We start from the raw sequence: 144,179 nt of genomic DNA on the forward strand, positions 1-144,179 counted from the left end.
TCATACTTCAAGATTGAGGAGAATTTGGATGACTCATCAAACTTTGTTGTTTGGATAGCTAGCGTGGAATTGCCTTTGGAAGAGAATGATGTCATGGAATATGTTCAAGGAAAGGTACCTAAGCCTATGGATAATTCTTCTACTGTTGTCAAGTCCGAGTAGAAGAAAGGTGGGGTCAAAGCTAAGAAAATCATTATTGATTCTTTAAGAGACCATTTGATCACTTATGTTTCGAAGTTGAAGAATTCTAAGGAAATGTATGATAAGTTGGTTTGGATGTATGAAGTCAACAACTTGAGTCTAACTCTTACTTTGAAGAATCAACTCAAGGACATCAAGATGAACAAGGGTGAGACCATTCAAGCATACTTCACGAGGATATCTCAACTCAAGGATCAACTCTTGACTATTGGAAAAATTGTATCTGATAGAGAGATGGTGTTGATCTCTCTTGGAGGCCTTCCTCCAATATGGAAGACATTCATTACAACTATTAGCAACAATGGCAGGTTTCCTTCATTTGATGAGCTATTGGGAAAGTGCACTCAAGTGAAGTCCATGATGATCTCTAGAGGAAGAATTCAAAAGCATGAAGAAGGAGAACCCACTGCATTTGCTACTCAAGCCAGGAAGAGGAAAGAGAGAGGAGGTCCATTTAACTCAATAAATCTTGCTCCAACATCCAAGGACTCCAATAGAATATTTAAAATGGATATGACAAAAGTTCAATGCTATAATTTCCACAAGCATGGTCATTATGCTCAAGACTATCCAAAGAATGGGAATGGTCTAAGGTCCAACGACAACAATCGTGGCTACAAAAACAAGTTTAACAATAGAAGAAGAAGAGAAGCTCCTGCTACTCGTGAAGGTGGTCATTTTCCTCCCAAGAGATCAAGGAACTCAAGGTATGATAATAATGCAGCTAAAACTCAATCTGGATATTTTATTATTTCTACTCTATATAGTTCCTCTCCTCTAGATTCTTTTGATCATTGGTTGGTAGATATTGGGGCTTCTAAACACTTCACGGGCTATCGTGAAGTCCTCTTAAACCTGGTTGAGAGGGAGACCAATTTGAAGATCATTCTTGGGGACAATTCTACTTATCCTGTGAAGGGGTTTTTTTTTGTTTCATTTCATTTGGATTATGGTCAAACTATACATCTACAAGATGTTTTGTATGTGTCGGGATTAAAAAAGAATCTTGTATCTATATCTTCCTTGGAGGACAAAGGAATGAAATTTGCCTTCATAAATGGAAAGGTCCTCACTTGGCCAATGAAATCTAGCTTGAGGGATGGATTCACTTTGGGATCAATAATTGAAGGACTTTATAAAGTCAATGGAAGACCAATTTGAGCATTGGTCCATGATAGTAATCATCAATGTGAGTTGTGGCACCGAAGCTTTTCACACCTACACTATAAATCCTTGCCTCATGTGAGAAAAATGGTTTCTAGGATGCCTGATATTCGTGTGGATCATGAAGGAGTTTGTCAAGGATGTGCAAGTGGAAAACATGTCAACAGACCATTCCCTTCTAGCAAAAGCAAGACCAATGAAATACTTCAACTAATACATTTGATCTGTGTGGACCCATTTCAGTGACTTCTCTTGGTGGCTACTTGTACTACATAATATTTTTTGGGTTACTTCTCTCATAATACACGTATTTTATTCTTGAAGAACAACGACCAAGCATTTGATATGATCAAGGACTTCAAGGCCCTGGTGGAAAATCAAACAGGGAAGAAGATCAAAGTTTTCAGGCTTGACCATGGAGGAGAATTCATTTCGAATGAGTTCATTGAATTTTGTAAGAAAGTGGGAATCAAGAAGGAGACCATTATACCTTATAAACTCGAGCATAATGGTGCAACTCAAAGGAAAGACATGACTATTATGGAAGCAACCAGAGTTATGTTGCATGATCAAAATATGCCAAAGTTTCTATGGGGAGAAGTTGCTAACACTATTGTTTATGTTCAAAATAGGACTCCTCTTCAACCCTTGGGTGACAAGACACTTGAAGAAGTTTTCACAGGTGTAAAGCTCGAAGTTTCATATTTGAGAATATTTTGTTGCCCCATCTACTTGCATATGCTAAAGGACAAAAGGGACAAGTTGGAAGCTTCAGGAAAGAAAGGTACTTTTCTTGGTTATTGTGAAAATTCTAAATCTTATAGAATATATGTACCTGGTCAAAGGAATATAGATTTTAGCAGGGATGTGACATTTGATGAAGATGTTTCCCTTGGGAAAGAAAGGGACACTCCTCCCCCTACTAATGTTGAGAGAAAGGATGATTCCATGGATATACAAGAAGGCCCTCCTATGACAGAGCTAGAGCGTGATCTTGTTGATGATCCCATGGAATCCATGGACCCTTTGGATCCCCTCTGTGTGATCCTCCCACCAGGAAGAGACCATTATGGCTTCATGACACCTTACATGATGCTGAGAGACATGTTGCTACAAGTGGAACTTTTAGGGAAAGCAAGAAGCCATGTCAATATTAGGGATATGTTGTAGCAATGAACAATATTATACAAAGTTGAACCACACACTTTTGAAGTAGTGAAAGAACAAGTATGGAAGGATGTTATGGCCGATGAATATGAATCTATCATGAAGAACGATGTGTGGGAAGTGGTTATGAGACCCAAAGTGAAGTCTATTGTGACTTCTAAATGGATTTACAAAATCAAACATGGTGTTGATGGTAGCGTTGAGAAGTACAAGGCGAGGTTTGTGGCTAGAGGATTCTCCCAAAAAGAGGGAGAGGACTATGATGAGATATTTACATTGGTTTCCTGATATACTACCATTTGATTGATCATTTGTTCTTTCTTCTAGACATGGATGGACACTACACTAGATGGATGTGAAGATCTTATTTCTACATGCCATACTCAAGGAAGAAGTATACTTGGAGCTACCACATAGCTTTGAGGAGCATGACAAGAAGACATGTATGTAGGCTGAAGAAAGCGCTCTATGGATTGAAGCAATCCACCATGCTTGGTATGCTTGCGTTGATATCTATCTGATGAAACTTGAATTTACGAGAAGAAATGTTGATCCAAATATCTACTTCAAGGTCTTCCAAGGTATGCCCTTAAATTTGGTATTATATGTTGATGATTTATTCTTGATAGGTGGAAAGCCTCTTGTTCTCCAGTGTAAGAGGGAGTTGGCCTCTGAATTTGAGATGAAAGACCTTGATTTGATGCACTATGTAACCACCCCTCCCACATTTACCCACTTTTACAAGCTTTCCAGGGTAAACATGATTTGAGTGTCACTAAGATATGATCTTAACTACAAATTCTAGCTATGGAAGTGTGGTCAACAAACCAACAACAAACTGACATCCCTCAAGAACTATAGACCATTCAAGAGCTTACAAACCACAGCAGTTGTTCAATCCCTGAGTTGGAACTCTTTTTCATATAGTTTACCCTCCAACCGCACCCACAAGACTACATGCATGTGGTTGGGAGGCTATAACCACACTCACAAGCTTTCCTACATGTGGATATGACCCAATTTCCTAAGTTTAGTGAATGCAGTCCCAAGATATATGCCACTTTTTCAGGCAAGCCTCCAAACCATTGCCCATAATTTCTTGTAACTTTCCAAACACATATCAATAATGATGATGATGCTAAACAATCAAAACGTAAGCAAGATCTTGACGTAGACCTACCTAATGTAGGATAGGCATTTCATCAACATATGACAAACATATAAGCTACAGGTCATGAATGCTTATCTAATCATGAAATTTTGAACTTCCCTTGAAAATCACCAAGAAGGCTCAATGCCCTCTCTAGCTAGCTGCAACAATAATTGTTATCCCATGCATTCATCAACCATTCAATAACTTAACAAATCATGAAAGAGATCCATATCTAGAGCACATCTTATAACCAGGTATATAACTAGCATATAACCAGAATAGAAACTATGACAAATCAGTCATAAGATCACCATAATAACTATTACAAGTACTCATAAATAACAATAGGAAAATAGCTCATATTAACATATGCAAAATCCAACCAAGTCAGGTACTTCCACGTACCACCCAACCATAGATTAAGCTTAACCAAATCTCTCTTTCAGCGAACCACCCCCACACCATATCCCAAGCCTGAATGTGGGATCATAAGGGTTAAACCAAAACGAAACCAACCAGGGCTTCTAGAAGCTAAACCACCTCAACCCTCAACCACAATGATCTCACCTATATGGTCCAAAAATCACTAACATCAACTAGATTGGTCTCTACCCAAGTTGTTCAGGGCTCCAAGAACTAGTAACCCAACCCACAGTTAATTCAGGGCTCAAGAGAATTTGTCCCACCCCACAACTCCAAGGACTATCAACTCAACCCACAAGGCTCTAGATCATTTGTCCCAACCTACAGGCTCCAGGAACTAGTAACTCAACCCAAGTTGTTTTAGGGCTCCATAGCTTTTGTTCCAACCCACAACCATAAGGAACCTAAGAACCAATCAGGAAAAAAATAAGTAAGTGGGAAGCCCACAACACCATGGCTATCTAGGAAATTACAAGGCAAGGCTGAAACCACTATCAATCCAAACAAATCTTCATGCCAATGAAAACACAACCAATAACTGCATGCATATACCATGCATCCAAAAATCAACAAAGAAATCACACATGCAACCTGTTACCTGAAAAGAAATCTTGTTGTAATTGTTGATCCAATTATCTCTTTGTGCTCCCTTGCTTTCCTTTGCTTTCTTTCTCTAATTCAAGTGAATGCTAGAATGCTCTAAGAATACTCTAAGTGTGCAAGTGTGTGAGAGAATGAGAGTGTGCTCAACTAAAAACTGTCAGAAAGCTAGCAATTGATTCTTTGATGTCTTCTATTAATTGATCTCATGTTTTTCTTCATTTTCCTTTGTTTTTCCTCTAATTTCCCTCACATGCAGATTTGTCTCTTCACCTTCCTTTTCTCCTATTTTCCTTTATTTTCATAATTAAATGTCATTTATTGTCTTTTTTCATTTTCCAATGTCTTTGCTAATTTCCATAGCCATTATTAATCCACAAGTGATGCCTACTATAATGTTTTTTCCACCATTTTGCTTGGAATACATGTCCCATGACCTTGGTCTTATTTTATTTACATGGAACATCAAATAGGGGTTATTACACACTACTTCATGGTCTTAGAGGTGTGGCAGAGACCTGGTGAGATTTTCCTTTCTCAAAGGAAATATGTTGTCAAGCTACTAGAAATATTCGAGGTGGTAGAATGCAAGTCCATGGCCACACCGATGGAGATGAATTTCAAAAAGTTATGTGGTGAAGTTGCAGGAACCGACTTAGAAAATTCCTCTAGAGTACCGATAGTTGATTGGGGCACTGATGTTCTTGGTGAACACTAGACCGGACATAGGTTTTGTTGTTAACAATCTGAGTCAATTTATGACAGATCCTCTACATGCACACTAGGTTGTTGTTATGCATGTGTTGAGATTCCTACATGGTACTATTAATCTTGGACTGAGATATATTGTCGGAGATGTGAGACTACATGGATACATTGATGTTGATTAAGCCGGAAATGGTGTTGGCAGGAAGAGCACATCAAGGTGTTGTTTTAGTTTGGGGCATGCCATGATATCTTGGATAAGAAGGAAGAAAAAATTTATTGCCCTTAGTACGGCTGAGGCTGAATACATTTCTGCTAACATGGCTATTTATGAGGTAGTATAGTTGAGGAAGCTCTTTGAAGATTTGTTTGAGAAGGTATTGGATACAACAGTTGTGATATACTACGACAATAGGAGTGGGATCCAACTTTCAGATAATCTCATGTTCCATGACAGGGCCAAGCATATTGAAATCAAATATCATTATATTTGATATATGGTGCAGAAAGGAGTTGTGATGCTCCATCACATTTCGACTAACGAATAGATAGTTGAAATTATTAGCAAGCCTATGTTGAAAGGGAAGTTCTTGGTCTTCAGAGAGCAGCTTGGACTGGTGGACGTGACCCTTCTGGGAAGTGGTCACGATTGATTGAGGAAACTGAGCTATGCACTTCCCCCCTTGTTGAGCTTCAAGGGTAGGAATGGAACTAAGGAGCTCCTGGGGTTGAGGGAACTCATGGAAAATAGGATAGTTGTGATCCTTACCTGTCATGGTAAGTGGTATCCTGCTATCGTCACTGTAAGGTGTGTGTGATCCTTATCACTTATGACAAGTTGGGTATCTGCCCCTACCATCAAGTATGGGACTTGACAGACTATACCCTAGTATGCGTCCTACCCACAAGTTGGGCATGTAGGGATTGCCACCCATCTGGCCAATCAGTGAGGAGACTTGGGCGTGTGTGATCCTTACCACTAGTAAGTTACGTATCTCCCCCAACTGATGGGATGCAGGTGTTTTACCACTTGACTCTTGAGGATCAAGGTGGGAAGATCAGTGGACAATAATATAGTTTTGATGCTTACCTCTCATGGGAAGTAATATCATGTCTATTGTCATTGGATATAGGGTGGCAGATGAATCTCCCCTATGATGATTCTTCTTCTTTAGATTGAGATTGTTCAGCAAATAAGCAAAGATGAGATATGATATGATACAGTGATGATGATGACGAGACATATGATGCAGTTGGAAATTCCTCCCTAGGTGAGAGGGAGTGTTGAAAATTGGCAGGTGAGGGAGAAATTCACTCCTTGGAGAAGCCCAACAACCCCTAAGGAGACCCCACTTACCATCGGAAAAAATAAATTTGCACATGGGAAAATATTATTTTTAATGTGGAACCAAGTCACCTCAAAAAGTACAAGTTAGCCTAAAGGAAAAATTCGTCCACCTAGACCCCATATAAATACACCTCACTTGGCATCACTTGGAGGCATCACATTACACATTCATTTATTCTTCATTGGTTCAATCTGGTTTGAAATTATAGGGTCCAAGCTCACACGTGTGAAGAGGAGAGAGAGAAATTTGTTGGTCGAGTTTGAATTTTTTTTTTCACACCTTTGACCAACGTTGACTTTGGGAATTTTTGTCTTGGTTTGACTTGGTTTTGGATTTGATCTATTGGAATTTCTAAGTTTAACTCGTTAGAAATTCTTCCTGTACTATCTGGTTTATTTCTTCCTACTTGTTTAATTACCTAACAAGTTATTTACCATGTAAATATTGAAAATAAACACAAGTACAATATCAACATCTACAAATCATCAACTGAAAGAAAACAAGCACACAAGTAACACCATTATTTTTGGACCAATGTCGCCGGAAAAACCCAATGCGGGAAAACCGGTGCAACTATTCAGAGGTTTTATTACTATGCAGTTTTCATAATACAACCACAGTGCCAGAAATGGCTCACCCAACAGAGAATGCCCTCGTAAATAGTACCTCTCCTCAGATACAGATATTTCGGCTGAATAATCACTAGATGAACTATCCCACAGCAACAATTGTAGCTCCCACTTCTCTGCATCACTCTGATAGGGACTGTGTCACCCTATCCGGCTCACCAGCACCCAATCTATCCCACGAAAGCCTTCCAGTGCTTCCTCTTGGCCCTGCATCAGCTCTGCTAGCCTCTGCGTCATCTTCTAGAGCCTCTACGTCAGCCCCTAGACCCTCTGTGTCTCACACGCTAGCCTCTCCTAGCTCTGCGCAGCTCCTGGCTACCTCTACTTAGCACCCAGCTGCCTCTGCGTCAACCTCCCCGGGCTCTACGTTGTCTCTTTGGTACCAACTCTGGCTCTCTGTTATGTATTCACTGCCCCTCGTTGTTGATCACTGATTCTATCTCTCTTAGCGAACCCCACTCTAGAGAATGACTGATCACTCTGGTGCGTTCTCCAACTAACCCTCAAGCATCTTCTTATACTTTTCTCATTGGTCCTTCAACGGCTAAGATTAAATCTCTAATCAATGGCTAAGATTAGATTTGGCTTGATCCATGACTTTTGGAACCTTCTAAGCCAGTTTTATATTAATACCCATTAATATTTTATTTTTCCAAAGTGTAGACTTACGAACTCCATTAAAAATATTAATTATTTTAAGATCTCCCAAACCGGGTACAATCTGTCCAAACCATTTCTGGGTCTTGGATATCTCATGTGCTTTAACCTATCCACCAATTTTCATGGCTAGAGCACATCCGATGCTACCCCAAATCAACACTCCCTCTTAGCGAGGACTGTGCTCTAGTAATATTCCTCACTGAGCATCACTCTGATTATCTGGCACCGGTACCTGCGTTGATACTAGGCCTCCCGCCCAACATCCTCTGCATTGTTGCATCCTGTACTGCTGCTCATGACCCTGCCACTACCACTGTTGCATCTGTACAACATCTCCCTCTGCATCCGTGTTGCCGCTGGTCCATCCTCCCAACACTGCATCACCTTCTCATCATGCTGCATCGTGCTACTGCATACTACTACTACACTGCAACTCAGTTACTGAGAAGTAAGAAACTGATCCACCCAACTTCTGACATCCCTATCAAGCTAGAAACACTCCAAATGTTGAAGCCCTCTCTGTCGCTAACAAGTGCTCCCTCCACTGACCTCTGCACTGCTGCAACAACTCCCTGCATCTCGCACCGTTGCACACCTCTTTGTGCCATCCTACATCATTGCAACACTCTCATGCCTCTCTCACTGTTGCAGCCTGCTAGCCTCGTGCTGCCCAGGGACTCCTGCACTGTAGCACTCTCCATCGCTTCATCCGCATCCGTCTCTACTGCATCCGCTAGTCCTGCTACTCCTCTTCAGGGCTCTCGTAGCAAGGTATAATCCGAGAGGTTGCGTACCTCAAGGATCTTGCCCCTCATCGCCTGTGGTCCGTCTGACTACGGCTCGATGTCTCCCCTTTTCTTCTCAAGTGGCACATGAGCACTCATGGCACAATCGTCCTCCTCCTCAACTTCTTTCTCCGCCCTCACTGGCGTTTCCTTAGTCTCAGAAGCCTCTCCCTTACTCTTCTTCCTAGGACACTGGTTAGTAAAATGACCCAATTCCCCACAATGGAAGCATTTGACAGAGAATGCCCTCGGCAGTAGTACCTCTCCTCGGAGACAGATATTCTAGTTGAATAATCATCGGATAACGATCCCACAGCAACAATTGCAGCTCCCACTGCTTTGCGTCACTCTGATAGGGACTGCGTCACCCTATCCGGCTCACCAGGACCCAGTCTGTCCCACGAAATACTTCCAGTGCTGCCTCTTGGCCCTGCGTCAGCTCTGCTAGCCTCTGTGTCAGCTTCTGAAGCCTCTGCGTTAGCCCCTAAACCCTTTGCATCTCACACGCTGGCCTCTCTTGGCTCTGCGCAGCTCCTGGCTGCGTCTGCGTAGCACCCAACTACCTCTGTGTCAACCTCTCTGGACTCTGCATTGTCTCTCTGGTACCAACTCTGCCTCTCTGTTATGTATTCACTGCCCCTCGCTGCTGATCATTGATTCTATCTCTCTTAGCAAACCCTGCTCTAGATAATAGAATCAATGATCACTCTTGTGTGTTCTCCAACTGACCCTCAAGCCTCTTCTTATACTTTTCTAGTTGGTCCTTCAACAACCGAGATTAAATCTCTAATCAACAGCTAAGATTAGATTTGGCTTGATCCATGACTTTTGGAACCTTCTAATCCAGTTTAATATTAATACCCATTAATATTTTATTTTTCCTAAGTTTAGACTGGGGAACTCCATTAAAAATATTAATTATTTTAATATCTCCCAAACCGGGTACAATCTGTGCAAACCATTTCTGGGTCTTGGAGATCTCATGTGCTTTGGCCTCTACACCTATTTTCATGGCTGGAGCACATCTAATGCTACCCCAAATCAACATGATCTTGGAGATCAAATTCGGGGGAGAGAAAACCAAACTTTTCTAGACACTTTGACCAGCATTGACCACAAAAGTATGAAAAGGGTTTCTGCAGGGTTGACTTTGACTTTGACTGGTTTGTGAGGCAAATTTGTGCATTATTTTTATTGGGTTTGACCAAGTAAAGAAGGTTGCGTTTGTTGCTACTTTGATCAAACTATTTGGATTTGTAGTTTCATGATCCAGATTATCCACAGTTTCTAGTTCATTCTGCCAACGTTTCAAACCCCAAAGGGGGTCCATCATCAGGACAAATCAGAAAGAATATGAATGAAAAATTATTGAGAGAAGAGAGCCTTGCGACCTGGATATAAATAAACCAAGAACCCTATTTGGATTTGATTTGACCATTGATTTTGCACTGGTTAGGGTTGCATTAATTGTTGTTGACTTTCAATGAAAATTGCAGAATTAGTATTTAACCAAATTTGACTTTTATGCTCATATTAGATTGATATATTGTTTGGTTGACTTGGTTGCTCAAGGCTTTGAACTTTGACTAGTTGTTGATGTACTTGGACTATCTATCTTTTTGTTGAACATTTGATGAACATCTAATAGAAGAAAAAATTGGTTAGGGTTTCCCCCTTTTGGGGTTTTTCCTTGGTCTTTGACCAAAAAACTGTGTGCCTCTATTGATCTTGGTTTTCTCCTATTGTGCATATGATTTATTGTTCTATCTAAAATTGCTTATTGTTATTGAGTGATTGAAAGTAATTGTATAAAGTGATTATTATTGAAAGAAAATTTTGTCTAAGTGATTGTTACAACATAGAATATTGAAAATTTAACATATTCCCTTTTGCATTAATGTCATGAGCCACCCCATGTCCTCAACATTGTTGGGTGTGTTTGAAGAATAAGTGGGTTCATCGACTACATAGTGAGTGGTTTGTTCCTTTATCGTACAAGCTATGGGTTTTTGCATCGTTGGATATTTATAAAGGGCTCCCTTATTCATTATCATGTTTTCCAATGTCCTAAAACTGTGCGCCTCTATTGATCTTGGTTTTCTCCTATTGTGCATATGGTTTATTGTTCTATATAAAATTGCTTATTGTTAATGAGTGATTGAAAGTAATTGTATAAAGTGATTATTATTGAAAGAAAAATTGTCTAAGTGATTGTTACAACATAGAATATTGAAAAATTAACATATTCCCTTTTGCATTAGTGTCATGAGCCACCCCATGTCCTCAACATTGTTGGGTGTGTTTGAAGAATAAGTGGGTTCATTGACTACATAGTGAGTGGTTGGTTCCTTTGTCGTACAAGCTATGGGTTTTTGCATCGCTGGATATTTATAAGGGGCTCCCATATTCGTTGGCATGTTTTCCAATGTCCTAAAACAATGAAGCACATGGTTTAGGATTGTTAATTTGTGAAGAGTGGTTAGAAGTATGTTCAAGATTAATGCTCAATTCTTCTTAGGAAAGGGTATTGGTAGGCAACCCGACTTGGTGATCACAATGATTTGGTTCATTTCTATTTCAACGCATTTGGTACTGTTTGAGCATCTTTGCTCCATTTAACCTCTAAAATATTTGTCATAGGTTTGTTTTTTATAACGAGGTTTTCTCTATTTATTTCTTATACCATGTTGAGAGATAAGCTATGCATGCAATGCTTCACCAAAGTTTTTTTTTTTTGCTTATTAACGATGCCAAGCCCTTAGATGCACGTGCACCTTTGGTTTTATTTACACTTCAATAACATTAAACAAAAACACACAAATTCCATTATATATCGCTTTCCACTTTTTTATTCCGTTATATGTAGCTTTCCACTTTTTATTTACTAATTTATATATATAAAGTGCAGAAAATCCCACACACAAATAATATATACATACGAAAAAGAAAATGTATAACAATTAAAATTATATTTATATATATATGAAAAAGAAAAAGTATAACCATTAAAATGCTTTGCATGTGGATTTGAGCGTTTCTTAAAGACAATTATCCATATCCAAAATCAAGCACACACTAAAAGAAGAAGAAAGAAGAAAGAAATTGTTTTAACGTCCACGAGGCTAAAGATAGCATATGGGACAGATTGCTTTTTCCTATGCTTGATATATTCAACCATTTTTCTTTGAAGCTTCAAAATAAATGCTCTCAGCTTCTCGACAAACCCCTCGCTAAATAGATTATCCCAAGAGCTAGCTACCAGCATATCTGCATAAATTTCCATGTTGTATTTGAAGGCCTCACATTCTAAAATGAAATGTTTTTTTGTTTCCACTTTTCGAGAAGAACAAAAAATGCATACTATTTCCTCCCACACTTCCTTTGGCATTTTCCAACGCCCTATTTCACCACGGAGTTGATGAGAATTAGTCATTAACTTAGCAATAAGAATTTTGGCTCTCAAAGAGATATTGGCCTCTATGTATGCTTTTGGTTGATGACTATGAGTGGGATTAAACACTTCAATATAGTACCATTTCTTTCTTCTTAGCTCCTTATCCCAATTACACTTGTGGAACTTTTCCATAACAAAAGTTTTTATCTCTTTGTTGTTTATGGGACACGCGTTCAAGCAAATACCTCATTTATTAAACCATTTGTTATTTTGTCGCATCCAAGTTTTTTTGTTCTTGCACAATATATCATTAAAGACAACTTTAGGCCATCTACCCTCTTCCATTTGCTCATTTTTTTAAATACCTTATGACTCGCACCATAGCAATTGCTTCAATAGGAGTAGTCCATGTTTCACTTAACAAGATAGCATAAGGAACTGCACTTTCAATCTTAAATTTGTTTGTAATCAAACGCTTCTGAATTTTCTCAATTTGTCTCCACTGCATGTTGAATGTACTGCTGTCCCATAGTTCACAACCATAGAGAATCACTGGAATCACCAGAAGCCCAAAAAGAGTTTGAGTGGTTTTCCAGTCCCATAACTCTGCCTCTCTACATCTATTTTGAAAAGCATAAAATGCTTTCCAACCCTCCAAAGTTCTTTTCTTTCTACAACCATTCTAGCTTAGGTTTTTGTTGAATTCAATTCTGAGGTATTTGTAATCCGCAACTTTTTTCAGAATGTTACCTTCAAAGTAGAACTTACATTGGTTATGTTTTCTTTTCTTAGAGAAAACCACTACTTTCGTTTTGCTGATATTGACTTGCATCCCCACACTTCTACAAAAATGCTCAAGGGATAGTAAGTGTTCTTGCAAACCAAGAGCTGATTTAGCAATTAGAATAAAGTCATCTACATACAAAATAAGCCTTATAACAAACTTGCCCAAATAGATACCATCACCCCCTTGCGAATTTAACCACTCCTCAAGCTTGTCGATATATAAACCAAAAAGGGTAGGAAACAGTGGGCAACCTTGCTTGACCCCGATATCGCTTCTAAAGCTTTTAGAAATGTCTGCTAAAGTTCTAATTTTGACTTTCACCTCTTCATATAGCCTATGCACAACTGCTCTCAAATGTTTAGGAACCCTAAGTTCCTCCATTCTGTGCCAAAGCTTATCCCTAGGAACCGAGTCAAACGTTTTTATGAAATCAACAAAGCAACAAAAGACTTCTCCCTTTTTCTCCCAAACTTTTTCAATGATGTGCCTTAAAGTTATACAATAATCAACTGTGGAATGTTTAAGTCTAAAACTTGCTTGCCCTTTAGCATGCTTATATCTTTCTCTTGCCCACTTGCTAATTTTGTTTTCTAGCATGCTTCCAAATAGCTTTGCAAACAAAAGGTTTATCATGATAGTCCTATAATTGGAGGGATTATTGATGTGACCGCTCTTGAAAAAAGGTATTTCCAGACTAGTTGTCCAATCTGTGGGGAGCCCTTGGTGTATGATGTTGTTGAAGATTTTTGTAATGTGAAGTGCAAAAATCTTTGAGCCCCACTTTAGATATTTTGCTTGGAGTTCAGCTAAGTCTTTTGCTTTTCCAACACCCAACTTCTTGATATCCATCTCTACCTCTTGTACCATGAAGAGTTCAGTATCAATGTTGACCAAGGGGGGAGGGTCAACCTTGGGAACTTGCGCATAAAGTTGTCTTGCATAGTCAAACCATTTAGACGATGTAATATTATTTCCAAATTGTATCTTTTTCGGTTGGAGCTCCATTATTTTCCCAAGGAAGATTAGTTCTTCCCTTCTTGAAACCATGAAATTGGCATTTTTCTTGCTTAATAACTGCTTGTAAGCTTTGAGCTTTATGATATCCTTGTTTGACTCTTTCCAAATTCTCCTTGCCTTTCTCCTTGCCTTTTTCATTCCTCGTCAAACCAAATGTTTCAGAGTTCTTAATTTTTGCTCTTATACACTTTGCAAGTGTGCATTGAATTAAATGTGTTAATTCATGACCATAAAGGTTGTGAATTGTAATTTTCTCCTCCTCGAAAACCCTAGCGTCATTTTGAAGGTATTACAATTTTCTGGGGTCAAAAGAATTCTTCCCTGTGGGAGATTTTGTTGGACATGCCGAATTTTTTTGACTCTAATTGTTTATTTCCAATCCAAGAGAAACATAAAAAAATTGGCTTGTGATGTGATTTCAAGTCCCATAGTTGATCTCCAATCAAAACTTCCTCCATTTTCTCACACAAACCATGCAAGCAAATTACATAATCTACCACACTTGCTCCATTGATTCCTCCATTTTTTCACACAAACCATGCGAGCAAATTACTTAATCTACCACACTTGCTCCATCGTAAGTATTGCAAGTGAAATTACCGGACTTTAGTCAAGCCATTACAAATGATTAAATCAAATGCCCCAAATAGAGTAAGCAATTGTTCACCGAAGAAATTGCAGCACTTGTCCTCTGAAATTATTTCTCCTGGTGATTACTTTCTTCTGTAAGCCAAATAGGGTCACAATCATCTTTACACCAAAGAATACTAGCTTGCTCACTTGCAATCCTAGCATTGAAATCACCCACTATAAGAACTTCACCTACCTGCGAATATGTTGCAATATATGAGTCACCATTGACTAGAAATATAGTTGGAGAAACAATTGTTTCTATATTGAAGAAAAAGGAAACAGTGTGTTATTATTAACTTGCGCAGTATTAAATTTTCATTATTGACTTTGAAGAAATGTTGGCCAGCAATATTATTCTATTTGGTATAGGGCTACCTGCTACAAGTTTATAAATGATGGCACTTTCAAATGCCTTTGACTGATTATTGTCAACTTTATACTGGAATTGGTCTAAATGATTCCGATAATGATACAGCTCAATTCTTTGGTTTTATTTCCCTGAAATAGCAGAAAAGGATTTCAAACTTTCGAATGAAAATTATTTCCCCATTCCTCAATGGTACTGATAAGTTCAAAAATTCAGATTTCCGGTTCCCATTAAGTGGAAAATATTTAAATTGTGATTGAAACAGCTTTCTTGGACTTTGAGAATCGAAGAAGCACTGCATCAAACACATTCTTTACTGAAGAACACATATCTTCCCTTAAATAGCTACAGAATATAACACAAAAAACTCATGGTGACCGATACTAATAAGTATCTGGCATAATTTCACCATTTCAAATGCTAACGACATATCATTTGGAACTCATCAGGGTCGATTTCAGTTTTCCGTCATTTGAAGAATAACGAATTGGATTACAAGACTAGTCTTTCATGACCGATCCGTCGAAGCATATTAAGAACTAAAATTCAAAACCCCATTTTTTTAACAGGAAGAAAATACAGCTTTAGGATTGAGAGTGGAAATGGAAAATATTTACAGCTATAGAATTGAATGCATAAATAGAAAGCATAAAAATCTCTGGTTAAAACATACACTAAATTACACTGGTTCCACATGGAATAACTTACAACAAGCTCAAACCCTGTACCCATCTAAGCGTTGTAGCTCAGATAAAGCAAACTTTTGTTTTCTTCTTTCCAGTCTAATTAGATTTGCATGACAGGAAAGCAATGCCTACAGTAATTCCAGTGAGGAAAATCACATTGAACTCGCTTTCTATTTCAGGGCATGGCAAGAATAGAGGTATCATTTCGTGAAACTGGAAGCCTGACATACACATCATGAACCTCTGATCTGGACACATCCCCGGTGTCTTTATCCATTGCATAGCAGATATAGATTGTGTCGATAACATTATCCAGAACATGGACAAAGTAATACAGTATCAAAAAGAGCAGTGCCCATGCAACAACTGCTACAAAATAAGCATCCCCTCCAAGTGATGTTGCCGCCTTCAGTATGGCACATACCTGTATCGAAAAATAGCCACCATAACTTTTGTATTAAAATAGAAGATGACTAGTTATTATTGATAAAAAATTAAACAATTGTTTAAACTTTAAACAGGAATGACTGAAGCTACATACCACTATGGCATAAATAACTGTTACAACAAACATTACTCCAAATAGTAGGCGAGAGGATATCGTCTCAACCACAACAGCTGAAAGGAGATTCCTCTTCAGAAGCTCATAAGACATTTTAGCAGACGAACAATAACTCTCGCCAGTGATTGCCGCAAAGTTGATGGTGAACTGGTTTAGAAAGTCAATGGTTGATAATGCACAATCGACACAGCAGCGAAGAATAACATATACAATGCCTTCATGTCCTTCTCTTCTTGCATTATCAACAGCGCTTCGAACAAATCTTACGACTCCAAATACCAGGCCAGAAAAGCTAATTGTTCCAAACGAAGGACCAAATGCATTCCTGCCCAATGCATATAGAGAAATTTATCATCGAAAATTATGTGATTTCTCTATTTGTATTTTACATGCGAAGTGATGAATTTTAATAAATTTTAAGAAAAGGTAGACATCAATCAAAATTTGAAAGAACAATACAACTATATCATATATGTAATGGACCTAAATTTGTTGTGATGGCAGTCCTAATTATGTTACTTTGACAGTGATCAAGTTTGTGAGGTCTTTATAGAGTTGGTTAACCCTGGTTTATGCCAACCCTGATTTGAAAGAGCACCCATTATCAATCATGTTGACCCTATAAGAGACTGCATGTATAGCTACGTTTGCTTATACTAACATTCATTAATTATATGTGTTTTTTGGTCATTTGTCCTATGTTGAATTTCATCTCATATTTGAAAATGAATTATGTTAGTTTTTATCAACCTTCCATATTTTCATATATGAATCAATAATCCCTGAGCTCATATGCGACTAAAGACGCATCAGAAAAAGGGACCTAAAACCTGATCAAATTCCAGAGATCATCAAAAGAACACTCATCAATCTATTAATTTAACGACTGAACCGCAGCCCAGACAACATAAACAATGTTCAAACAATAAATTGAATTTGGGGAAATAACCATGACAGAAAAAGGTTGCTTGTTTTCAAATATGTTGAGAGATGAAATGAAACTGTTGTGTACCTAACGCCAACCTCTTTGCTATGCATTAGATTCTGTGTACATGAGATATTTTGTATTTAAGTTCATACCTTTTAATAATGCTCTAGCCTTTACGTATTCCATATCAAGTTTCAACGACTGGAAAAAGCCACTGTCATGTAAAAGGGCCTCAGTCCTCTTATTATTAACTTGTATTTTATGTTAAGGTTTTCTCGCTTTGTATAAAAAGGAGTTTCCCAGTTTCTTTATTTTATAATATCCTTTTGACCATCAATACAACAAAGCTACTTTTGGAGAGTTCTTCCTCCACAACATCGATTTGCAGGTGCAATCCACGTAGGAGTGCAAGTGCCTCCATTACTCGTGCTTTGGCTCACCCTTGTTATTTTCGGAGCTTTCAGCTCAAACCCGTATAAGCAGTATCGTGTGCCAGTTTGTATACAGGTTCACTCCAGATATTACATTGATGTCCAATCATGCCTAGGATAGGTCAATGGCGATGAAAATACAGAAAATAATAATAGCAAAATAAAGAGTGCCTATGGGATCTCCTCCCTAAAATAAAACTTAAAAGAAAACAAAGGACATGGGCTAAGTCACCTGGTCGACAGTTCATCTTCAGCCACAATGAATTTTAGAAAGAAGCAATACAATAAGAATGATAAAATTCGGCATTATGTCTGAAAATTATTTAAATAAAAAATATTCAAATTTCAAAAAATATATAATAAAATTCCATATGCTCATTAAACATATTTGATAAAAATAAAAATCACATGCCCTCATTAAACATATATTCCAAAAAGAGTCAACAATCGATATCTGTTTCCATTTCACTAACAACCCTTCCATGACAAAAATCTCACCATTGAATTGAAAACCCTAGAGCACTATGACTAAAACCCTAGGCTCTCTCAGCCCTCGTGACCAGATACAGGCAAGGGAGGAAGCTCCTTTAGCCCCCACAACCTCATCACAAAAGCCCCCACATTCATGAATCTGGTAATAACAAGTTGCAAGCATTCTCTGCAAAGAAAATCTGCCCTTTCATGAGTCGTTAAAAAATGGAATCCACCCCAAAAGTGAAACTACTGCTGATGACTCCGCAGCTCAAAGGTTTGCATTGGAAAAACAATCTCTTATAGGCAAATTCACCAGGTTGTGGCCCTTAGCCAAAGCAATTGAACAATGGCTACAAAAGCAATGGACAGCTCTCATCAAGTATAAGCTGTCGTTGATGATTGTCGTAGCAGACCAGTACTTTTGCATGGTCCAAGTCTCAAGCGTGTAAGAGTGGTCCAAGACCTTCCTAGGAGCTTGCTCATGTTGAGTAAGTGTCTATTATGATCCTTTTCCTAAGTCCAACTTAGGAAAAACACATTGATTAATTAATTGATTAATGTTTGCTATTGAGCTAAGGTTTTCTAATGAAAAGTGAATTATTCATCTTAGTATTCTAGATCTAATCTCAACCGTTGATCTCAAGTGGGTTAGGATTTAATCCAAGCCATCTATCACTTTGGAGATTAGGGTTTGAGATCTAGCTCAATAAATAATTATAGACACAGTCAAAGGGAACAAGGAAGACACAATACAATTGCAAGTGATTTGGAGTTTCAAGAAAGAGATGAGATTTTAAGTGAAGAGTGAGACACAAGGCTGAAGAGAAGGAAAAGTTTGCAGCTGAAAATTTCTAGAGAAGGAAACTCAGTGGAGGCCGAGGTCACAAGTTGCTGAGCACCATATTTCCAAAGGGTTGCACACGAGAGCAAGATCTAGCTCCAAGAGAGTCACACGAGTAGAGGGAAGGCTGCATGTGCGACAACAAGGTTGAGCTCGGGTTGCATGTGTGGATAGTACAGCGCACATATGGCGGCTAGGAGAGAGGAGAGCTGTGTGTGGGTGCAGTTCGGGATTTTTCAGGAAGTCGAGTTTTCCGAGTTCAATTGCTATAAAGATTATATATTTCTCTGTGAGGCATTTTCCCTGTAAGGGAGCCCTTATTTATTCGAAGAAATAAAAAGTGAAGGATAAATTAGAGGGTTTATGTTTTTACTATGTGATTGATTTCCATTTGTGCTTCTGCTGTCAAATTTTATTGTTAAAATACCAATTTATTTTTATTTAGCAATTTCAAAAAATAATTTTCTGGGTTAAATAAATTTCTGGGTCATAAAGAAACTGCTTGGAAAATAAATCAGATTTGGTATTCAGGAATTAACATGGTATCAAATCTTCAACTTTGAGAAGTGGGAAATCATATTTTCACATAGGTTCACAACATATCAATTTCTAGCAGTAAAGTTTTCTTTGGTCAAGTATTTGATTTGGGATGATGGTTGTAACTAGGTTGAGATTTGAAGATCAATTGGAGGGTGCATCAACTACAATCCTTAGGAAGAGAGGATAGCATTAATACTAATGGAGAACGACATTTGGGAGTTTTCTGAACAGACACTTGTCCCTCCTATCGATGTTGCACAACTGGCCATCCATAATCAAAAGGTTGTGAAAGCCAGAAGGACTATTCTGAATGTGGTGAAGAATAATGTGGTCCCCTATTTATTCGAAAAGAAGATTGTCAGGGATATGTGGGAGGCTCTGACAAAACTATACCGAAGTGATAACTAAAACAGGAAGATGGTGTTGATGGAGAAACTTAGGGACACCAAGATGACCAGATTAAATATAGTAGCTTCTTATCTCACTAGAATCACACTGGTTTGTGATGAGTTGGCTGCAGTTAAGGAGGCCATGACAGCACAAAAGTTGGTGAGGACAGTACTAAATGGCTTCATAAAATCATGAGCTCCATTTTTCAAAGGCATTGTGGCATGAGAAAACTTTCCAAACTGGGAGAGATTGTGGGATGATTTCAATCCAAGAGGAGATTCGAGAGGAATCTGTGTATGAAGGCCAACACAAGGGTGATGATGACCGGCAAGGGGAAGGCCAAGGGGAAGGCCAAGAAGAATTCAGGATGGCAGACCACCTTGCAAACTAGGAAGAAGAAAGACATGAGGAAGGTAAAATGCTTTGATTGTCACAAGACTGACAATTATGCATGTTAGTGTTCGAACAAGAAGCAGGGCAAAGGAAAGTCACAAGAAGTCGCAGCATCAAGAGACACACAAGTTAGTGGGTTTGCCACCAAATTTGAGAAGGATTTTTCATTGGTGTCATGTTTTTCTAGCACTGTAGACAAGGGTGCGAGGTTTGTGGACAGTGGTGTTTCTCATCTTATGACGGGATCACTAGATCTATGCACCAGTATTTCAAAGGATGACTCAGATCTATATGTGGAGCTTGGCAACAATGCCAAGTGTGCTATAAAGGGGGTTGGTGTTGGAAATAGCAGCAACTCAGAGAGGGGAGGGGGTGAATCAGTACTGAGCACCTCTAGAACTTTTTACTTCATTAGCAGTCAATAAACTAGTATGCAAGAGATCATCAACAAGAGTACATCAAATATACATGGAAACTCAATAATGAGAATATATTGATAAAACCATAATTAATTACATATACATGAGGAGATAACAATCTCAAAGATTTATGAGCACCAACTCAAAGGAGGCTACAACCCCCTGGGATTTTGTTATTTGCAACTAACAGGGAGCACCAACTTCTTTGGGTTTTTCTGCACCAACAGGGAGGACGCTACAACCCCCTAAGGCTCAAGCTCCAACTTGTGTATGGTTTGCTTCAAACAAGTTATCTCCAGATCTGCCTTTTCCCAACTGACTTCACTTGTAGCCCTTATGTCCTCTGTTGTAGGCTTGGCCTACCTCAACCAAACCAAACAGTTGCTCCTCTATACCTCGGCCTGTTATCCTCTTCTACTACTAGACTGCCCTTGTTTTGCACAAATTCAGCCTGTCACACAAGCCTGTGATCTGTGGCCTCCCTCCTCAGGCTCTGCGACCTGATTACTTGTGGTCTTGAGCCTCAGATAAATCTCCTTTTTGCGGTCCTAATGCAGCCTAATCTTCTGGCAGTCTCACCCTGTAACAGACCTATTCGGTCCCCCTTAACCTACCGCAGATGGCCTAACCAAGCCCAACCACCCCCCCCCCCCCGCTTTCCTTGTGAATGACCACTCAACAGAGAAACCAAAATCTCAGCCTTCTCTTGGACAGATTCTCCTAGCTCGTTGAGTTACTAAAGTTCAGAAGACAAACTTGCCCTCTTCAACCTTGGTCTCAACTCTTTGCTCTTCATACCACCAAATTCACCTTCTCTTAGTATCGGTCTGCTCCAGCGAGTTCTAATTTGATTACTTTCTTGAATAGATGCTATAAAATTATGCTTTTGAATTCCCATGGCTAGGGTATATATACACTCTGGAGTGAGGCCAATTTTAGGGCCGACCTGAACATAGAAACATAAAAAATTGCCCTTTAAAAGACAAATCTATTGCTGGAGATGACTTGAAGGTTTTGATATTAATTAATAATTTTGATTTTAAATATGAAGACTGTCTTGTGTGCAATAGAAATCGACTTCTCAATTATTTAATAGACCACCTATTTCTGTCATGCATTTTACATGGGGTCAAACCCATTTTATTTGGGGCAGATTATGAACAAATTTCAAACTTGAATATCTCTCCAACCAAGAGGACCCATGAGGCATAGCACCTATCAATGGCCCATTCACCCTTTCACATCAATGACAACTTTCTTCCGATAGTTGGGACCACTCAATTTCAGCTAGACTTAGGAGGTCCTTTGGAGGTGACAAATGTGTTATATGTTCCAGGGCTAAACAAGAACTTACTCTTAATCTCAGTCATGGAGGACAAAGAGTATGAGGTCCATTTCAAGGATGAACACATTGAAAGAGCCTAGTCTCGACTCAGGACCAGTGATTAGAGGCAGGGAGGCTAACTTGTACATGTTGAAGGCTCACAGCTTGTACGATCTCTAATGCATGACAACGCCAACTTGTGCAAGTTATGGCACAGGAGGATGGGTCACTTGCATCACATAGCTTTACCAATACTAAAGGAGATTGTCACTGGTCTTTCAAAGTTCAATATAGAGCAACAGGGTGTGTGCAAGGGATGTGCACCTGGCAAGTATGCCAAGACTGCTTTTTCTAGAAATGATAGCAGTGTTGGTTCTCAACATTGACATCTCTAGCTACACTCTTTCTGTACTATTCCCTTACCTATTATATCTCTTTTGTCCTAAAAATCCTTATTACTAGCCTTAAATACCTATAATTAGTATGATGAGGTACACCTTGCTTAACTTATTAAAATCCTATGTTTTTAACTAGATTTAAGTGTATTTTGACGTTATGTTGCTAACAATGGAAATGTAGTGCACTTCCAATACTAGCACAAGGATTCTAGTACCCAAAGGAACCATGATGTCATTGTACATTGTATTCATGGCCATCCACAAAGGAGTCCGACTTGTAAGCTTGGACAAGTACATAACAGCATAGCACCTTTCTTCTCGATGCACATTCGAGTCCCTTCAAGCAGCCCTAAAGTCAATTCAAAGCGCCAAGGGTTCCATAGTGTGCCTCCCAGTAACATAACAAAATCCTATTTTGATATCGACCAAGCGCACACTCAGGATCTGGTCTTTCTCACCACACTAGCAATGGACTTGGTGAAGGTTACAGAGGCGAAAGGAGATATTATGTTCGGTATCTTGTCTATTACGAGGAGCTTTGTTCCTAGAACAGAGGATTGGATCTTATCTTTGTATCATGGCCTCTTGTAAGCAAGATTTGGATGTAATATTTGATGTAACACTTATAATTAGAACCAGGCACTGTGATGCCAAGTTAGCTAGTCGATATTGTGATTTTGATCTTATTTCTCACACTGTATAAGCCATGCATTAGCAGACCTATTGTAATCTGGTTGTGATTAATAGAAGACTGGTTCAATCCATAATTGCCTTGTGATTTCTCGCCTTTCTTGATAGTAATCTACCCAAGCACTACCCCTGGGAGGGCCCTTCACAGCTACATTCCTGATTTGTAATGTATTGTTTCCCTTTATGCGCATATGTTCTATATTCTTTTTCTGCACATACATTGTGTCTTTATAGTGCTTTGATGACAAATGCTCTGATAATTATTGTGAATATCGTTGTGCGGATTGTATACAGAGCAACGTTGTGTAGATAGAGATTATTACTTCAGTTTAGATTTGACCCTATTTGCTTCATGTTAATGATTTCAAGATTGTATCGTAACCACTCTATATTTGCTTCAAGATTTCGTTTATACTCTGGACCTAGGGTAAGTTATATACTTTGGAAATCATTGAGAATCGCTTTGAGATATCGAGATTGATGCTCTCTTACTTTCCCATCGTAGTCTAACCCCCTTTCTCCCTGATTCAACATCAATACAATATCGATATCTAAGAGAGCACACTCTGTGACAAGTGACCTCGGTCTGATATGATTTTTATTGAGCTTATAAATGATATTTGTCCTCTATACTTAGTCTGTCATAAGGCGACCTATGTTCTATGGACAAGTTTGATAGGCGATCTATGTTCTAAGGACAAGTTTGATACCCTTACCTTACAATTCCGAACTCTAACCAATCAACATACAAGTTTAGTTTTGATTCCCATAAAATACATTTTTTGTGTTTGCATATACAAATTTAGACCCTGCTTATGGTTACATTCGAGATTGATTAATGATCTACCCAGATATTGTAACTCTCATTGTGATAGTCAGCATTTAAATCATTTTTACAAAGTTTTCCTGTAATACATGTCGACTCTAGTTTAGTACATAACCAGAGATTAGTATATTTGTTGATTGCAAATTATATTTTGTTTATGTTCTTTACTTTGAAATTGATCTAGAAGGTTTGCATTAGGACCACTACTCGAGCAAAACTAGTAGATATTCTTAATCTAAATTTCATTCCAGCATCTAAACTCTTGATTTGATGCTCACCTTTTGATTTCAGTATCGAGTTTCAGGAAGTTAAGAACCAAATCAAGAATCTCTTATTTTTCAAATCCAACCTACAAATGAGTACATGAACATTGCCCCAAAGCAACGAAAGATTGTATTCTGAAACCAAGCCAGGGGATCCAAGATAAACAACTAACTAGAAGGATCTTAGATACGTGCACATTTTGTTTCAATTTTCACAGTTTACTTTATATCTTTAGCATTAGATATGAGTTTGAGTTATTCTTTCGAATCAGATTAGAAGATAATTATTTAAGTTGTTTTAAGAAGTAGATAGTTTTTACTTTGCCTGCAAATATGGTGTTTACAACTCATTAGTTTACATCTCGAATTGACTTGTGAAGGGTTTTTATTGTGACATTAAAATAGCCCAATATTTTTGGTGTCATTGTCAGGGAGCTGTAAAAAGGGTAACAGTAGATACGTAGTTTCCTTTTTCAATTTGTTTCATTTAACTTTGATCACGTTTCAAATTGGTAGAGGAGAGACAGTAAGATGCAAAGACACCTCTTTTCATAAATATGAAAGGAAGGTTATACGATGTTGCATTCACTTTAGTGAGTCTTCCCAAACCCTTTCTGATATGTGGTTAAATGGTTAAGCCAAGAGATAGTAAAGGTAGGTTTCTCAAATCAACTTCTAAAATTCCAGTTGATTTATTTGGTGGTCAAAGAACCCCTCCTACTAATTCTGCTGAAAGATACGCAGGTAAAACTTAAAAGGGTGAATCTTCCACACATCAATCGACTCTTGTTCCTATTCCACCATGGTCTGAATTTATAGTAGAAAAGGGGCAAAAAGAACAAAAGAGTTGGGAAGCTAAAGATCAGCAGGTTGAAGAAATGATTCATGTGACCAATTTTGTACGATATCAAGAGGTATCTCCAAAACACATCACTAGATTTCTTGAGACTCCACGAGTTGTTGTTGTATTATAAATAGAGGTTGTTCTTGCAGTAGGAAGACCAGAGACACGAGCTGAAGACAACTTCCTCATCCATCAAAATCCAATTATTGAACCACTTGCATCACCAAGCCACCTTGAGTATAGTTTATTTGGCAATATGGCAGAAGAACACAAAAATGAAAAAGCTGGGAGTAAAACCACTTTTGGATTTCCTATCCTTGACGAGGCACTAGATGTCAATATGAAGAACATTTGTTCGTTTATGGAAGCAGCAAACAGGTGTTCTCGTCTCTATGGTGTCTAAGAGACTAAGGAACACGAGATCTCCCAAACCCAAAAAAGGTTTCGGGAGAAAAGCCGTAGAAACACCTCAATTAGATTAATCGACCAATAATTAATATTTCTTAAGTCTAACTTAGGAAAGCTAGTTAATTAAATCAGATTCATTGAGGGAGGTCGATTTTGCTCTAGAGACTTCCGAAAAAGTTAATTGACAGAGTCAAGATGATCTTAGCCATCAGTTGAGATGTGATCGTGGTCGTTGAGAGTCCAATGAGAAATTATAAGAACAAATCAATGGGGTTTGGAGAAGGACACGAGATTTGAGCAATTCAACTACCTAATTGCAGTGATTCAGCAAGGGCGCAGTTGAAGCTAGGGAACACCGAGCAGCGAGGTTTTAGCAGAGATTTGGGAGCAGGATTCTGAAGGAGATTTCCTCAGGTTTTCTAGTGTCTCCATGACAGGAAGAGGAGGGCGAAATTATTTGCAGAGGAGGCCAATTTAGTAGTGTGAGTTAGCCAATTTATTTAGTACGAGTTGCAAGAGAGACCATGTTTAAGTTGCCAGTTGTCGGAACTATTTATCAGAGGCAGAGCATAGAATGACTTGTAGGGAAGGGTTCCCAGTGGTTGTACGAATTTTCCAAAGCTAGCAGTGCGCATTCCAGCCAGGCAGTGGGAATAGCCAGAGGAGTGCAAGTTGGCTAGGAGAGGCCAGATCTAGTTTCAAAGGGAGACAATGAGTCTCCATATTATTTTGACAGTGGAGATCTATATTTGCCAAAGGTTCTCCATTCTGCAGCAACCTGTTGTAATTTCTCAAATTGCTTAATAATAATAAAACCCTCATTTGCTGCACTGATTTTCCCTTTGGGGTTTCTCTAGGGACTGTTGTCCAAAAATAACGGTGTCAAAATGATTCTGTGTGTGCATTATTTTCTTAGTTCCGGTATTTTATTTTCTACAACGTATTTTTATTTGTGAAGAATTGCAGTGTGAGTTATTCAAAATTCGTCATTAATAGTTAACAGAATACAAATAAATTGCATAAACTAGGAGAATAATTTCTAGTTGCTGCAGTTCGTAGAAATTTCACACATCCCTCCTATCCTACCCAATTTTCGAGGTATGGCTACAGAGGATCCTAATGCATTTTTATTTGAATTTGACATTTTGTGTCGTAGTTATAACTATGTGGATTATGCTCATAAACTAAAGTCATTTCCTGCAATTTTGAAAGACTGCATTGAGATGGTTCATGGGACTGAGAAAGTATAGCATTAGATCTTGGGATGATATGAAAGCTACTTTTTTTAAAAAAATACCAAGATTATTGTAGATTCAAGGACTGACAGAATGATATTTTTTAGATGCAGCAACAAGAAGAACAGAGCCTTGAGGACTGTATTGAAAGATTTTTGTATAACCTTCAGAAGACTAAACCTAGTGCCCTTAGTGATGATACAATTAAGACTGTTTTTCTGAGAGGGATGCAGCATGAATATATAAATATGTTAAATTTAATGGGTTCTAGTGACATTTCTTGCATAACATTTAATGACATTTCTAATTTATGCAGGAGGCATTCGCGAAGTAGAGCTAAGACTGGTAAAGGAATAAGGGACCCTTTCTCTAGGATAACTAAATCTGCTACAGGAGGAGTAACAAGGGATGAATTAGGAAATTTGTTAGAAAATTTTAAGACTGGAATCCTTGGTACTCTTAGCTCGTAGTTTAATACATTGAAACTTAAAAAAAATAGGTAGAAGAAAATATAACTTTAGCTATTTTTTGTTCTCAATATAGAAAAAAACTTCCTTTGAAAGAGTGTCCATTGAATAACGTTCAGGTTTGTGTTATTTGTGCAAAGACCCACTGTACAAAGAGTTGCCCCTCACTTTCAGGACTGAAAGTTGTTTATAGAGGAAGCGATGAGGCAGTTGAACCGTCTTTTTCAGCTGCCTATGCTTAAATTACTTTCAAAAGATGTTGATTTTTCTTGGGACTCATGTTCCAAAGCTGCTTTTGAAGCCCTCAAGGAGTTGTCTATGGCACCAGTACTTAGAGGGCCAAATTGGTCCATCCCTCCCATTCCACATTTTTACAGATGCTTCAAACAAACCCCTTGGAGCTATTTTGGGCCAAAAGAAAAACAATCATCTTATGCTATCTATTTTATAAGTGAAAACTTAGCACCAGCAGTACTCAATTTATAGTCACTGAAAAATAGTTTGTAGTTGTTGTACATGTTATTAATAAGCTTATACTATATAGCTAGTTATGAAGTTTTCATACATATTTTTCATTCTGCCGTCAAATATTTGATGAACAAACCTATCACTAATGGCAGAATCACTAGATGGTTGCTATTGCTACAAGAATTTAATGTTACTATTATAGATAGACCTGGAATAGAAAATTTGGTAGCAAATTTCCTTTCCCAAATTCACATTAATGATGAAGTTAGTCTTGTGGATTATAGTTTTCCTGATGAACATTTATTTGTTGTTGCTACTAACGTACCATGGTTCACAGATATCGTTAATTATTTGGCCACAGGTAAGTTGTTGCAACACTTCTCCCCACAAGAAAGACAATAGATTGTTAAACTCAATGCCACTTACTCAAGGGTAGGGGGAGATCAGTACCAAACAATACTATCTAATTATTCGAAGATGTGTCTGAGAAGGCTAGATGTTCGATATTTTCCGAGCTTGCCATGATGTACCTTGTGGAGGTCACTTTGTCAACAAAAGAATTGCTTATAGAGTGCTCCAACAAGGATATTATTGGCCAATGCTTCTTAAAGATGTAAGGGACTACGTTCATAGTTGCAACAGTTGCCAAAGAATGGGAAGACTAGTACAAGCTGGTGAAATGCCTATACAACCCAAGTGCTTGTTGAACCATTTGAAAGATGGGCCTTGTTACCCACCATTTTGTGGGTGGTATCCCTAGGAAAAAAAAAATTCCAAGATGGTCCTCAGCCGGCAACCAGCAGCCACCAACTAGCTCGTTGTGCCATTTCTCCGCCACCTAAGCCAGCCATGTGGTCCCTCACCCATCTGTCATGATTGTATGTTTGAAGGTGGGCCTCCCGAACCTAAAGGTATGCCTTGTCATTTGGTAATTGAGTGTTGTAGTTTGCTTATCATGGATACTTTTGGGCATGGATTAATGGGGGGATTCGGCGAAAAGAATGGGCTAGGTTTGTGCTCTTGTCCCCTAGACCTCTTTTCGATGTTAACCTTGGACCCTAGTCCCGTGGGATCTCTTTTACTAACCTTTGGGCTTTAGGGATGGTACTACATGGGAAACCCTAATTTTGGTTGCATGGTATCGCTCCCTCATCCACATATATCACTCCCATTCCACTCATTATGACCCCATTCATCATTTATCCCACCTAGGTCCACATAGGTTTCGCCTTCCCCCGCCCATTACCCACACCTTGGGTCAGGCCTTGAATGATGCCCCAGAGGTTGATGTAGCTGAAAAGAAAAGTAAAGGCATAGTTGGCCACATTCAACAAGAAGATGTACCACAAAATGCAAAAGATGGTCGGGACAAACACATTTAACATGTGGGCAAAAGCCAATACATGAGCTCTACCCCATCATCATGGCCTTCACCCTGGTTCCTGCAGGCCCTAGATGAGCCTCCTTTATCATTTAAGAACCAATGATTGTCCCAACCCCTAGTGGGAAATGAACCACCCTACCTTAAAGGGGGTATCCACTGCTATATGATATATCTCACACATCATACTCTTATCCCTTGAACCCTGAGCAGTCAATTAAAGAAAATCATAAAGGCAAAAGACATGTAAAAGAAGGGTGGAAAAATCAAGGTCGACGCACCTCATGTACCACGATTTCTCCCTCCTATACATTATATACCCAATTGTGGGCTTCCCTTGTATTAGCTACCCTTGTATCCCAGCATGTGACCTAACGTTGCCCCTTTCATTCCCTACTCCATTCATCTCTTTATCACATGCCACCACCCTTTAAAGGATGTACCTTGGACATACTATCCCCTTTAGAAGTAGAAACCACCTAATAGGATACTTGGTTAACTCCATTTGGAGCTTGGAGACATTAGCACACGCCAAAGCCCACTATGGAAGGGCATGCCATTATGAAGTCCCCACCTGTTGTCCATGGTTTGTAAGCTCTTTTACTCGATTTCCTTGATGACTTATTGTACTGGAAGGCTAGGGAACGCATTGGATCTTGTGCAGGATTGCAGGTGGTCTCCACTTTTCGTTTTGTCTCCCTATACAGGGTCCGAACCCTCCAGAGGGATGCATTGGCACATGTAGGGTGTGTGTTGAGAATAATGGGCCTCCACAAAAGTAGGCAGCACTCCATGGATCCCCAGCGATGTTCAGAGATTGCTCAAGATTCACCTATTGGACAAAGAAGATGCACCTGGTTCACCCTTGCCCAGTCGGCCCCACAGTTGTACCATGCACTTGGCAAATGACCCAGGACTTGTATGTTGATGTTGCATCACTTACACCATCATCTAAGCCCTTACAGATGGTCTACAAGCATCTTCGAGTTACTTGGAGACCCATGAGGTCACTTGTGTGCCCTCACACCCATCAGGAGCACCACATGTTTATTATGAGGAGAATAAGGGGCCAACCCCTTGTCCATTACTTTTAGGAGTCTTATTCATCATTATGGCACTTATGGACTTCATCAGGCTTCCTAGAGAGCCCAACAACAGTATTATTGATCATTCAACCTCTTGAGAGGCTTGTTATTTTGTTTATGAGCTAGTTTGGTGGGTTTGTTACCAAAAGTTAGTTATTTGCGCATTATTTTTATTTTAGGGGCTAATGTAAGCTCAAGTAACTAAATCGAACTGCTTAGAGGTGTATAAATACAAATGATGAGAGTTCATTTCTCATCATCACTTGGTTTGGACTTGTATCTCTCTTGAGATTTTCTCTATTCCATCTTGGTGGACGAAATTTTAGAGCATGGATGAATTTTGATGTATAGAGTGTCTTTCCTTATCTTGGAGCTTCTTGAGTGGCAAGTTTATTGGTGGTTGGATATATTCTCTTATATCTAAATACAAATTTAATGTTATTTATTCTTTTACTTTGTCACATACATTGATGATGAGATTTTCGCTATACTAGGGCTAGTTGATGCATGCATTTACTGCGAAATTGTGGAATTATGTTTCTATATAGCATATCTCTAAGTATGGGCCATGTATGTTGAATGGATTCTCCTATGGATAATTCTATGGTTGAATTTATCTTGGTTGCAAAACGAAGTGTAAAAGCTTTAAGGTCACTCTCCTCTGCCCTAATGACAAGCGGAGTTGTCCCTGAAGCCTCCTTGACCTAGAAACGAAGTCCATCTTCATATTCTTCTTGACTCCAATCTCCCAAGGGTTAGGCATTGGCCTACCATAAGATGATCACTTAAAGAATCATTTTTCTTCACCTCTCCTTCTTCATTCTAGGTTTAGCCACATTAGGGCTCCTAGGGCATCATTTTCCTGACAAACCACCCATAGAAAAACTTCGATCTCTTGGCCTCTACTACTTTGGTGTCCCTCCTAGGCCTTCACCAAATTTCGACAATTGGGTTGTGAGATATGCCAAGCCCTAGCCTCGAGATTGGTTTTTGCCCTAAGTTTCCCTAGGCTAGTTCCTCATATGGATCATTTTGCACCTTCGAGTGAAAATCACTTCTTTGATCCCCTTCTCCTATTTGTTTAGGTCAAATCTATCAATGGTTGCTAAATTATTTCCTCTTGACCTACCTGAGTCCACTTGGTCCCATGTGGTCCCATACTTTGTCAAAGTCAACTCTTCAAAAACCACTTGGGAAACCAAGTTCAACAAGGATTTTAGGGTTTTGGAAGCTCCTTTACAAATCACACTCCGTAAACATAGCCCTTAAATCATCATCCCCTTCTTCTAGAAAGCCTTGTACCTTGCTTAAGAAGCAAGCAAGTCCCATTCTTGCGCCTCCCTTAGGAAAGGGTACCCGAGATCACTTCACATCCATCTTAGTTGATTTGTCCTTCATAAGTGATTCTGCATATATCGGGTCTCCTTCCATTGGTGAAAGTCCGTAAAGAGTAGGAAGCTTTAGCTGTGGTGACAGTGAGTGTAATATACCTAAGGGGGATATTATGGGGTACAGAGGGAGGTACCCAAGGGAATAATGTAATAATGGAATGGGCCATAGTTAATAAATAAAGTGGTTAACCCGCATCATGTAAGGGACCACAAGTAGTTAGCAACAATGTGATAAACCCATTGTATTAGATATATATGGTATTGAGAGACCCATGGTAATGACCCATGGTAATGTATGTATGAAGCCTATATAAAGGCTAGAGACTCTATGGCTTGTGCAGTGTTCTCCTTCCCTAAGGAGTAAGTGTATGGTGTTACCGTACCTCAAGGGTTTTGATATTAATAAAGAGAAGTTTATCTATTTCTATCTGGTTATTTCTGGGTATATTTGTATTCTCATATATTTGCAAGTCAAATCTAGTACGTGCAAATAGATCTGCCTGCAAATATATGAGAATACAAATATACCCAGAAATAACCAGATAGAAATAGATAAACTTCTCTTTATTAATATCAAAACCCTTGAGGTAGGGTAACACCATACAATCACTGCTTAAGGAAAGAGAACACTCCACAAGCCATATGCTTTCCAATACAATAATCCTTGACCTCTCTCAATGGGGAGTCTCTAGCCTCTATACAGGCTTCATACATACAATACCATGGGTCTCTCAATACCATATCTCTAATACAATGGGCTTATCACATTATTGCTAACTACTTGTGGTCCCTTACATGATGTGGGTTAACCACTTTATTTATTAACTATGGCCCATTCCATTATTACATTATTCCCTTGGGTACCTCCCTCTGTACCCCATAATATCCCCCCCTAAGTATACTACAGTGAGCTTTAACTTCATTGTTGCTCTTGACCTAGCAAGTGTCCCTCTTTGGACAATTGAGCATCTTTTCACATGACGAGATCGCGGGGCTTCTTCACCAGCATGACCAGTGGGCCCAAAGATGTTAATGTGGAGCTTGGTGAGAAGGCCATGTATGCAGTCGAGGGCACTACGAGTATTGTTTCAGATGGACTCAAGTGGTATCATGGAAGTGAACGAAGTGCCATATGTATCAGGTTTGGAGAAGAATCTTCTTTCAGTTTTGGCCATGGAAGACAGAGGACTGGAGGTCAGCTTTACAAGAGGTGAAGTGGTTGTTGGGTCGAAGGGGACCGATTTCAGCAAGAAGCAGGTGATCGATAGGAGGGAGAGAGATCTCTATCTGTTGCGAGGATAGCTAGTGAAGGCTCTCATCCATGAGAGTGACAGCTAGAGCGATATTTGGCATAGGAGGATGGGGCACCTACACTACAGAGCTCTTTCGATGGTGCAGAGGATGGTTACTGGTTTTCCAGAGATCCAGGTGGAGTGGGATGGAGTGTGTAAAGGGTGTGCACTTGGCAAGCAGGCCAAGAATGTGTATCCTCATAGTGAGACCAAGTCTAAGGGTGTGCTAGACTTGGTGCATTCTAATATTTGTGGTCCTATGTTTGTGACGTCGATCACAGGATCTTTATATTTTGCGACGTTCATAGATGATTATTCCAGGAAGACTTGGATCTACTTCCTGAACACCAAGGATGAGGTCTTCAATCGGTTTTAGGAGTTTAAGGCTCTTGTGGAGAAGTAGACAAGGAGGAAGATTAAGGTGCAAAGGTCAGATAATGGAAGCGAGTGTACCTCCCACAAATTCCTGGACTTTTGTAGGCGGGTAGGAATTAAGAAGGAACTCACAGCACCTTACAACCCTCAACAGAATGGGGTTGCTGAGAGGAAAAATATGACCATCATGGAGGTAGCGAGGGCAATGATCTATGATCAGGGGTTGCTTATGTTTTTGGGGGCGAAAGCCTACAATACAATTGTGTATGTGCAGAATAGGAGTCCTCACAGGGTGTTGGAGGACATGACTCCAGAGGAGCTTTTTACACGAGTGAAACCGGATGTGAGTCATTTCCACATATTCGGTAGTCAATTTTATGTCCATGTGCCTATAGAGAAGAGTCCTAAGTTGAAGCCCTTATCTAAGAGGGGCATGTTTGTTGGCTACAGTGAGGTCTCAAAGGCCTGCCAAGTCTACATTCCGGGACAAAGAAAGGTGATCTTGAGTTGGGATGTCGAATTTGATGAGCACAACACCCTCGAGAGATCTCATGAGCGAGAGCCAACAGTCGTAGAGGAGTAGCAAGAGGATCCTAAGGTTGAGCAAGCACCAGCACAGACACAACCAGCAGATTCAGAGGATGACCTAGATATTCCTTTGAGTTCTACCAAGAGGAGGCCTAGATGGGTCGAACAAACATTGAGGGATGCTGAGGAGCATGTGCAAGCTCCTAGCAACACTTTCAGGCAGAGCAGACCACTAACCAGATATTCTAGTTATTTGGCACTATCGAGCAGTGTCTGCAAGTTTGAATCATCCACTTTTTAGGACGCTATAGACGTGCAGATATGGAGAGATGCCATGATAGAGGAGTATAGCTCCATCATGAGCAATGATGTTCGGAATATAATGTCGAGACCAGAGGGGAAGTCTATGGTCACTTCTCGATGTATCCACAAGATCAAACATGCAGTTGATGGTAGTATCGAGAAGTATAAAGTGAGGTTCGTGGCGAGATGGTTCTCCTAGGAGGAGGGAGTGGATTACGAGGAGACATATGCACCCGTCGCCATATATTCATCTATTCGAGCAGTTATGTCCATTGCTTCAAAGATAGTGTGGAGGACACATCAGATGGATGTGAAGATTGCTTTCCTCAACGAAGTAATTGACAAGGAGGTGTATATTGAGTAGCCTTAGGGTTTTTAAGTGCATGGGAGAGACTCCCATGTATGCACTTTGACGAAGGACCTTTACGAGTTGAACCAGGCTTCACACGCATGGTATGCCAAGATTAATGGATACCTTCTTGGTTTGGGCTTCACCAACAGTAAGGCAGATCCGAACTTGTAGTTTGTACTCATTGACAATGAACCACTCATCTTGGTATTATATGTGGATCATATGTTCTTGACAGGATTAGAGAAGCTCATAGGGATGTGCAAGGACGATCTTGCTTCGGAATTCGACATGAAGGACATCAGCTTGATTCATTACTTTTTGGGATTGGAGGTGTGGTAGCAACCAGGAGAGATTTTCCTTAGGGAGGGAAAGTATGCAATGGAGATCTTGAGGAGATTTAGGAAGGGGGATTGCAGTTATATGTCTAAACCTATGATCACTAACCTGAAGAAGTTGAGCGCTTCTAAAGGTGAACTAGTGGATCCCAAATTGTATAGGCCGTTGATAGGTTCCTTAGGGTATTTGGTCAATACCAGGCTGGATTTATGTTTTGCTGTGAATACACTCAGCCAGTTCATGGTGGAGCAGAGACAGGTTCATTGGGTGGCAGCAAAGCGTGTGTTGAGATACCCGCGCGAGGGATAGTATACTTTGAACTGAGGTATGTCAGAGTTGGAGGAGCGGAGCTCCAGGGGTACACATATTTTGATTAGGCAGGGAGTGTGGTGGACAGAAAGTCCACATCTGGATGTGTTGTTTTAGCTTGGGATTAGCCATGATATCATGGTTCAACGGGAAGCAGCAGTCAATAGCACTCAGTTCAACAGAGGCAAAGTACATGGCAACGAGTATGGCAAGTTGTGAGGCAGTGGGGCTTCTCAAGATGCTTGTGGGATTATTTGATCTGCAAAAGGGGCCAACAGTGATACACTATGATAATCAAAGTTGCATTAATCTCTCTAAGAATCTTGTGTTTCATGATCAGTCTAAGCACATCGAGATCAGATATCACTTCGTCAAAGACAGGGTCTAGAGGAGTGTTGTGAGATTGCATACATATCTACAGAGGAGCAGGTGTCAGATGTTCTCACGAAGCGTCTAGTGAAGGGAATGTTTGTGAAGTACCGGGATAAGCTAGGGGTGGCGGAGAATCCCTTCCTTGCTAGGAGGTAGTGTTGATGTCAATAGCATTGAAAGGTCTTCTACAATTTTTTGGTGTCTTAGCATGTGGAAGACATTATTTCCCTCTTCTAGTGATTTATCTCTTCTTTCCTAAGTTTAACTTAAGAAAAGTACAATAATTAAAGTCAATTAATTATTGTGGATTATTGGGTTATTTTCTAAGGATAAATAATTTAACTATTTAAGGGACTTAGAAATAATCTCAATCGTCGATCTTCAAGATATTTCTAGAAGGAAGATTCAAGATGTTTCTAGAGGGGATATTGGGGCTAGAGATTTGGTCTCAATGAAGATTATAAATGGAGGCTCGCGAAGGAGGTGAATACACAACAAAGAGCACAAGTGTGTGAGCGAGTTATCACGAGAGAGATATTTTCTCTACAATGCGTGTGGTTCAGTGACCAGTGCACAGAGAATCAAGAGGTGTGATTGGGTTTGAGTGAATCCAAGAGGGCCGAGTTGCCAAAAGGAGATCGAGTTTGTCTAGAGGAGGCTGAGTTTCTAGAGTCCTGGCATTTTTCTAGTGTGCATTAGTCGCATGGTCACAGATTGAGTTGCTTGAGGGCGCAGATCTGATTATTGGAGACCTATTTCTTCAAAGTGATTTCATCTTGTTAATTTTAGGTATGTTCTATGCTTAGAGCAATTTACTTCAATTTTTCATATTAGCCCAATGACAATATTCAAATTAGCAATCACATCAACATGATTGTTAAGTGTAGATAGCACATATACATAAACAATAGAAGACAAGCCAAGACAAGAGGACACAAGATGTGGCACCAGCCAGGGACAAACCCCAATGTGGGGAAACCCTTGATCAATTCTTCTTATATTCTTCAATAGTTCAGCAGAGAGAAAGAGATAGAGTACAATGATTTGAAGTCAATACTTGACTTGCCAAATAGGAGATCAAAGATCTTCTCCGTGACGATGACACAATGAGGTTGCAATTCTGATACCAAGGACTGAAGATATGCAACAGATGATAGGCCTAGAACAGCTCAACCAATTACCCAGAATACTGAGGCTTTCCTTCAATAAGACTCTCCTTCCTTCGTTGCTTCACTGATCATGACAAGGCTGCTAATCTGGCACCTTTCATATGCTGCAAGGACTGGTGCATTTCATGGCAGACCTGGTCACTGGTTAGGGCACAAGCTCTGAGTGCCACAGCACCCTAAACACATCCAACAGTCCACCTATTGACTGCGGCTAGCCTTCATACAGTCCCTCCAACTACACGCTGCCTTATAGGGTTGCTATCCTTCTGAACGCAACACTTAAAGGCCTCCAACTGCTGGCTATGGCCTGTGGCCTAGCCCAACAGTGGACTGTAACTTTGGTCCCTTCAAACAATGACCCAATCAGCCCTTAAACAACAGGAATTAGCACGCTATCACAGTGATTCCTTCACGTTGATATATGGCTCCTTTATGTTGCGGCTAGGGCTCTTTAGGGCTTCCTTTGCAGCGTATTGAACTCCCTTAGACAATTGATCAAACTGCGGCTAGATACCTCCTTTCTCTGCGGCTAGGTATCTTTATTGACAGCATATTAGGTGACTCCTCTAGATAGCGGATTAAGGCTCTTGAGGCTGAGGATAGGAGCCTCTCAAGGCAGCGGATCAAGGTCTCCTTTAGCTGCGCTTGAAGGTCTCTTATGACAACGGATTAAGGTCCCTTCTTGACCTGTGGCTCGAGCACTTAAGACTGCATATGAGGGCTTCTCCTACAGTTGTGTATAGGCCTCCTTTACTGTGGCTAGATCTCCCTCTTTGGACAGCGGCTAGGCTTCCTCCTTGTTACATAGTATTTTGTCACCGACCCCGCATTCCCTAATCCCAGACACTGTCGGTCCGTGTTATTGACATCTGCTTTGTGTCATGTTGCAAAATATGTGTCGGTGTCTTCCTTGTCAGATCAGGAAGAATACCTCAGTTCATTACTCCTGGAGCAGACCCTTTTTAACCTATGTTTTTGGGTCGTCGCGAGTCATCAGTTATTCCACTCGCGAAGATGGCCAAGATTGAACTAAGCCTAGCAACGTCGTCACTCTGTCCTTGTGTTTCACTCGCGACAAGCTACTTTTGGCGAGTTTGTTTTAACAAATTGTCAATGGGCGGTCCTAGGGTTGGTTGTTGGATCAGATGAGCTCGGCTCTCTCCTTTGGGATGGTTGTTCCACCTTTTGTGCAACCTCCCAAAGGGATAAGCTCTTTCTCCCATCTTTTATGGAAGCTCCTCCTCCTATAAATATCTCCTTCATGGTTGAGATCAGCTAGTTCAAGTTAAGTGGCAAGTAGTTCAGTTGGTTTGGAGAGAGTTTGAGTGGAGTTTGGAAGTAGCTTCTAATGTAACTTAGCCTGGGATAGTTTTGTGTGGATTTGGCTTGATTGTATGAGTGTTCTAGCATCATAATTTTGCATTTTGGGTAGGAGAGAGAGTTATTCATCCTCTTGGGAGACACTTCATGAGTGAATGCTTGCGGAGACATGCTGACAAGACCCTTTAAGGAGACCTACAACGTCAAGGCATGGTTGTAAGTTTTACTTCAGTTCATATTAATACAAATCAATGGTTTATTTCCTATATCTTATGTAAAATTGCATATTGACAGCTTGAAGTTCCTTGACCCTTTAAGTAGATCGTTTTTGTCGTATTCTATTATGTTTGTCGTTGTTCTCTGTATGTTGTTTCAGGTACAAAAGTGATTAGAATGAGAGTTGGAGCAACACAACAAGCACTTCATCAAACGAGGATTTGAAGGTAGGCCTTCATGACATTAACTATCTAAAGGAATTTTCTTTGATATTGTCTTTGCTATGACTAGAAACACTCTAGGGCTAGAGGGGTTGCCTCTGTCCGCAGAGGGAACTTGCCTGCATCACAAGTTGGCGACCATACTGGGGACCCTTTGTCTTTTGTCTCTTGATTTGATTTTGCTTTGCTTGTTTATTGTCTCCTTTACTTTCTGGGTAGAACTCTCCATATTGTGGGTTGTTTGACTACTCCTAGTAGTCTTCCCTCTATCATAAGTGATAGGTTTGGCCTTTTCTCAGCTGAATTTTTAAATTTTTCCTTTGATTTGGGGTCGTCGCCTTTTATTTTATGACAGTCGCGAAGATAGTCGCATCTGCACTATCTAATTAGTTGCACCTTCTACTGTTTGGTGCAATTAAATCACCTCACAATCGCAAAGGACTCTGAAATAGGCTCGGCCTTGTTCTTTGGTGTACTCTTGCAACGATGTCGCAAAGTAGCTAGTTAGGGGAGTGCGACTTTTCATTGTCGGTGCATGTTGTCAGTTTGACGCTCGCAAAAATTCCTGTAGGTTTTAATTTTGAAGTTCTATTTGCTAATTGGCCAGTGTGTCCTATCCTTCTGAGCTTGTCTTCTGCCTATTTGTTGTGTGTCAAATTGTTGTTTGCTAGAATACTTGACTCTTGGTTTCATTCCCTTGAGACTTATCCTTTTGAACTGTGTGACCTATTCACCTTAGGGTTTCTTGAAGCATTAGCTTTTTCTTGGGTTACTTGTTCATTTGGACCTTTGAGCTGTGTTTGAAACGATCCCTTGCTTTGTTTGAGGCTTTTCCTTATTGATTGTTCTTTCATCTTCCTGATTGGTATGTGACGTTTGGTTACCAAAACTTTCAAGTCTTGTTTGTTTGGTTTCCTTCCATCACTTTGGCATAGATCACATTGCTTCCCGATCAGTTAGAAAGCTTTCAAGTTTTTGCAAAAAGAAACATATTCTTTGTTTTAAGTCTTTGATTAGTTTTTGAGTGGAATGTTTCTCTTTACTTATTGAATAATTTCATTTGGAAAGGACTTAAAACTATCATTGTTTTGAGTTTTGCGTTTGGTTGCCTGTCATCTATTCGAAAAAACAAAATATCGTCTTCATTTTGCATTAGGAAATGAGAATAATCTTTTGCATTAGTAAATTCTTGACATTTAGAAGTTGAAAAGCAAAGGATGTATTTTTCATTTTCTTAATTAGATTGCTTGCAAGTTAGTGAAAGATAGAAGCATTTCTCTTTCCTCTTGATTGGTTTGCTTGTGAAATAATGAAAAGTACCATTCTTGCATTTGCTTGCTTGTTGCTTTGATTGCTTTGAAATGAACCTCTCACTTTTCTTTAGTTAGTTGTTCATTGAAAAGAAATGGTTTCTTTACTCATTTAGTTGCATTCTAGGAGCTTTTGAAGATACATTCGGTAGGGCCTTGAAACTGAGATTTAATTCAAGATTAACTGCTAAAATTTATTGAATTAATCTAAAAACACATTGGAACTTAACGCTCATATATCTAGAGGTCTAGGCTAGAGACGTGTTCCGGCATCTTTAAACCTAGTGGTTGTTGTTTTCACTAAGGTTGGGTGATTCCTCCTTTTGTGATTCAATAAGTACTAGTACGGACTTGTGCTCCCTGTATCGTCGCGTATATGATGGGAGACCCCACTAGGTTGCAATCCTATTATCCATAGGAAGCCGAGTTTGCCGCCTTACGAATCATAACGCATCGAAAACAGCATTCGGGAAGATTAGTCGCCGTACGGGAAGTCCTTGGTCATTTCTCTTTCATTTTACTACCAACGTGTATATGCAGTTTTACGATTTGTCTGGTAAACCTTTTGCCTAGAGTTCCAGAGCAGTCATTTGATCTTTTTGACTCTTTAAACTATTGAAATTTGGTACCAGAGGACAGGTGGTTCCCTTAGGCTTTGATCTTTGGCCTAGGGAAAAGTGTCCAAAAGAATTTAATTTTTCTCCTAAAGTGACTTTATAATTTTATAAAGTTAAATCTAATTTAAAAGTGACTTTAAGTGATAAAGTTACTAAGTCTAATTTTAAAGTGACTTTTAATCGAGCTAAGCCAGATTGGTTCGTCAACTTGTCCTGACGATGAACCACACTGGTTGGTTCGAAACGCGTCGACAAAAGATTGGTTATGTGATTTTGCCGAAGACTATCTTAACGACTTTTATAAAGTCAATGAAAAATTAGAAAGGAAAAGTGACTTTGGAAATAAATGACTAAGTGGGTCTTTATTTAAGTGGAGTGAATTAAAAAATAAAAAGTGAGATTTAAATGAGCATTTAATCTCAGCCTTAGATCTCAATCTATTTCAGCTATTGGATTTAGGGATCACCCAAAAGTCACTTGGGGTTAGATTAAAGGAGGAAAATGAGGAAAAGGTCATTCATTCTTTCATGAGCAGATTGGGAGAAGGAGAGCAAGAGAGATTTCTGAGCAGGGAGGAGAAGGAGACAGCAGCTTGGCACAAATTCCAAGGCAGCAGTTAAGCAGATTTGTACAGCTGGTTCAGCACACAGTGAAAGGCAGATTTTGGCACGATTTTCGAGGAGTGGTTTGCACAAAAATCGAAGAGCAGTTTGCTGATTTTTCTGCACGCAAAACGAGGGCCGTACAGCACATTTATTGTAGTCCGTACAGCGCATTTAATGTTGGCCGTACAGCAGCATTTAATGCTGAAAGTGGGCACGAAAATCGAGGAGGCCGTACAGCGTTTATTGTTGTCCTGTTTGCTGTAATTTCCAGTTTGTTGTGAGGCATGGAAAAAGAGATAAGTTGTAAATTTGTTTGCTGATTTTTTTGCTGAATATTTCTCACTGTGAAAAAGGCAATTTTCAGAAATAAAGAAGAACTCTCAAATTGGTTTTCCCCAAGAGTTGTAGGGGGTTTTTCCAAGGTCACATTGACCAAAAATCTCAGTGTGTAAATGTGTTTTAATGGCTGTTTATTACTGCTGATTTTTATTTCTGCAATTTCCAACATTCTGTAAAATTTCCAGAATTTGTGTTTTCAGCAAATTTATTTTTTCTAGCTTGTTAAATGTATGGTTATGGGAGAGGGCATTTAACTATATGGGAGAAATAAGGAGAAACTGAAAACCGGGGTGGGAAAACAGAAATTTCTACATGGTATCAGAGCTTGAGTGCTGAAGGACAGTTTGGGACAGCAAAAGGAAAAATTACAGCCGCTGATTTTTCACTCAGAAAATTCCAGCAAGCTGATTTTTTCACAAACAGCAGTTTTATCTTTACTACAGCAGTGCTATTTTTCAGTTTTAGGACAGCAGGATGTCATTGGGATTGAGGGTGGAGGATAGGCTGGATGGGCATACAAATTACAGCGTTTGGAAGGAGAGAATGCAGAGTATCTTTGAGGAGGCAGAAGTCTGGGATATCATGGTGCATACCACACAGAGCCCTGTTGTTGTGCCTACTAATGCTACTCAGTTGACAGCTTATAATAAAAAGAACAACAAGGGTAAAAGGCTGATTCTAGACGGAATCAAAGACCATTGCATTCCTCATGTGAGAGGAAAGAGCAATGCCCATGAGATGTGGACAGCATTGTCCAATCTCTACCAGAGTACCAATGAGAACTGGAAGATGGTCCTGAAGAAGAAGCTGAAGAACATTAAGATGGGTAATGATAGTGCAGCTGGATATCTCACAAAGATTACTAATGTGAGAGATGAGTTGGCAGCGATTGGAGAGGCCATTCCACCCACTGAGTTGGTGCGGATTGCAGTGAATGGCCTCCCCCATTCATAGTTGAACTTTGCTGATGGGGTTTGTGCACGTGAGACCCTTCCCACATGGGAGAGGTTTTGGGATGATTGCATTCAGACAGAGATCAGGAAAGGTCAGCTTGGGGCAGCCAAGCCAATTGAGCAGGATGAGGATGTAGCACTGGTGGCAGGAGGCAAGAAAGGCAAAGGGAAGAAGCAGGCTTCCACAAGCAGTGGTGGGGGCAAAGGCAAAGGTAAAGGTAAACAGGGGAACACACAAAAGGACTATTCCAAGGTGAAGTGTTGGAATTGTCAAAAGATGGGACACTATGCAGTTGTGTGTCCGGAGAAGAAGAAGAAGAAGGGGAAGAACCAGGACGTGGCAGCTTCAGCAAAGATTGAGGACTTTGCAGGTCGTTTTGACCGGGAGTTTGCGTTCACTACGTGTGAGTCCTCTAGTGCAGGATCACCTGCCACACAGGTTCAAAGGGAGCATGCTTTTCCCTCGATTAGCGGAGCATCTTCAGGTATCTAGTATGTGGACAGTGGGGCTTCACGTCACATGACAGGAGTCCGTGAGTACTTCTCAGAGCTTTCAGAGAGTGGCACTGATATAGAGGTAGTACTCGGTGATGACAGAGTTGTTAGAGCAGTCGGGGTGGGGACACTGACATTTCAGAGGGAGTCCAAACCTCCCTTGAAAGTGTCAGATGTTCTTTATGTGCCAGGGATGAGGAAGAACCTCATATCCGTCTCAGCTTTGGAGGACAGAGGATATGAGGTACTGTTCAGGGGAGGACAGGTGTTGATGTATCCCAGGGGCACTCCAGCTGATTCAGCTAGAGTGATAGGTGTACGCCATGCAAAGGTGTACAAGTTTGCATTCCAGCCCCTTTTGGCATTGAGCAGTAGTACCGACAGCAGAGCTAGCAGTTCTGAGCTGTGTGAGATTTGGCACCGCAGGATGGGACATATGTATCATGGAGCCTTGAGGACATTGCGGGAGATCACTACAGGTGTGCCAGATTTCAGTACTGATCACTTTGATACTTGCAGAGGTTGTGCGATGGGCAAGTTTTCCAAATCCCCTTTTCCCAGCAGTGACAGCAGAGCGACTGGGATACTTGATTTGATTCATTCTGATGTGAGCGGTTGGATGTCTCATGTTTCCTTGAGTGGATATGAGTATTATGTTTTATTCATTGATGATCACTCCAAGAGGACCTGGATTTATTTCTTGAAGACCAAGAGTGAGGTCTTCAAGCAGTTTCAGGAGTTCAGAGCTCTTGTGGAGACACAGACAGGTCAGAAGATCAAGTCCCTGAGGTCGGACAATGGAGGAGAGTACACCCTTGGAGAGTTTGTTGACTATTGTGCGGAGGCAGGCATTAGGAGGGAGTTCACTGTTCCTTACAACCCCCAGCAGAACGGGGTTGCGGAGAGGAAGAACAGATCCATCATAGGGGCTGCCAAAGCCATGTTACATGATCAGGGGTTGCCATTGTTCTTGTGGGCAGAGGCCTGCAACACAGCTGTTTACTTGCAGAACAGGAGTCCGCATCGTGCCTTGGGGCACATGACTCCGGAGGAGGCTTTCTCTGGGAAGAAGCCTGATATTGGTCATCTTCATATCTTTGGATGCATTACATACTCCTATATACCCAAGGAGAAGAGGACCAAACTAGAGCCCACCGCAGAGAAGGGTATCTTTGTGGGCTATAGTGAGACCTCAAAGGCCTTTCGGATTTACATTCCTGCACAGAGGAGAGTTGTTGTCAGACGGGATGTGAAGTTCGAGGAGGACAGGGCCTTTAGGAGGTCACGGGAGTTAAAGTATCTGGATCATCCAGACCCTCAGCAGCAGTTGAGTCAGTCGCAGGGATCCAGTGGGCAAGGATCAGGAGGATCAGGAGGTACATCTATGAGGATGTCAGGTCCGTCAGTGAGCAGTGGCTCACCGAGCCAGAGGGGTGGTGCTTCAGGCAGCATGCAAAGCAGTTCACAGAGCAGTTCACTAGGGAGTCCACTGATGGACAGTTCACACGGTACCTCAGCTTCTACAAGTTCAGGTGCAGGCAGGAGGACAGCAGACAGACAGTCAGGAGTTCAGGCTACTGATGGTGATGAGGAGGAGGAGTTTCATTCTCCTATGGGAGAAGCATGCTCAGGGAAGAGAAAGCCCAAGTGGCTTCAGGACACCTTGAGAGATGCCACATCTGTTGCTGAGCCGAAGAGGCCGGTCAGAGAGAGTAGACCACCTGAGAGGTTTTGTAGCTATATGGCGATGGTTACCAGCATCCTTGACTCTGACCCTTCTAGCTATGAGGAGGCAGCTAGCCAGCAGGTCTGGAGAGAGGCCATGCAGGAGGAGTATTCTTCTATCATGAAGAATGATGTTTGGGAGGTGGTGTCGAGGCCTGAGGGCAAATCTGTGGTAACTTCCAGATGGCTTTACAAGCTAAAGCACGCTGCAGATGGTAGCATTGAAAAATTCAAAGCGAGGTTTGTGGCTAGAGGGTTCTCCCAAGTAGAGGAAGTTGATTATGAGGAGACCTTCGCTCCCGTGGCTCGATATACTTCGATCAGCTCCATTATATCGATAGCAGCAGAGATGGGTTGGAAGATCCACCAGATGGATGTGAAGACCGCATTTCCCAATGGCTTCATACAGGAGGAGGTGTACATTGAGCAGCCACAGGGCTTTGAGGTGCATGGGAAGGAGTCCCATGTGTGCAGACTGAAGAAGGCCCTTTATGGCCTGAAGCAAGCTCCCAGAGCTTGGTACTCCAGGATAGATACATATTTGCAGGGGATGGGTTTCACAAAGAGTGAGGCAGATCCGAACCTTTACTTTATTGTGATTGGTGAGGAGCCTCTCATTCTGGTGTTGTATGTGGATGACTTGGTCATTACAGGTGCAGAGAGACTCATAGAGCACTGCAAGAGAGATCTTGCGACGGAGTTTGAGATGAAGGACATCGGCTTGATGCATTACTTTTTGGGTTTGGAGGTGTGGCAGGAGGAGGGGCATTTCTTCCTGGGGCAGGGGAAGTATATTGTGGACATCCTTAGTAGATTCCACATGGAGGATTGTAGACCCATGTCGACACCGATGATCACCAACTGGAAGAAGCTTCATGCTTCGGATTCCGAGTTGGTGGATCCCACATTGTACAGGCAGCTGATTGGTTCCTTGATGTATTTGGTCAACACTAGACTAGATATCTGTTTTGCAGTCAACACGATGAGTCAGTTTATGTGTGAGCCTAGGAAGGTTCACTAGGTGGCTGCAAAACACATTTTGCGGTACTTGCAGGGGACAGTGGATTATGGTCTGGACTACAGGGAGGGAGATGGAGTGAGATTGGCAGGATACACTGATTCTGATTGGACAGGTTGTGCTTCTGATAGGAAGAGCACTTCAAGGTGTTGTTTTGGGTTGGGTTCAGCAGTAGTGTCATGGTTCAGCCGGAAGCAGCAGTCAATAGCACTGAGTTCAGCGGAAGCAGAGTATATGGCAGCCAGTCTAGCTAGTTGTGAGGATATCTGGCTTCGCAAGATGTTGTTTGGCATATTTGGTCAGCCGTTGAGACCTTCAGTGATTTACTGTGATAATCAGAGTTGCATTAAACTCACGGAGAATCCAGTATTTCGTGACAGGTCAAAGCATATCGGGATCAGATATCATTTCATCAGAGACTATGTTCAGAAGGGAGTTGTGAAGCTTGAGTATATTTCCACTTATGAGCAGGTTGCAGATATTCTTACCAAAGCCTTACCACAGGGCAAGCATGTCTACTTCAGAGACAAGATGGGTGTGGTGAGGAACACCTTCCTCGGTAAGAGGGAGTGTTGAAATTTGGTACCAGAGGACAGGTGGTTCCCTTAGGCTTTGATCTTTGGCCTAGGGAAAAGTGTCAAAAAGAATTTAATTTTTCTCCTAAAGTGACTTTATAATTTTATAAAGTTAAATCTAATTTAAAAGTGACTTTAAGTGATAAAGTTACTAAGTCTAATTTTAAAGTGACTTTTATAAAGTCAATAAAAAATTAGAAAGGAAAAGTGACTTTGGAAATAAATGACTAAGTGGGTCTTTATTAAAGTGGGGTGAATTAAAAAATAAAAAGTGAGATTTAAATGAGCATTTAATCTCAGCCTTAGATCTCAATCTATTTCAACCATTGGATTTAGGGATCACCCAAAAGTCACTTGGGGTTAGATTAAAGGAGGAAAAGGAGGAAAAGGTCATTCATTCTTTCATGAGCAGATTGGGAGAAGGAGAGCAAGAGAGATTTCTGAGCAGGGAGGAGAAGGAGACAGCAGCTTGGCACACATTCCAAGGCAGCAGTTGAGCAGATTTGTACAGCTGGTTCAGCACACAGTGAAAGGCAGATTTTGGCACGATTTTCGAGGAGTGGTTTGCACAAAAATCGAGCAGTTTGCTGATTTTTTTGCACGCAAAACGAGGGTCGTACAGCACATTTATTGCAGTCCATACAGCGCATTCAATGTTGGTCATATAATAGCATTTAATGCTAAAAGTGGGCACGAAAATCGAGGAGACCGTACAGCGTTTATTGCTGTCATGTTTGCTGTAATTTCCAGTTTGCTGTGGGGCATGGGAAAAGAGATAAGTTGTAAATTTGCTTGCTGATTTTTTTGCTAAATATTTCTCACTGTGAAAAAGGCAATTTTCAGAAATAAAGAAGAGCTCTCAAACTGGTTTTCCCCAAGAGTTGTAGGGGGTTTTTCCAGGGTCACATTGACCAAAAATCTGTGTTTAAATGTGTTTTAATGGCTGTTTATTACTGTTGATTTTTATTTCTGCAATTTCCAGCATTCTGTAAAATTTCCAGAATTTGTGTTTTCAGAAAATTTATTTTTTCCAGCTTGTTAAATGTATGGTTATGGGAAAGGGCATTTAACTATATGGGAGAAATAAAGAGAAACTGAAAACCGGGGTGGGAAAACAGAAATTTCTACATAAACTTAAAAGATCGTCCAAGCACTTGTCCTTTCGAGCTCGTTTCCAATCAAAAGTGATAGATTCACCTTTCATCCTTTTCTCAACTCTTAAAATATGAAAAGGCAAAGTTTTGTTTCAGTGTTCTAAAATTAACTTCCCATGAAATATTCCTGGTTAAAGTTAACTTCTTTAGTAATTCTTTAGAGTCGATTCCCATGGCAACATTTCCGGAGTCCGCCAGTCAAGGATTCCCTTCGGATGGGAATCCTGGTCCTTTTCCTTCTTTTGGAAACACTGGTGCTCCTTATATGGCAACGTTGTCCCTCCCTGGGTTAACCATTGGTTTATCTGTCTGGTTAGTTTCGACCTCAGTAATCCCGAGTGTCCCAACTCCTGCCCCGTTGTCTCCTGAATCACGTCACGATGATTCTAAGGTTGACCCCTCGCCTTCTTCACCTATTTCTTCACCTTCCTCTTCTACTTCTCCTAGTGAAAGTTTCAAATCTAGTAACCAGGAGGCTAGGAAGAAGAAGAAGAAGACGAAGAAGAAAAAGTCAGCTAAGCAAGAGGCCGACCGTGCAGCTGTTACTCCAAATGCACCTCCTATGGGCAAACCTTCTGATCCTCCACGGAAGGTCAGATTCCCTTGCAAGCTATGTAAGGGAGACCATCTCCTTCGAGTCTGTCCTGGCATTCCCAGAGTCTTAGAGGTATGGTCTCAAAATCTGGATCAACCATCCCCATCGAACTTTGGAGATCATGTCGAAGCTACACTCTTGGCTAGCGATGATAAGAAGAAAGGGAAGATTAGATTCCCCTATAGGCTATGTGAAGGAGAGCATCTTCTTCACCTTTATCCTCTTATGGATAAAGCTTCCAAAGTTTTGGAAAACCATGCAGCGCCTCAATGCCAACTCCCTGTTGGTTATCAGAAGCTTTCTTCTGACCCTCTCCCAGTTGGTAAAGAGATTGACTTGGATTCATCTCTTGCCCGTCCTGCTCTTCCTAAGCGAAACCCTCTTGTGCCTATTCTCGACCAACCATTGGTCGAAATGAGTGTCAACTTGGTTTCGCCACCAGTTGCTCACTCAGTTCTGGAAGAGAGTGGTGATCATACTGCTCATGTTCTTCTCGTCTCCTCAGATTCTCATGAATCGAAGAGTGACCCCCCCGTCCCAGTTGTTCAGGAGAGTCCTTCTCCTATTCATGTACAGCATGGGAGCAATCATATGATACCCCCACCAAGCAGTTTTATCATTTCTTTTGACTTGAGTCACTTGACTGCTTTCCGCCTCCCATCTTACGTGCCTTTCCATATCATAGTACAAGCCTATAATATGGTAGTACCTGGCACTATATTAGATGAAGATGCGTCTGTTAGCATCATGTCTTCTACTACTTGACAAGCTTTGGGCTCCCCACAGCTTGTGCTTGTCACCCAGAATTTATTGGCTTTCAACAGAGGAACCAATCAACCCTTAGGGATCCTTCCGCAGTTCCCTATTACTTTGGGAGGAAAGACCGTCTATATAGACGTGATGGTAGTCCAAGGTCTGTTAGATTTCAATCTCCTCCTTGGACGCGACTGTGTATGCCATGGGAGCCCTTGTTTCTTCACTTTTCCGTGTGGTTTGTTTTCTGCATGACAGAAGAATCATGACTATTGATCAACTGTCGTTCATTGGTCACCAGGCGTCTCATTTGCCACCATTGTCCCCTATCGGCTCTTGTTTGCAAGCTGTACCTTCCCCGCCACAGGTCAATTATGTGGCTACCCGTTTTGTCTCTGCATCTGCTGATGATCACACAAATGGTATAGTACATTATGTACTGGGAGAATTGGAACCTGATCTGTCTATGGTACGAAATGACATGTATTCCTCCCAGAGCGTGGTTCTTCAATCTAGTGAGGATCTCTTGGGAGCCATGTTCTCATATGATCCATGAACAGATGTATGAGGACAGTGCTTTTCTTGTGTCAACCTCGTTAAAAATGAAACAAGAGGTGAGGATAGTTTTTGGTCTTGTGTCAACCTCATTAAAAAATGAAACAAGGAGTTATGAGGAGAGTTCTTTGTCTTGTGTCAACCTCGTTAAAAAATGAAACAAGGAGTCATGAGGATAGCTCATGGTCTTGTGTCAACCTCATTTAAAAATGAAACAAGAGATGAGAATAGTTCCTGGTCTTGTGTCAACCTTGTTAAAAACCGAACCAAAGAGTATGAGGATAGTTCTTCGTCTTGTGTCAACCTCATTAAAAAATGAAACAAGAGATGAGGATAGTTCCTGGTCTTGTGTCAACCTCGTTAAAAAATGAAACAAAGATTCTGAGCATAGTTCTTTGTCTTGTGTCAAGCTCGTTAAAAAATGAACCAAGGGTCCCGAGGACAGTTTCTTCCTGTATTAACCTCGTTAAAAAATGAAACAAGAGATGAGGATAATTCCTGGTCTTGTGTCAACCTCAATAAAAATGAAACAAGGATTCAGAGCATAGTTCTTTGTCTTGTGTCAAGCTCGTTAAAAAATGAATCAAGGAGTCTGAGGATGGTTTCTTCCTGTCTCTACCTCGTTAAAAAATGAAACAGATGTTTGAGGATAGTTCTTTTACTATGTCAACCTTGTTAAAAAATGAAACAACTCTCTTTTCCAAATCGAGTCTTTGTTATAGATCTCGTAAAATCCCAGTCAAGTCTTTCGAAGGTCTCAAAAGTGAACCTTCATTCCATCCACCTAATCAAATGAAATGAAGCTTGGGGGGGCATGTACCTCGTTTTGAGTCATTATGCTGGGGGCATGTGAACTTATAGCAAGCATAGTTTTTTGTTTCAAGCTTGTGTAAACATGAAACCGAATCCAAGCAGAGTTCTCCATGGTTCAAGCTTGTGTAAAAATGAACCCATGCCTAATTTACATCTCATGATCGACATTTTTATCAGCTTATTTCTACTAGATGAGTTGGTTGAGTATGAAGGCAATTCTTTAGATAAGCCCTAAAACAGACTTTATCTCAAGAAGTATTATGCATGAGTCTTTCGTGCATTTCTGTGTACATAAGTGTGTTTTCATTTTTGTACATGTTTGGCTTGGTGTGTAAGCATTTTTCGCTTATTGTGTCCTTTTGCTTCTTATCCAGATGTTTGTCGCACCTTATGTCGGTTTGGTTGATAGTGCCTGTCGCGGTACTCGGAATCTTTCCTCCGCGGCATGGGTTATCTATGATCCTCACGGTGAGTTGGTAGATCTTCAAGGTGTTTGTCTAGGATGTACTACGAACAATGTCGTTGAATATAGTGCAGTTATTGAGCTATTGACTGAGGCTATTGCCCTCAATATTCGCGCCTTGATTGTAAATCTAGATTCACAGCTTGTTGTTCTTCAGCTCAACGGGCGTTATTCCATCAGAAACCCTCAGATTTTAAGGTTGTATTTATGTGTTCGTTTACTGGAAAGGAATTTTGATTACATTACATATCAACATATTCCTAGAAGACTAAATACATTAACAGATGCATTGGAAAATCATGTGTTAGATCGACATTTGCGAAATTTGTAAAAGTAAACATTGAGACATAATAAGTTGATAAAGCAAAACATAGGTATGTATATATATCATGTGTTGCACGTCATAGTGCCATAAAAATGTGTTCAGATTACATCATGAGACCACATGTCTCTCAATATTGCAGAAAATAAACCTAGGAGTCTAATTTGTGTGATGCTCTCTATAGCACACCACTGCTCGAACAACACGTCTCAGCAATCGGTGAATCCTGTTTGACACCCTTGTGGTGTGTCGCTGGTATTGCCGAGGGACATCCTCGAATCCCGCATAATCTGGAATCCCCTTTATCAAGCCCTCCAGGTCACGGGCAATTTCATCCTCCACGTCTCCGCCAGGAGGGGGCATCTCGAACTCCCTCTCGACTCTCTGAGCAATGGGAGCCAGGGCTACAAGTCTTTCAGGTCCAACATCTGCAAGATTGAAAAGTAATGATCGGGATATATATATAAAAAACAAAAAATTTACAAAACTCTTTAAAAATCAAAAAATGAGTTTGTTACCTCTCTCATCCCAGCATTTCCCAAGAGGGACTAATAGGTCTCAATCACCTCTGAAGTTAGTCCCGGCATATGGCCAGTCCTCTACTACAAGGAGTTGGCTATCTAACCACTCAAAGAACTCCGGTATGCACGACATATGTTGACCACCGCCTCCTCGGGGCATCAGCATAGCCCAGTGGGTAATCCATGGCTCCCGTGGTGGTGGCTTAGCCATGACCACTTCCTGTCTCTGAAAGATGGGAAGTCGTTCTAGGATGAACGGTATGAGGATCGAACCATACCCGAACTGTTTGGTATAACCTCGCCGGCATTTTGTTAGTTGCCTTTTGAGGTTATCTGATACTGCCTCTGCCTAGTTGAATATGTTGGGGTTTAAGCAATCTACTGCCAGCCGAAGTTGGGTCTTGGTAGCCTCATACGAGGCTTGCGATCTAGCTGCCCTGGTGATGGTGGATAGGAGGACTCGTAGTGACAGGTTAGCTACTGTTGCGATCTTTAGCTTGCCTCCTTTGTCTGATTTCTGAGCCTCAAGACACATTCTTCCAATGAGCATGTCCATGGTCTCTCCTATGATGCGAGTCCCTATCATTCGAGGTCTTTCCCCTCTCTGTGATAGTCCTATCAGGAAGTAGATATCGGTGGCATCAATCTCTAGTTCCTATCCTTGGATGTTGAATCTCCCTTCATTTGGATCCCACGCTCTAACAAGGTATCGGAGTAGATCAGGCTATGCTCTTAAGACGGCACCATGAAGAACTTTAGGAGCCCGCAATTCCTTAGCACATCTAAGCAATTTCGGTCTTCCAGGGCTAACTCATCATCGTTGCTATGTTCTTGCTCTTTCCATTCGATTACCATGATTTCTCCTTGCAAAAACACAAACATTTAATTGTAAATGCCATGATTGTGTTTAAAACCCCTTGAATTTGCATAAACTATGAAGAATTTTTGTTCTTGGCACTCGTCGCGCCTGTTTCTAAAACAGGTGCAACGAGCCAGAATCCGCAGTTCGAAAAATTTGGGCTTTTCACGGCCGTTCGGTGTATAGTCGCGACGAGCCAGAATCCGCGGTTCGAAAAATTTGGGCTTTTCGCCACTGTTTGGTGTACAGTAGCGACGAGCTTATTTTCCCACCGTTGGAAATTTCGGCTCTTCGCGGTCCCGAGCTGGGAACCCGCGACGACCGCCGCAGACATTTCCATCCAAAAAATTCCTCTAAATCACGGCTAAAATCATAAAAAACAAGATATATTGTATCTAAAATGCAGGACAAAGGATGTGGTGCCTACCTAGAACAGACAGATTTGCAAATGAGCTCCTGAATCTCCTCCAATCGCTCTCCAAAAATCGCAAGTGCACAAGGGTGAAATTTCTTCACTCCAAGGTAAAAGTGAAAAGTAAATTGTTTTTACCAATTGGCCCTTTTATAAACTCTTTTTGGAAAATTAGGGTTTTAGGTTTTGCGAAAATTAGGGTTTTAGTTCCATTTTTTAATATTTTATGCATATTTATGTTAAAAATAGATCTTACGCTTGCATTTTGTGCAGCGACAGGTTCCAAATACTCTGGTGATGATGATTTACGAGTTGTATTTTATACTTTTTCGGACTCGATAAAAACACAATAAAGTCACTGTTGGAGTCATCTTTAAGCTTCTTTTTGACTCTCGAAACATGAAAAGATTGTCGAGCTTTTGTCGCTTTGAATTCATTAAAGGCTGCGAAGCATCATCTACCCAGTATGAGTTTACCCCTTTTACGGACTAGGATAAACTACTTACAAAAAAGGTATATGTTGATCTATCATGGTCAATAGGTTCCCTTGGGTATTGTTTTCTACCTTTTCGGATTCGAGGGACAAATTTACAAAAAGGGACCTTTGGAGTTTTCTTTTCTGTGTCTTTTCAAACTCTCTGAATATGAAACAACTCCGAGTTTTACCTATGTCGAACTCGTTAAACCTAGCACTTCTCCTTCCTAGGGGTCATTAAAATTTAATTGGTCGGATTTGTCCGAAGGACACACTTATATTACAAGCATATGCTATCCCCTTCAAGCTTTTGTTTCAAAAATAATTGGGGTACTCGCCAGAAATGGTGGGGGAAAAGTTGGAAGTATTCCGTTGGTTGTATTAATTATTACGGCAGCTTGTCGCTCTTGAACATCAACACTCTTTTTGCTTCGTGTCGGGTTGGGATATCCTCACTCTATCGTTGGCCTTCAGGGTTTTGGGTTATCCATTTTGCCTCATTCCATCTGATCCTTGCTGCATCATCATGACCTTTGATCCCTTGGTACCAAAATGTTGCCAAACTCCGGAGTCATGTCACTGATATGTTCAAGAGCTTAATCCTTCTGCAATTTGTATCCTTACATACCTTCCTCAGATTCTTTGTCTCATCCACATTCATTTTGTTCCTTTGTCTCGCGTCGATGATGTGGGAAACATTATGGCCCTCCTTCGACTGATCGCTTCCTGTCGACTTCAGCTCATTATCTAGGAAGTTGATTTAGAGACTCCTTTGTACCTTGGAGCTTGCATGCCTTAATGGCAAGTTCTTCGCATTCAACAACAGGCTTTCGTTATTGGCCTTCAATCGGGTGATTTCACGGGTGTTCGACTTCAGATCATTCTTCACACTTCGTGGATTGTACTAACAGTACCTTGAGAACCATTGACATTACCGGTGGTCTCTCTCGCGCTTGTTAACAATTTACATCATTGACCGATAATCAAGCGATTTTCTAATATGCTCAACTTCAGCACATCTATTCGCATATTAGAATTTGTACCTTGATCGAGTTGGGATTCAAGACCCTGGGCTCAGATTACACAAGTCCAGGTTGTGTGGGTTGGTTCATGATTGTATACATGACTCTTTTGATTGGATGGCTGCGACCATACCTGAGTCTTTTATATGGTCCTTCTGATTGGATGGTTGTGTCCATACCACAGATTGTTTATGTTTATCTTCTAGACAGTTGCGCCCATGCCTTATGCACATGTATTTCCTTTCACTATGTACTTATGTATCAGAGATATCAGTTGTACTTGCGTTTGCAGGTTGTCTGCGATAATGGTTGGTGAGTTATGGATTCGTAAAGCATTTCACCCCTCCTACTCTCTCAGCCTTCATGCTTTAGGGGGCATCTGTTACACAGTATTTTGTCACCGACCCCGCATTCCCTGATCCTGAACACTGTCGGTCCGTGTTATTGACATCTGCTTTGTGTCATGTTGCAAAATATGTGTCAGTGTCTTCCTTGTCAGATCAGGAAGAATACCTCAGTTCATTACTCCTGGAGCAGACCCTTTTTAACCTATGTTTTTGGGTCGTCGCGGGTCATCAATTATTCCACCCGCGAAGATGGCCAAGATTGAACTAAGCCTAGCGACGTCGTCGCTCTGTCCCTATGTTTCACTCGCGACGAGCTACTTTTGGCAAGTTTGTTTTAACAAATTGTCAATGGGTGGTCCTAGGGTTGATTGTTGGATCAGATGAACTCGGCTCTCTCCTTTGGGATGCTTATTCCACCTTTTGTGCAACCTCCCAAAGGGATAAACTCTTTCTCCCATCTTTTATGGAAGCTCCTCCTCCTATAAATATCTCGTTCATGGCTGAGATCAGCTAGTTCAAGTTAAGTGGCAAGTAGTTCAGTTGGTTTGGAGAGAGTTTGAGTGGAGTTTGGAAGTAGCTTCTAAAGTAACTTAGCCTAGGATAGTTTTGTGTGGATTTGGCTTGATTGTATGAGTGTTCTAGCATCATAATTTTGCCTTTTGGGTAGGAGAGAGAGTTATTCATCCTCTTGGGGGGCATTCATGAGTGAATGCTTGCGGAGACATGCCGACAGGACCCTTTAAGGAAACCTACAACGTCAAGGCATGGTTGTAAGTTTTACTTCAGTTCATATTAATACAAATCAACGGTTTATTTCCTATATCTTATGTCAAATCGCAGATTGATAGCTTGAAGTTCCTTGACCCTTTAAGTAGATCGTTTTTGTCGTATTCTATTATGTTTGTTGTTGTTCTCTGTATATTGTTTCAGGTACAAAAGTGATTAGAAGGAGAGCTGGAGCGACACAACGAGCACTTCATCAAACAAGGATTTGAAGGTAGGCCTTCATGACATTAACTATTTAAGGGAATTTGCTTTGATATTGTCTTTGCTGTGACTAGACCCACTCTAGGGCTAGAGGGGTTGCCTCTATCCGCGGAGGGAACTTGCTTGCATCACACTCCTTGAGTTGTGAATATGACTCCCTCTTGACAGTGTATAGAGGCTTCTTTGAGCTGCATATAGGTCTCCTCTTACCTGCAAAAAGATCTCCTCATAAGACTGCGGCTAGGGCTCTTTAGTTCTGCGTCTAGGGCTCTCTTAGAAGACCCCTTCCACTATGTCCTCCTTGAGAGAGGACAACCCAAACGAGTGGAGAAGAGATCTCAAGAGAGATGAGTATGTCAAATGACTTGAAGACCTCTCCTATTTATAATGCAACGTTGAGGATAAGTTGGGGTAATTTGGTTGTTGGTCAACCTTGACAAATTATCAAATAACATAAATAAATTCATATCTCCATGAATACATGTTGGAATCGAATGATCTTTAGATCAATCCTACACCTCTCGGAGAGAGGAACCCTAGTTGCCAATTTTAACACTCCCTCTCAACTAGGGAGAACTCCATCTACTAATCCATCTGCCAGTCTGTATTATCTCTCCATCAATGTAATTCCCTGCACTGCTCTGCTAAACTATGAAGAAGCAGAAGTGATCAAGAATGTATCATACCATTCTCTACTAACCCAAAGTCAGTCCCATATAAAGAGAGTGTCTTAGACCACTCTTACTGATCCGAAATCAGTTCCAAATAAAGAGAGTGTCTCATACCACTCTTACTAATCCGAAATCAGTTCCAAAAAGAGAGCGTCTCATACCACTCTTATTGACCCGAAGTCAGTTCCAATTGATCCCAGATCAATATCATCCTAGCATAGGGAGTACGGTAGTACACGATGCATCCATCGGTAGTACTATGGTCCCTATCCTCATTTCCCTACTCATTGGCCAGATGAGAAGTATTTCCCATGAGTCCCAAACTGCATGGGTAGGATGTCTTAGCAGGAGAAGGATGAACCACTCATCCTGCCTACATGTCGCCATGGGGTATCCCAGGGGAAGGTTGAACCACTCACCCTGTACACAAGAAATCACTAGGGGAAGGCTGAACCACTCACCCTATGACAATGTCTCAGCAGGAGAAGGATGAACCACTCATCCTGCCTACATAGCAAGCCACTAGGGGAAGGCTGAACCACTCACCCTATGGTTGCCCATCACTCCAAGAAGTACCCCATGCCCCCTGGAGCTCCTAGAGCTCAATGTCCATATCATACAAGACCTGCAAGAGAGGGTCTCTCCACGACTCCTAATCGTTCTCAGAAAGTCAAGATTCTGCCCTTTCCCAAGGGCTTCATCTGAATATCGGTGACCTGAACATCAGTCCCAATGTGATGGCGCCTTATTGCTCCTCGATGTACCATATCCCAAATAAAGTGGAACCTAATGTCTTTGTGTTGGATAGGATTCTCTAATAATCGGATCCCACTCTGGTTGTCACAGAGGATCACGGTGGTATCCAGCACGTGTCCAAACAGCTCACTGAAGAGCTTCCCCAACCAGACAGCTTCATACGAGACCATACTTGCAGCTATGAATCCGGCCTCAGCGGTGCTCAAAGCAACCGACTTCTGTTTCCTGCTCATCTAGGATATCGAAGCAGAACCCAAAGAGAACCAACACTCAGAAGTGCTTTTGCGTTCTACCATATTACCTGCCCAATCAGTATCAAAATAACCATGCAGCTTCACAGCTCCAGCGGTGTATCTCATTCCATGAGTGATTGTGTCCCGAAGATATCTCAGAAGATTCTTGGCACCAATACAATGTGAGTGATGAGGCTCAGCCATATGTTGGCTCAACATGCTAACTGCAAAACATATAAGGACAGGAGTTCACCAAGAACATCAATGCTACTATGAGTTGACGAAACTCACAGGCATTTCCCAAATCAGGTCCGGCAGCACTACCGCATAACTTCTAAAAGTTAAGCTCCATTGGGATAGTCACAGGCTTGCAGTCCACCATTTCAAATTTGAAATCCAACTCCCTCTTACGTTTGTAAATAAGAGGGTCTGGACTCTGTACCTGTCAGAAAGAGGTCGTCCTCATAAGGTACCAGTATGAGAGGTCTATCATCCACAACCTTAAAGCAATGGTTTGGATTGGCTTCACTCCTAGTGAATCTCAGCTTCATCAGATAGCTATCAATCCTCTCATACCAAGCCCGGGGTGCTTGCTTCAAACTAGAGAGAGCTTTCTTCAACCTGCATACATGAGATTCCCGATCATGAATCTCAAACCCCTCAGGTTGTTCCACATCTGTGGTCTTGCTATTACATGAGGGGAATGGTTCCCTTGTAAGTTTTCCTTCGGTACATCTCAAACATGTACCTCCATGCTCTTCTTTACAGTCAGGCATCCCTATCACCATCTGTCTCACATTGGGAAGGGCCTTATAATGAAGATGGGCAGACCTTCGATGCCATTGAAGAGATGTGTCACACTACATGAACCCCAATGGACTTCCTGCAACTTTAGTGGCATAACTTTTGCATACAGACTCTGATTGAAGAGGCGTCTTGCGGCATTGGAAAGGTCTATGTCTACAGAATAGCATGAAAAGGTGGTGCGCTAAAGTGGCAAAGTTTTACCCCCAAAAAACGTCGTTTGATGCCTCAAAACACTCCTAGAAGGTTTCAGACCCCATTTTGCCAAACTGGGTCCTACCGGTAAAAACGGTCCGGTGAGTTGATTCCTCCACTTTTTCCACTCCAAATGCATCGAGATGGATGACAAACAATATAATGATCCAATTCGAATCAACATCACATCAAAGGAACACAAGATCTACATAAATAATTTATTTATATTTCAAGGGAAGCTACAACGTCCAAATTTACTACCTACAACTAGAAGGGCTATAACCTCAATTTACCAACTCCTATTGGAAGGAGGTGACAACCTCCTAAAGGAAGCTACAAGTTCTTTGCCTAGCACCATCCTACCACCCTTTATAATAAAACATAAAACAAAATTATTGGGCTCCCATACCAAGGACAGTGAACCAATTACAATGATAACAACAATATCAAATTTTGTCAATACATGCTTAGATTATGGTCAACAACACTATCAACTTATCCAAGAATCATTGTCTTGCCACTGCAAAAGTCATACATCAAGATTGTTGCTTAACAACACTAGTACTAAAATGTGTCAAGAAACTCATACCTTCATATAGCCATTGTTTCTCCTTTTGATCAAATCAGCGAAATCATACCTTCTAATGCATTGACAATCAACCCTAACTTCAACACAACTCCTAAACTAGTTGCCTCAAGATAAGCCTTAGAACAGGCCTGAGTGTTCCTCAGAAGAACCTCAAATTCTGCCTCAGATCTCCTTCATAGAAACTCAAATGAGTCTAGCGAGCCTCAGATTTGGATGTCCCATAGACTCCCTCAAATTTAGATTGTTTTAGACTTCAGATTTGCCTCAAACGACATCAAGTACAGTGGGACTCGTCCTATTTTTTTTAAGCACAAGTCATCAACAGAAAGGGCTCGGCCTACACATCAGTTAGCAATAGTAGGGCTCAGCCTACTTCACCAGTCAATAATTCTTTATAGTAAATGCCCTAATTTGGCATTGGACAAACTTCAAAACAGAACTCGGTGTGAAATTTCCTTAAATTGCAACGATTGGAAATTTATTCTTCTAACTGATTATGCAGTTTATTTGTTATACCGCAAATAAAGAATAAATCACACTGCAATTCTTCACAATAAAATTACGTTGCGGAAAAATAAATTGAAACTAGGAAAATAAATGCACACGCACACAATAAAAAAGACACCGTTATTTTGGACTAATAGTCCCCAGAAAAAAAACCCTGAAGGTAAAACCTGTGCGGCAGATGAGGGTTTATTTTATTATTCAGCAACAAAAATTCTGAGTAGAATATTTGGATGCCCAAGTGGTAATCCTCCAGCAAATAATCTAGCCAGAAATATTTAGGAGAAAATTTCTCCCTTTGAAAAATCATTGAGCCTCCCTTTGGCCTGCTGGCGCTGCCTCCTGGCCTACGCAGTTCGTACGACTTCTAGAACTACTCCAAAACTGGTCATCTAACCTTCTCTTGTCACTGGAAAATTCGCTCTCCGGCAACTGATCCAAACCCTTCTTGGCTATTCACTCTGTTGAACTTGCTAACTCACACCACTTGGACGGCTTTCTCTGCAGAATATTTCGGCCTCCCTTCTGTTGGCTCTCTGGCACTAGGAAAATCCTTCTGCCTCTTTGTTGTTGCTCCCTCAATCATTAATGCTCTCCTTCTCTAGCTCGAACTCTTCTTCCCTGTTGAATCACTACACTGGATAGCTAGATCTGGATACTCACTCTCCCTCTTGCTCGATGTGTTTCTCCTCATCCCATCGATATGATCTTATAATCTCTCGCTGGATCACCAACGACCATGATTAAATCATTATCAAAGGCTAAGATCATCTCAAGACTCAATCTGTGTGAGTCTCTAGAGCTTTCTCGATCTTTCTCAATTAATTATTGTTAATTGATCAATTTTCCTAAGTTAGGCATAGGAAATATTTTATTATTGATCAATTAACTTAATTGAGTGGTCTCTAGGTGTTTTCTCCCGAAACATTTTCTAGGTTTTTGAGATCCCCTGTTCTTTAGCCTCCTCAACACAAATCGAGACTAGAACACATGTCCAATGCTACCAAAAACTAACACTAGATCTCAGGAATGCCTCAAACAAGGGCCAAATACTATCCCAAAAAGGAGCTCGGATCAGACTTGGGAAAGGCTCCATAGATAGCCTGCAATGTACCTTAGAGATCTATCTCAAAGGTGTCCCAAATTAGTCCTCAAGACATGACCAAAACAGGTCTCTGAAATGACCTTTAAACCTGCCTTCACATACAGGGGCAAAACAGCCTTGTCTAGAACATTAAACAGAGAAACCCTTCTTTAGATTCTCAACTTCCTTTAGATTGATCTTCAATCTAGCTCCAGCCTCAAACAAACTCCATCGAATTGCTTGATCAGAAGATGCCATGAATTGCTTGCCAATGTTGCCATTTGATTGCCACAACTAGGGTATATATATATATGTTTGGAGGGCACCTAGTTTGGGGCCAACTTGCCCATAAAATATTTGATATTTGCCAATGAAAAAGTGTGACATTTTGTTGGAGCTAACTTGAGAAATTGCTATTAGAACGACCTGTAAGAGGAGACTTGAAACACTTTAAAAAATCATTTTTTTGTCTTTCAAAGACTCTCCTTTCAAGGTTGATTAAGACGCATGATTTTAGGCTAATTTGAATTATGATTTTGACCTCCTTTAAGGGGTAGCAATAAATATTAGGGTCATAACATTTGGGGCAAAACCCATTCATTTGGGGCATCAAACTTCAAACATCAATATCTCTCCAACCAAGAGGACTCACAAAGCATGCCACCTACCAAACGAAATGGCGTGACAAGAGCTACCAATCTAGAGGGTCCTTGTATCCAAATTCACTAATTTGTGTACGCAAATCACCAAACAAATGCTATCCCATTCACCCTTTGACATCAATGACATTCTTCTAACACCAGATGAGGGTGTCATCTCATATCAATCATCATCATCCTGGACAAGGGCATCCTTCAATTTCTCTAAGTGCAACACTCCATCCTCCAAATTAGCCTCCTCTAGATTTTTGTGCAAAAGCTTAAGGTCTTTATTCTTTGCCTCTTTACAATAATGGGACAACAATTGCAAGTTGTAAAGAACATAAACCAAGCTCTTTGCCCGATTTACATTTAAATGGTTTCTTTTAACACTATGGATGAAACTATAGGTGCTCCAACACCTCTCTGCAAAATATGTGTCTACCACCTATGATATCACTCGTATTGCCAAAGATTGTAGAAGTGGAGTAGCACATCCATGCATGTTCCACCACTCAAGAGAAGACAAATTCCCTCGAGCTTTAATTGCATGACTGGTCCCAAATGCACTAGTGCAAAGGATATAGTTGCTCAATTGTTTTTGTATCATGTCACACTCCTCATCAGGGACTAATTTATCTAATGCTTCCATATAACTAGCTAGAACCTATGGATCTTGGCATGGTTTTCTCTTGGTCCCCCCGCCAGGTGTTGGTGTTGAAAGCCATGATGGATGATAGTGTTTAGGTGTAAGAATATATGTTAAGTCATGCAATGGAATGTTTAGCATTTCCCATTGTTTTTCCACCTCTGTAGTGTGAAAATTCGTTGAAATGCAGCAACTGGAAATAATTCTTCTAACTGATAAATTAATTATGTAGTTTATTTGGTTTATGGCAAAGTAGCGAATTATTCACACTGCAAATTCTTCACCATAAAAAATAATGTGGAAGCAAAAATAGGAACTGCAAAATGCTAGCACACACCTAAAAATGACAGTTATTTTTGGACAATTGTCCTCGAAAAAACCCAATGTGGGAAAATCGGTGCAGCAGTGAGGTTTTATTATTATGCAATAGCAAAAATTCTAAGTACAATAAAATGACGCCAAACTAGTGTTTCTATCTGAGAGAAATACTGGCAAAAATATCCGAGGGAATTTACCCTCCTCTCCAAGCAATCTCGGCTCAGTCTAGGCTCAAAAGCTGAGCCCCGGAATGATTTGTGTCCACCTCTACACAGTCCCTTGTACGCTCAGCCCGGAACTCCCTCTGAATCAAACGTCCTACCTGAATCTGCTGCTGGAAGTCTCTGTATAGGCCCTCTGGAAATTTTCCCTACCTCCAACACCTGAAACAACTTGCTCCATAGCCAAATCGAACTACCCCTCTTGAGGCTCTGCGCAGCCTCCTGAAGAATAATTTCGGCCTCCTCTTTTGACTCTTCCGGAACTAACATATACAAATATAATTGTACAAGGTGATATCTCCAGGCTCAACAATGCCTTTAATCTGTCCCAACATGTTATCCATCTGCTCATGCACTTCCTCAATTATTAACCGATCTGAATCTGAATAAATTGGTTTTGTGAATAACAAAACTTATTTAACCTATGACCAAAAGTAACTGTCAAGAACGGTGTCCTTGACTATATTAGCACCATCTCTATGAGTGCTCATCTCATCCCATGAATCACACGTCACCATAGGAATTAAAGATTGCAAAGGTGAGGTAATAGCTTGCAAATCTAGTTTTTGAAAGCTTAGGTAGCTGCAACTTGGAGAAAGTGCCATAAAAGTAGTTTACCCTTGTATGACCTGTGCCATATTTAATGAGTTGCTTCCCTCTATTGTATAGCTAATTTATCCATCCACATTCTTTATGCTTCACAATATCATGCACCAAAAGGATCAATGTGTGCACCAAGCACCCGAACAAAAGGATCTGTGGATGAATATGCTCAATGATTTTTCCTGCTCCCTTGCAATTTGTTGCATTATCAGTGATCAATTGAACCACATTATTAGGAGCTACATCATTAATTGTTTTCAATAGGAGATCTGCAATGTTTTGAGAAGATGCAATGATGGAAGAGTCATGATTTGCAATAATGTTGGGTCCCTATAATACTAGTGATCACCCCATTACTATTGTAGTTATACCCCTTATTAATATTGTTGTGCCCCTATTGCCCCCATATTGTTATTACTGTGCCCCATATTTTTGTGGCTTTATATTATTATTGTTAGGTCCGCTGGATTATATTGTGACTCCTTAGACTCCTATATATAGAAAGGAGGTTTTGTCATTTGAATCATCCAAGAATTGTTCATTTATGTAATGTAAAGGAGGTTGCCCCCTCGAAGAGGCTGAATTCTAAGGCGTTGATCTATCTTTTCTATCTTTTCTTGAGCTGGTTTCATAACATTTGGTATCAGAGCTTTGGATTCTAGGGTTTCGTTGCTCCAAACAGGTCATTGTGGCATTTTCGCTATAACTTTTTTTTCTGTGACGTTTCAGAAGTCGCAAAAAAACCCATTTGAGAAGAAATCGCGTTGAACCTTGGGTCCGAATTTCAGAGCTTTTCGTGCGATATTTGCGGAGATATGATCTGAGGAAGTCAGTCTTTTTGCAGACTCCTGAATTACATTCAAAATAGGTGACCTGGGGAAAATCGTCATAACTTTCTCTCTAGGGATCGGATTGAAATTTCGTAAGAAGGTACAGAAAGAGGACGGACTGTAGTTTCTTGTATGCATGTTTCAGATCCAAAGGTCGAAACAGTGACTCGTGGCACGTCGTACAAGTTCGCTCTACTGAACTAGTCTATAAGCAAGTCACTGTGGGAGATTTCACATAACTCTTCCTTGGAGAATCCAATTTGGGTCAGACTTGTGGCATTGGAAAGAGGACACAGAGAGCTACTACAACTCACAAATTCAGAACTAGATGATTGGAAAGTACAGAGATACATCAGAGGCAATATTGAGTTCCTACAAAGTGAAAAAAGGTGTGTAGATTTTCTTAAATTTTTGCTTAAGCTTGGTTTGAAAATTTATTTTGAAGGAATTCAAAGGGCATAGTAGAGCATTATTATCGGTAACTGATACCCCGAGGAAAGAAAATGCAAACACCTAGTAAGGAACCTGAAAGCTCTAGCATGACTCATGAAGAAGAGGAAGAAATGCAACATGATATATCAAAATTACAAGACCAAGTGCAACAACTGTCCCTTGCACAAAAAGGAACAGAATCTAAGATGGATGGTTTAAAGTAAGGTGTAGAAGCTAAGATGGACTGTTTAAAGAAAGGCGTAGAAGCTAAGATGATTGACGAGGAAGCTAAGATGGATGATTTGAAGATAGATTTGAAGACAGACATGGACGAATTGAAGATAAATATGAATAAGTTGCTACAAGAAATGGTCCCTAAGGGTGAAAGGGTACTAAAGGAAACTCATGATGAGAACAAAAGAAATGTTAATCATGATTCATAGACGCTAATGTTGGATCGAAGACTCACCATATTCCAAAAATCGATATGAGGAAGTTTGATGGCAAGGATCCTGCCACATGGATATTACAGATGGAGCAATTCTTCGATCTCAATAATGTGCAAAACACACAAAAGGTACGTATGGCAACTTTATATTTGAAATAAAATCAGTTTGTATGGTATCAATGGCTTTGCTCTCGTAAACCATTTATCACTTGGGCAATTTTTACGGAAGAATTGATAGCACATTATGAGGATACAAAAAGCAACACTTTTTTTAGCCAATTGATAAGTCTCAAACAAAAGGGTTCAATAATGGAGCACATTGAGGAGTTCCAAAAATTGAACATAAGGGTAAAAGATATTCCAGAGGAGCATAGGATTGATGTGTTCATAGGGTCTTTAAAGGATAATATCCAACATGATGTTCGCCTTTGGGAACCTGATTCATTAGAGAAGGCATTCAGGTTAGCAAGAAAAATGGAAAGCAAAATTATGGCAACCAGAAAACATACCATTCACAACTATAAAGACGGAAGTGTTGTTGCCCCTAGTCTTCCACAACCTATAAGGTTGACACCACAACAATTGGAAGAAAAAAGAGCAAAAGGGCTTTGTTACAGTTGTGATAGCAAATACACTAAAGGTCATAAGTGTGCTGAGAAGAAATTATTCTACATAGATTGTGAAGAAGAAGAAGAAAAGGAGCAAGAAAGGTCAAAAGAAGAGGATATACTCCAGGAACAAAGCCTAGATGAAGAACAAATAAATCCGACCATATCTTGTAATGCATTGGCAGGAATTACCACTCCTCAAACCATCAAGATAGAAGGACAAATCAAGAAGAAAAAGGTAATAGTGTTGATTGATTCAGGAAGCACCCACAATTTTATTCATTGTAAGGTAGCAAAAGAATTGAATTGCTTCCTATATCCAGCACCAGAGTGTCAAGTGATGATTGCAAATGGAGGAACAATAAATTGCTATGGAAAGTGCCATAATATCAAGCTATCCATGGGAGAATATGTATTGACTAGCCCAATGCTTTCCATTCCAATGGGGGGTGCTGATGTTGTACTAGGAGTCCAATGGCTACAATCCCTGGGTACAATAGCTTTTAATTTTCAAGAACTTTTCATCAAATTTTCTACGGAAGGAAAGGAAGTTGAATTAAGGGGTATTGCAGGGAAACCAGGAAAGATAATCAGCTCTAATAGTATGACAAAGCTTCTAAAAAATGAGCAAAGAGGTGTAATTGCACAATTATGCTCGCTAGATGTTTCCACATCGGAATCATCTATTTCTCCAGATCTCCAAAAAGTCCTGGACAATCATTCCAAGGTATTTGAGACTCCCAAAGGTCTTCCACCTATGCGTGATCATGATCATGCTATTCATCTGATTCCAGGAAGTGTTCCTCCAAACATCAGGCCGTACAGATATCCCTATGTCCAAAAGAGTGAAATTGAACGTATGGTTGCAGAAATGCTAGAGGCTGGTATAATTCAACCGAGTCAAAGTTCTTTTTCTGCTCCAGTAGTATTGGTGCACAAGAAGGATGGATCATGGCGCATGTTTTCGGATTATAGGGAGCTCAACAAGCTCACTATTAAAGATAAGTTCCCCATTCCTGTCATTGATGAATTACTGGATGAATTGCATGGATCAATTTACTTCACCAAGTTGGATCTTCGTTCAGGATATCATCAAATCAGAATGAAGACTGGTCACTGAAGACATTCTGAAAACAGCATTTAGAACTCATGAGGGTCATTATGAATTTTTGGTCATGCCTTTTGGCCTTACCAATGCACCTTCAACATTTCAAGGTTTGATGAATTCAATTTTCAAACCATTCCTTAGAAAATTTGTGTTAGTATTTTTTGATGATATACTAATCTACAGCAAGTCTTGGAAGGATCATGTTGAACATGTTGACAAGGTGCTACAACTATTGAAGGAGAAACAATTATATGCAAAAAGATCCAAATGTTTCTTTGGAGTCCAGGAGGTGGAATATTTGGGTCATATTGTATCTCATGAAGGAGTTAAGGTAGACCCTAGCAAAATTAAAGCCATTAAGGAATGGAAAATCCCCACATCCATAAAGCATCTGCGAGGATTTCTCGGGTTGACAGGGTATTATCGCAAGTTTGTTAAGAATTATGGGAGAATAGCAGCACCTCTAACAACATTATTGAAGAAAGATGCATTTTCATGGACTCTGAAAGCAACAAAGGCCTTTGAACATCTTAAAGAGGCAATGTGCCAAGCACCGGTCTTAGCTACACCGGACTTCACAAAAACCTTTATTGTGGAATGTGATGCTTCAGGAAATGGAATTGGTGTTGTTCTAATGCAAGATGAAAGACCCATTGCTTTTGAAAGTCGTCCAATCAAGGGAAAGTTTTTAAGCAAAGCTATTTATGAGAAGGAAATGTTGGCAATACTCCATGCACTTAAGAAATGGCGACCCTACCTAATGGGAAGACACTTCAAGGTAAAAACGGATCATGATAGCCTTAAATACTTTTTAGAACAAAGATTATCCTCTGAAGAGCAACAAAAGTGGGTCACAAAGATGTTGGGTTATGACTTTGAAATCATCTACAAAAAAGGGAAGCAAAATGTGGTGGCAGATGCACTCTCAAGAAAGGATGAGGATGTGGAAGCATTGTTGTGCGCCATTTCTATTATCCAACCAGATTGGATAAACGAAGCAAGGGAGGAATGGAAGAATGACGAAGAAGTGTGGGCACTTATTCGAAAGTTACAACAAGATTCCAGTACGTCTATACATTTAGCTGGCAAAATGATTCGTTATGGTACAAAGATCGCTTATACCTCTGTAAGAATTCCCAGCTAAAACAAAAGATTCTTATGGAATTGCACACTTCTCCCTTAGGAGGGCACTCAGGATTTTTAAAAACTTACCACAGGGTTAAGAAGGAATTTTTTTGGGATGGCCTTAAATCAGATATTCAAAAGTTTGTGGCTGAATGTTTGGTTTGCCAACAAAATAAAGTTGAAACAATTAAGACACCGGGTCTATTACAACCTTTATCCATTCCAAGCCAACGTTGGGAGGAGGTTTCAATGGATTTTATCACAGGTTTACCCAAGTCTGAGGGAAAGAGTGTCATCATGGTGGTAGTTGACAGACTTACCAAGTATGCACACTTTTGTGCATTATCACATCCATTTAAAGCCAGTACAGTTTCTACTGCATTTATGGAAACAATTCAAAAGCTACATGGAAACCCAAAGATTATTGTAAGTGACAGAGATCCCATTTTCACTGGAAATTTTTGGACAGAATTATTTTCTTGTCTTGGTACTCAGTTAGCTCATAGCTCATCTTATCATCCTCAATCTGATGGGCAAACTGAGATAGTAAACAAATGTTTGGAAGGATATCTTCATTGCTTTGTATCTGATAAACAAACACAATGGGTCAAATGGTTGCCTCTGGCTGAATGGTGGTATAACACTTCCTTCCATACAGCAACAAAAATGACCCCATTTATGGCACTTTATGGGTATCAACCACCATCCATCACATCATATTTAAGAGAAAATTCTAAGGTTCAGGCAGTGGAACATCACATCGAACATCAACAACAAGTCCTCCAACTCTTAAAGGATAACCTCGTGTTGGCACAGAATAGAATGAAACAACAGGCAGATCAACATCGCAGTGAAAGAAGTTTTGATGTAGGTGATTGGGTATTCCTACAGCTACAACCATATAAGCAAATGTCCCTCAAGCAAGCTAAGAAGGATAATAAATTATCACCAAAGTATTATGGTCCGTACAAGGTGTTGCAAAAGATTGGTACTATGGCATACAAATTGGCACTTCCTACAGCTTCTCGAATGCACCCAGTTTTCCATGTTTCATGTTTAAAGAAGGTTATAGGCGACAAGCTCCCAGTTCAAACAATATTGCCAGAACTTGACGAGGAAGGAAAAATTATATTGGAACCGGAAGCAGTCACAGAAACAAGAACTCGACAGCTACGAAATCGTTCAATTTCAGAGTATCTTATCAAGTGGAAGAACTTATCCGCTGAAGATTCCACATGGGAGGATGAGAATTTTATGCAGAAGTATCCAGAACTACTCAATCGTTGAGGACAACACTTTTTTGAAGGATAGGGACATGTTGGGTCCCTATAATACTAGTGATCACCCCATTACTATTGTAGTTATACCCCTTATTAATATTGTTGTGCCCCTATTGCCCCCATATTGTTATTACTGTACCCCATAGAATCCCTCTATTGTTATTTTTGTGGCTTTATATTATTATTGTTAGGTCGGCTGGATTATATTGTGACTCCTTAGACTCCTATATATAGAAAGGAGGTTTTGTCATTTGAATCATCCAAGAATTGTTCATTTATGTAATGTAAAGGAGGTTGCCCCCTCGAAGAGGCTGAATTCTAAGGCGTTGATCTATCTTTTCTATCTTTTCTTGAGCTGGTTTCATAACAAATAAACATTGCACCGCTAGCAGGAACACCAAGAACATTTATCAAATGTTGGTTTCTAACATTTGTCCAACCATTTAATATAATGGATACCCCACAATCCACCCACTCATTTGTAAACCGTGTCAAATGAGTGAACCTTTGTTTTTTCTCTGTCTAATAACAAAGTTCTAGCTTTCTCATAGTTGGGTCTCTTGTATCCTTTTGGGGCTTCATTGATGGCCTTAACCAAATCATGCCAGTAGGGAGAGAAAAGCACATTGAATGGTATACCACAAGCACAAAGAAATCAGACCACTTTTGCATCCACATCATCCCTCCCACCAATATTCAGGAAATTTGCTATTGTTCTTCTAGATTCAGAGGTTCCAGAAGTACCATGAGGAGATGGGCCACCAAATCTAGAGGTTGCACTTGATTTAGATTGAATTTTTTGTTTCTTGCTTTTCTTTTGTGCAACCTCCTCTATTTGGATGTATTTTCTCCTTTGTTCCATTGAAACATTAGGGAAAATTGAGATCCCTATGGGACCCTTTTTGTCATCACTATCCATTACCCCACAAAGATGCCTCCTCACACAGGTATATGAACCACTATAAGGTTTTCCTCCATGACAATCATGAGGGCATAAAAACTTAGGTTCCATCACCCTCCCCCCCCCCCCCCCCCCCGGCTCAAGTTTTGTCACATAATTCCACAAGGGTGTCAATCCAGCTTTTCCCCCTTGCATTCCAATGCCCTCTTCATCCCCTTCCTCGTCAAACCCTTCCTCCTCATCATAAATTGGGTCACTATGAGTGTGACGATTATCCTCTTCTTCCATTTCTTCCCTCTTATGCCTACCCCCCACCAACACCATGAAACCAAAAGTGGAATGATAATCCAAAAAAACACCATTTTAGAATCTAGATGGACAACCTGCAATAAAATGAGTAAGAAGAAAGAATAGGAAAGAGTAGGAGAGGAGAAAAATTACAAACAAGAATCACAAGAAAATGAGGGAGTTAACTAGGGTTTGCACTTATGTCTCTAGCTCTCGAGAAGTTGAGAACTTGAGGTAGGATGGAGGCCCTTCTTCACTCCTCCAAGCTCTCATCAAACCTCTCACAAATTTGAGCTCAAAAGTTGGTTGTATCTTCTCTTCTCCAAGCTCTCTTCTCCTCTCTTCTCCATTCTCTCCAAAGATGCAAGAATGAGGAAAGGAGAGGGGGAAGAGGCTTTTTAACCTCATCCTCTTTTTTCCCTAACTCACCCTTAACTCATCTTAGCCCTACTTTATCCACAGTTAATAAAAAAATTGTTGGCTCGCAGAGCCGTCCGGCCTGGTCTCAGAACTGCTCACGAACCACAGTGGAACCCTGCCAGAACCATGGTTCGAGCCTGCGAAACCATCGCAGTTTTGCTTTTCCAGGAAGCGTGAAAAATGGACGGAACCACAGTTCCAATTTTCGAAACGTGGTTCCGCACAGGACATGAATCTGCCTTCTAAATCGAGGGGGACGGTTCCTGTAATTAAATCATTTTTACACATTTGCCTTGTAATACATGTCGATTCTAGTTTACTATAGATCCAAAGATTGGTATATTTGTGGATTGTGAGTTATATTTTGTTTATGTTTTTTACTTTGAAATTGTTAATTATGACAGCTGATATTTTTCTTGGATTCCTTTCTTCGAGAGGTGTAGGATTGATCTAAAGATCATCCAATTTCAACATGTATTTATGGAGATATGAAATTATTTATATTATTTGACAATTTGTCAAGGCCGGCCAGCAAGCAAATTACCCCCAGCGCAACCCCAACGTTGCATTTAAATAGAAGAGACCTCAAGTCATTTGAGACACACAACTCTTATGATCTCCCTCTCTCCACTCGTTTGGGTTTGTCTTCTCTCAAAGAAGACGTAGTGGAAAGAGTCATTTAAGAGAGCCCTAGATGCAGTCATCAAAGGTGCCCTAGCCGCAGTTGAAGGGAGAAGCCCTGGCCGCAGTCTTGAAGGAGATCTGGCCGCAAATCTAAGAAGCCCTAGCCATAGTCTTGAAGCAGATCTGGCCGCAGATCTAAGAAGCGATATCCGCAGTCTTGAAGGAGATCTGGCCACAGATCTAAGGAGCTCTTATACGCAGCAAGAGGAGGCCCTAATCCGCAACAAGAGGGAGGCCCTAAGCCGCAGCAAGAGAAGCCTTATCCACAGCAAAAGATAAGCCCTATCCGCAGCAAGATGAGCCCTAGCCGCAGTCAAGAGGGAGCCTTAACATAAGTGTGAAGCCTAAATGGACAGCGTGAAAATCCTTGTGTGCTGTAGGTGACAGCGTGGCAAATGAGGCTGTTCTAAAGCATGTGTCAAGGACTGTTAGCAAGGCTCTGAATCTGCTGTCATAAGCAGAAGCTGTACACCCTCAAGACTTAGATCAGATCTATGTAGGGCTAGTTACATATGCGGATTGGGTGCTAACATTAAGCCGAGTTCTTGTAGTCTAATATTGCTGCGTTGATGATGTTTGTATAACTGTTTTGAGGACATTTGCTACAGGAGTTGCTATGTGCTAGGTCGCAGGCCATAGCACCATAGCAAGGGCTGCATAGGGTAGTCTAGAATGTGCCACAGTTTCACAGTAAAGGGAGGACTTACTCAAGCATATGCCACAGCTCTCTTAGGACTGTTTGGAGATTGTGAAAGAAGTTTAGGACTACTTCAAGTGCCCCTATCAGATCAGCCATTCATCACTAACAGCAATCTACTGCAGAATGAAATCAGAATTATGAGCAGTGTTTGGGCTGATTGTGTTTACCGTTGAAGGCCAAAGTTCATTGGACTTGACCAAACCACTTAGAGAAAGACTTCCATCCAGTTTGACCAGCATTGTCTTCTCTGGTCAAGGCTTTTCTTCTGCTGTCATAAATATCAGTTTTGTATATTTGTACTATCTCTCTCTCTGCTGAACTATTGAAGAATATAAGAAGAATTGATCAAGGGTTTCCCCACATTGGGGTTTGTCCCCGGCTAGTGCCACATCTTGTGTCCTCTCGTCTTGGCTTGTCTTCTACTGTTTATGTTTATGTTCTATCTGCATTTTACTATCATGCTAATGTGATTGCTCATCTGAACATTGATATTGGGCTAACAAGAAAATTGAAGTAAATTGCTCTTAAGCATAGAACATACCAAAATTAACAGAAATTGTTCCAGAAGGTTTGCATTAGGACCACTACTCGAGCAAAACTAGTAGATAGTCTTAATCTAAATTTCATTCCAGCATCTAGACTCTTCATTTGATGCTCAGCTTTTGATTTCAGTGTTTAGTTTCAGGAAGCTAATAACGAGAACTAGCCACATCTTGTGTCCTCTTGTCTTGGCTTGTCTTCTACTGTTTATGTTTATGTTCTATCTGCATTTTACTATCATGCTAATGTGATTGCTAATCTGGACACTGATATTGGGCTAACAAGAAAATTGAATTAAATTGCTCTTAAGCATAGCATAGAACATACCAAAATTAACAGAAATTGATCTAGAAGGTTTGCATTAGGACCATTACTCGAGCAAAACTAGTAGATAGTCTTAATCTAAATTTCATTCCAGCGTCTAGACTCTTAATTTGATGCTCAGCTTTTGATTTCAGTGTTTGGTTTCAGGAAGCTAATAACGAGAACTTGAATCTTTTATTTTCCAAATCCAACCTACAAATGAGTACATGAACATTGCCCTGAAGCAATGAAAAATTGTATTCCAGAACCAAGCCAAGGGATCTAAGATAAAAGAATAGCTAGAAGGATCTTAGATCCATGCACATTTTGTTTTAGTTTTCACAGTTTGTTTTATATCTTTAGAATTAGCTATGAGTTTGAGTTATTCTTTTGGATCAGAATAGAAGATATTTATCTTAGTTGTTTTAAGACGTAGATAGCTTTTACATTGATATGGTGTTCACTACTCATAAATTTACGTCCCAGATTGACTGGTGAAGGGATTTTATTGTGACATTAAAATAGCCATCACGCAGATCCAAAGGAGAGTTGAATCTGGTACATCCAAACATGTGTGATCCTATGTCAAGGGCACCCTTGAGTGGTTCCTGTTACTATGTGGCTTTCATTAATAATTTCTTGAGGAGGACATGGATCTACTTCATGAAGACCAAGGATGAGGTCTTAGGTCAGTTTCTAGAGTTTAAGGCTCTCATGACAACCAAACTGGGAGGAAGATCAAAATTTTGAGATCAAGTAATGGGGGTGAGTATACATCTAACAACTTGAAGATTTTCTGCAAGGAGGTTAGGATTAAGGAGTTGACAGTACCTTACAACCCTCAACAAAATGGCGTTGTGGAGAGGAAGAACAAGGCCATCATTGGAGTTGCTAAGGCAATGATACATAATTTGGATTTACCCATCTTTCTTTGCGAAGGGGCATGCAATACAATAGTGTATGTACAAAATAAGTCCTCACAAGGTCTTTGAGGACAAGACACAAGATTCCTAGGGAGACATTCAAAGGAGTGAAATTGGAGTTTACCCATTTCTACATCTTCGGTTGTCCAATTTAAGTCCATGTATCTTCGGAGAAAAGGACAAAGTTGGAGCGCTCTGCATAGAAGAGAATCTTTGTAGGGTATAGCGAGACTTCAAAGGCATATAGAATATACATTCCAACACTACGGAAGACTATGGTAATGTTATGATCCTTGCGCCTTAAAAATGATAAGATATCAATAATTATAGTCCTCTTTGAGGGAGAAACCTCCTTTAAGAATAAAAACAATGAACAAGACAATATTTTATGAACCTAAGACAAGGTCTCCTTAGTATATATATAGGAGACAAAGGGTACAATTACAATAAAATGGGACCATGATGGGTTCTAGCCTACATAACAATATAACAATAGAAATGTAATTGCTCAATATCTAGGGCTTAATAAGGGGTTTTTGGGTTAAAATGGAGGTTATATAGGGGTTAACATGCCCCTCCCCTTCAAAGAAGTGTTGTCCACAACACTTGACTATCTATGGGTGTTTTTACATGAACATCTCATCTTCCCATGTCGCTTCTTCCATTGGTAGGTTCTTCCACTTGATGAGCTACTCATTAATTGCTCAATTTCTCAACTGCTTAGCCCTTGTTTCCAAAATTGTTTCTAGTTCTAGTATTATTTTCCCTTCATTAATCTCTGGTAGAATAGTTAGGATTCCAATTACCTTCTTTACGCAAGAAACACGAAAGACTGGATGTACACGTGAAGATGGAAGCATCTCCAATTTATAAGCCATACTTCCAATCCTTTGCAACACCTTATAGGGGCCATAATACTTCGAAGCTAATTTATTGTCCTTCTTTTGTTGCTTGAGGGACATCTATTTATATGGTTGTAGTCTCACAAATACCCAATCCCCCACTTCAAATTCCCTTTCATTATGATGTTGATATGCTTGTTATTTCATCCTATTTTGTGCCATAACCAAGTTGTCCTTTAATAGTTTCAGAATCTCTTGTTGGTGTTGGATGTGGTCCTCTACTGTTGGAACCTTTATAGTCCCTTTCAAGGGCGATGTGATGGATGGAGGATGATATCCATAAAGTGTCATAAATTATGATATTTTTTATAAAGTATGGAAGGATGTGGTGTTCCACCATTCTGCCAAGGGAAACGATTTGACCCATTGTGTTTGTTTAATCAGATGCAAAGCAACGTAGATATTCTTCTAAACATTTATTCACAATCTCAATTTGCCCATCAGATTGAGGATGGTAAGATGAGCGATGAGCCAATTGAGTACTCAAACAAGAAAATAATTCAGTCCAAAAATTCGTAGTGAAAATTAGATCTCTGTCACTTACAATAATCTTTGGTATTCCATTGTAGCTTTTGGAATGTTTCTTCCATAGTACTTGCTTTAGAAGGATGAGAAAGAGAACAAAAGTGGGCATACTTTGTCATTCGATCTACCAATACCATAATGACACTCTTTCCTTTAGATTTGGGTAAACATGTAATAAAATCAATTGAAACTTCTTCCCAATGTTGGCTTGGTATGGCTAATGGTTGAAGAAGCCTTGGGGTCTTGATAGTCTCTCCTTTATTTTGCTAGCATACCATGCATTCAACAACAAATTTTTACACATTTACTTTAAGACCTTCCCCAAAAAAATATTTCTTGATCATATGGTATGTCTCCAAGAACCTTAAATGTCGTCCTACAGGAGAAGTGTGTAATTCCAATAGGACCTTCTGTTTGAGTTGAGAATTCTTACATAAGTATAACCAATCTTGATACCATAACAAATCATTTTCCATGTAAATGTTTTCATGTGTTCATTGGGAGTGTTGAACCCAATGTCCAACAATCTCCCCCCCAACGCAATTCAGGTGAGTTTCGAACTTGAGACTTGTCACTCTAATACACTTGTTGGAATTACAATTGCGTTAAACCAAAACCCACAGGCCTTAGTCTCCACTACAATCGCCAGAGTTAGGACCCACGAGAGGTGGTTATCCATGTCACAAAACATATGGGGAGCGTTGAACTAATGTCCAACAACAATACCAAAGGATAAGGTTCAAGATGTGAAATCATCTTCAATCCTAACTACTTGACCAACATTTTGAAAATTTAATTCCTTTGATCACCAAATTCAAAGATGTTTGTTATCGCTATCTTCTTGACATGAACCTTTAGATGGTACAACTTCCCCCTCGCCATGTTTATATACCTATGCTCAAAAACAAAAATTGACTTTCTCACTCCAAGCAAGTCTCCCTTCTCAATGATCTCACCCTTTCCAAGTGAGCAAATAGTTGAATAGTCCATCAATGAAACTTTGCAATCAGCATTTGATGCTCCTCTATCTCTTCACCTTTCTAAACTTTTAAGAATTTCTTTCCAATCTAGTTTTTAGGAATAAGCTCGAGATGTAATGCCCAGCAATGTTCATTTTGTGACCATCTTTCTCCAAATATTCACAAAGAAATTTCTTCTTTTGTGAACCATAAAAGAAGAAAATTCCTCGTATGTTTCCCTTTTCCATCTAGAGTCTTTCTCATTTCTACTCTAGAATGGTTGGTTCCATCAATTCATTTTGCACTGTGTTTTCCTTCTTGCATGCCTCGACAAGGATCTTAAATTCGAAAAGAACCATCTCCAAATCTAAAGTGGCTAAAAGGCAAGCTTACGACCTATGTTGATTAGGCAAAGTTATTCTTGATAAATTTTCCCCTTGATGTGAAAGGTTATCCCTTTTTGTATTTTGATTAGCTAGATGTCTCTAAACAACCTACTGATATACTTTGTCATCACCTTCCTATCAAATTAGTCAATAGCCAATTGGATGCAATTCCTCTTGAACTCCTCGTCCTTGTCGTTGTCTAAGATGAGGCCATTTGAACACTTGTTCTTCTTCATGTCCCATAAGATTGAATTGGTTCTTGACAAGTGTCCTAAAGTCTTCTCGACCTGCAAATTGCTTCTTCTTAGTGAGAAATATTTCTAGACATACACTCTCCCACCATAGCAATGAATATCCCTCCATTTTTAGTCAAGAGAAGCATGTCTTTTCCATGTTGGTAAACGCGTGTTACCTTTCACGGTAACTCCAAAAGTGTTTACACCATGTTTGGGGTGCTTGCACAATGAAGCTGGCTTACTTAATAGTAGTTTGACCTCATTTGGCAGTTTGCATAACATTATTCCTTGGAGTGTTGAGATCTTCAAACAACTTGGGTACATTCTTCATGATTGCCAAGTGGAGATAAGTTGCTTGCTTGAAAGGATTCCTTGCATTGGAAGAGGAGCATCTAGTTTTATAGAGGAGGGTATTGAACCCTATTACCCACCACCTGTGGGTAGTGTATATAGGAGAAAATTTGTTCCTAGATGGTCCTCAGCCGGCAACTAGCAACCCCTTGCAACCACCAGATAGCTCAATGTGTCATTATCTCTGCCACCTCAGCCAGCCATGTGGTTCCTTGCCCACTTGTTATGAATGTATGTTTGAAGGTGGGCCTCCCAACCCCCGGCTTTTCATTGGTATAGTTGAGTAATTTTCCTTACTCGTCAGGGGCAATTTTGGGCATGGATTGGTGGGGGGATTCAGGGGAAAGAGTGGCCTAGGTTTCTACTCTTGTCTCCACTGCCTGATTTCGTGGTTAGCCTTGTATCCTAGTCCTGTGGGATCTCCTTTACTGACCATTAGCTTTAGGGTTGGCACTACATGGGAAATCCCAATTTTGGTTGTGTGGTCTCGCTTACCGACACTATATACATCACTCCCTTCCACTCATTTTAGCCCCATTCATCTCTTTTCCCATCCAGGTCCACATGTGTCCACTACGTCCACATAGAGTTAGCCTCCCCCCTCCCTTCGTCCAGACCTTGGGTCGGGCCTGGAACAATGCCCAAAGGTTGATGTAGCTAAAAAGAAAAGAAAAGCATAATTTGGCCACTCTCAACAGGAAATGTACCACAAAATGCAAAAGATGGTCGGGACATAAAAATTTAGCACGTGAGCAAAGGCCAAACATGAGCACTAGCGCTTTGTCCATGGCCATCACCCTGGTTCCTATGGGCCCTAGATGAGCCCCCTCCATCGTTGAGGAACCCATGATTGTCCCAACCCATGGTGGGCGATGAACTGCCTACCTTAAGTTGGTATCCACTGCTATATATTATACAACATGCTCTCATCCCTTGGAGCCCCAAGCAATTATGAAGAAAAATCAATCAAAGGCAAAAGGCATATGAAGTAGGGTGGAAAAACAAAGGTTAGGGTAGCTCATGTGCCACAATTTGTTCCCTCCTACAGTCATAGACCCAAGCGTGGGCTTCCCTTATTATAGCTACCCTTGTACCATGACATGTGGTTTGGATGATTCCCTGATCACCACTATGTTCCATTGCCATATCATTTGCCACCTACCACTTGAGGGATGTACCATGGACATGTTACCCCTTTTAACGGAAACCACCTAATAGGGTGCTTGATTAACCCCCTTATTGAGCTTGGAGACACTTGTACATGCCAAAACCCACTATGGAAGGGCATGCCACCATGAAGTGCCACATTCATTTCATGACTTGTAAGCTCGTTTATTTGATTATTCTAATGATTTGTTGTATTGGAGGGCAAGGGGACGCACTAGATCTTATGCAGGATTGCAGGTGGGTCTCCATTGGGGCTTGGTCTCCCAATACGAGGTCCTAGCCCTCCAAAGGGCCACATTGGCACTTGTAGGGTGAGCGTTGAGAGCCATGGGCCTCCACCATAGCAGATACTACTTCATGGATCCCCAGCACTGCTCAATGATTGCTCGTGTTCCACCTTTTGGATAAGGATGATGCATCTAATTCACCATTGCCTAATTGGCTCCACACTTGTACCATACACTTGGTAAATGATTCGGGGTCCAAATGAGGGCTTATGATATCATCCTAGCCCTTACAGATGGTTTAAAGGCATTTTCGATCCACTTAGAGACCCATGAGGATGTCCTTGTGCCCCTCACACCCACTTGGGGGCACCATAGGATTTGCTTGGAAATAAGGGGCCAACTATGTTTGAGGTCCATTCTCACATCATGGTACACTCTGGACTTCATTAGGCCTCCTAAAAGGCCCAACGACTCACTTTATTGATCATTCGACCCTCTTGAGAGGCTTATTATTATGTTATTGAGCTATCTTGGTGGAGTTGTCAGCAAGGGATGTTATTATTGCAAATTATTTTATTATTTGGGGCTCAATTAGGCAAATCGAACTCATTGGTGATTGTATAAATAGAAGTGAGATGATTCATTTTCATCATCATCACTTGGATTTGGGATTAGTAGCTCTTTGAAGAATTTTGCATTCCCTTTTGGAGGACGACTTTGGATGTTATGGATGAATTTTGATGTTTAGATCTATTTCTCTTGTCTTGGAGCTTCATTATTGGCATAATTGGATGATTGGATATACTCATTTGTACATGTAAGTAATATTTTCACGCTTCTTCTTGTTATTTACATTGTCACATGAATGTTGTTGGGATTTTTGCTATACAAGTCTGAAATTTGCTGCTTTCCTATGTGAAAATGTGGAAATTTTGATCTTTTGTAGCATTGCATCATTGCATGGGCCATGTATGAATGGGTGAATGTTCCTAGAGATTATTTTGTCAAAATACATCTTAATAAGTCATCAATTATTGCATATCGAAGTATAAAGATCTAAAGTAGTTGCTCTATTGTCATGTGAAGTTGCTTGAATACCTCCTTCATTGGGTAAATCTTCTCCAAACCATAAATTCTCCTTGACTCCATCTCTCCCAAAGGATAAGGCACTAATCCTCCCATAGGTGGTCACCTTTAACGAATATTTCTCTCACCTCTCTTTCTCTTTCTAGGCCTAGCTTTCATAGGTCACCTAGGGCATCATTTTTATCTCATTGCAACCATAAAAAAGGTTCGATCTCTTGTCCATAATTGCACTAAGGTTTTCTCTAGAGACCCTCCAAATTTTAGGAAATTTCGACAATGGGATCTTGAGATAACGCAAGCCCTAGCTCAAGGATCATTTCTTGACCTAGGTTTCCCTTAACTAGTGTCCTCATTTGGATCATTGCATTCATTTCTCAAAGGAAAATTTCTCCTTTGACCCTCTTCTCTTCCATAATTAGGTCAAGCCCTTCCTTGGTTGATCAATTCCACATCCTCGACCTAATTTTGGGTCCACTTGGCCTCCTGTGGTCTGGCAACTTTACAACCCAAATTCCACAAAGATCACATAAAGACCAATTCTCCATAAGGATTTCTAGGCCTAAGAATCATCTTTACAAGATATATTCCCAAACTGTAGCCTCAACAATCCTCTTAGCCCTTCCTAGAGAGCATATCACCTTGCTTCTTGAGCAAGAAATCCATATAATTGAGTCTCTCTTGTGAATTGGCCCTAGGAATCACTCATTATGCTCTTATTGATCTATTCATTTAGTGATTCCCCTTATACAGGGTCTCCTCCCATCTGTGAAAGTTCGTAAAGAGCAAGGAACCTTAGCTGAGGTGACAGTGGGCTATTGCTCCATTGTTGCCCCTTGACCTAGCAGTTGCTCCATAGGATCCCCTGCTAGTTTGAGCGGTAACATTTTGGCACCATTGTGGGGGAGGAAGGAGGTCCACCTCCCTAGTGAATCATTGCAGAATTGATTCATAGACGGCATTTCAAATATTCTTCTGGCAACTCTATTCATTGTAAAACCCCTAGTTTGCTTGAAAGTGACAGCATTCCTCCTATAACCAAGGTCGCTGCAAGAAGGGGAGAACAAACTCCATCACTTGTTAGAACTACCCTTCTCCCTGAGTTTGAAAAGGTCGATAATCCCACCCCAAAGATGGCAACTGACTCTAGCACTGACCTAAATCAAGACCAACCTAAAATGACTAGGAGTGAAAGGCGTTTGGTTAGTGTCTTCGCCCCCTTGAACTTGAGTAATGACCCTAAACCTTTACCTGAGAAATACAATAATTGGTTGCCCAAGTTCAAGGGTGATGCTACCATAAGTGCTCGTGACCATATCGAAGAATTCTACTAGAACATTTCTCCTAGGCTAATATTCGACGAAGATAGGATCATGATGCTTTTTGCTTTGTCTCTTGAAGGACAAGCAAGGGAATGGTACCTTAGTCTTCCCCCAGGATGCATTGACAACTCTAACCAACTTGAGGATATGTTCACAAGGAGATGGTCATGTGATGCACAAGGAACCTTCAACATTGAGAAGTTCTATCAAATAAGTAGGGGAAGGGAAGACATCAGAGAATTCATCCAAAAATTTGATAGGGTAGTTAGGGATATCCTCGACCATTTGAGGCCCCCTGATGCTAACATACTTGACAAATTTATCAAAGTTGTGGGTGGCCACCTAACCTATGCATTGAGGGATAAGAAACCTAAAACCTTGGCTGAGGCTAAAGAGATGGCCATGGAAGTTGAACAAAACGTATGAATTTCCAAGATGGATGTTGGTCACTAAGGTCGAAGTCAAGAAGGGAAAATCGAAAGATCAAGACGAAGAAACCCTTTTAGTACTTCTCAAGAAAATGAAAAGGCTCAGTGAAGAAATGAATTCACGAGATAGGCTCTAAATGAACAAGCTCACTGCCTTAGAAAGGGCCAAAAACTAAGCTATATCCCAAAAGGGAAGCCTTTCCCTAGGAAGCAAAATGAGGAGGATAAGCCAAGCTCATCTCAAGTCCCCAACACTTTGGCTCCAACAAACGTTGTAGAGAAAGATTCATCCTCTGAAAATGAACAAAGTGATGAGGAAGAGAGTGATGATGAAGAAGCCAACGAGCAGGCTAATCTTGTAAAATTTGAAGCCTTCAACATTTTGCTAGGGGGTTCATATACTCATCCTCCCATTAGTGAGGTCACTATCAAAGAAGAGAAGGAAGAACCAATCCTTAACGTTGATGATAGTGGAAGATTCAAAGGGGTCCAATATTCACGAAAAGACAACAACAAAGACCCCACAACCTCCAAGGAGACCAACAAAAATGACTCAATTCCTAAGCAAGTCCCTCACAAAGAACCCCTCCTTCAAGATCCCCCTAAGAAGGATCTTTAGGAAAAGACTAATTCCAAGGATCCTCAAAAGAAAGCATCTACCAAAGGGGATAAAGGTAAAGATGTCGAGCTTGATATTGACTTGGAGACTGCTATAGGGAAGATAATCGTAACAGTTCCATTAAAGGAGATTGTGAAACTTCCTCGACAACAATGGCAAGTTAAGAAGTCCTTGGGCTTTGAAAGGGAGGAATTACCCATAGCATTACAAAACATTCACCTTCCTGATCTAAACCCAGGACATGAGCCATTCTTGCTTACCTTAGCCATAAATGACCTTCTATTACATAATTGCATGTTAGACTCAGGGGCTTCCGCAAACATCATGCCATTAAAGGTCATGGAGCAATTGGGTCTTAACATCACTCGAAGGTATAAAAGTGTGTGTGGCTTCAACTCCAAACCTGTGGAAGTAGAAGGCCTCATAAAGGACCTTAAGGTTTCTTTAGCTATGAACCCCAATATATCATTGCTTATGGATGTTGTGGTCATAGATATCCCTGATGTTTGGGGGATATTGTTATCAAGGAAATGGGGAGCCACTATTGGTGGTCAACTTCAAATGGATTTGTCATATGTCACCATTCCACAATCTGATGGGACCCCCTTCATACTTTATAGAGAACCTACCTACCCTACTCATGTGGTCAAGTCGGGGCCAATTCCATATTACAAGACACATGAGATTGAGAAGCCTTCTCCCATTCTCCCTTCACAAGAAGTTTATATTCTCAAGCGACCAAATCACAAAGCAAACAAAAAGTGGAAGCCCAAAGGGAATACAAGGTTGGGGATGTGGTCTTGGTAGATAAAATCCAAATACCCATCAAGATTCACAGGAAAGTCAGGGAAGATTATTACTACATTGCCAAACTTAACGACGAACTTTGGTCGCAACTGGTCAAGTTGAGTCGTATCACCCCTTTCCTTGACACTTGACATTGTATTATATGCATGTTAGGGTAGGATGCATTGCATGCTCATTTTTCTCATTAGAACTAACATCATATGATATTTTCATGATAGATTAGATGCATTTAGATTAAATTTGCATTTTACTTTCTTGTTGATTTTTATGGCCTAATACTAAGCATGGGTGATCATAAGACACCACAAAAACATGTTGCCCTGTGTGCTTGGTCTTTGATATGTGTAGGTAATAGGTCTATGGTACCAAGAGATTGTTGGTGTTCTCATGACCTCCTATTCGAGTAGCTTCATGCACCTCTCTGAGAGCTCATGTCCCAGTTGGAGCGAGATGTTACCCACCACCTGTGGATAGTGTGAAAATTTCAAAACTGAAATCCTTTTGCAGCAACTAGAAATTATTTTTCTATTTGTTATTTAATTTAACAATTTATCTGCTACAGCAAATACCAAATAATTCACATTGCAACCTTCACAAATAAACTGCGGAAGAAAAATATCGTTGGAATCTAAGAAAATACTAGCACACACACACATAAAATGACACCGTTATTTTTGGACAAATGTCCCTAGAAAACCCAATGTGAGAAAACCGGTGCAACTGATGAGGGTTTTTATTATTAAGCAGCAGTGAAATCTGAAAACAATCTATGGATGCCCAACTGGAAATCCAAAAAGCAAGAAAATATGGGCAAAATTATCTAAGAGAATTACCCTTTTTCCACAAGCAACCCTGGCACAACTTTTCCTTCAGAAACTCGTCCTCCTATAACCCCTCACGTTGGCCTTTGCGCATTGCTTATGCTGGCCATATGACGTCTAGCCCAGCACTGCCTCTAATGAAGTCGTTATGGATGTCTCTGCTGAGGAAATCGCTTCTCCGGCACTCTGGACCCTCTGCCCAGCCTCTGGAACTAAAAACGAATTTTCCTCCAGCCAAATCGAGTTGCTCTTTTGAATCAACTGCGCAGTCCTCTGCGTTGCCTCACGGGAAATAACTTGGCCCCTTGCTGCTACCTCTTTGGATCTGGAAAACTTCCTTTGGATCACTGCCTCTGCCCCTCACTAACTTTGCTCTGATTTTTGTCTCTCCGGTAACTACCGCTGCTCTCTAGAAATCGATCTGCCAAGGAAATAAAACTGTCAGTGTATCTTCTCCAAGTGCCCATCGACTTCTTCTTATAATCCTCTGTTGGGACTCCAACATCCAAAATTAAATCTTAATCAAGGGCTAGGATCATCTTGAAGTCGATATGTGTGAGTTTCTAGACTATTCTCACCTTGACTTAATTAATTCTGATTAATTAACCAGTTTTCCTAAGTTTAGACTTGGGAAACGTTAAAAAAAAATAAGTTTAATATAATTAAGTCATCTCTAGATGGAATTTCCATAGACGACTTCTGGGTTTTGGAGATCTCATGTATTCTAGCCTCTCCACCAAATCCGGTGGCTAGAACACATCCGATGCTACAGAAACTAACAGATAGTGTATATAGGAGAAAAAAAAAATTCTAGATGGTCCTCAACCTACAACCAGCAACCCCTTGCAGCCACCAAATAGCTCGACGTGCCATTATCTCTGCCACCAGAGCTAGCCATGTAGTCCCTCGCCCACTTGTTATGATTGTATGTTTGAAGGTAGGCCCCCCAACCCCAAAGGTATGGCTTTTCATTGGTATAGTTGAGTAATTTTCCTTACTTGTCATGGGCACCTTTGGGCATGGAATGGTGGGAGGATTTACTGGAAAGAGTGGGCTAAGTTTGTAATCTTGTTTCCATTGCCCGATTTCGTGGTTAGCCTTGTATCCTAGTCCAGTGGGATCTCCTTTATTGGCCATTAGCTTTAGGGTTGGCAATACATGGGAAATCTCAATTTTGGTTGCGTGGTTCTACTTTCCAACACCATATACACACTCCATTCCACACATTTTAGCCCCATTCGTCTCTTTTCCCATCTGGGTCCACATAGGGTTAGTCTTCCCCTCCCCTCGTCCACACCTTAGGTCGGGCCTAGAACGAAGCACAGAGGTTGATGCAACTAAAAGAAAAGAAAAAACATAATTTGGCCACTCTCAACAGGAAATGTACCACAAAATGCAAAAGATGGTCGGGACATACAAATTTAGCACGTGGGCAAAATCCAAACATGAGCTCTACCCCTTTATCCATGGCCATCACCCTGGTTCATATGGGCCCTAGATGAGCCCCCTCCATCATGAAAGAACCCATGATTGCCCCAGCCCCTGGTGGGCGATGAATTGCCCAACCTTAAGGGGGTATCCACTACTATATATTACACAACATGCTCTCATACCCTGAAGCCCCATGCAGTTATGAAGAAAAATCAATCAAAGGCAAAAGGCATATGAAGAAGGGTGGAAAAACAAAGGTCGAGGTTAACTCATGTGCCAGCATTTGCTCCCTCCTACACTCATATACCCAGGTGTGGGTTTCCCTTGTTATAGCTACCCTTGTACCATGACATGTGGTATGGATGATTCCTCTTATCCCCACTCTGTTCAATTACCATATCATTTGCCACCTACCACTTGAAGGATGTATCATGGACATGTTACCCCCTTTAAAGCTTGAAACCACTTAATAGGGTCCTTGATTAACCCCCTTATTGAGCTTGGAGACACTTGTACACGCTGAAGCTCACTATGGAAGGGCATGCCACCATGAAGTGCCCCATTGATTCCATGCTTGTAAGCTCTTTTACTTTATTATTCTAATGATTTGTTGTATTGGAGGGCAAGGAGACGTATTGGATCTTATGTAGGATTGCAGGTGGGTCTCCATTTGGGGCTTGGTCTCCCTATACAGTGTCTTAGCCCTCGAGAGGGCCACATTGGCACTTGTAGGGTGACCGTTGAGAGCCATGGGCCTCCACCATAACAGAGACTACTTCATGGATCTCCAACACCGCTCACTGATTGCTCGTATTCCACCTTTTGGATGAGGATGATGCACCTGGTTCACCATTTCCCAGTCGGCTGGTCTCCCTATACAGTGTCTTAGCCCTCGAGAGGGCCACATTGGCACTTGTAGGGTGACCGTTAAGAGCCATGGGCCTCCACCATAACAGAGACTACTTCATGGATCTCCAACACCGCTCATTGATTGCTCGTATTCCACCTTTTGGATGAGGATGATGCACTTGGTTCACCATTTCCCAGTCGGCTCCACACTTGTACCATATACTTGGCAGATGATCTGGGGTCCAGATGAGGGCTTATGATATCATCCTAGCCCTTACAGATGGTTTACAAGCATTTTCGATCCACTTGGAGACCCATGAGGATGTCCTTGTGCCCCTCACACCCACTTGGAGAAACCACAGGTATTTGCTTGGAAACAAAAGGCCAACCCCTTGTCCACTATGTTTGAGGTCCATTCTCATATCATGGCATACTATGGACTTCATTAAGCCTCCTCAAAGCCCCAACGACTCACTTTATTGATCATTCAACCCTCTTGAGAGGCTTATTATTATGTTATTGAGCTCTCTTGGTGGGCTTTTCGCCACCTCAAAGCCCCACGACTCACTTTATTGATCATTTGACCCTCTTGAGAGGCTTATTATTATGTTATTGAGCTCTCTTGGTGGGCTTGTCACTAGTGGATGTTATTATTGCACATTATTTTAATATTTGGGGCTCAATTAGGCCAAATTAGGCAAATCGAACTCATTAGTGATTGTATAAATAGAAGTGAGATGATATTTATTTTCATAATCATCACTTGGATTTGGGATTAGTAGCTCTTTGAAGAATTTTGCATTCCCTTTTGGAGGACAAGTTTGGATGTTATGGATGAATTTTGATTTTGGATCTATTTCTCTTCTCTTGGAGCTTCATTATTGGCATAATTGGATGATTGGATATACTCATTTGTACATGTAAGTAATATTTTTCATGCTTATTCTTCTTATTTATTTTGTCACATGAATGTTGCTAGAATTTTCACTATACAAGTCTGAAATTCACTGCTTTCCTATGCGAAAATGTGGAAATTTTGATCTTTTGTAGTGTTGCATCATTGCAAGGGCCATGTCTGAATGGGTGAATGTTCCTAGAGATTATTTTGTCAAAATACATTTTGATAAGTCATCAATTATTTCATATCGAAGTATAAAGATCTCAAGTAGTTCCTTTCATGCCAAGCAAAGTTGCTTGAAGACCTCGATTGGATAAATCTTCTCCAAACCATAAATTCTCATTGACACCATCTCTCCCAAAGGATAAGGCACTAGTCCTTCCATAGGTGGTCACCTTTAACGAATATTTTTCTCTCACCTCTCCTTCTCTTTCTAAGCCTAGCCTTCATAGGTCACCTAGAGCATCATTTTTCTCTCATTGCAACCATCAAAAAAGTTCGATCTCTTGTCCATAACTAGGTTAGGGTTTTCTCTAGAAACCCTCCAAATTTTAGGAAATTCCGACGATGGGATCTTGAGATAAAGCAAGCCCTAGCTCAAGGATCATTTCTTGCCCTAGGTTTCCCTTGGCTAGTGTCCTCATTTGGACCATTGCATTCATTTCTCAAAAGAAAATTTCTCCTTTGATCCTCTTCTCTTCCATAATTAGGTCAAGCCCTTCCTTGGTTGATCAACTCCACATCCTTGACCTAATTTTGGGTCCACTTGGTCTCGTGTGGTCCCGCAACTTTACAACTCAAATTCCACAAAGATCACATAAAGACCAATTCTCCATAAGGATTTCTAGGCCTAGGAATCATCTTTACAAGATATATTCCCAAACCCTAGCCTCGACAATCCTCTTAGCCCTTCCTAGAGAGCATATCACCTTGCTTCCAGAGCAAGAAAGCCATACAATTGAGTCTCTCTTGTGAATTGGCCTTAGGAATCACTCGTTATCCTCTTATTGATCTATTCATCTAGTGAAAGTCCATAAAGAGCAGTGAGCCTTAGGGTCTCCTCCCATCGGTGAAAGTCTGTAAAGAGCAGGGAGCCTTAGCTGAGGTGACAGTGGGCTATTGCTCCATTGTTGCCCCTTGACCTAGTAGTTGCTCCATAGGACCCCTGCTAGTTTGAGCTATAACAAACCCTACACAACATGAGGTCCCTCTCATGCTTGCATGGAGGCATAGAGTTGACTTGAGGACATCTAGGTTGCAATAATGTTCATGTAGGTGGATTGGACCCAGTCAAGCATATGGCTTCGGAGTGTTGGAATCCTCAGAGGTTTGTAAGAGGAGTGTTGAACGCATTTCTTGGAACACCCTTGCATTGGAGTCTTGCTTCTATATGATATCACCTTGGAGCTTGACATGTGTACCCTCTTTATGTAGTGTTTCACATGTGTGAACCTAATTGGGATGTTGTACTAGGTTTGCTTGTAAGGAGTTAGGCAAACACTTGTATTGTTGGCCTCCCTTACCTCTCATAAATCTAGAGGAAAGAGCAAGTCTTCTCATAAGTATCTTGGTCCAATGTTTCTTGGAAGCAGGGGAGGAAACAAGAATGGGGAGCGAAATTTTTAGAAGCTTCAGAGTTGGGTGCGAATTGGGAGTTAATTTTATATAATATATATTTTTAAATATTTTGATGCATATATGTCAACAAAAGCATGTAGAATGATGAATTTGTTATAAAAAGCATAAAAACATGGATTAGACCATATAACATCAATCATCTAGGAGTTATAATCTTCATCAACCACATGTCCACAAATTACAAGTTCTCATTTATATAGCATGTAAGGGTGCATATAACCAAAATAGCATCGAGTGCAATCCATCTCTGAATTGAAAATACATCAGCAAACGGGCTCTAGATGGCTTCTAGCATCCAAAAAAATCATGCTACAACAAATACCTACATATCATCAAAATCATTGCCTATCTTGAGATCTTTGTCATTAAGATAGAAAAAAAGTAGCATGTCAAGTCAAAATTTTGTTTGAGTGATTGGTACATTTTTAGTAGGGTCATGATATAGAGGAGTTCGACAACCAATGTCACTAACATCAAGGTACATATGGGGCTTGGTGCTCTTGATTAAATACGAGTTCCATACCCTCGTCAACCACAAAATCCAATGGAAACATTGCAATCCCCCCAATCTTGAAATCCTGAAAAACTGATAAGTCTACTGGATTTTGAGTGAGATATAAATTCTACTTTCTCCATATGAAATCCAATGAGTTCGAAACCACTCTCACACATCCTGAATAACATCGTGAGTCATTTTATGGTAATGTTAAAAATTTAAGTAAAAGGATGAAATGAAAGATAAAGGAGAATGTCACTTTTACTTTAAGAATTTAACATTACCATGAATCGCATATTAATATTATGGCCATACGCTTAAATATTAGGCTGCCCCACTCAAAAATTATTGTTTCTTTGAAAAAAAATTGTGTTTGGAACGTCTTTGTGAAAAGAAAAATTGCAAAGAAAAGCTAGGGAGTGAAAAAAAAATTATAGGAGTGCACTCCCAAAAATCACTTCCTCCCAAAAAATGCTCTCCCACAAAGGAGCAATTCAGGAGCGCTCCTGAGGCCTATTGAAGAATGTAACTAGTGTCTATCTTCATAATTGTATTTGAGTCATGTACTTATCAAAAGGAAGAAAAAGATTTATTGAAAAAGAAAATTATTTTTGGCAAGGTTTTCATGCTTATTGTAGGTCAAGCCTCCATTGTAGGCTTCTAGGGTTGTGTCAAAAATTATAGTCATTGTCATTATGTAAAAGACCCTTCTTGGGCTCCTTATGTCAAAGAACAAAAATATGTTTTTGAGTCAAAGTGTATAATAAGCCTCCATCCTTCAAGTCGACTCCATCTTCTACAAAGCCAGCTCCATCTTCTAAAAGTCGACCTGCCTATTGTTCATGTTGGCCTCAAAAGAACAGACAGAAACCATTACATATAGCAAATGAACTCGACCTAGTTTGAGGACAAACAAGAAATTCGATCTGCAATTACCTAGTGAAGAAAAAAGGATGCGAGGAAGACAAAAAGTATAGGAAAGCTATAGTGAAAGAAAGGAGATACTTGTCTAATGAATGGGAACCAAAATACTTATCTTTTTGCCACATAAATGAAGTCTTGCAGAGCCATTACAGGACCAAAGTTACAGACTTATTACAGGGCCGAAAATTTCAGACTAATTGCAGGAGTTGTAGGTATAGGATCGGAAAAAGGGTTGAGACCCTATTACACCTATGTTCTTGAAGAGTTGTTTGATGTAGACTTGTGAAGAACCAGAAGTTGACTTATCTACATGAAAGGTTGGCTTGGTGGATGAAGAAAATTTTGGTCTTAGTCAAAGGGTCCTGATTGTCTCAACTTGATTTGATTCTACTAGAGTAAGAGTTTAACTAGGTTTTCCCCTTCATAGGGGTTTTGCCCTTGCTGAGTGCCTACATCTTGTGTCTATTTTGTCTTTGATGACCTTCATGTTTTGGTAGTTGTTTGATGATAAAGAACATAATAATAACAAGAAGAAGAAAAAAATGTCACAAACAAATATCAAAGCTAAGAGAAATCAAATTAAATAAGCCCTAACTAAGATGCCCTAGATTTCTCAACAAGGTCGCTCCCTAAGCGCTTCCGTCTGAAATGAGCTTCTGGAGCGGGAGTGAGGGGAAGCGGGGGGGCGCTCCCCCACAACACTGTCTTTGTCATCTTGCAATAGAGGCATCAAGTGAATAGTCCACTTGCCTCTCTCAATCTTTGCATTTCTTTGTACTACTTGGAGTGAATACCCTAAAAAGACAACGGAAGCTGGGGTTTAGGAGAAACTCTAGAGAAGCAAAGGGAGCACCTGTTCTTGTGGTTCTTATGAGAGAAGAAGACTAGGTAGTTGTGGCATTGGAAACCATGGTACTACTTGAAGTGCTTGATGTGAAGAAGATAAAGGGAGAGTATCATGTTTTATTTTGTATACTTGTGAGATGTAAGTATGGGTGCCAAAGAGGACTTGTGGGTGTGTAAGCTTAGCTCATTGTCGATCTTTGGTGGAACAAACACCTTCGGTTGGGAATGACTCCTAGCTATGAAAAGTTGGTGGCTAGGATTTGACAATTGATGTGAAGCTAGCTTGTCATGATTGCCCTAGCTAAACATTAGAGAGTCCTAGCTTGTGATAAGTTTGAGAGACTATCTTGTACCAGAAAAGTTGTTTAATGTACTTGTAAATTCATCTTATGTGCATATGAAGAGCTCTTTACTGTCCAAACTGTGTACTTGCAGATGTGATTTTCAACTTAAGTTCTCATGATGATTGAGTAGTTTCTAAAGCTGGTTATGCATGCTGCTTTTACATAGCAGTGAGCAGATTTTGTTAAGTGGCTCAATAAACATACAGAAGCTAAAGGGGCAGAATTATAGACATCATAAATATGCTGTAGTAAGTATTCTTCAGATCTGTTGGGAATAGTGCCCTAGTGGACGGAAAAATATTTTCTTTGAAGCACATTTGTTTGGCATTTACTTTAATTTTTGTCCGGCTGCTTGATGAACTTGGCTGAACTGAAGTGGAATATATACTGCTGTAATCTATATTTCAAATTCAGCCTAAGGCTGAAAGTTTACAGGAAATAGATCCAATAAACTGTAATGTCACCTATGGATTAATTGCCCAAGGGAGGATGGAATAGCCTATCCAGCCCCATAGGCTATAATCCTTGATAAAGGGGGAACCCATTATCCAATGTTTTAGAATATCTCTGCTTTTTTAAGCTGAGGCTCTGAAGGTTTTAAAACCCCTTCTTCTTGATTAGTTTCGATGGAGGTGATCCCACCCTAGCTAATCCCCTATCTAGTTTCGGTGGAAGTGATCCCACCCTAGCTAGATTTCCCTTTTCTCTGTCTATCACAAGACTGCTTATTTGGAGCTGTTCTGGTCTGGTTTTGGCACACAAGGAAGAAATCTCTCTGAAGTCATTTACTAGGTTAATAACAAGACAGCGAAGATCATCTATATTCTGAAGACGCCAAAAGGCTCTCTCTACATAAGCAGCAAACTCTCCTCTGGAATTTTTTGAATTTTTGGTCACCGAACTCCTAGCTGAGGAAGGATCAAACAGCAGATATCATCCCTAACGCACTGACGCCCAGTCTGAGGAGAGTGAGGTATTTGCACAAGTAGGGTTCGTTATGAGCAGAAAAATAGGGCACCGAAGCCCTCAATCTGTCTACCAGTGCCTCTCCAGTGGAACGACAACATCCAAGGGTATACAGGTCATGCAATTCTGATACAGCAAGGTCTTCTCTATATTGAAAAGTGTAGCTTGGGGGTACTCCCACAAGCCTAGGGTACTTGACTTGTGAGGATTTGACCCACTTTGTGGGCTATATAACTAAGCCAGTGGGTTTTGGACCCAAAGTGGTGGGCTTGAGACCCAAAGATATTGATTCTTTATTCTAATTATTGTAGTGGAGATCCTTTAATGGAATGAAGGGTTCCTAAGACAATGATTGGAGATCTATATATTGAAGAGACCATGAGAGGTCTAATCACAACATAGCAATCCATTCTTGTGTGAGTACAAGACAAGAGAAAGAGATGCGGATTCTCAAAGGTAGCCGCAGCTGGAAGGAAGGCAAGTTTATGGTCTGTTTTCATTTTGGGATTGTGCTCTAGGGAGGTCGAGTTTCTGTCTGTTAGACGTGGGGGATAGAGGCTGTCCAATTAAGGTTTGTCTGTTGTTTTTGAAAGGCCGAGCTTCAATTTGTTTGGACCAGGGGGGCCGAAGCCCTAGAATCTGTTACAGGCGAGCCAAAAAGGTCAGGGCGCTGGACAGAGCCTTAGAACAGGCCGCAGGCAGAGGAAACCAAGCCGAGAGGCCTCAGACCCTTGAGGAAGATAGCCTGAGGTGTCTCCTCCTCAGAAAGAGGCCAGAAAAGGTGGTATTCTATGAAGGGTGGGTTGTTGAGTTGGCGATCTTGAAGTTTGTTCATCAAAGAAAGGGTTGAGCAGCAATGTTTGAAGGCTAGTTATGCAGTGAATTTAAAGGGCAAAACTCATTGTGAGCAGCCGTGTATGACAGAGATTAGAAAGGAGCCAAATCTCTGTGTGGAGGCAAAGGACAGCGAGATACATCAAGGACAAGAGGATAGAAAGGGTTGGAAGTGAAGGACACCTACAGCAAGTAAGTCAAGCATTTGTTCTTTGCTGTTTTGGGTAGAATGAAGGTCAAAAGGCGCTGACCTTAAGCCCTAGTTGTATACTATTGGATACTAGTCTTGTATCAAGGTGTAAAGGGCCATGATCCCTCGTATGGGAGCCCTATGAATTTCTTGTTGATGTACTAATAAGAATTGTTTTGGGCCATATATAAATATGTGTATTTTATTGATTCATTGTTATTACATTTCCGTTGTGCCAATTTTTGGTTGAAAATTCCGTGTGTTTGTGTGCTCGTCTAGCCATAGACCAAACCTAGCGTGTAAGGAAAATTCAACATGGTTTCAAAGCTACTTTGAAAGGACAGCTAAATCAAAGTGTGTACAGCGAGAAGCATAAGAAGGAGTTGATTGATTTTGTTGAAGGACTAAAAGCATGGCAAAGTTGATTGCTAGTCTGAGGTATGAGGACAAGTTGGATGAGTTGTCCAACTATAGTCCTTGGAAAGAAAGGATCAAGATGATCTTGTTGGTGAACAAGATATGGGAGTTCGCTGACAAGGAGATTGTTAAGCCAACAACTCCTAAAGGGTTGGTTGTGTTTGAAGAATTGGATGCGAAGGCCAAGTTGATCATCCTAGATGAAGTAAAGGATCACTTGATACCTCATCTTACTGGGAAGAACACTACCCATGATATGTGGAAGGCTCTTTAGAACTTGTTCCAAAACAAGAACAAGAATCGGTTGATGGTACTGAGAGAGAAGCTCAAGAACACCAAGATGTTGGATGGTGACAGTGTGGCTTCATATCTAACAAGGGTGTCTCAAGTTCCTCGTGAGCTTGCTGCCATTTATCAAAGGAATAGTTGCTCGAAACAAGCTACCAGATTAGAACAGGTTATGTGATAACTTCAACCAAGAGGAACTATGGGACAAGGATCCTCATAAGAAGAAATCTAATGGAGATAATATGGGTCTTGCTGGTAAGATGAAGAGCAAAGTGAAGGACTTGAGCAAGGTGAAGTGTTTCACATGTGGCGAGCATGGTCATTATGTATGTGTCTATGTCAAAATAAGGGAGATAATGTCAAGAAAAAAGAGACTATAAAGGCTGCTACAGATCAGGATGACTTCACAAGAAGGTTCGAAGAGGATTTTGCTCTAGTCTCTCATTTCTCTGAGGGCACCATCGATGAGGATGCATGGTTCATTGATAATGGAGCGTCGAAGCATATGACAAGATCATGAGAACTATTTGAAACTCTAACTGAATGGGACTCTAAATTGCATGTGGAGGTTGGCGATAAGAGTCAGAAGATTGTCAAAGGGTCAGGTATGGTGTCATTCAGGATGGAGTTAGGCGGGTTGCTACAAGTCTAGGATGTACTGTGGGTACCAGAGCTCATGTGCAGCATGTTATTTGTCTCAGTGATTAAGGTTAACAAGTTTGAAGTGCTGATATGGGATGGAAAGGTGATGCTCAAGCCTAGAGGCTCTAACTCCATAGGAGCAGTTATTGGAGTTAGGGAGAGTGGTCTATACAAGTTGAAGGGCCAATAGATCAAGGGAAGAAGTAAGTTCCTGAGACTTAGAGGGAGTCGAGTGAGAGTGAGAGTTTGCAAGATCAGTGGGAGAATCTGCAACCCAAGAAGAACGCATGGCCAGTGGGAAGTAAGGAGACTTCTACAATTGGCAAGACGGAACCTATGAATGGCCTGAAGAACTATAAGGAGAAGAAGAAGTGAGAGGCTATTGGTGGCAGTATACTTCCAAGGAAAGTGTTGTTCATTCTTCGGAGCATGCTGCAGTTATGGACGCCACAGATTGGGATTGTGTTCCTAACGAGTTACTTCCGGGGAATGAGAGTACCCCCTCGCTAAGAGGGAGTGTCGAAAAGTGTAGCTTGGGAGGCACTCCCACAAGTCTAGGGTACTTTACTTGTGAGGATTTGACCCACTTTGTGGGCTAAGTACCCAAGCCAATGGGTTTTGGACGCAAAATCGTCAGCTTGAGACCCAAAGATGTTGATTCTTTATTCTAATTATTGTCATGGAGATCCCTTAATGGAATTAAGGGCTCCTAAGACAACGATTAGAGAGCTATATATTGAAGAGGCCATGAGAGGTCTAATCACAACATACCAATCCATTCTTGTGTGAATACAAGCCAAGAGAAAGTGTTAGGTCCCTATACTACTAGTGTAACCCCTTATTGTTATTACTGCACCCCCCTTATTGTATTAGTGTGCCCATATAGTCCCCATGTTGTTATTATTATGCCCCATAGAAGCCCACTATTGTTATTGTTGTGCCCCTAACATATTATTGTTATGTAGGCTCTGATTGTATTGGGACCCCTTAGACTCCTATATATAGAAAGGAGGTCTTGTCATTTGTATCATTCAAGAATTGTTCATTTGTGTAATGTAAAGGAGGTTGCCCCTTCGAAGAGGTTGATTTTTAAGTCGTTGATCTATCTTTTTTATCTTTTTGTGAGTTGGTTTCGTAACATTTGGTATCAGAGCTTTGGATTCTAGGGTTTCGCTGCTCTAAACAAGTCATCATGGAATTTTTGCTATAACGTTTTCTGTACGAAGTTTCAGAAGCTAAAAAAAAACCATTTGAGCCGAAATCATTCTAAACCTCAGGTCTGAATTTCAGATCTTGTCTCACTATATGTTCAGAGATATGATCTGAGGAATTTAGGGTTTTTGCAAGCTCCAAAATTCCATCGGAAACAAGTCATCGTGGCATTATCGATATAATTTGTTTTCTACTAAAGGTTCAGACTTTGAAAGTAAAACCCATTTGAGCCAAAATCTTGATGAAGCTCGGGCCCAAATTTCATATCTTGTTTCGCTATATTTTCTGAGACATGCTCCAAGAAATTTAGGGTTTTTGCAGGCTCCCGAATTACATCCCAAACAAGTGACCTGGGGAAAATCGTCATAACTCTCTCTGAGCATCAGATTGAAATTTCGTAAAACGTTACAGAAAGAGGACGGCCTGTAGTTTTCTGTATATCGGTTTGAGGTCCTAAGGTCGAAACAGTGATACATGGCATTTCATACAAGTTCGCTCTATTGAACCAGTCTATAATTAGGTCATCATGGGAGATTTGGCATAACTCTTCCTTGGAGAATCCAATCTTGATCAGACTTGCGGGGTTGGAAACAATGTTATCGAAACCGAATCGGTTCCTCCAAACTGGTCAGTCTGACCAGTTTGGAGGCAAAACCGGTCTGAACAGACACTTCGAATCGAAAATGACAAGTTCGGTACCAAACCTGTCCGGACCGGTTCGAACTAGTTCCAAACCGGTTCGAACCGGTTCCAAACCGGTTCTGCCAGCCCGCAGGCCCCATGGCCGTGCGACCGGGCAGGCCAAAAAATTGATTTTTTTTCATTTTTGTTTTGGTTTTTTTTCCTAAATTCTAAACCTAATCTAGCCCCCCCCCTAAAGCTATTTAAACACCCCCCACCCCCTCTATTCTACTCACACTATTCATTCGAGTATCTTGCATTTCCTGAGCTAAGTTCGGTGAGGAGAATTTGGAGAGTTTTTTGCAAGGTTGTTCTAAGGGAGATTTTTTGCAGATTTGAAGAGTTGATCGGAGTCTTGGAGAGCTATTGGGTTGGAATATTTTTGAGCTACTTCAAAGATTTATTTTTTCCCAGAGATTTTTGGGTTTTCTTCAGTGGTTTTTGCAATTTGAGGATGAGGAAGATGATGATTTTGCTATAGTTGTAGCTTGTAGCATTGTAGGATGTAGTATAATACTATGATCTAGCATGTTATTTTGGACTATAAAGGCCTTCATAGAGCCTGCTTCTTGATGTCTGTCATATTTTTGATTCAGTGTTGTTTTGCACTAAGTGCTATTTTGGCTATATGCACTATTAGTTGTTATATAAATGAGAACTTTTGCATATTTGTGTATAAATGGTTTGGATTCATATGGATGTACATGAAAATATCTATTTTTTCTTTAAAATATGAATATTTTATGTATTTTGGGTAAACCGGTTTTTTTTCGGTTTCGACCGGTTCATGGTCCACAAGGTTTTTCAGTTCGATGACCGGTTCGGTTCCGATAACATTGGTTGGAAAAAGAACTCAAAGGGCTACCATAGGACGCAATTTCAGACCTTGGAGATCCGAAATTACAGAGATACAATAGTCAATATCAAGCTCCTATAAAGTGAAAAAAGGTGTGTAGTTTTTTTTTTTTAATTTTGTATAAGTTGGTTGAAAAATTAGTTTGAAAGAATTCAAAAGGCATAGTGAAGCATTATTATCATTAATTGATGCCCCAAAGAAAGAAAATGGAAACACCTAGTAAGCAACCTGAAAACTTTAGCATGACTCAGGGAGAAGAGGAAGAAATGCAACATGATATATCAAAATTACGAGACCAAGTGCAACAAAATTCACTCTCACAAAAAGTAACAGAAGCTAAGATAGATGGTTTAAAGAAAGACGTGGAAGCTAAGATGGATGGTTTAAAGAAAGACGTCGAAGCTAAGATGGATGGTGTGGAAGCTAAGATGGATGGTTTAAAGAAAGACGTCGAAGCTAAGATGGATGGTTTAGAAGAAAAACTTAAAGGCAACACGGAAGATTTGAAGACAGATTTGACAAAATTGCTACAAGAAATGCTTACTAATGGCGAAAGGGTAGTAAAGGAAACTCATGATGAGAACAAAAAAATGTCAATCATGATTTCATAGACTCTAACATTGGATTGAAGACCCACCATGTTCCAAAGATCGATATGAGGAAGTTTGATGGCAAGGATCTCGTAACATGGATACTAAAGATGGAGCAATATTTCAATCTCCATAATGTGCAAAACACACAAAAAGTACGCATTGCAACTTTATATTTGGATCCAAATCAGTTTGTATGGTATCGATGGCTTTGCTCTCGTAAACAAATTGTCACTTGGAAAATTTTTACGGAAGAAATGATAGCACATTATGAGGATACAAAAAGCAACACCTTTTTTAGCCAATTGATAAATCTCAAACAAAAGGATTCAATGATGGAGCACATTGAAGACTTCCAAAGATTGAATATAAGGGTAAAAGATATTCCAGAGGAGCATAGGATTGATGTGTTCATATGGACTTTAAAAGATAACATCCAACATGAGGTTCGCCTTTGGGAACTTGATTCATTGGAGAAGGCATTCAGGTAGGCAAGAAAAATGGAAAGCAAAATTATGGCAACAAGGAAGCCTACCACTCACAACTATAAAGATAGAAGTGTTGTTGCTCCTAGCCTTTCACCACCTACAAGGTTGACACCACAACCATTGGAAGAAAAAAAGCAAAAGGGCTTTGTTACAATTGTGATAGAAAATACACTAAAGGTCATAAGTGTGCTGAGAAGAAATTAATTTACATAGATAGGGAAGAGGAGCAAGAAAAGGAATAAGAAACGTCAAAAGAAGAGGATATACACCAAGATCCAATCCCAAAGAAAGAAGAAATGAATCTGACCATATCTTGTAATGCATTGACAGGAATTACCACTCCTCAAACTCTCAAGATAGAAGGGCATATCATGAAGAAAAAGGTAATAGTGTTAATTGATTCGGGTAGTACCCATAATTTTATTCATCGTAAGATAGCCAAGGAATTGAATTGCTTCCTATATCCAGCACCAGAGATTCAAGTAATGGTTGCAAATGGAGGAACCATAAATTGCTCTAGAAAGTACCATAATATCAAGCTATCCATGGGAGAATATGTCTTGAATAGTCCAATGCTTTCCATTCCAATGGGTGGTGCAGATATTGTACTAGGAGTCTAATGGCTACAATCTTTGGGTACGATAGCTTTTAATTTTCAAGAACTTTTCTTGAAATTTTCTTGGGAAGGAAAGGAAGTTGAATTAAGGGGTATCATAGGGAAACCGGGAAAGATAATCAACTCTAACAGCATGACAAAGCTTCTAAAGAAATAACAACGAGGCATAATTGCACAATTATGTTCACTAGAGGTTCCCACATAGAAATCATCTATTTTTGAAATCTCCAAAACATTTTGGACAATCATTCCAAGGTATTTGAGACTCCCAAATGCGTCCCACCTATTCGTGATCATGATCATGCTATTCATTTGATTCCAGGAAGTGTTCCCCCAAACATCAGGCCTTACAGATATCCATATACCAAAAAGAGTGAAATTGAACATATGGTTGCAGAAACGCTAGAGGTTGGTATAATTCAACCTAATCAAAGTTCTTTCTCTGCTCTAGTGGTATTGGTACACAAGAAGGATGGATCATGGCACATGTGTCCGATTATAGGAAGCTCAACAAGCTTACTATTAAAGATAAATTTCCTATTTCTGTCATTGATGAATTATTGATAAATTTCCCATTCCTGTCATTGATGAATTATTCGATGAATTACATGGAGCAATTTACTTCACCAAGTTGGATCTTCGTTCAGGATATCATCAAATCAAAATGAAAACTGAAGGCATTCCAAAAACAACATTTAGAACTCATGAGGGTCATTATGTATTTTTGGTCATGCCTTTTGGCCTTACTAATGCACCTTCTACATTTGAAGGTTTGATGAATTCCATTTTCAAACCCTTCCTTGGAAAATTTGTGTTAGTATTTTTTGATGATATACTAATCTATAGCAAATCTTGGAAGGATCATGTTCAACATGTTGACAGGGTGTTCAAACTATTGGAGGAGAAACAATTATATGCAAAAAGTTCCAATTGTTTCTTTGGAGTATAAGAGGTGGAATATTTGGGTACTTAGTTAGCTCATCTTATCATCCTCAATCTGATGGGAAAACTGAGATAATGAACAAATGTTTGAAAGGTTATCTTCGTTGCTTTGTATCTGATAAACGGATATAATGGGTCAAGTGGTTCCCTCTAGCTGAATGGTGGTATAACACTTCCTTCCATACTGCAGCAACTATGACCCATTTATGGCACTTTATGGATATCATCCACCATCCATCACATCACATTTAAAAGAAAATTTTAAGGTTCTGGAAAATCACATCGAGCACCAACAACAAGTTCTCAAACTCTTAAAGGATAACCTCACTTTGGCGCAGAATAGAATGAAACAACAGGCAGATCAATATTGCCACACAGAAGTTTTGATGTAGGTGACAGGGTATTTCTACGACTACAACCATACAAACAAATGTCCCTCAGGCAAGCCAAGAAGGACAATAAATTATCACCAAAGTATTATGGTCCGTACAAGGTGTTACAAAAGATTGGTACTACGGCATACAAATTGGAGCTTCCTGCATCTTCCCGAGTGCACCCAGTTTTCCATGTTTCATGCTTAAAGAAGGTTATAGGTGAGAAGATCCCAGTTCAAACAATATTTCCAGAACTTGACGAGGAAGGAAAAACCATATTGGAACCGGAAACAATTACAAAAACAAGAAATCGATCAATTTTAGAGTATCTCATCAAGTGGAAGAACTTACCTGCTAAAGATGTTGCATGGGAGGGTGAGAATTTTATGCAGAAGCATCCAGAACTACTCAAGCGTTGAGGGCAACACTTTTTGAAGGAGAGGAGCATGTTAGGTCCCTATACTACTAGTGTAACCCCTTATTGTTATTACTACACCCCCTTTATTGTATTATTGTGCCCATAGAGTCCCCATGTTGTTATTATTATGCCCCATAGAAGCCCACTATTGTTATTGTTGTGCCCCTACAATATTATTGTTATGTAGGCTCTGATTGTATTCTGACCCCTTAGACTCCTATATATAGAAAGGAGGTCTTGTCATTTGTATCATCCAAGAATTGTTCATTTGTGTAATGTAAAGGAGGTTGCCCCGTCGAAGAGGTTGATTTTTAAGTTGTTGATCTATCTTTTCTATCTTTTTGTGAGTTGGTTTCGTAACAAAAAAAGAGTCGCAAAGTCTCAAGGGTAACCACAACTGGAAGGAGAGAAAGTTTATGGTCCATTTTCATTTTGGGATTGTGCTATAGGGAATCCGAGTTTTCGTCTGTCAGACATGGAGGATAGAGGTTGTCGAATTAAGGTATGTACGTTGTTTTTAAGAGAATGAGCTTCAGTTTGTCTGGACCATCTGAAAATCCGAAAACCTGAATCCTATTGCAGCAACTAGAAATTATTCTCCTAATTGTTATTTTAAATTAACAATTTATTCATTGTATCCTACACCAAATACTGAATAACTCACACTGCAACCTACACAAATAAAAAACTATGGAAGAATAAATGTTGGAAGAAATGCTAGCACACACACATAAATTTACAGAGTTATTTTTGGACCAATGTCCCCGAAAAAACCCAACTTGGGAAAACCAGTGCAGCAGCTGAGAGTTTTAATATTAAGCAACAATGAAATAATCTAAGTACAATTGTATGTTGAAACTGGCAATCCTACAGAGAAATACTGGCAAGAAAAATGTAGTGAGGAATTTCCTCACTCCACAGGCTAATCCGAGCTCTAACCTTAGCTCAAGTTGAGTCGTTCAAACTAGCTCTGTGCAGCTACTGCGTCACCCTAGCGCAGTCACTTCTGCACTCAGCTTGAACCAGCTTCTCCTCAAGTCGTCTGGTCTGTTGTTGTTTGGGAAAATGTCTCTCCTGGCCTTCGAAACCTCTGTCCAGCTTCTCGTAATGAAACTCGGCTTTCCACAGCTGATACAAAATTGCCTCTAGAGGCTACTGCGCTGCCCCAACGTCAGCCTCACTGTGGCTATTCTACCTCTCTGTAATTGCACTCACTGAATCTGGAATCCTTCTTCCGGATTCACTATCCCTGCCCCTCTCTCACTATTTCGATCTCACTAGCTCTCTCTCCAACAACTGACGGTTGCTACTCTAGAAATCGATCTACTCATGAAATCAAACTCTCCAGGTTATTTCTCCAAGCCCCATCAACTTCTTATAATCCTATGTTGAGACTTCAACGGCCAAGATTAGATCTTAATCAATGGCTACGATTAACTTGAAGTCGATCCGTGTGAGTTTCTAGAACATTCACACCATAACTTAATTAATTCTGATTAATTAGTCATATTCCCTAAGTTTCGACTTAGGAAATATTTAAAAAACTAACTAATAATCTAATTAAGTCATTTCTAGGCGAAATTTCCATAAACGATTTCTCGGTTTTGGCAATCTCATGCATTCTAGCCTCTGCACAAAAATTCAAGGCTAGAACACATTCGACGCTACAAAAACTAACACTCCCTCTTAGCAAGGAACGTGTTCTAGTGTTGTTGCCCCCTGTAGCAACACCCTGTCTTTGCATCATCTCCTGTCTGGTTGTTGATGTCTGGTTGTTGCTGCCCACCAACCACTGCGCAACTCTGATATCTACTCCATCTGTGTTGCTGTTGATTCTGCCATACTGCTGCCAACACTACATCTGCACTACAACTCCCTCTCCATCTGTTGTTTTTGCAACTGCAACTAAAAAGCATCCTAAATACTTAATCAACTGTGATCAGTATGATGCATCTATCACCTAAGTCCTGACTGTCGCTAGTATTTGCATTGTCACTGAGGCATCTGCACTGTTGTTGACTCTGCACTGTGCCACCTGCACTACTGCCAACTCTGCACTGCGCTCCTCAGCATCTGACTGCAACTAGACTCTGCATTTGTCACTCTAACACCTGACTGCATATATTATCATTGATCCATCCTGCTACTGAATATTGTGGGCTCTCGTAGCAAGTTACTGATTCAAGAGGTGGACCTCCTCAAGGATCCTGCCCCTCTGTAGCACTCTGGGGCTACAGCACCAAATCACCCCATTTCACTCATGGGGGTATGTAAGCAAACATGCCAAAGTCTTCCTCCAGCCTGGAGGACAGCCTATCGATCTCTGTTGATGTTGCCTACTAGCCCTGCTTCTCCTCCTTATCCTTCTTCATGAGAGGACATTGGGTACTGTAGTGACCGAGCTCACCACATCTGAAGCACTTGACCTTTGACGAGTCCTTCTTCTTCTTTCGTTGCTCCCCCTGTCCCTAACTGGGACCCTTCGAGAGGGTCACTTTCTCCTCCACTCGCTTCTGTCTGTTGTTGTTGCCATTGATGGAGCTCTTTAGAAGAGCTCGCCTCAATTCCTCCTGCTCCAAGTCAAACCACATCTTGTCCCACTCTGGTAACTTGTCTCTGCCCGATATGCTTTGGACAAATCCCTGCCAGTCCTCGGAGACACTGTTGTGTGCCAATCTCACAAGCTCTATAGGTTGAGGCGCTGCCCCAACAGCTGACAACTGATCTCGAGCCTCCTAAATCCTAGTGAGGAAGGGATCTATGCCTTTGCCCTTATGCATCCTAAGGCATCTTAGCTTCTCCTCTAAGTACATCTTCCACTGCTCGGAAGTGTCCTGGTACAGCGTGGTGAGAGTCTCCCACATTTCTCTAGCAGTCCCTTTGCTAGCTATGTGTGAAACAATGTGATCCCGAACACCATCAAGGATCAACCTCTTCGCCCATGCCATCTCCTTTCTGTACTCCTTCAGCTGATCTACATCCGTGGGGATAACTACCACTACATCTATGAATGGCTTCAGACCATATTCATCTAGAAGGAAGGACATCATTGCCTTCCAGATGACATAGCTAGAAGCTCCATCCAACCTGTCCTGATCATGAAGCCCATCAGTGGTCATCTCAAACAATGCCGAAAAATCTCCTCTTCCCTTCTGCTCAATTGTTGCTTAGTTATTCACACTCCCTTCTGGAGTGAGAAACTCTGCACATAACGACTGTTGATCTGCAAGGGAAATCGAACTTCTTGAGACTAGAAATTCCCTGAGGAAAATTTTCCCTTAGCATATGCTCTTCTTCCACTCGACGCTAGTTCTACTCTAGCAAACTGCTGTAAAACTACTGCGTCCAACTAGAGATCTGCTCTGTGAAAAATACTACCTGCTCCCTCTGCCTCTAGAATCCCTCAATCTAGAGAGATTGAATTATCTATCCCTCTCAGAAAAATTGATTCTCCTCAAGAAATTCGAGCTCTTAGCCAAGGTGATTGCGTTGCCTCTGGGGTTTTGATCTGTTGCCCCTCAATGAACAACGAAACTCCCTCTTCCTTCGCTACTGAGTTCTCCAGCTGATCATATGCCCTTTGATACCATGTGAAAATCTAGAAACTTGAATCCTATTGCAACAACTGGAAATTATTCTCCTAAATGTTATTTAAATTAACAACTTATTCACTGTTTCCTATAGCAAATACTGCATAACTCACACTGCAACCTAAACAAATAAAAAATTGCGGAAGAATAAACATTGGATGAAATGCTAGCACACACACATAAATTTACACAGTGATTTTTGGACCAATGTCCCCGAAAAAACCCAACTTAGGAAAACCAGTGCAGCAACTAAGGGTTTTAATAGTAAGCAGCGATGAAATAATCTGAGTACAATTGTATGCCGAAACTGGCAATCCTACAGAGAAATATTGGCAAGAAACAACTAGTGAGGAATTTCCTCAATCCAAAGGCTAATCCCGGCTTTGACCTCAGCACAAGTTGAGTCGTCCAAACTGGCTCTACACAGCTACTACATCACCCTAGCGCAGTCACTTCTGCACTCAACTTGAACCAGCTTCTCCTCAAGCCGTTTGCTCTGCTGTTGTCTGGGAAAATGTCTCTCCTAGCCTCTAGAACCTTTGTCCAACTTCTAGCACTGAAACTCGGCTTTCCCCAGCATATACGAAATTGCCTATAGAGGCTACTGCACTGCCCCAGCGTCAGCGTCACTATGGCTCTTCTACCTCTCTGTAAAATTGTAAATGCACTCACCGGATCTAGAATCCTTCCTCCGGCTTCACTGCCCTTGCCCCTCTATCATTGCTTCGATCTCACTAGCTCTCTCTCCAACAACTGATTGCTGCTACTCTAAAAATCGATCTGCTCATGAAAATAAACTCTCCAAGCCCCATCGACTTCTTCTTATAATCGTTTGTTGAGACTTCAACGGCCAAGATTAGATATTAATCGATGGCTAGGATGAACTTGGAAGTCGATCTGTGTGAGTTTCTAGAACATTCACACCATAACTTAATTAATTCTAATTAATTAGTCATATTCTCTAAGTTTAGACTTAGGAAATATTTAAAAACTGACTAATAATCTAATTGAGTTATTTCTAGGCGGAATTTCTAGAAACGCTTTCTGGGTTTTGGCGATCTCGTGCATTCTAGCCTCTCCACAAAATTTCAAGGCTGGAACACATCTGATGCTACAAAAACTAACACTCCCTCTTACCGAGGAACGTGTTCTAGTGTTGTTGCCCCCTGTAGTAACACCTTGTCTCTGCATCATCTCTTGTCACGCTGCTGATGTCCGGCTGCTGCTGCTGCCCACCAACCACTGTATAACTCTGATATATGTTGCATCTGTGTTGTTGTTGATCCTGCTATGCTGCTGCCAACACTGCATTTGCATTGCAACTCCCTCTCCATCTGTTGTTGCTACGACTACAACATCTGCAACTGAAAAGTATCCTAAATACTGAATCAACTGTGATCAGTATGATGCATCTGTCACCCGAGTCCTAACTGTTGTTACTATCCGCGTTGTCACTGAGGCATTTGCGCTGCTGCTGACTCTACACTGTGCCACTTGCACTGCTGCCAACTCTGCACTGCGCTCCTCGACATCTAACTGCAACTAGACTCTGCATCTGTCACTCTGGCACCTGACTGCATCTACTATCACTGATCCATCCTACTATTAAATATTGTGGGCTCCCATAGCAAGTTACTGATTCAAGAGGTGGACCTCCTCAAGAATCCTGCCCATCTGTAGCACTATGGGGCTACAACACCAAATCACCCCATTTCACTCCTAGGGGCATGTCAACGAACATCACAAAGTCTTCCTCCAGCCTGGAGGACATCCTATCGATCTTTGTTGATGCTGCTTGTTGGTCCTACTTCTCCTCCTTGTCCTTCTTTCTGAGAGGACACTAGGTACTATAGTGACCGAGCTCACCGCATCTAAAGCACTTGACCTTTGACAGGGCCTTCTTCTTATTTCGTTGCTCCCCCTGTCCCTGATTGGGACCCTTCGATGCGAGGGACACTTCTCCTCCTTCTCGCCCACTTTTGTCTGCTATTGTTGCCACTGATGGAGCTCTTTAGAAGAGGGGATTCCTCCTGCTCCAAGTCAACCCACATTTTGTCCCACTCTGGTAACTTGTCTCTGCCCAATATGCTTTAGACAAATAACTACCAGTCCTCAGAGACACTGTTGAGTGCCAATTTCACAAGCTCTATAGGTTGAGGCATTGCTCCAACACCTAACAACTAATCTCAGACCTCCTGAATCCTGGTGAGGAAGGGGTCTATGCCTTCCCCCTTCTGCATCCAGGTGCATCTCAGCTTCTCCTCTAAGTACATCTTTCGCTGCTCAGAAGTGCCCTGGTACATTGCTCTAGCAGTCCCTTTGCTAGCTATGTGTGAAACAATGTGATCTCGAACACCATCAAGGATCAACCTCTTCACCCGCAACATCTCCTTTCTGTACTCCTTCAGCTGATCTGCATCCATGGGGATAGCTACCACTGCATCTATGAATGGCTTCAAGCCATATTCATCCAGAAGGAAGGACATCCTTGCCTTCCAAATGACATAGTTGGAAGCTCCATCCAACCTGTCCTAATCACGAAGCCCAACAGTGGCCATCTCAAACAATGCCGAAAAATCTCCTCTTCCCTTTTGCTCAGCTGTTGCTTAGCTATTCGCACTCCCTTCTGGAGTGAGAAACTTTGCACACAACGACTGTTGATCTGCAAGGGAAATCGAACTTCTTGAGACTAGAAGTTCCCTAAGGAAAATTTTCCCTCAGTGTGTGCTCTTCTTCCACCCAATGCTAGTTCTACTCTAGCAAACTGCTACAAAACTACTACGTCCAGCTAGAGATTTGCTCTGCGAAAAATATTGGTTGCTCCCTCTACCTCCGGAATCCCTCGATCTAGAGAGATCGAATTTTCTATCCCTCTCCGAAAAATTGATTCTCCTCAAGAAATTCGAGTTGTTGGCCAAGGTGACTGCACTGCCTCTGGGGTTTCGATTTGCTGCCCCTCAATGAACAGCAAAACTCCCTCTTCCTTCGCTACTGAACTCTCCGGCTAATCATCTGCCCTTTGATACCATGTGAAATCCGGAAACCCGAATCCTATTGCAGCAACTGGAAATTATTCTCCTAATTGTTATTTTAAATTAGCAATTGGTTCATTGTTTCCTACAGCAAATACTGAATAACTCACACTGCAACCTACACAAATAAAAAATTGCAGAAATAAACATTGGAAGAAATGCTAGCACACACACATAAATTTACATAGTTATTTTTGGAACAATGTCCCCGGAAAAACCCAACTTGGGAAAACCGATGCAGCAGCCGAGGGTTTTAATATTAAACAGCAATGAAATAATCTAAGTACAACTGTATGCCGAAACTGACAATCCTACAGAGAAATACTGGCAAGAAAAATCTAGTGAGGAATTTCCTCACTCCACAAGCTAATCCAGGCACTGACCTCAACTGAAGTTGAGCCGTCCAAACTGGCTTTACACAACTACTGCGCCACCCTAGCGCAGTCACTTTTGCACTCAGCTCGAACCAGCTTCTCCTCGAACTGTTGTCTGGGAAAATGTCTCTCCTGGCCTTCGGCTCCTCTGTCTAGCTTCTGGCACTGAAACTCGGCTTTCCCCAACAGATACGAAATTTCCTCTAAAGGCTACTGCGCTGCCCCAGCGTCAGCCTCACTGTGGCTCTTCTGCCTCTGTGTAAATGCACTCACCAGATCTGGAATCCTTCTTCTGACTTCACTGTCCCTGCCCCTCCCTCACTGCTTTGATTTCACTAGCTCTCTCTCCAGCAACTAACTGTTGCTACTCTGGAAATCGTCTTCTCATGAAATCGAACTCTCCAAGTTATTTCTCCAAGCCCCATCGACTTCTTCTTATAATCCTTTGTTGAGACTTCAACAACCAAGATTAGATCTTAATCGATGGCTAGGATTAACTTGAAGTTGATCCATATGAGTTTCTAGAACATTCACACCATAACTTAATTAACTCTGATTAATTAGTCATATTCCCTATAGTCTAAACTTAGAAAATATTTTAAAAACTGACTAATAATCTAATTAAGTCATTTTTAGGCGGAATTTCCAAAAACGATTTCTGGGTTTTGGCGATCTCATGCATTCTAGCCTCTCAACAAAATTTCAAGGCTAGAACACATCCAATGCTACAAAAACTAACAGACCAGGGGGAGCCGAAGCCCTAGAATCTGTTACAAGTAGGCCAAAAGGGCCTCAAGGTGCTAAACAGAAACTTAGAACAGGCTGCGGGAAGAGGAAAACAAGTCAAGAGGCCTCAGACACTTGAGGAAGATAGGTTGAGATGTCTCAACCTGAGAAAGAGGCTAGCAAAGGTGGCATTCTATGAAGGAAGGGTTGTTGAGTTGGTGATCTTGAAGTATGTTCATCAAAGGAAGGGTTGAACAAAAGTGTTTGAAGGCTGGCTATACAGTGACTTTAAAGGACAAAAATCATTGTGAGCAGTTGTGTATGACAGAGATTAGAAAGAAGCCAAATCTCTATGTGAAACAATGTTTTAAAACTCGGACTCGGACTTCCGAAGGTCAACTCCGACTCGATATCGACTCGAACTAGTTGATTCCAATGACTCGGTCTTTGTAAAAAGTACATTAAATATTTAATTTTAATGAAAAATCATATTTTTAAAGATTTTCATTCATGTTTCCAAACTCAAAGCATTAGAATAATAGAGAGAAGACAACACTTGATCAAAGCATGCTCATGAATATATCTATTATATCAAAATGGCACCGAGTGCACTGTCCAATACATGTAATATATAGAGATTAGAACAAAAACACATAACCAATGCTGCTCCAAAAACCAACTCCTCAATGTTGCTCCAAAGATTGCCCAAGAACCTCCTCAATGCTGCTCCAAAAACCAACTCCAACTGCTCACAAACTCCTCACAAATGCTCACATAAATGCAATGAGATAGTTGTGAGGAAATATGAGGGGGTTGGGTCACCTTTATAGGCATGGGAGAAGGGTAAAAGGGCTAGGAAATAGTTTAAACAAAACAAAAAACGATTTCAAGTCCACCCAGTCCACCTTTTTTCCCGCCGCCAAGATTGACCGGTTTAAGTCGGGCTCGGTCTGTCCGGCCAGTCCATTACCAAACCGGCTGAATTGGTGACCAACTCGGTCGGCTCAGTAATGGACCGGCTGTTGAACCAGATAATTGACCTAGTCGATCTGGGCAAGAGTATGGCTCAGTCAACCAAGCCGATTCCGAGTCAGACTGGCCTAGTTTTAAAACTGTGATGTTGAAGGCAAAGGACAGCCACGTACGTCAAGGACAAGGACACCTACAGCAAGTCAAGCATTTGTTCTTTGCTGTTTTGGGCAGATTGAAGGTCAAAAGGAGCTGCCCTCAAGCCCTAGTTGTATACTATTGTATACTAGTCTTGTATCAGGGTGTAAAGGGCCATGACCCCTCGTACAGGAGCCCTATGAATTTCTTGTTGATGGACTAATAAGAAGTGTTTTGGACCATATATAAATCTGTGTATTTTATTGATTCACTGCATTTAAATTTCCACTCTGCAAAGTTGTTTTGGTTGAACATTCCTAGTGTGTTTGTGTGCTAGTCTAGCCATAGACCAGACCTAGGGTGTATGGAAAATTCAACACTCTAAAGTCAACGTCAAGTTCTGAAGCAGCGGCAGCCCTTTAAGGCTTTATCTGTGGTCTGCGATACTCCCTCAGGCTATTAGGGCTGCGACATAGACACTAAACTCCTTGCTGAGGGAGCAAATACTCCTTCATCTATCTGGGCTTGTACATGACCTTGAAGAAGCCTCCCTAGACGCAGAATTGGGCAGCAAAGCCTCCAACAGTTGTCAGAACCAGTGGCCTGCACTAACAGAGCCAGCAAAGCCAATGTTAATGAGTTTACCCCAACCGCAGGAGCAAGTCAGAAGATAGGGGAAGAAGCCTCCATAGACACAGAATTGGGCAGCAAAGCCTCCAACAGTCTTCAGAACCAGCGGCCTGCACTAACAGAGCCAGCACAGCCAATGTTAACGAGTTTACCCCAACCGCAGGAGGAAGTCAGAAGAGAGGGGTTGTCACAAACCCTCCCTGTCAGTTGACCAGTAAAACGCAGTAATAGATAATCAGTGAGTTATAGATTAGTATTAAATCACAGAATTGAATAGTTCTAGTGCGAGTATTGGTCTATTGCATAGTGACAGTAGTAAGTACTATTGGTGAATTATTGGTTGAATGTTCATTGGGCAGTCAGCCCTAGCTTATTGTGTTGGAGATATTTATTGCTGTTGGAAATCTCTATGCTATTCAATGATACCTTCTGTTAAATGGATGAATGAACGTGCACTACTGTTGTGTAATTTTTTCTGATTTATTTGGAAAAAAAAACTAGTCGAAATAAGAGCCCTAAAGGCAAAAAATTCCCTAGGACATTACATAAACTTCAAGGTTGAGGTTAAATTTTTGAATTTGCACTGGGAACTGTTCCAAGAAATTCCAAACAAAATTAACTTAAACATGGGTATCTTAAAAACTAAAACCTCAATCAAAACAACAATCACTGGATAGAATCTACAAACACATATCTCCGGAAATATGGAAAGCAAAATGCACAATACAAAACTCTCAATACTGCAATATCTTCTATTTACTACAAGAAGAGAATAACACTGTTATAATTCAAAACACAAATATGCTAACCAACAAAGTGGTATGCCCTACATCTCCTTCATAGAATAGAAAGAAGGGGGAAAATACAATGAATTTGGGTACATGCAAAAATCACCCTGATTGTGTCCAACCCTAACCTTAATCAGATCATGTACTGCAGCCCCCTTTCATGCATAAGATTGCGAAGTGAAGAGTGCCTCAACTGAAGGATGAGCTGAAGCCTGCACACATGCCCTCCTTGAGATCTGTGCCCTCTACAACTAGAAAAGGCCCCTCAAGCATGTGCACCCTAGCTAATTATGGAAATGCGTGCAGAACTGAACTGAGTCTGAACTGAACTAAAACCAAGCCTGCAGTGACTCTGAACTAGAGATTGGCACATGTATGTATGCACACGCCCTCCTAATTCACCCATATATAACAACAGCTTTCCTCCCAAAACAACTATTATTGTGCCTAGCATTAATCATCAAAGTTGTGCTCACATCTTGAGGTATGGGCCTGCTGTCACTACTGCGCCATGAGAAAGGGGAAACAGTTATCAAGCAACAAGGTAAAACTCTAACAGTAAATATTCCATTGATACTATAAAGCTATGGAAATAGCACTGCAAACTATCACGTACCTAGACATAAGGTATGTACTGTGGCCACCTCAAGAGGTTCAAACTTCATACCTTGGCAATTGCAACCTATCTATTTGCACATGTTGTTCACAATACTATTGATAAAGTAACTTGGCAAGCCCTCATAAATCATCTTAGTCTATTCTCTTGCATCTATAACTAGAAGAATAAGTGGAGGTTAATAGAACATGCTGTGCGGGTTAAGATAGTTGCCGAGCAGGTACCAAGTTTCAAATAGCCACAATAATTTTTAAGAATTCTTGAGAGATCAAAAAAGGACAACAGTCGTGGAGGGGGGCAAAGTCAAATGTCATAGCAGTCAAACTTCTTATGGGACAAATAGATGCAGTGTGATCACGAGAAAGGCATTTTAACATGAGGATTGATTATAGCAATCATACCAAGGACCTTTTAGGGAAAAAAAACCAAGATTGACAACAAAGACACCAAGTGTAATGTTGCAGAAATCATATATGACAAGATTTGATAATTGTCTTTTTTCTAATGTCATTCACAGATCCAAGCACGGATTATCCTTAAACGACTGATGTAAACTGATTGAAAATTGATTATTGTCGGACTCACCAAAGCACAAGTAGTATTAGGCATAAATACAACCAGCCAAGGAAGAAACCCAAGTGATGTGTACCTGATAGAATTCCTGATACTTCGAGGTGGAGAAGAGTCAGCCTTGCAAAAGTACCACTGTGAAATAGTACCACTAATAATGTACACCTGAGCTTCTATCATCGTTGTCAGAGACCATAACATTGTGATGATAGCTAATGCATAGTACGCCGGAACCCATCCGTCCTCTTTCCATAAGCAACACTCCACACCAGTGCTTCCTCCACACGCATACCCAGATTCTTCAACTTTGGGATTAGGTATGATCCTGCCATTTAGGCGTGCAAACACCAAAAAGACTATGATGGGTATATAGTAGACAAAGAGACCAGCTATTAAGCTAGGCAAAACCAGCATCAGTCTAATGTTTCTCGCAAGGCCTTCTGAAGCTGTGCCTATGATTCTGATTGTGAGTTCTATACGGTGCCAGTTTATAATAATGATCCAGACAATTATCCCGCATAGTACAAAAATAAAAAGAAGAATGAAAATCCTCAGTGCCAGGCTTATTTCATCCCTGCAATCCTTACTCATAGTGCAAGCCACGAACCAGAAGACATTAATGAAAACAGGAATGAGAACAAAGAAGGGGAGACAGGAATACACTAGCTGTTTTGTGTAATGCCTAAGGAGCCAGAGAAGACCAAATAAGAAGGGGATACTCAGAATCAGTGTTATTACAAGTGTCCAAACCATGTCCTTCAAAAGATGCTTGCTGCTCCCAGGCACTACAAGATTTGGGTAATATTCCAATTGTATTACACGAATTGGGTGATAACCCAAATGTTCATATGCTCCATCAAAACCTAATCCTTGATCCCTTATGTTAACACTGAGTGAAGATTTTGTACAAGTGCTGGAATTTGTATCATAGACATAAGAGGAAACATTTCCGTAATTTCTGTTGCGGTGGACAATTGAAAATATTCCAAACGCAAAGGTCGCCAATACCAAAATGACAAATACGATTAGAAAGGGTATGTCCCGGAAATACCTGCGGCCGCTGTTATATCTGATTGGATGGTAGTCTTCCTGCTGAGAAGAAGATATTTCCGTCTCTGGCAGGCCAGATTTATTCAGCAGAGGCTCTGAAGATTCAATATAAGAATCCAATGAACCTCCTCCTACGTTACTCCCCATAGTACCTGAGTATGAATCACACTCTTCTTGGTTTTTTCATTCACAATATGAAGTTCTATCACGTCTCATCTCAAATATGGATGTGTATTTTTCAATAATGACTTCTGTGAGTATAGGGAATTGAACTCAGCATGTTCTCAAGTTCTGTTTGAATTAGGTTTGTTGTAAGCCTGCCACTGAGATAGATCGCTGAAGCTGCCCGCAACACGTATGACAAAAACACCCAGCGGCGATCGCTGAAGCTGCCTGCAACACGTATGACAAAAACACCCGGCGGCATCTGCGCGTTTTATAAGAATTGACAACAAAAACTGAAGTCCTCCTTTTCATTGACAGAGCATTAATAAAAATGGAGCTGCTACTTCGAATAAATGGTTATGCATGTGACTTTTCCCAGGTACCTCGACTAAATAGTTTTGCATGGATATCAATGTAAAGAGTCGATACCAAAAACCATTGACATTTCTCTCATACACTCAACAATGTTGCAACGAGACGACGAACTCTCACGAACTGGTCTTTGAGAGGGCTTTGCTTGTTCTATCCGGCAAGCAAGGTATAGTAATATTATGTGGAGACCTGAATGAAATTATAAATGGGAAAGTATTATTGTGGAAAGTAAAATATACCATGACAAAAACACTAGCAATATCAATTGTTATTTCAATATGTAATATACTACATCTACCAGAATTATAAAAACATGAACTGAAGGTAAAAAAAGAAAATTTTGAAAGCTTCATGAACTAAAGGTAAAAAAAGAAAATTTTGAAAGCTAAATTATATGTTTTTTTATGTGAGTATGGCCAAATTCTCAAAAAAAAAATATATATAACATTATTGTCCAAATTATAATTTTTAATTAAAAGTCATCTTATCACAGTGAGAGTATTGAAGAGAATGTAATATCCATCACTTGTTTATAATGACCATCTTTATATTGATTACAGATTTCGATATATTTCAAAAACCTAATAAACATAAACAAAATCAATATGGATTAAATTTTTAAAATATTTCAAAATTTACATTTAAATAACATTAACATTATCATATATTAATCGAATATAAAATATTATACAAAAATATAATAACAATTCTAACCTAAACTAAATAGCACTTATTCAGACATTAAAAAAATATTGTGAGAATTGAATCTTGAATCATATCAACTATTATTTTATCCACCCATATTACAAACGATAAACTAAATTAATATAAATTTATCTTAATCTAAAATCTTTTAATTACTAAATTTGTCTTCATCCATTAATAAAATTGAAATTAAAATTAATATACATCACGTGTTTATAATGACCATCTTTATATTGATTAGAGATTTCGATATATTTCAAAAACCTAATAAACATAAACAAAATCAATATGGATCAAATTTTTAAAATATTTCAAAATTTACACTTAAATAACATTAACGTTATCATATATTAATCCAATATAAAATATTATACAAAAATATAATAACAATTCCTAAACTAAATATTACTTATTCAAACATTAAAAAAATACCATGAAAATTGAATCTTGAACTATTATTTTATCCACCCATATTACAAACTATGAACTAAATTAATATAAATTTATCTTAATCTAAAATATTTTAATTACTAAATTTGTTTTCATCCATTTTAATCATTAATAAAATTGAAATTAAAATTAATAAACCACCAACATTAAAATTGTGAACATTCTAATAAATTTGTGGGTATGTGTGCAATAAGCATGCTAATAATTATGTACAAGCATTTTGTGTTAGTTAAATAACTAGGTTGTCAGAATCTCTATTACTATGTGACATGTGAAGCTTGAATATTAGGACACTTTATTTTTCTAAGGACAGTGAAAGTCACATGTGATTGAAACATATTTGCTCGAAGATTGTTTTAGATTGATTTGTCTCCTGAAATTTTGTTTCCAAAAGGATGATGACGGTGGAAGCCTTGAGAGTCCACATCAATTAAGAGGTGGAGATTGGTACGCATCTAAATTTTCATAAATTATCACAAAAAAAAAATAATTCTTATATTAAAAGTTATTAAGGGATTATTAAATGAATGGAATTATATATGTAATTATTGTTATATAAAATGATTATTCTATTAGTATAAATTTATTTTAATTTTAGATTTATTAAAGTATTAAGAAGGATAAAATATTTTAATATGTATATTTTTATAATATTATTTATATTTATTTAAATTTTAAAATCTCTTATTTAAAAAAATTAATTTTAAATTTTTTTATTATTGACTGCAAGCATGAATTTGTTTGTGGAGGTCTGTAATGTCTCTTGAAATTCGATGATCAGATACAGGATTATTGCTTTCATGGATGCCCGGCCTACTCCTTTTGAAGTCTAAGGTGCTTCAAATTTGGATTTAATGGAGAATGATGGATGGATTGAAAAATAACTAATGCTTTCTTGCATGCACATCCTGTGTTCATTCACTGCCAATTTTTACAGCATTAAAATATGGATAGGAGTAATTAATGTTTTATTGGATGTGCACGCTGCGGATTCATTGGAGCCTTATTCACTACCAACCAATTTTTACAGATAAAGCTCTGATACCAGTGAACTTCAATGGTTCAATGGTATAATTGAAGTGATACAGCACAGACAGGGTCGAGCGCTAAATGGAGGTGGTCGTTGCACATGAATATCTCGCTTTCCACAAAAACCCATACGTCTTGGACTGATATGTACATCCCACGGAGTTCCAACCGTAGACACATCACACGCCGAAAGTAAATATAAAGAAATTGTTCTTTGTATTGGTAGTTCAAAAGAAAAGAGGCAAAAGATTGAAGTTCTTGAAATGATATGGTTGAAACTTCATAAGAAGTTTGAACAAAACTGAATTTCTTTCCGCACACCATAGCTCTGCAGCCCTCCCACCATTGTAGAATTCACATTTTATTAAAAAAGCAGGGGCACGGAATACCTGGTTTTGGTTGGAGAGCAGATAATTCCAGCGTTTACAAACAATCCTTAACTTGTTTATGCTCAGAAAAGAGAAAAAGTGTGGAGGTAATGCAATGGAAGTTTGTAGCCAATTATAGCCACTCTGAATTGCAATAGAGAGATCATCTACAACCAAGTCGCTTCCACCTTGCATTAATTAGGCAGTCACCACTCAATTCGGCATGTCGTTCACCTGAGTTTTCTCCGTGTTCATTTGGAGGACTGAATTTGGAGGAGCAACTCGGTTTGAATTCGCTGGAGGTTTTTGTCCAACCATTGAGCAGCGTGGTGAGCAAGTGTGAGCAGTGTGGTCAGTAGTATGAGCAGAGCATAGCAGTGTGAGCAGTGTGGGAAGCAGTGAGAACAGTGAACAATGAGTAGTGTGAGAGCAGGGAGTTTTTATGCAACAGAAGTATCGAGTAGCGAGCAAGCAGTAGCAAATGCATTCAAACATGATAAAGGAACCAGAAATTTCAGAACATGTGGAGACAAATGATTTAGGACAAGTGAAAATTGCCTCATTTGCCAAAACTGGGAAGTGGGTTTGGGTCAATGCCAAACAATATCGAGGCATTTTAAAATGAAGAATAGCCCGCCTAAAATGGGCGCAAGCAAGGAAGACACGGTCTCAAAAGAAAAGTAATCGAGCCCTTCGCAAAAAGCACTCAAACAAGTCTCCTCCACAAGCACGTGGCACTAAGAAGTCCAAAGGAAAAGTCATTGATGATTTTGTCTTATATAGTCCCACAACCACACCTCTCACCTGGTCATCTGATCTTTATGTGAAAGAATTGTTAAATGCAAAACAAATGTTGGAGGTTTTAGAAGCTAAAGGGCAGGAAAGAGATCATAAAATTCATATAATAACGGCTGAGAACAATGCGTTAGCATAAAGCAATAAAATTTTAAAAGAACAAGTGGCATTGCTATAGGAAGCTCCCTTGATAGGGAAAACATAATGGCAACGCATGAATGCGGATGTGCAAAACATAAAGAAATCTGTAGTGGAAAGTAAAGAGGTGGTGAATGTGAAATCATCCCAGGATATAGGGAAAATGATTGCCCAAATAAACAACCATGAAGAGAACGCAAGAGAAGAAATGAAAGGAGATTCCACCAAAGTTTCCAAAACTTGGGCTCAACTTATTAGCAATTCTGCTAATAAGGAAGGAGAAACAAATATTCAGGTTGACAACATGCAAGATAGTGAAAGCAAGGAAAGACAAAATAGGGCAACAAACATAATTATTAAAGGGGTGAAAGACTATGAGAAAAATGAATGTACTCTTGACCTTGCAAGAGACTTCTTGAAAGACAAGTTGCTATGGCAAGGACAAATATGTCAAGCATGGAGGGTGGGTAAGTTTAACAGGGAGAGAGCCAGGCCCATAAAAGTCATTATGCCTAGCTTGCATGATAAATATATTATTCTAAGCAAGAAACATCTCTCGAGGGGTTCTCGTTTTTCCTAGAAGAAGATTTAACTGTAAAACAATGAGAGGAAAGAAGAGAGGAAATTTTAAAGGTTAGGGCAGCAAGAGATGAAGGAAAGAGAGCATGGATTTATAAAGGCAAAGTTGTGATAGCGCAATTTGGACCTCCTTCCAGAACAGAGCAGCAAGATGGTAATAAAGAAGAGGCAACAAACTCTTCAATAGGAAATCAGAAAGCAAGGTTGGTATGGGAAAACAGGGACAAAGACTCAAATGTGAGTCTTGCATATCAAAATAAATAGCAATCAATTCATACCCAAGTTTCCTTAAGATTAGTTTGTTGGAATTGCAGAGGTTACCCATGGAGACGAGGACCTGGGTTAGGGCCTATTGTAGAAAATAGAGACATAATTTGCCTCATAGAAACACTTGAGCATGAAGGGTGCAAGACACCTTTGTTTGAAGGATACTGGAAGATGGCAGTGTGGAACAAGGCAACAGGGAATGGCAAAGGGCACGGGGGTATCATGGTTTTAGTAAAGGGAGAAAGAAGGTCGTCTTATTTAGTTAGAAAAAGAAGACTCAAATAGGCAATTCATTTGGTTTAAAATATCAAAGAACCGCATCAGAATTGCAGCATGCTATTTTGCGCCACAGGTTTCAAAAATCTACAAAGATAGAGGGCTTGACCACAAAGATCCATTTGCAGCTTTAAAAGTGGATACTATCACATATTCGCAGCTAGGTGAAGTCCTTATAGTGGGTGATTTCAATGTTAGGACTGCAAGTGAGCAAGCTAGCATTCTTTGTTGTAAAGATAATTGTGACCCTATTTGGCTTATAGAAGAAAGTAATCATCAATGGGAAAGAATTTCAGAGGACCAGGGCTGCAATCTCTTTGGTGAACAATTGCTTACTCTATGTGGGGCCTTTGATTTAGTCATTTGTAATGGTTTGACTAGATGGGAAAAGTCCGGTAATTTCACTTGCAATACTTACAATGGAGCAAGTGTGGTAGATTATGTAATTTGCTCGCATGGTTTGTGTGAGAAAATGGAAGAAGTTTTGGTTGGAGATCAGCCGTGGGATTTGAAATCAGATCACAAGCCAATTTATTTATGTTTCTCTTGGATTGGAAAAAAACAATTAGAGTCAAAAATTCAGCATGTCCAACAAAATCTCCCACAGGGCAGAATTCTTTTGACGCCAGAAAATTGTAATACCTTCAAAATGACGCTAGAGAGGCTCTTTGAGAAGGAGAAAATTACAATTCACAACCTTCGTAGTCATGAATTAACACATTTAATTCAATGCGCACTTGCAAAGTGCAAAAGAGCAAAAATTAAGAAGTATGAAACAAATTGCTTTCCAGTTAATGCTTGGTTTGACGAGGAATGCAAAAAGGCAAGGAGAATGTGGAAAGAGTCAAACAAGGATAACATAAAGCTCAAATCGTACATGCAGTTATTAAGCAAGAAAAAGGTTGATTTCATGGTTTCAAGAAGGGAAGAACTAATCTTCCTTGGGAAAAATAATCCCAAATTATTTTGGAAGGAGCTCCAACCGAAAAAGATACAAATTGGAAATAATATTACAGCTTCTAAATGGTTTGACTATGCAAGACAACTCTATGAGTAGGTTCCCAAGGTTGACCCTCCCCCCTTGGTCAACATTGACACTGAACTCTTCACGGTACAAGAGGTAGAGATAGGTATCAAGAAGTTGGGTGTTGGAAAAGCAAAAGACTTAGCTGAACTCCAAGTAGAATATCTAAAGTGGGGCTCAAAGATTCTTGCACCTCACATTACAAAAATCTTCAACAACATCATACAACAAGGGCTCCCCACAGATTGGTCAACTAGTCTGGCAATACCTCTTTTCAAGAGCGGTGACGTCAATAATCCCTCCAATTATAGGACCATTATGATAAACCCTTTGTTTGCAAAGCTATTTGGAAGCATGCTAGAAAACAAAATTAGCAAGTGGGCAGAAGAAAGAGATAAGCATTCTAAAGGGCAAGTAGGTTTCAGACCTAAACATTCCACAGTTGATCATTGCATAACTTTAAGGCACATCATTGAAAGAGTTTGGGAGAAAAAGGAAGAAGTATTTTGTTGCTTTGTTGATTTCAGAAAAGTGTTTGACTCGATTCCTAGGGATAAACTTTGGCAGAGAATGGAGGAACTTGGGGTCCCTAAACATTTGAGAGCAGCTTTGCATAGGCTGTATGAAGATGTGAAAGTCAAAATTAGAACTTCAGCAGGAATTTCTGAAAGTTTTAGAAGCGATATCGGGGTCAAGCAAGGTTGCCCACTGTCTCCTACCCTTTTTGGTTTATATATCGACAAGCTTGAGGAGTGGTTAAATTCGCAAGGGGGTGATGGTATCTATTTGTGCAAGTTTGTTATAAGGCTTCTTTTGTATGCAGATGGCCTTATTCTGATTGCTAAATCGGCTCTTGGTTTGCAAGAGCACTTACTATCCCTTGAGCATTTTTGTAGAAGTGTGGGGATGCAAGTCAATATCATCAAAACGAAAGTAGTGGTCTTCTCTAAGAAAAGAAAACATGACCAACATAAGTTCTACTTTGAAGGCAACATTCTGGAATAAGTTGCGGATTACAAATACCTCGGGATTGACTTCAACAAAAATCTAAGCTGGAATGGTTGTAGAAAGAAAAGAATTTGGGGGGTTGGAAAGCATTTTATGCTTTTCAAAATAGGTGTAGAGAGGCAGAGTTATGGGACTCGAAGACCACTCAAACTCTTTTTGGGCTTCTAGTGATTCTCTATGGTTGTGAACTGTGGGCTAGCAGTACCTCCGACATGAAGTGGAAACAAATTGAGAAAATTCAGAAGCATTTGATTACAAACAAATTTAAGATTAAAAGTGCAGTTCCTTATGACATCTTGTTAAGTGAAAGAGGGACTGCTCCTATTGAAACAATTGATATGGTGCGAGTCATAAGGTATTTAAAAAAAAATGAGCAGATGGAAGAGGGTAGATGGCCTAAGGTTGTCTTTAATGATAGATTGTGCAAGAGAAAAAAAACTTGGATGCAGCAAAATAACAAATGGTTTAGTAAATGGGGTATTTGCTTGAACATGTGTCCCATAAACAGCAAAGAGATAAATACTTTTGTTACGGAAAAGTTCCACAAACATACTTGGGATAAGGAGCTAGGAAGAAAGAAAAATTACTATATTGAAGTGTTTAATCCCACTCATAATCATCAACCAAAAGCATACATAGAGGCCAATATTTCTTGGAGAGCCAAAATTCTTATTGCTCAGTTAAGGTCTAATTCTCATTAACTCCCTTTTGAAACAAGGCGCTAGAAAAGGCCAAAGGAAGTGTGGGAGGAAAGAGTATGCGTTTTTTGTTCTTCCGGAAAAGTGGAAACAGAAAAACATTTCATTTTAGAATGTGAGGCCTTCAAAGACAATAGGGAAAGTTATGCAGATATGTTGGCAGCTAGCTCTTGGGATAATCTATTTAGCGAGGGGTTTGTCGAGAAGCTGGGAGCATTTATTGTGAATCTTCACAAAAAAAGGGTCGAATACATCAAGCAGATGAAGAAGCAATCTGTCCCATAGGCTATCTTTAGCCTCATGGATGTTTAAATAATTTATTTCTTCTTTCTTTCTATATGGTAGGGCATTTTTCTTTCACATGCTTTATATATTTATCTTTGTCTTGATAAACACTCTACAACCCAATATGAGGTAGATCTCACGTAAAAAAATAAACATAAACACGTAAACATGTAAATATAAATGTAAACATAATGTTTAACAGTTAACATTTTTAATTTAACGTGGGCCCTATTTAAAAGTCAATCTAATTATTATTATGTATAAACACAATACAAATTTAAAATATAAACATGTTTACTAACACTCAAAAAAGAGGTATGTTAAATAAATAAACTAGAGGTATGATAAATATTTATTTATTTATTTATTTTTACTCTAGAAGTGTGGTAAACAAATAAAACTTCTTTTTATATTTACTCCATAAACCCCTTTATATTTACAAGAACTCAAAAAAGAGGTTTTATTAAGGTGAAGTCTAAGGGCCAAATACCATGGGCCAAATACCATATTTACAAAAGAGGGAGGGTAAATATATAAACATAAAAAAAAAAAAAAAAAAAATGTATGGTAAGTAAATAAAAATATGTCAATAGGATTAGAAATCAATATCTAATTATATACCAAGCCTATGGGCCAAATACCATGGTAAATAAAAGAGATATAATAAATAAATAAATAGATGGTATGGTAAATAAATAAAACCTCTTTTTATATTTGCTCCATAAACCTCTTTTATTTAGGTAAAACCTATAGGCCAAATCCCATTAGCCAGATTATTATTGATACCATACAAAAAAACATTACTAACCCTAATATTAATATTAAAAGATTAAGATTATTATTATTAAATCTAATATTCATATTAATATATCATAGTATTAATATTATTAAATTTAATAACTTTGGATTAATACAATATTAAATTTGTTATATTATAATATATATTAATATATCATGATATATATTAACTCTAGAAATATATGGGAGGAAAGAACAAAGACATAGGGTGATAGAGGTGGAGACATAGGGGGAGTGACAAGGGAGAGATGGAGATAAATTGAATGAGAGGGGAGAGGAGGAATGAATAGAGAGAGGGGGAGATGGGTGAGAGAGGTAGAGAAGGGTAAGAGAAGGAGAGTGATGGCAATCCCGAGACCGTTGTGTGGCAAGACTTATGTGGCAGCTGGCTCGTCCTTGGTCCTTCCCGCGCTGGCACACACCGAGGTTTGGAGAGGGTTTATGGCTCCTTCAATGCGCATCCGACCCGAGGTTGGTCTCATTTTTTGTGAGCACAGCGTCCATGGTATGGCTCGACCTGGGCTCATTTGCGTTGTTGTTCGTTTGAGTTATGCTTCCATTCCTCTGTGGCTCGTCTAGTTCGGCTCTGGAAGAAGATGGGTCTCTGTTGCCCGCTATCCTCTTAGTTCTTCTCTGGTTCCGGGCCTCTATCGTTTTTAGTTATATGAATGTTTTTCATTGGACCTGGTGGCTGTTGTACACTTAGTTTTCCGTGAAGGTCTCAGGTTTGGTTTGTCGTTATGTGTATGTCTTATTTCGACTGTCTGTGAATGATTCTTTTACAACTTGCAGGTGATGTTTTCTAACTGGGTTTTGGTTGCATTTCACATGCCCTATGCCTATTACTCTCGTCGATGGCTTGGTTGCTTATTTGATAGGTAAAAACCCTGTTCCGATTCCACTGTTTCGCCTTCCTGTAGTTTTTATTAACGGCCTTGATCCTGGTGAGGAGGTTGTGGTATCATGGCACTTCGGCCGTTGTTTGCGCTCAGGTTGGGGTTTCAACTCGTGGTTCGGTTATGGAGTCCGGCCTCCCCTTCAGGTATTCGCCGTGGGTCAAGTTCCTTGTTTTTTCTCTGGTGTTGTTGTGTGCTATATAGCTATGCTTCCTCTCTGACAATATTCTTGTTGCTGTGCGGGTATCGCTCTCCTCTTTGCTGTGGCTACAAGGGGCTGAATCTTGGGGATGAAACATCGTGGTCTTTCCCTTGAATATTTGGGTCCAATGTGCTTAAATCGGGTAGGGTCCTTCCTTGATTGCGCTCTGCAGTTGCATTTTAGTTTCGGGCTATAGTTGTTTAACCCTTGGGGTTTCAGTTAGTTGGTCTGTCGATACTTTGTTGCTTCCTGTGCAACGAGCCCATCCTGTCGATTTTGTTTTCTATTCTGGGAATGTGTTTCGGCCTTCTGTTGTTGATTGTTGTGTATGCTATTCCGTCTGTGTACTGCTTTGATCTATCTGGGTTGTGGAAACCCTCCTCGGCCTATCTCGTTTGTATGAAGGATTGTTGGTTATTTTTTGAGGGCTCTGTGCCTTGAGGCCTGTGTGGAATCTGGAAGTTCTGTCCTATACTTCCGTGGACCTGATGAATATATATATATATATATATATATATATATATATATATATATATATATATATATATATATATATATATATATATATATATATATATATATATATATACAGTAAATTTCTAATTTAAATCAAATAGTATGTATTCGGTAATGTACCTAGATGGTTTGGCTCTTACATATTTGATCCTTTTAGTCTCGGTGTGCAGTTTGAATGTTAATCACACAATCTGTTGTTTAATTGCTATGCATAGTAATTTATACTTGTTGCTTCTGAAACAGTGAATACCTGTAAGCTTTCTTTAAATTCATAAAAAAAAATTGTTCAGAGATATGCTTTCTTTCCTTTTTTTCATCTAGATGGCAGCAACCTCACTTTTGATTCTGGATTGCCTATTTATGCTTACTAGCAGCCTCATACTGTTGAGGAACCACCCTCAGTTACATTATAGTTATTTTCCATTTTCATTCAGTTTCATTTCTAACTTATTTTAAACAAATCCTATTCTAACTACTGTTTAGTTTATAAATAAAAACATTAGCTGTAACAACCTTCATTTAAAAATAAAAATAAAACTAACTAAAAGTGAACTTAATCAAAACAACTTGTCCAGCTGTCGCCTCCCTAGTCGGATGCTCCTGCATCAGGCTCCCGGGGTGAATGAATCTCATGGCTCCTGTCCATGAGCTCTTCAATCGAGTACCCGACGCTTTGAATCTGGCCTGCATCCAACCAAGAACTGTCCTCAATTGGACGGTCCTTCCATTTGACCAGGTACTGTAAGTACTCTTTTCTTCGAGTTCGCCTGGCCACCTGAGTATCCAAGATTTGTTCGATCTCTAGAGGCTTGGCTGGAGGCATCTGTTTGACCCATGACTCAGTCTCTCCCTGGGTGTCCCGTGTGTGTTCTGTCGAACTGTCCTCCACATTAGCAGTAATGTAAGGGTACAAGTCTGCCACATTGAAGATGGGCAAGATCCCTATACCCGAGGGTAGTTGCAGTTCATATGCATTTGCAGAGAACTTTCGCAGTATCCTGCAAGGTCCTATTTTTTTCAGTTTCAGTTTGTTATATTCGCCTTTAGGAAACCTTTCTTTGCGTAGATGTGCCAGTACTAGGTCCCCTACATTGAATTGCACTTCTTGCCATTTTAAATATGCCTTCTGTTTATACCTTTGGCTGTTGTCATGTAATTTGGATTTCACTTTTTCATGCAGTTCGCTGATCACCTTTGCAAAGTCTTCACCATCAACACTCCTTCATTCCAACCGACCCAAATCCCGTAACTCGTGCACACCATGGGGGTGCATCCCGTATAGGATCTGGAAAGGACTTCTGCTCGTACTCCTGTTGGGTGAATCATTATAAGCGAACTCTGCTTGTGCGAGTACGCAATCCCATTGTCGTGAATTTTCACCAACCAGACTACGTAACAGATTCCCCAGACTTCAGTTCACCACCTTAGTCTGCCCATCAGTCTGTGGGTGATAAGTTGAGCTGAAGTTTAGTTTGGTATCTAGCTTTTTCCACAAAGTCCACCAAAAATGACCTGTGAACTTCACGTCCCAATATGAAATAATAGACTTCGGCAAGCCATGTATTCTGACAATCTCTGTGAATAACAAGTGTGCTACATGTGTGGCATCGCTGGTCTTCCTACAGGGAATGAAATGCGCCATCTTGGTGAAGCGATCCACCACCACTATGATTGAATCGAACCCCTTTTGTGTTCTCAACAAATCTAAGACAAAGTCTAAACTGACTGAATCCCATGGTCTGTCCGGAATAGGCAGGAGTGTATATAATCCTGTATTTTGACTGTGTCCCTTTGCAATCTGACACATCTTACACCTAGCCACAAATCTTTGTACGTCTCTACGCATTTTTGGCCAATAATAGGAGTGGCTCACTTGATCCAAAGTCTTATCAATGCCAAAATGTCCGGCTAAACCCCACTATGCTTTTCCTGGATTAAGTTTTCCCTCATCAAACATTCCGGAATACACAATTGTCCTCCCCTGAACATCAATCCTTCCTGTATGTTATAGTCTAGCCATGAACTGTTGTCTCTCAACAACGGATTTTGGCAAGCTTCGTACGCTTCCTTAAAGTCTGCATCTGTTTCATACAGATCCTTAAGATGCTCAAATCCTAACACCTGCACTCTTCTTTGCTGTAAAATCAAATTTCTTCTGCTTAATGCATCAACATACTGCAATGCAGAATTGTCTGAAACAAAACAAATTCATTCGCCATCTAGTAATGTCTCCAATGTTTCAGTGCTTGGACCACTGCATAAAATTCCTTGTCGTAAGACGTATACTTCTGCCTACTCTCATTCAACTTCTCGCTGAAATAGGCCACTGGCTTGTCCTCTTGGCTGAGTACTGCTCCAATGGCTGTCCCACTGGCATCGCAACGAACTTGAAAAAGTTTGTTGAAATCTGGCAACCTCAAAATTGGTCTTTTGGTGATCTTCTTTTTCAGTAGCTGAAAAATCTTTTCCGCTGACTCTGTCCAATGAAAAGGTTGATTTGCCTTTTTAACGGTATCCACCATGGGTGCACAAATCCCACTGAAATATTCTATAAAATTTCGATAAAAACTCGCCAACCCATGAAAACTCTGCACTTCAGACAAAGTCCTGGGGGGTGGCCAGCTAACTATGGCTGCAACCTTTTCTGTATCCATCATTAATTCATTTTCCAAAATCACAAATCCTAAATAAATCAATTCTTTCTTAAAAAAAGTACACTTCTTCAAATTTAACAACAACTTGTTTTGCTGCAACTTTTCCAGGACATACCTGACATGTCATAAATGTTCTTCCTCCGTCTTACTGAAAATAAGGATATCATCTAGATATACAATCACGAACTTTCCAATGTATTCCTTCAGCATCTCGTTCATCAAGCGCATGAATTTTTTGGGTGTGTTGCTCAGTCCAAATGGCATGACCAACTATTCATACAAGCCTTCATTGGTCTTGAAAGTTGTCTTCCATTTGTCCCCTTCACGAATCCGAATTTGGTGATATCCGCTTTTCAAAGCAATCTTCGAAAAATATGCCGCTCCACTCAAACAGTCCATCATGTCATCCATTCGCGGTAAAGGAAACCTATACCTAATAGTGATCTTGTTAATTGCTCGAGAATCAGTACACATCTGTCATTCACCTCCTTTCTTGGGAGCTAAAACAGTTGGGACCGAACAAGGACTTAAACTCTCCCGAATCAACCCTTTATCCAACAACTCTTGTACCTACTTCCTGATCTCTTCATTGTCCTTTGGACTCATCCAGTAAGCAGCTTTGTTTCCCCTGGAATGAAATCAATATGGTGACTGGTACTCCTTTTTGGTGGCAATTTATCTGGTAGATCATCCACCAAAATGTCACTAAACTCCTGCAGCATATCCTGTATCTCCTCAGGTAAGTTAGTAATCTCAGTATGTATTAACACCACTCTTGGCCTTTGCACAATTGCATATTTTACCTCATCATCTCCAATCTGTTGTAGAAACTCTTTTCCTCCTAAATGTAATGCTTTTGTTCCACCATTTTCTGTTGTATCCTCTTCTTTCATGGGTACTAGCGTATGCTTTATCCCATCCTTAGCAAACTTGTAACAGCTTGTCTTCCCATCGTGGACAACTTTCCTGTCATATTGCCATAGTCTGCCCAACAATATATGGCACACATCCATTGGCATGATATCACAAGTTACTTTATCCTTATACCTACCAATGTGAAACTCCACTTCGCACTGCTCATCAACCAGCAGTTGGTGTCCTTTTTGTAACGAAGACACCCTGTATGGTGTTGGGTGCTTCAATATTTTTAAACCCAGTTTTTCTACCATTTCAGTGGCTACTAGGTTGTTAGTGCTCCCGCTGTCAATAATCAATTTGCAGCATTTCCCATGTGATTTACACACAGTTCAGAACAGTGCTTTCCGCTGTGTCTGGTCAGCTAACTCTTTAGTCAGTTTCAACAATACCTTGTTTAACACTAAGGCTTCTCCCGTTTCAGGCATGTTCTCCACTTCTTGTGGCGGTGCCTCTGCTTCTTCCGGTTGAGAAACATATGCTCCTCTTTGCCCTGCTTGATCACTTTCAGGACATTCAAAAGACCTGTGTCCCCACTTGTGACACTTGTAACACTGATAGGCATTTCCTCTGCCTCTGCCATTACCTCTTCCTCGTTGGTAAGGCCTTCCTCCTCTAGTGTTACCTTCTTTTTCAGTTGGTCCTGTAGTTTTTGAACTACTGCCCTCTTCATTGCTGTTGACAGTTCTGCCTCTGCCAAAAGACTGTCCTCTTCCTCTGCCAGATCCACGTCCTCTTCTGGCATTCTGCTTTCTGGCGATCTTTTCTTCTGCCTTCAAAGCACTTTGATAGGCTTCCTCTATGGACTTGGGGGAAAGAATACTAATCTCATCTAGTATCTCCATCTGTAAGCCATTCACAAACCTTGCTGTCTTTTCCAGGGTATCTTCAACATAACCTGCTCGCAGGTTCACTTTGTAGAATTCTTCCGTATACTCCTTCACAGTCATTTCTCTTTGCTTCAGGTTCTGCACCTGCCTATACAGAGCAATCTGATAATATTTGGGTAGAAACTTACTCTTCATCTTGGCAATCATCCTGTTCCACTTTTTGATCAATGGTTTATTTGACCTTCTCCTTTCTACCTGCACACTGTCCCACCACAGTGCTACATGTCCCTTCAGTTTGGTGGCTGCAAACCTGACCTTCTTATCTTCACTGATTTCTTCACACTTGAAATATTTATCCATCTCACTAATCCAGTCCAACAATACCTCCGTAGATAAATTTCCATCATAATTCGAAAGCTCTGGCTTCGGCTTGCTACTTGCCAACAAAACTGATCTCAATAATTTTATCTCTGGTCCCTCTTCGTCTGACCCATCCGTCATGGCTGCAACTTCTTCTTCACTGTCATCACCACCTTCTGGATCCCTACGCCTCCCTGCTTCCACTGCTGCCAATCGGGCACTTAGGATCCTGATTTCTTCTCGCAACCCTTCATCGACTACTCTCTTGATAGCTCTACCTCAACCTCTTCTTCCTACTTCCATTTTTTTTCTTTTGAGAAAAGAACTTCCTCTGATACCAAAATTTGATGGCGATCCTGAGATGGTTGCGTGGCAAGACTTATGTGGCAGCTGGCCCATCCTTGGTCCTTCCCGCGCTGGCACACACCAAGGTTTGGTGAGGGTTTATGGCACCTTCAATGCGCATCCAGCCTGAGGTTGGTCTCGTTTTGTGTGAGCACGACGTCTATGGTATGGCTCGACCTGGGCTCATTTGCGTTGTTGTTCATTTGAGTTATGCTTTTGTTCCTCTGTGGCTCGTCTGGTTCGGCTCTGGAAGAAGATGGGTCTCTGTTGCCCGCTATCCTCTTGGTTCTTCTCTAGTTTCGATCCTCTATCGTTTGTTAGTTATATAAATATTTTTCGTTGGACTTGGTAGCTGTTGTCCTAGTTTTTCGTGGAGGTCATAGGTTTGGTTTGTCATTCTGGGTTTGCCTTATTTTGACTGTCTGTGAACGATTCTTTTACAACTTGCAGGTGATGTTTTCTAACTGGGTTTTGGTCGCATTTCACAGGCCCTCCGCCTGTTACTCTCGTCGATGGCTTGGCTGCTTATTTGACAAGTAAAAACCCTATTCCAATTCCATTGTTTCGACTTCCTATAGTTTTTATTAATGGCCTTACTCCTGGTGAGCAGGTTGTTGTATCGTGGAACTTTGGTCGTTGGTTACGCTCAGGTTGGGGTTTCAACTCGTGGTTCGATTGTGGAGTCTGGCCTCCCCTTTAGGTATTCGTCGTGGGTCAAGTTCCTTGTTTTTTCTCTGGTGTTTTTGTGTGCTATATAGATATGCTTCCTCTCTGACAATATTCTTGTCACTGTGTAGGTATCCCTCTCCTCTTTGTTGTGGCTGCAAGGGGCTAGCTCTCGGGGATGAAATGTCGTGGTCTCGTCCTTGAAGATTTGGGTCCGATGTGCTTAAATCGGGTAGGGTCCTTCCTTGACTGCGCTCTGTGGTTGCATTTTGGTTTTGGGCTATAGTTGTTTAACCCTTGGGGTTTCAATTTGTTGGTCTGTCGATACTTGGTTGCCTCCTATGCAACGAGCCCATCCTGTCGATTTTGTTTTCTGTTTTGGGAATGTGTTTCGGCCTTCTGTTGTTGGTTGTTGTGTCTGTTGTTTCGTCTGTGTACTGCTTTGGTCTATCTAGGTTGTGGAATCCCTCCTCGGCCTATCTAGTTTGTATGAAGGACTGTTGGTTATTTTTTGAGGGCTCTGTGTCTTGAGGCCTGCATTGAATATGGAATTTTTGTCCTGTACTTCTGTGGACTTGATGAATATGAATATATATATATATATATTGTAAATTTCTAATTTAAATCAAATAGTATGTATTTGGTAATGTACCTGGATGGTTTGGCTTTGTCGTATTTGATCCTTTCAGTCTCGGTGTGCAGTTTGAATGTTAATCACACAATTTGTTGTTTAATTGCTATGCACAATAATTTATACTTGTTGCTTCTGAAACAGTGAATACCTGTAAGCTTTATTTAAATTCATTAAAAAAAAAAAAGTTGTTCAAAGTTATGCTTTCTTTCCATTTTTTCATCTAGATGGCAGCAACCCCACTTTTGATTCTGGGTTGCCTATTTATGCTTGTTCGCAGCCTCATACTGTTGAGGAACCGCCCTCAGTTACATTATAGTTATTTTCCAGTTTCATTTCTAACTTATTTTAAACAAATCCTATGCTAACTATTGTTCAATTTATAAATAAAAAATTGGCTATAACGACCTTCATTTAAAAATAAAAATAAAACTAACTAAAAGTGAACTTAATCAAAACAGCTTGTCCGGTTGTCACCTCTGTAGTCGAATGCTCCTGCATCAGAGAGGGAGACACAAAGATGGAGTGGGGAGAGAGAGAAGGACAAAGGGAGTGAGATAGTGAGAGGATTGGAGGGAAGAGAGAGAGATGGGGGAAGAGAGAGGAAGGTAGGAGAGAAAGGGAGAGAGAGGACTTGCGAGAGAGGAGGAGAGGGGGAGGGATACAGAGATGGAGTTGGAGGGGGAGAGAGGGAGGGAAGAGAAAGACATAGAGAGTGAGAAGTGGAGAGATAGAGAGGGAGCGACAAGGGAGAGTTGAAGAGAGAGAGTGTATGTTTAGGGGTGAGATAAAGAGACAAAGAAGGAGAGATAGAGAGAACGGGGGAGATAGGGAGAGAGAAGGAGAGGGGGATGGATATAGTAACATAGTTGGGGAGAGAGAGAGAGAATGAGTGATGGTGGAAGAGAGAGGATTGGAGGGAAAAGAGAGAGAGAGAGAGTGATGGGGGAAGAGAGAGGGAGGTAGGAGAGAAAGGGAGAGAGAGGAAGAACGAGAGACAAGACTTGAGAGAGAGGATGAGAGTGATGGGGGAAGAGAGAGGATTGGAGGGAAAAGAGAGAGAGAGATGGGGGAAGAGAGAGGGAGGTAGGATAGAAAGGGAGAGAGAGGAAGTACGAGAGAGTGGACTTGAGAGAGACAAGGAGAGAGGGAGGGATAGGGAGATGGAGTTGGAGGGGGAGAGAGGGAGGGAAGAAGAAATACATAGAGAGTGAGAAGTGAAGAGAGAGAGGGAGTGACAAGGGAGAGACGGAGAGAGAGTGTGTATGTTTTGGGGTGAGATAAAGAGACAAAGGAGGAGAGATGGAGATAATGGGGGAGAGAAAGAGAGAGGAGAGAGGGAGGGATAGAGTAATAGAGTTGGAGAGAGAGAGAGGGAGAGAGAGAGAGAGAGAGAGAGAGGAAGGAAGACATAGAGGATGTGATAGAGTGGAGAGAGGGAGGGATATAGTAATAGAGTTGGAGAGAGAGAGAGAGAGAGAGAGAGAGAGGTTGTGATAGAGTGGAGAGAGGGATGGAAAGAGAGAGGGATTTGGAGGGTGAGAAAGAGGGAGGTAAGAAGAAAGAAATAGAGAGAGAAAGGTGGAGAGAGACAGTGATCTGAAATGGAGCAGATTAGTAATGTTGTGCTAATTCCCCATTCTGAATATAAAAATGTGCTTGGGGTTTGTACTCCAAAATAGCAAGTAAAAACATGAATTTTATGTGTGTTTACTTAAGTTAGTATCATGAAGAAAACTTAAAACATGAAACCAAAACACTGAATGGAAGCATGCATCAAATATTAACACACCAGCCATTGTTAAAGTAGTTCACCCCTCTTAGGCTACATCTCCTTGGATCAGCTCTAAAGGCATGAACCCTTCTGATTATGCTCAAAATTCTTCAGTAATAAAGAGTACATAAGTGTGCTGACAAAAAGAGTGGCTAGTTTCCCCTTCAAGGAAACATTCTTCTGCAAAGAACTCCCACTCTAAAGGCATGACAACATACAATTGGTCATGAAACAATCAGCAAGCTAAGGGCTCTCAAATCACCACCCCATACTCCAACTTCCAAGAGCATAAACAATACTACAATCCACTTGAAGTACTTAAATAAGTCTCTTTATCCAAACACCTATAGTGCAAGGTCATCTCCATCTTCATACTCCTTCTTAAATTGAATCAACACTCTGGTTGACCATGGCACCCATAGTCTTCACTTTGCAAAAATCCTATCCAGAAGTGCTCCTTTGATCTTGAAACCTATTCCAATGAGTTCAAAATGTCAAAAAATGGCTCTCTAACCTCTTTTTTCATCCCCTTTGGTCGAAAATTGCCTTAATTATGACTTTTGTCAATCTTTCCACAATTTTCTCCTCCAAATCTGGCTTACTGCCATTTAAATTCATTATCTGGATTCAAATCTAGCAGTTCTGCCAAAATTGACGGTCCCGCGAACTTTCCCACCTATCTCGCGGCTAAGGCCGAGTGGTCAAACTATGCTTAGCTCTAGTGATTAAGGCGACGGTGTTGCAGCTCTTTCGCTTCTCGCAATCAACGTAAAATCCCGACAGATGATCTTGTGAACAAAACGGGCGATGTGCAATGCGATATCGGCGGACCCGACGGGAGTATTAACCGCAACCTATAGTGGCATTGCATCTCGGATATCCTATCACATTTCGCATCGCGGAGAACTGACGATAATAAATGCGAGACTTCTATGTGATTGTGATATGCAATAAAATCACATCGCAACCGTGACTGCTCCGGGGGTCGATTACCTTATCCACTTGCAATATGTGATCGTATCGCAACCTATCTACACCGGGGCTGATTCTATAACGCTCGTCCACCTCCGATTTGCGATATCGCTAATCGCAAATTGGCATTGCTTAGGGGGCTGATTCTTAACCCACGACCTTTGTTTTCCCTGATATGCGATATGCAGGACCCAATGGAAACCTGTCACTTGGTGCTGCGCCATTCACTGGAACCTTTTCCATGTCATCCAATCTTGCCACCTAGACAAGTCAAACTTGAACTTTGACTTGCTTTAACTATGCATACGAGCTCGGATTTGAGTGTCGTTTGCACCATTGGATTCAGAATGACGAGCTCTTCTATCTGAAGCTAAGATTATCAAGATTCTGACACTTTGAATTTTTGGCAAATTTTGAACTCTTGATCAGAGAAAGGGAGTGATAAGGAAGATAGAGAGAGGGGTAGAGGACAACAAGAGGGAGGAGAGAGAGCAACGCGAGAGAGAGAGAGAGAGAGAAGAGGAGGGGTAGATAAATATATTGGAGAAAGAGAGTGTATGTTTTGGGGGTGATATAGAGAGACAAAGGGAGATAGAGATATAGATGGAAAGTTAAGAGAGAGAAGAAGAGAGAGATGGAGAGAGGGAGGAAGGGATAGAGAGATTGATATATATGGAGTGAGAGAGCGTGTGTGTTTGGGGGGTTGAGATAAAGAGACAAAGAAGGAGAGATGGGGGGATATATATATATATGTGTGTGTGTGTGTGTGTGTGTGTGAAGGGGGGAGATGGAAGAATATTTCTTGCACTAGATGCATTGATGTTAGTGTAGATGATGATTTGTAATCCTATTTGCTTGCACTAGATGCATTTATTTCAATGTAGATGTTGATTTCTAATAATATTTGATTGCTTGCACTCAATGCATTGATTTAAATGTAGATGATTTCCAATCCTATTTGATTGCTTGCACTAAATGCATTGATTTCAATGTAGACAATGAATTATAATCCTATTTGATTGCTTGCACTAGATGCATTGATTTCAGTGTAGATGGTGATTTCTAATCATATTTGATTGCTTGCACTAGATGCATTGATTTCAGTGTAGATGTTGGTTTATAATCTTATTTTCTTACTTGCACTAGATGCATTGATTTCAGTGTAAATGTTGTTTTCTAATCTTATTTGATTGCTTGCATTAGATGCATTGATTTCAGTGTAGATGTTGATTTATGATTTGATGTAATTGGATGTATGATGTTACATTAATTTTAAAGTCATTGGATTAACATTTTGCATTGACTTCAGTGCAAGCATAAAAAATGATTGACAATGTACATTGATTTTTGTGTTATAGTAATTCAACCTATTAATATTGGAGAGAAAGAGAGACAAGGTATGATGTTTACTACAATAGCTCGAGCTAAATATTTAAATGGTTTATGATTTAACCTGTCCTTTTCATATAATCGATATGAAAAGATGACAAAAGTAACAAGGGTGACAATAAGAATAGTAGAAGAAAATAGTTCGAGATTAATCACAATGAAGACTATTTATATTTGACTATATTCTTATTGTTCACATTTTCTATTATTCAACACTATTACATTGTCACTTTACATTCAAAAAATTTATTTCATCATTTTTCATCATTAAAGTTATTAACAATATTTATCATCTCAACAAACTGAGGTAACTAAGCAAATTTAAAATTAAAATGACCAGATTAATCTGAGACATATTTAGCATATTTAAAATGATTATATTAATATTAGATGAATTTACATATTATTGATAAAATTAATCATATGTTTTCTTTGGCCGCACACGACTGAAACCAGCCTAGATCCATCTTAACTCTGGATCTATCAAGCTCCGAGAGGGATCAAATCTCTCGAGGTGCAAATCTTTCTTGAAGTTTTGCACTCAAAAAAGAGGTTTGCACCTCGAGAGATTTGATCCCTCTCGATGCTTGATAGATCCGAAGTTAAGATGGATCTAGGCCAGTTTAATTAAATTTTTTAATGTGATATAGAGAGAAAGGGAGAAAATAAACTTTTTTTGTAAGCTTGGTAGATCCTTCCATTTTCATTAATATAAAAGCAAGTTACATCCACATAACAAATAGTTAGGTGGCCTCAACTTGCCTTGAGGGAAACCAAGTCTGTTGGCCACCTAACAATGTGATATGTCATCCAATAACAAAAAATAATTAGTCTTTCTAACCAAGCTAGATAAGTTTGTATGTCTTTGCCTTGCCTAGATACTATTTGCCTATAAACAAAAGGAGCAACATTCTGGAAATTAAAAGCTTTCTGCATACAAAAGAAAACAAAAAACTAAGAAACCAACTAGCAGACTACTCTTCTCCCTTGGCAGACGCAGACTCCACCGGAGTCGGGTCCTTAGCATTGGAGCTCGGAAGCTCTATCTGTGAGAGAATGCAAGGGAGGTGATCTTCAATTCGATGAAGGCAACCATCCTGTTTTTGCATCTGAAACTAGAGCTTCTGAAAATCTTGTTTATAATTAGGGAAGTCCTACATTGTTGTTTCCATGCTTACAAAGACCTGCTCCAAGGCCTTTCCCAATATACTCTTCATGGACCAGTACAGGTACAGGGTCTGTTTGAATTGAGTAACACGACCACGAGTGTGCCCAGGGTCTAACACCATAGTCCGCCAATCCTCCACCTTAATTTCCATTGTTCAAGCTTGTCGGTGTAAGTATGCTTCCCATTCCTCGATTAACTGTCGGATTTCCTCGCTCGTTCCTTCACGATATGTTGTGGCCGCATCATTTATGATGTTGGCAACTAGTTTGTGACCCCTCAATTTTCCCCCAGAGGAGTTGGGCTGCTTTGCCTTCGTTGTCCCCCTGGTTTTCCTACCATGGCCTCTTGCAGTCCTCGTTCAAGCCATTATTGCGTACTTGCAGTGTGTAGTGGAGACAAGGGTAGGGCGAATTGCTTGCACAGGTGGTAGCCCAAGCCTAGAAGCTTCCCACTTCTAGGTGACACTCTGCCTCACACACCGCCAATGGAGAAGCACAAAATGATGATTTCCAATACAGAATCTGAGGGACTTCCTCCCTTCTCTTCCAATGCATGCCATCCTTACCATCTGACCCAAACAGAGAAACAACCTCCACAACCCAGAGCCCATTATCATAACAGTTAGAAAAAGGTTTGAAGAAAACAACGAGGCTTATACCATAAGAACTAACCTAGTACCCAGACCATCGCAAAGCCACATTTGTAAGCCCGAAAAGACTCCCACAGGGGCGAAGGTCATGGAAATTGGCTCTAACACAAACAATTCATCTCCAGAACAAACAGAGAAAAACCCTCAACCCTTTCTCGGAAGATACAGTAAGACAAAACCCAAGGGTGGCATGGTTGACAACCCATCCTCGAGCCCCAGTGATGTCGGGCCGAACCAGAAGGAAGTCCTAGGGGCTGACTGTTGATATACAAACCCCATATAACCCCATCCTAGATAGGAGAATTCCGAACCGAACAGACACAGAGACCATGCCGGGCAAAAGGACTTACTGTAGTAGGAGGACATACACATGCAGCTTCATGGAACCTTGCTTTCTCACAAACCCTAGCAAAATGACACTAGGCAGTCCCAAATCCCTTAAACAGATAAGCTGATGCATGGAGGAGAGAAAGGAATGACAGGTCACATACCAGTTTACCCTCGCGCAGAGAAGATTAGCCTGCCACCTCGCCTGGATCCATGTCGTTCCACTGAGCTCTGCACCACCCTTCCTCACTCCTTTACTATGAACAAAACACTTACCAGCTTCTCTCTTAGAGCATTTAACAAAATTCCAAACCCAAGACTCATTGTCACTGCCACCTCCTGCGGGAGTATTTACCACCTGCATGCATGGAGCCACCGCACCAATCACCTCAAGCATGTGGAGGGTGGTGGGTTTGTACCCCAAGGCCATTGTCATTAAATTGTCATGATGGGAGTGTTGTCCAACTCACACCCCGATCGAGAGGTCTAATCAGAGTTTTGGAGACTCTGTAAGCTATGTCTCATATCTTGTTCTAGGATCTCTTTCAAGGAGTTAAACTTGCCTTCCGTGGATTGAGTCAACCAAGTCAACTCGAGAGGGTCACTTCGATGCGAGCAACCCCAATTTGCTAGGAAATCCGTTGCTCTATTTCCATCTCTTCTAACATGGTTAGTGATGATATAGTCAAACTTTTGGAGAAGTTCACCTATCTCTTGCACCATCCTAGCAGTTCTCCATCTATGGCTAAGTTTGTCCCATTTATCCCCCTGACTCAATTTTTTAACTGTGTTAATTACTAGACTGGAGTCTCCTTCCACCACTATATTCTTGTACCCAAATTTAATAGCCATGAGAAGACCTTGTCAGTCTGCTACAAATTATGCTTCATTGTTACTCGCATAGCCACAGTGGTCAGCATATATTAGACGAGCTTTCACCCCAGAGTCTCGAAAAAGACCTCCCAAGCCTGTAGGACCTGGGTTGCCTTTCAAGGATCCATCAAAGCTCAACTTGATGAACCCCACCGGAGGTGCCGTGAAGTGTTGCTTTGAGTCCACACCACTTGTGATAAGTTTCCAAGAGTTCGAGGAAATCATTGAAGGCGAACGGTTTAGACGATGAAGGATTCTAGCCTCTTGGGGAGCAACTTTCTAGTCATCTGGATGCCATTTCTCTGCCAAGATTGTTTCCCAAATGTTTTGGATGATCCCTTCCCATACTGCTTCCTGAGATAGTTGATTATTCTTAAAAATCACGTGGTTCCTTTGTTTCAATATAGCCCAAAGAGGCGATATCTCACTTAAAAACTTAAACATAAACACGTAAACATGTAAACATAAACGTAAATGTAAACATAATGTTTAACATTTAACATTTAACATTTTCAATCTAATGTCGGCCTATTTAAATATCAATCTAATTATCATTATGTATATGTTGGCTTGCTGGGGCTTGACCCAGGTTCAGAGTTAATTAGCCAAACAAATCCATTACTACTGGCCCTTTCGGCAACAGTCCGCGGAGCGCGGACTGAGGTCTCACCTGAAGTAGTATGGGAGTGTGCTGGAACTAGGTTTCCACACCCTTGAGATGTCTGAGAGGTTCGACTGGTCCAACTATTCGTCCCTCTGCGTAGGTCACTTCGTGCACTTCCCTATCCCTCATGCCATGATATACTGCCTTTGCGCAGCCCTTACCAGGGGCTGTGGAGTTTCCGCGCTGTTAGAGCAGTGCTTTGCACTATTACCTGAAATCTTACATATCTCCCTATACCAATTAATTACCTTTGCGTACTTGGATGTCTTACGTTATATTTATTTGCACAAAACAATCATATGAGTTCGCGCAACAAATAAACAGTATACTTGCAAATTATACCCAATCATACATTAAAACCGGAAAAGATACACAGAAATATGGTAAACTTCTCTTTATTGATTCTTCCAATGGTTACAGACTCGACCTGCCCTGCGCACTCAGCTGCAGGGGTCCACGCACTCAGCTGCAGAGCCTTCTCCTACTCTACGACTGAAAGACACACTTTACACTTCGACTCGATCACTTTAGACTTCTCATGCTTCCCTTCTATTAGTTATGCTATGCTCTACACTTAGAGCCTCGCTATATTTATACAATCCCATGCCCTGCGGACCATGGGTAGGTCTATTAAGCCGACATTACTTTACAAAAATGAGGGCGGACAACCCTGTGACTCTATTATGATTTCGCGCTCCGCGCCCACAATTCGCGGGGCTTTTACAAAAGGATTTGGTCAAAACTTGGCTTTGAGCCCTAAAACATGCCTTGGGGGGATTCCATGCCCAACAGGCCCCCAACACAAACATCGTGACTCGCCCTCGAGTCACTCTGTGGGCGCGGACATCTTTGCACGGAGTCCTTCCAACTTTGCTCGAACTGTGGCAAGGTCGGTAGTGCACTGAGCTGTTGCCTGCTGGATTTGCGGTACGCGTTGTTCCAAGACCGCAGTATCGAAACTGCTTCTCTGCATTTGTGCCTGTAGCCCCTGCATTTGTGCGAGCTTGCCTTCAATTTATGTTGTGATGGTGAAGGCCTCGTCGATCCAAGGCTGAATGTGTGCTTTCAAGACTGCTTCCTTGTGTCGTGTCGCGTCCACCTATTCTTTCAGTGCTTTGGCCTGTTGCATCCACGCGAGCCTCTAAGTGAGGGCCACTGTTTGCGCAGTTCCTTTGACGTTGTCATACTGTTGTTGGAGTTCTCGCACCTCTGTCTCTAAGCGTTGGATGTTGGGGTCCTCCTGCAGATTCGTGAGGACCTCAAATGACTCTTCCAACATGTTGGTGCAGTCTTGCAGTGCACTGCCGATCTCGTCCAGTCCTGCTGTAATAGCACTGGCGCATTATTCTCTAACTTCCGGAGGGGTGGACGGTTGCGCCTTTAACCGCAGCTCGGCGATCTTAGCTCCAGTTGAACCTTTGTCATTTCCTCCTGTGCCTCACGCACCCCTGCTGCTAGCCTGTGGATGTGCGCCTCTGCTGGTGTGTCTGCTGGGATGGCCAGCTCAGGGATGCTTTGACAAGCTTCATCTAGTACCTGTACCAGCTGTTGATTATGCGACACCACTTCATCGCGCTGCAAGCTCAACTATTCCATGTTGATTTTCTGCTCACTGAGGACTTGCAGTGCACGGCTCTCCCTAGCCCACAGTTCTGTAGTTATCCCATCCTGCAGAACGTATAAGGTCTCCCACGGGAGTGCAGCCATGTTGATGTCGAGACCCTTCAACGCACTAACCGTAGGCCTATCGGCCTCATTTGTTGTCACTAATGCCCCTTATGGCATCACTATGGTATTCGTCAACCGAGCGCGTAACATTTGTTCTACTGCCATTGTTCCGACTACGAGGCTGGTCGAAAGGGTACCATCATGAGGAGTGTGCACCTGCAACTCTTGCAACTGCGCTCTGAGGGCCCCCAACATAATCTAGTTCTCATGCATAAAATTTTGGAGGGCCACTGAGGTGACATCGCACACTGTCTCGCCGATGTCGTGCAGATCACCCTCGGTTAGGGTGATCGGGTCAATAGACAACTTTGATGCCTTGACCTTCTTGCGTGGCCCCATCTGCTTGGTCAGGTGTTGGCACTTCAACTGTGTTGAAGCGGTTTGTGGGTTCGTGCCTCCCTCTTCTTTCTCTACTTCCTGCCCATGCGAAGGCGATGTTTGGCCCTCGCACACCTTCGCGTCTGCCTCCTGCGTTGCTGCTACTGCCGTGGCATTTTCCTGTTCAGTTGTTGTCTGTGCAATGTCCTGCACCACTCGCGCTTTTGCTGCCACTACCTCCTTCCTTCTCTTCTCCGCCAACTGTGCCATGCACAGTTTGGCCTCCTTTTTCTTCCTTTGCGCCATCAAATTCTCTATCTCCGCGATGTCTAGAGCGCGCCACTTCGGCGGCTAGATCTCCAATACATTAAAAATTACATCGTTTGTGGCTACAAAGGGTAGCTCTCTCCATTGCTTGGTCGGGTTCTTGCGTGCTTTGATGTATATGTTGTGAATGTCCACTTTAAATTCCGCAAAACTTTGCAGGCTATTGTAGACAGTGGGTGACAACCGCGGCTTGCGGTTGATCCCCATTCTGAGGTTCATCTCCATGAACACCCAGAATATCTTACTATCGTGGATCCTATTTGCATCCTTTGTGGCCCAGAGCGAAGTGTACTTCGCGGCCTCTAGCAGATCCCTGTCTATTGCGGGGAATTAACTGTCTTCTGGAAATTCCCCTACCACGAGCACTATGGACAACAGAATCCATGCATAGTGGAACGTTTTGCCCTGTTTTTGAGCTTCGTGACAATTCTCCAAGAATTCCTTGCAGAGGAACTTGGACCAGTTACATTGGACCCCCTCCGCACATTGTTCAGTAAGTGCTACCACCGGCGAGAGTACCTTGTCCTCGTGACACTTGCACATAACCTTATGTTGATGCCTCGAAAATCGCTGCAACAACATTGGGGGATAACCACCCGGTCCGGACCTTAAAAGCAGCTCCTTTTCCGTTTGGTTTGGTGGCTCCGACTGTTCAACTAGGTCCAGTTACCTTCTCCCTATTGCTATTGGTTTATGATGTATCTTTACATACCAATAGACAGAGATATCAGATCATTTCTTCTTGCTGATCAGGAAAAAGAATGACCCTTAAGCTGATTTGGGTTCAGCCAAGCCACAACTAAAATTTTGCCTCTTTGAGGAGAGGACTTAAAAGAATGTAGAATTTATTCTAAATGCAAGCTTATTCTATGATGCAAGCAAAAGAAACTAATCTAAATCCTATCTTAATTAGACAGATATAGATCTAACCCAACTAAGAGCAAGATAATTAAAGTATTGGGATTTAGATATGTCTTGTTTATAATGAATATCAAGTTAATGAAGTAGTTCAATTAACTGATATTATGGATATCAAAACACATCCTATTGAGACCTTTTAACTGAAATAATAAACCAACAACACTCAGGAAATAGTTCACATAAATGATATTGATTATCAAATCAGCGAATCCAATAACTAAACAATAATATGTGGAAATAGTTCACAACATATTACCACTCAATAAATCAGTGTTAATAAGGCAGATTTCTGAGTAAATAGTTACTTAGAAATCAGAAATTAATCCATAAGAACAGAAATACATGATAACAACATTGAGACAAACTACCCATATTGACAATAATGCACAAACATGAATAAAATGACACATTCCTGTTACCATAAAAATGAACTTGATATTTAAAACAGTAGTATTAAAAATACCAATTCATTGCATCCATTTCTCTGATCTTGGTCTCCAACAGTCCTTTACATTGCTTGAACTTCTGCCTTCAAAGCTAAAGCCACAGTAGTGAAAACTCTGCCCCTCATACATAATTCAAGATACAAAGAAAAAATCCTCAATAATCACCAGATCTGAGATTTTCTCTCCTCTCTCCTACAACTCTAAATTCCTATTACAGTAGTGCTTTTAGAAGTCTAGCATTGCAGAGGAGAGCAGCCCTTTATTCCATTCTGCAATCTATTACTTATACTATTTGTGAAGAAATTCTTGAGAGGAAAGTTTGGTGAAGAGAAATTTGCCAAATCCAATTGCTGAAGCATTCTCATTGATTGAGATCCTTTTCTTCATATTTATTCCACCGTTTTCCTACAAAAAGAAATTAAAATAAATTAAAATGCAACAATAAAATCAACATGGCATTGCTGGCATTTAAATCAAATCCAATCAAATTCTATAAAATATAAATTTTCTTTTGATGCCTGGGATGATTTAATTGGCCAAGAATATCATTGACGAGTGAATCTGCAATTAGAAGAGGCCTGGACCAATGAAAATAAAACTCAGAAAAATGATTTTGTTTTCAAAATTCGGAGCTTGATCTTCTGCCTGATTTTTGACCCAATAAATGACCAAATCTGTCAATGAAATCTCCTCAGAAATATTCTCCTTTATTTTCTCTTTCCAATGAGCCGTCCTGGGCCTTATTTGGCCAAGTATAATTCATTCTATGAGCTTCTAAAGTTAATGAGTCAAATCTGGCATGAATCTGAAAATTTTGTTGTTGGGCTAAAAAATTGTAATTAAAAACTAATCCTAAATTAGTCTATAATTAATTCTAATTTAATTGCTAATTATAAACTAAACTTAATTATTAGTAAACTATTTATAAACGAATTTAATCTAATTAAAAAACTAATTAATATTAATCTAAATGATATTTATATTTAAATTAATCATATTAATTAAATGTTATAAATTAATTAATATGATTAATTTAAAATTTATTAATTAAATAATATATATGAATTAATTTTAAAATATTAAATAATTACTTTAATATATTATATTATAATTTAAACTAATATATGCAAACCTAACTCATTAACTCCATTCATACGTATGAGTGAGTTGACAAAAAAAAACAAATGGAGTATCATCTTTATAACCTAAGTTAATGCCCCATTGAGTTATGAAGCCGTCGGCAAATCGCATCGGGGGATGGCTAATGGGCTTATCGGGGGTTTTTAAAATTTGGTGCGAATAAAACTTCCGACCCGATATCGCATCGGGGATATGGTGTTGTATCGGGGGTTGTTAAATTTGCCATATATGAAACTCCCGATGCGATATATTTATTTATTTATTTATATTAAATTTTAATTTAATTAAATTAATTATATTAATTAAATTTAATTAAATTAATATTTAATATTATTTTTTTTTAGTTTTGATTTTATTTTAATGAATTTTAATTAAGTTGTGAAATTATCTAAACTACAGCCACTTGAAAAATAATTAAAAATAATAAAAATAAACTACAGCCACTTGAATGTTTGGGTTTTCGAGTTTAGGATTTGATTTGGAATTTAGAGTGAATTTCTTAAAATCCCGATAATTAATAATTTGGCTGCATAACTAAAAATGAAAAATGTTAGTAAAAACTCGCTACGGGTTAATATTTAAAATGAATGCCTTATTGAACTAATTTATTTACAAAATGCAATATTGTACATTTTATGCATTTTTAACCCAGGCTAGATAAATGATGAGACTTCAAAGGAGTGTCATTTTCAAACCAGTTGACCAAATGAGGCGAAACAAGCGTCAATGGGAAGCTTGTAAAAGATCGATTCTAACAAAGCAATAAAAAAAAGAATCCAAAGAGAATGTAGAATTAACAAAAGTGTAGGGCAATCAACTAAATAAAAATCCAAAAAGGTGTTTAGCCAAATTTTTTATAGAAAGGGTCCCCATTATTTTAGTTGTGCAAGTCAAAAATGGGGGGTTGTGTTTTTACCACAAGAATGGCGACACACGGGAGAAGAACCAGTTATCTCTATTTAATGAGATTTTCCTAAAATTAAAGTAAAAATAATTAAAGAAGAGAAAATTATGCTTGAAATGCTTGACTAAGTTCATTAGTCTGAATAAAAGCAACAATCATCTGATTGTAATTTTTCTTAAAATTCCTCATACATTAAAATATTTGAAAATTATTCATCAGTCCTTAATTAGTTGTAGAGATAAAGCAGGGGTCACTTTACAGCTTAGCTTTTAAAATATACTCCTTTGTCATAGGTAGAGCCACTGCTGCCAGCAAACATCTATAGTTTCGACAGGGTTACCTTTTAATCATAAATGATTCAGAATCCCATCTGTTTAAGAATTATTGATCTAGAGATAAATCCATTTATATATGTATTATTTTTTTTTTTTTTTTATTTTTATTTTTTAAATAAATCTTAAAAGCCATTGTCCTAGTATGGTAGCCAGATAGTTGACAATGCCATTCACTGGTTAAAATTGGGTTGAACAAGCTGGCTCGTGATGAGACCCCTTGTCTTATAATTGTTTGCAATCATAAGCCATTACCCTGGTTTGTTTAGCAGTATTGGTAATGTCAGCCTATTTTTCCCCTATGATCATGGTAAGCAGGCTCATGATGAGACCCCTTATCTTTTAAGTTTAAATATATTTCTGGATTATACTCTAGAAAATAAGACTCTTTGGGACAGGGAGAATCATTGACTCCTTAAGAGTTAAGAATGACAATTTCAGAGTTAAAGGTGTTTTGCTGTAACGTGTCTTTACTTGGTTAAAAATAACTTTTCTTGACTGATAATAGAATTTTGAAAGATCCTAATGAAATTTTGAAATCTCAAAATGATTACAATTTGATGAAAAAGAAATTTTTCAGATTTTACGATACTTTGCCAACTTCTTTAAATTGGTAATTTCTTCCTTAAGTATGTCTACCTTCATAATAAGAAAATCAAACTTTACTAAGAGATTTAAGAAAAAGCTAATAGGTGACTATTAACAATTTTTCTCCACGTATCCTGACCATTGTTAGGTAACAAATAGGCCTTCCATATAAATAATGACAAATTCACCAAAATCAAAATTGAAATCCAAAGGAAAAGAATTCTTATGCTAAAATGAGAAAAGAAATCAGCAAACAAAAATAAAAACAAAGAAATCTCTAAAAATGGAAAGGAAAATCCAAGTTTCACAAGATAAACTCAAACAAGAATGTTTATACCAATGCCTCAACAATATGAAGAAAAAGAAAATAAGCATGTAATCATTCATTTT

The 144,179-nt window shown here is 40.2% G+C and overlaps 2 protein-coding genes across 3 annotated transcripts; both read right to left on the reverse strand.

Annotated features, from left to right (window-relative positions):
- Window positions 1-15,624: 15,624 nt before the first annotated feature.
- On the reverse strand, window positions 15,625-113,004 carry LOC149218056 (Plasma-membrane choline transporter family protein). Of its 2 annotated transcripts, none has more exons than XM_089383766.1 (3): window positions 111,327-113,004; window positions 16,262-16,607; window positions 15,625-16,144 (listed from the first exon to the last, which is right to left on the reverse strand). In XM_089383766.1, exons 1-3 carry the CDS (start codon window positions 112,442-112,444, stop codon window positions 15,896-15,898), a joined length of 1,713 nt encoding a protein of 570 aa, XP_089239892.1. In that variant the 5' UTR covers window positions 112,445-113,004; the 3' UTR covers window positions 15,625-15,895. The 2 variants fall into 2 exon arrangements, with proteins under 2 accessions (XP_089239892.1, XP_089239893.1); XM_089383767.1 differs by having other exon boundaries at window positions 112,299-113,003.
- A 13,120-nt stretch (window positions 113,005-126,124) lies between these two features.
- On the reverse strand, window positions 126,125-126,691 carry LOC149218057 (uncharacterized). Its single transcript, XM_089386465.1, has one exon. It carries the CDS (start codon window positions 126,689-126,691, stop codon window positions 126,125-126,127), a length of 567 nt encoding a protein of 188 aa, XP_089242591.1.
- Between the last annotated feature and the right edge of the window lie 17,488 nt (window positions 126,692-144,179).

The sequence above is a fragment of the Pinus tabuliformis genome, chromosome Q (genome assembly GCF_031772625.1).
Source record: "Pinus tabuliformis cultivar Carrire ecotype Pingquan chromosome Q, CPIR1, whole genome shotgun sequence".
In the NCBI taxonomy this organism is placed as follows: domain Eukaryota; kingdom Viridiplantae; phylum Streptophyta; class Pinopsida; order Pinales; family Pinaceae; genus Pinus; species Pinus tabuliformis.

What these genes read in the sequence shown, in the direction of transcription:
- LOC149218056 (XM_089383766.1), bottom strand. Translation starts at nt 112,444, where the DNA reads ATGGGGAGTAACGTAGGAGGAGGTTCATTGGATTCTTATATTGAATCT. An exon ending in AGTATCAGGAATTCTATCAG is followed by an intron (nt 16,608 to 111,326) that starts GTACACATCACT and finishes TGCATTGGGCAG; the next exon opens with GAATGCATTTGGTCCTTCGT. An exon ending in CAGTTATTTATGCCATAGTG is followed by an intron (nt 16,145 to 16,261) that starts GTATGTAGCTTC and finishes TTTTCGATACAG; the next exon opens with GTATGTGCCATACTGAAGGC.
- LOC149218057 (XM_089386465.1), bottom strand. Translation starts at nt 126,691, where the DNA reads ATGGTAGAAAAACTGGGTTTAAAAATATTGAAGCACCCAACACCATAC.